This window comes from Artibeus jamaicensis, unplaced genomic scaffold (genome assembly GCF_021234435.1).
Source record: "Artibeus jamaicensis isolate MK-2021 breed Jamaican fruit bat unplaced genomic scaffold, CSHL_Jam_final contig_384, whole genome shotgun sequence".
In the NCBI taxonomy this organism is placed as follows: domain Eukaryota; kingdom Metazoa; phylum Chordata; class Mammalia; order Chiroptera; family Phyllostomidae; genus Artibeus; species Artibeus jamaicensis.
The window spans coordinates 12,533,447-12,676,978 of NW_026521810.1; the positions used below are offsets into that span (position 1 = coordinate 12,533,447).

The 143,532-nt window shown below is 44.6% G+C and overlaps 3 protein-coding genes and 2 pseudogenes across 5 annotated transcripts; 1 reads left to right on the top strand and 4 right to left on the bottom strand.

Annotated features, from left to right (window-relative positions):
• Positions 1–21,847: 21,847 nt before the first annotated feature.
• Positions 21,848–27,063, bottom strand: LOC119046679 (MYG1 exonuclease-like; annotated as a pseudogene).
• Positions 27,064–30,143: 3,080 nt separating this feature from the next.
• CKAP2L (cytoskeleton associated protein 2 like) lies at positions 30,144–60,742 on the bottom strand. 2 transcript variants are annotated; one of them, XM_037168002.2, is made up of 9 exons: positions 60,680–60,742; positions 58,979–59,045; positions 57,143–57,194; positions 43,695–44,932; positions 41,619–41,826; positions 36,928–37,083; positions 33,880–33,943; positions 32,408–32,600; positions 30,144–31,222 (listed from the first exon to the last, which is right to left on the bottom strand). In XM_037168002.2, the coding sequence occupies exons 1-9, from the start codon at positions 60,708–60,710 to the stop codon at positions 30,997–30,999; spliced, it is 2,235 nt and encodes a 744-aa protein (XP_037023897.2). In that variant the 5' UTR covers positions 60,711–60,742; the 3' UTR covers positions 30,144–30,996. The 2 variants fall into 2 exon arrangements, with proteins under 2 accessions (XP_037023897.2, XP_053520487.1); XM_053664512.1 differs by lacking the exon at positions 60,680–60,742 and adding an exon at positions 57,395–57,523 and having other exon boundaries at positions 58,979–59,031.
• A 6,397-nt stretch (positions 60,743–67,139) lies between these two features.
• On the bottom strand, positions 67,140–78,723 carry IL1A (interleukin 1 alpha). 2 transcript variants are annotated; one of them, XM_053664647.1, is made up of 8 exons: positions 78,676–78,702; positions 78,453–78,547; positions 76,011–76,119; positions 74,988–75,036; positions 73,946–74,168; positions 72,030–72,203; positions 70,855–70,976; positions 67,140–68,186 (listed from the first exon to the last, which is right to left on the bottom strand). In XM_053664647.1, exons 3-8 carry the CDS (start codon positions 76,055–76,057, stop codon positions 67,989–67,991), a joined length of 813 nt encoding a protein of 270 aa, XP_053520622.1. In that variant the 5' UTR covers positions 76,058–76,119; positions 78,453–78,547; positions 78,676–78,702; the 3' UTR covers positions 67,140–67,988. The 2 variants fall into 2 exon arrangements, with proteins under 2 accessions (XP_053520622.1, XP_037023896.1); XM_037168001.2 differs by lacking the exon at positions 78,453–78,547 and having other exon boundaries at positions 78,676–78,723.
• Positions 78,724–86,610: 7,887 nt separating this feature from the next.
• Positions 86,611–87,889, top strand: LOC119065841 (sorting nexin-24-like; annotated as a pseudogene).
• Positions 87,890–115,322: 27,433 nt separating this feature from the next.
• On the bottom strand, positions 115,323–122,787 carry IL1B (interleukin 1 beta). The gene is made up of 7 exons (XM_037168003.2): positions 122,726–122,787; positions 122,237–122,298; positions 121,662–121,713; positions 120,148–120,352; positions 118,353–118,511; positions 116,780–116,910; positions 115,323–116,092 (listed from the first exon to the last, which is right to left on the bottom strand). The coding sequence occupies exons 2-7, from the start codon at positions 122,281–122,283 to the stop codon at positions 115,880–115,882; spliced, it is 807 nt and encodes a 268-aa protein (XP_037023898.2). The 5' UTR covers positions 122,284–122,298; positions 122,726–122,787; the 3' UTR covers positions 115,323–115,879.
• Positions 122,788–143,532: the final 20,745 nt, after the last annotated feature.

The window sequence follows — 143,532 nt, forward strand, 5'->3', positions numbered from 1 at the left end:
AAAGCTCCGAGACGTTTAGGTTGGCCAGGGATCTGCCAGCCGCCTGGTGTGCACACTCTCAGGGAGAGGAGGAAGAAGAAGGGACGGAAGGGGCTGAGGTAGCCATCACCACGCAGCTCTGTGCAGCGGCTTCCTTGTTTCCAAACCAGCGCAGCATAAAAGAAATGCAGCCCAGGCCCACAGGTAATTGTACTTTTCCTGGTGGCCACATTTTAAAAAGTAATAAGAAACAGGTGAAATTAACTTTAATAATATATTTGATTTAACCGAAATGTCAAAAATATGGTTTTAACACATAATCAACATAACAGTTATTGAGGGACTTTATACCGTATTTTGGTATTAAGTCTTTGGTAGCTGGTGTGTGTTTTACACTTACTTAGAGTGTGTCCGAACCCAGTTCTCAATGCCGCAGCAGACAGTTCAGTGGGGTCCGGAACAGGGGGGCCCGTGGGGGCTGGAGGTCGAGTTATCTCTCAGGCACAGGATGGCCTGGGTCTTGGGAGGGTAGGTCTCCCAATTAGCTGCCCAGACAACAGGTTCCTGGAGACCTTGAGGACCCACCTGCCAATTTTCCATGACCTATGGTGTTCATCTGTGCACCGCATTTTGGGTTTCCATGAGGTTTGCCAAACCCTCTACCTGCCACCCACACACACACTGAGAGGCTTCAAATGCCCCATGGAAAGAAGATGTCATCCGCAAACAGAGCGATGCTGTATTAACATTATACCCTGGGAGTACATCCGCGCTTCTATACGACGACCTGCATATCACATCATGGGAAGACGCTCTGCCCAGGGTGAAGCGCCTTTGCCCCTGGCAGTGCAGCGTCCCCGGCACTCCCCCTGTTCTCAAGCCCAGGGCTGGCCTTCCCAGGGTCCTGCCCTCACCCCAGGGTCCTGCTGTCCTGCTGGGGTCTGCAGGCTAGTTTTCCCTGGGTGCGTTCACCTAAAAGATTATTCAGTGTGACCCATGAGTTTAGGTGATTTTTCTACCGAAAACGTTATTCACATAAAAGCAACTACCTACCAATCATCAGCTCCTAGCTCTATCGGCAAAAATTTAAGTAGGAGACAGAAAAGGACACGGTCTCCCAGGAGGAGACCGAGCTGCTGAGTGGGTGAGGGCGGTGAGGCGAGGAGACTACATCGGCCTGGCCCTGCCGCCCGCCACGGGGACCTCCCAGGTGTCCCCGTTAACATCACAAAGATCCAAACATGCACGAGGGGATTTGAATGACAAAAAGAGTTCTGTGTGACCATGTCAGATGGTGCTGGTGGACGAATTACTCTTGAAAGTGCTTTTCTGAATTGATGCCGAATTTCACAACGTGACTGGTGGAGTTGCCTGGGTAATATGTCCACTGCTATTTAAGTTGCTGTGAAGGTAAGTTAACAGTTTAAGTGAAAAAGCACCTGTGAACCTGAAGGCTCCAGATACGTGTAGGTTGTTATTGTGGAGATGATGGTGATTATTTTTAATCTTTACCTGAGGATACGTTTGTCGATTTTAGAGAGGAAGCAAGAGAGGGAGGGAGACAGAGAGAGAGAAAAAAATACTGATTGTCTCCCATGCATACCGCAACCAGGGATCGACCAGGAATTGAACCTGCAAACTTTTGGCGCATGACACTTGGAGCCAATTTGCCAGGGCTGATTAATCATGAATAATTTTCTTTTTCTTTTTCAAAAAAGATTTTGTAATTTTTAGAGAGAGGGGAAGGGAGAGAGAAAGAAAGGGAGAGAAACATCAGTGTGTGGTTGCCTCTCCCTAAACCCCAACTGGGGACCTGGCCCACAACCCAGGCATGTGCCCCGACTGAGAATCAAACAAGAGAACCTGTGGTTCGGAGGCCGGTGCTCAATCCACTAAGCCACCGGGACTAATTTTCTTTAAATGTAGTTTCAACTGGTATTAATTTGGGGCTTTCTGAGAATCTTGTTACCAAAAACCCTGTGGCCTTAAACTCCCTGGACAAGAACATGAATTTCCCCCCAGCCCAGGGCCCACCTTCTCATTCAGACACAAACCCACCTCCAGTGGCCAGCAGCTGGCTGGAGCGGGAGCTGTCAGTCTCTCCCTCCTGAACACGCCTTTTTATGATCAGATAAGAGAGGTGTTGCTCATATCTGTTCTGTTTTCTGAAGTCAGGCGTTAATGATAGTCCTGTGATCAAGGATGGGTAGGGAGGGGTGAGGACTCTTTTCCCTCAAGGAAAGAGCCAGCAGACTGAGTGGAGGGCAGGCAGGGCAGGGGCCAAAGGTTTCCATTGCCTCTCTCCACACCCACAGAGCCAGTGGGGAGGCTTGTAAATGCCCAGGGCGGAAGCCTCACAGGCAGATGGAACTCGGAGCTGACTACAGCCTTCAAGGTTATTTCTTTCATGATGTTGCTTGTCTAGTTCCCTCTAAGAATGATTCAAGTCTCCACTGGCAGACTCCTGCCAGCCCCACACCTGTTGCTGTCCTGAAAGAGAAGTCAAAGTCCTGGGCTGGGTAGCCAGCCCTGCTGAGTGATGATGGACTGTCCCCCTCCTTTGCTGCAGGGGGCAGGGAGGGAGGGCCCCTGGCCCGCTCACCTTTGCATGGTATCCCTGGGCGCCTGGGCTGAAGATGTGGGGAGGTAGAGGGAGGCTCTGTTGTCTTTGCCTGGTCATGTCCTGCATACAGACGGGCAACGGGGCCCCCTTCATCACCCAACTGTAAATACCACCAAGTGTACACACAGCGTAAGTGCACCCAACATCTCAGGTTCTCTCCCAAATCCTCTCCTCCACTTTTTTGATCCACTTTATTAGTACCTACTTTGCATGTAATAAAGTGCACCCATTAAAACTATACAGTGTGATGAGTTTTGACAAATGTGTGCAGCAGAGTAGACGTTAGCATAATCAATCACCAACAGTTCCTGTCAGATCCAAAGATTCAACCTCTCCGATTTCTGCTTCTGTCACCGTGGTTCTGTCTTTTGTAGAACTTTGTATAAATTGAATGTGGCAGTGTGTTTTGTTTTGTGTCTGGCTTTCTCAGTCAACATAGTGTCTGTGACGTTCTCATAGGTTGCCATGGGTACCAATAGTGTTTTTGCAGCTGAGTAATAATAGTCCACTGCACAGGTATATCACATTTAAAATTTTTTTCAATTACAGTTCACGTTCAATAGTATTTTGTGTTAGCTTCAGGCGTACAGTGGGATGCTTAGATAATCATGTACTTTACACAGCGTCCTCCCTGGTATTTCCACCTGGCACCATACATAATTATCACAATGTTACTGGCTGCATTACTTACGCTATGCTTTACATCCTAGTGACTGCTTTATAACTATCAATTTGTACTTTTTAATTCCTCACCTTTTTCACCAAGTCCCCCAACACCCTTCCCACCTGACAACTATAAGTTTGCTCTCTGTATCTATGAGTTTTTTCTATTTTGCTCATTATTTTGTTCATTAGATTCCACATATGAATGAAATTATGTGGTATTTGTCTTTCTGTGTCTGAATTCTTTTACTTGGCACAATATCCACCCATGCTATCACAAATGGCAGGATTACATTCTTTTTTTTTTTTGCCTAAGTAATATTTCAGTGGATATATGTGCCATTTTTCTTTATTCATTCATTTATCAGTGGACAATCAGTCCACGATCTTTTACTCTTGACTTTGCAGGACTTGGCCTTTTCAGTCCTCCCTCCCAATGGGTGTGACCCTCTGGGCCGCTGAAGTTCTTCTGTGTGCACTGACTTTTACCTCCCCCTTCTTCCTGCTAAACTAGGCCCTTTCTCCCATCACTGCCCCCTCCTTTGCCTTTGGTCTTCTGCAAAACAGAGCTACTCTTCTGCTGGTGGTTTAAGATTGTATTAAAAATAATCACTTACTGTACAAGTGATATACAGTAGCATCAAGAGACACCAAATAAAAACTTTACAAAAAGAAAAGAAAGAAAGAAATGAAAACCATGTGTGCACTTCTGCCAGCCAAGCTTGCATTCAGGGTTCAGAACGGACCTTAGCAGGCGGCCAGGTCCTCACCACCTGCTCTGCAAAATGCTTGCCTCGTGCCAGATGCATGTTTTACTTCCTGTTTTCTCTTATGTAGACACTGTGATCTATTTGCCAGTGTATCACATTTAAAAAAATAATTATTATAAACTTTAAAAACAATATATAATATGGTTGAAGGAGGTTCAAACAGCACAGAAGATCGTAAAACGGAAGGAGACATCTTCCTCCCCTGTCATTTTCATTCCTCGGGCAGCTGCTGCAAGCAGGCTGGTGAGGGTCACCCCAGCATTTCAACGTCTGACGTGCATTTTGTTTAAACCCGAACAGAGCCGGGCCTCCATGTCCTCACTTTGGCTCAGTGATAAGTTCAAAGGAAACCTATCTGGCCGCACCTTGACAACAGTCTGGATCTTTGCTTGGTCTGCTGTGAAGGTGTCTGAAGGCGATAAGGCACACAGCACACATGTCTCCATCGGGATGCTCTGTTTTCTGTGAGACTATTGGCTGTTTACACGGTCTCTGCTTAGCTCACAGCTGGGGGGCTCTGCAGAGAGACAATCTTCCAAATTAAAACCTGTGGGGTGGGTTTTATTCATCGAGGGCTCCGTGGCACCACTTCAGTGCAAACACTGGGTGAGTCCACCCGCTGGTGGAGCCATGTGGTCGTACCCCATCCGTCAGCTGACCTGGGGAAGCCGGCCTCTGGACCTTGGCTTCTGTTGTGAAAGGGATTCTGCCCTCTAAAGAGGGGGTTCCCTTAACAGAGTCAGAGGTTCAGGTGCTGGACAGCCTGAGGAATGAAATCACCTTCCACAGTACCCCTGCAAAACTCTTTTAAAAGGTCATCTTTTGCCCTGGCTGGTGTGGCTCAGTGGATTGAGTGTGGGCTGTGAACCAAAGGGCCGCTGGTTTGATTTCCAGTCAGGGCACATGCCTGGGTTGCAGGTCAGGTCCCCAGAGAGGGCCACTCGAGAGGCAACCACACACTGCTGATTCTCTCCCTCTCTTCCTCCTTCCCTTCCTCTCTCTTTAAAAATGAATAAATAAAATCTTTTTTAAAGTTCTTCTTTTGTCTGAGCCCCGAATCTCTCTTGCCCCCTGTCTGTCTCCTGGACTCTCCACCTTGCTCACCCTCCTCTCCTACCCCCTGTGCAGCCGCTTCTCCCCAGGGGTGGTGGGAAAGTCAAACACAACAAAATAATTTGTCCCTGCCATACACACATGTGAGAAGGACCAAAATATGTGTGCAAGTTTTACACAAAGTGGGGGCGCCTCTGCACAGTGGTTGGCACTTTGCTTCTCCCAGTGAGGACTGGAGATCATTCTGTTTGACGCAAATAGAGAACAAGAATCGCCTTATGCTTTTGATGGCTGGGTAGTGGATGAAACATGATTTATTTATGTTGTTGTCAGCCTGTACGAGTCCATTGACTGCAGTTTTTTTTAAACAAATGGCTAATGCATTAAAAAAACAGGCCCCTGTCCTCCAGTAATTGGTAATCTAACAACATCATTAATGAGAAAAAATTTCTCATTGATGTCACAATGTGAGATTAAAAAATACTCGGCACATTTTTAGTTGCAAAAGTAATGCAATACACGCAATGCTGAGAAACTGGGACGCTTGTGCACTGCTGGGGGGAGTGTAGAGGGGGCGGCTGCTGTGGAAGACGCTGTGGCGGTTCCTCAGCACATCGTGCGTAGAACTGCCGTGCGATCCAGCCCCTGGGGGTAGCTAGAGAGTTCGAAGGTGGAGGTGTGGGTAGGTGTCACAGCAGCATTATTCACGACAGCTGAAACATGGAAACATCCAGGTGTCCCTCACAGGCAAATGGATAAACGAAATGTGGCACAGCCCTACGACGGAACACCATCTGGCCTTAAAAAGAAGGAAATTCTAACACGTGCTACAACATAGACAAACATTCTACAACATGGAAAATGGTAAAGGTGAAACAAATCAGTCACAAAAGGACAGATATTGCGTGTTTCCACTTACATGAAGTACCTAGAACGGGCAACTTGACAAAGACAGAAAATAGAATAGAGGTTACCAGGAACTGGGGAAGAGAGAGAACAAGGAGCTGGTGTTTGATGAGGACAGAGTTTCGGTTTGGGAGGTGAAATGTTCTGGAGGTGGATGGTTAATATGGTTGCAGAACAATCTAAAGGTACTTAATGTAAGTGTGCTGAACTGTGCACTAAAAAATGGTTAAAGACACAAGTTTTATGTTGTATATATTTTACCATAATAAAAACAGTGTTAGGTTGGCCAAAAATTTGTTTAGTTTTTTTCCATAAAGTAAAAGATATATTTTTCATTTTCATGAATAACTATTGATTTGGATATTTGGATATTTTGGATATTTTGAATAACTATTGATTTTGGATATTTTGGATAGCCATGCTGGCTATCTCCCACATGGTAGAATGCTGATTGTTCACTATGGCTTGATCTGATCGCTACCAACTTCATCTGGTCTACCCAACTGTGAAGCATCATCATCTAAGAAGAAATCTCCAGTATGGCCCTGGCTGGTGTGGCTCTGTGGATTGAGTGCCAGCCTGTGAACCAAAGGGTTACAGGTTCGATTCCCAGTCAGGGTATGTGCCTGGGTTGTGGGGCAGGTCCCCAGTAGGGAGTGCTCAAGAGGAAACCACACACTGATGTTTCTCTCCCTCTCCTTCTCTATCCCTTCTCCTCTGTCTATACATAAATAAATAAATCTCTTTAAAAAAAAACAACCTCTAGCAGGAAACTTCACAAACCACTTTTGACATGTTCGATCAGTCACAGCACCTTCTCCATACACTGCACAAATCTTTTATTGCGTTTTAGTTGTGTCTTTATCTTTCTTGAAATAATAAAGCATAATGCACTAAAAATGTTGCTTATTTCCTTCCATCTCCAATATTAAAATGACTACACAAAAATTCACCAATTTTGGTAAGTTTTTTTAAAAAAAAAATCACAGTTTTGACAGCTGTTACAATACAGCCTAACAAAATTGTTTCAAATGAAGTTAAAGACAACTAAGCACTCCTAGAGCCATCTTATGGAAAACAACAAACGAACTTTTGGGTTTACTCAATAACACATGCACTTCATAAGCATAATGTACCCAGGAAAGTGAACATTTTCCCATTGGTCTTCCCGATCTCCGCCTTTCACCACCGCCCCTGGCCTCACTCCCCAGAGCTACCCATTACTGACAGATGTCAGTGGACCCAACAGACACATTCTCACAGCCATGTGACAGATAATTAGTGTGGCATATAAAGATATTTAATGCATACTTTACAGAGCAAAAATATGAAAGCTACCCAGATGTTCATCACCAGAACATGGTTAAATTACAGTGACCCCCTAGATGTGGGGCTCAGCAGAATGAGGTGGATTTCAGTACGGACTGGAGCAGAAAGATGGCTGTGATGTTAATAAGTGAAAAAACAACTATGCAGTATAATTAACAGCATATTCTATTTGTGTAAAGAGAATATAAGGACACACAAAAACTTTACTTTTTCCATAATACCAAAACAGGAATAAAAATAAAAGGTACATTACAATTTCTCAGGTGGGTCAGCTAGTTCTCTGGCATCCAGCTACTGGGTGAAGACTTGGTTTTACTGTGTCACGTCACCTTATTAGTCTAACATTTTGTGTGTTTATATGACTTAAATTATCTCAAAATGCTTGGGTCTTATGCATGCTTTTTGTCTTGTCAATGCAGAGTTTAAAATACTTTTTTCATTCCAAGGAATGACTCTTGTGTTCAGGGTATAATTTTACTTTTAGTTACAATCACACTTTGTTTCCTGTAGTTTTTAGTTTAATTTTGGAACAAGTAATATGTTTACATGGCTCACAATTCAAAAATATGAGCCACTGAAGTCTCTCCCTTACTTCTCACCTACAGTTCCTACCAAACTTTCTGGTCCTCTGAAGCCCTGTTTTAAATTTTCTTATAGGTTCTTTTAGAGCTTCTTTGTGCAAATATTAATACAAGCAAATATGCCTGTAGATCCTTACTCCCTTTTTACACAGAATGTAGCGTGCCATCGGTTCTGCCGCTCTGGAGATCTCTCCTTGTTAGTAAGCAAATGGAGAACTTACGTGCTCTTTTTCAGAATTGTGCGTATGTAATATATCCCACAAGGGAGGGACCTTCATCATTTCCCCAGCCCTTTTTGGATGAGAATTGATGAATACTATTTACTTTACTATTACAAACAGTGCTGCACTGAGCATCCTTGTGCATGTGGTCATTCCGGGTGTGTACAAGGCCATTTGAAGTGTAAAAGTGGAACTGTCGGGTCAAAGGGTGTATCTGACTTCTGAAAGAGGCTGCCAAATTACCTTCCCAAAGGGGCTGTGCCAGTTTACACCATTACAAAGACTTGTGAAAATTCCTCTTTCTCCACAGCTTTGCGGGCAGTGTGCATTATCAACTGGTTGGATTTTTGACAACCTGATAGGTGAAAATTGGTATCTGTAGTTTTAATTTGCACTTCTCTTGTGAGTAAGGGCAAATGATTTTTTCTACTTACAGTAAGTTTGATGATTTTTTTACATTTAATGGCCATCGCATTATTTTTCATTGATTTATTTTTTTTCCTCTTATTGTGTTATTGACATTCTTCTAGAAGTTCCTCGTATATTGGGGAGAGTCCACTTTTGAGAGAGGAGTTGCAAGCCTCCCCCCTTGCAGTTCATCATGTCCTTTGGCTTTGTGTGTGGTGCATTTTATTGTTGGCTTTTAATTGTCATTGCTTTTCTTTTCTTTTTTTTTTCTTTTCTTAACTGAAAGAATTGACCATTTTATTTTCGCATTTCACAATTGTGAAACTTAAGGGAGAAAAAGGCACCTAGTAAGAATGGCCCCTGGTGGCTAACTGGGCTCAAATTTTAAAAAAAGAGAAAAGAAAAACAAAACAAACCAGAGCCACCATTTCTACACAGGGACCTCTCCCACAAACTGCACTCCAAGGAGAAGTCCCTGCTGAACCGCCTGCCTACACTGTGTTCCTGCCATCTGAGCCAGACCTTATGAGGTTTTCCTAACCCTATTTCAACAAATAGGATTGAGGCTTTCCCTATCCAATTAGAGTTGCACAGCTCTGACCAATCAGAGTGACTATCCTGACTAATCAAGACAGTGTCTTTTGGGCCAATCAGATTCAGAGGATTTGGAGTCCTCATTTGCATGAAGAAGGACAATCAGGAACCAGGAAGACTTTTGTCCAAATAAGACAGTTCCTCTCTGGCTGAGTTACCACATTTTCCCTTTCCATTGAAAATTGAAGACTGCATCTCCTGGGCTCGGCTGAAACGCTGAAGACATCTCACCAGAGTGGAGCAGACCGGACCAGCACAGCAGAGCACAAAGCAGACGGACACAGAGCAGGGCTGTCTAGCTGGAGAAGTGCCTGGCCACAGGGCTGCCTCAGAGCTGTGCTGTATCCCAGTTGAGCTGCTGTGCACTGAATAAAATTTCCCTTTTCACTGCATCCTGAATTGGAGATTCCTGTTGGCATTGAATTGACACCAACAACCATCAATTGACACAATGTGAATGAAAATTGCTTTTTTTTTTTTGTCTCACTACTCCCCTCCAAAACTATTCTCTCTTTGATAAGAAGAGGGTGTGAGTCTTCCTTGTCATGCTGGTAGAGAACGCCCAGAGTCACAGCACCACGATCTCCTGGGGAAGTAAAACAAGTCATGTGAAACTGATAGAAAGAGACTCTACTCTCTTTATCTGTCTGGCGTAATCATTCCTGGCCCAGGAGGCACCATCATGGGATGGGTGGGAGGTCTCACTGGGGCCCAGGCATCACTGGCCTGTGGCCTCCATAGGTGGCCTCGTTGTGGGAGTGCATCCCACTGGCATCATGCCAGGAGGAGGAGGGCCCATCATTGGCACCATGGGAGGACCCTCACATAGGGTGCTGGCAGCATAGCAGGGGGAGGGGGGCCTGGAAGACTGTGGTGAGGGGCAGTGGGATCATTGCCCCTGCAGGAGGCAGAGCAGAGAACGGAGCAGGAGGTATCTTTCCTTGTCCGAATGCTGCGGTTGTTTTGTCGGGCTCTGCGCTGCTTCTCCTTCCATTTCTGACAGTAACTTCTCGCAGTCTCTGCACAGCGAGCCTTTCTTGCAGAGGGACAGTCGTGGGTCAGGAGTTATGCAGTATCCAGAACGACTTGGGCACGTCGCCCTGCAGGCTGTTGACCACTTCATTCAGCCTAATTATCGCTGCTTTCAAATTAAAAAAATTGAAATAATTTCAGACTTTCTCTGTGTCCTTCTCCCAGATTCCCCTACTATTAACACCTTTCATAACACAGTACAATTACTGAAACCAGAAAGCTAATACTGATTGAGTACTCTTGAGAAATCTATAAGTTGTATTCAGGTTTCCCTGTTTCTCAGCTAGTTCTCTTTTTCTGTCCCAGGATCAAACTCAGGACCCCTTTTGCATTTAGTTTGCGTGTCTTCTTTATCTTCTTCCACTAGTTTCTCACTCTTCTCATGTCTTTCGTGACCCTGACAATTTTTAACAGTCACGGTCAGGTATTTTATGGAATGTTATGTCTAATGTTTTCTCGTTAAAGTTGTGCATTTTGGGAAGAACAGCACAGAACGACTTTGCTTTCTGAGTCCATCATTATCAGGCACCTGTTATTAACACTGATCGTTTGGTTGGTGCGGTGTTTGCCAGGTGAAGTTACCATTTCCCTCCTCGTAACTGACAAGTGTGTAGGGAAAATGAGTTAAGGTTATGTGAGCATCCTGTTTTTCCTTAAACTTTCACTCCCTAATTTTAGCATTCATCTGTGGATCTCATTTACAGCCAGGACTAGCTATATAACTTGTGGGGCCAAGAACAAAATAAAAAGGCAGGGCCCCTTTTCCAAAAACTGGGATTTCAAGATGGTGAAGCCGAGTGTTGAACTAAGCACGGGGCTTCGGTTGCCACTGTGGGAGTCTCTATTTCCCTCATGACTTCTACATTTATTCACTGGAATTTTTCTGTAAGAATGAGCTGTCCCTACCCCCCATTTATTTATTTATTAAGTTATTTAGTCAATAGGAATTTGCAGGTATTTACGCTTTGGGTTATAAGCCAATACTACTGTTTATTTTGCTGCTCACACTGCTTCAGCTGTGACTGCCCTCACTACCGCCACTCACTCGGTGGTACCCTACACCCAGCACCTTGGCTTGTGTGACCCAGTGGGCCTCGTGGGCACCAGGCTCATGCAGCCCAGGCTTGGTTTGCGCTCCAGTTCCCATGGCATCTAGACGTTTGAAGAGCTCCCCAGGGTCCCCCCACCATTTCCCTGGTGACAGTGTGCTTGTGTTGTCTTCGACTGTAGCTCCTGTTCCTGTGGGTGCTGTCCCTGCTCCATGCATTCAGATGGTGAACGCTAGCCCTTCGGATGTCTACAAAGAGATCGCTCACGCAAGCTTGTGGGGCACCTGGGGCTTTTCTGAAGATCTGGAGCAAACATGGGGACTCAAGGAAGCAGAGGAGGGGTCTCGGCAGCTGGGGACACAGAGGCAGCCCCAGTGTCCCAGGGCCCTGTTTCAGGGCACCGCCAGCTTCCGTTGCTTGTGTGGCTGCTTTCATGGTGTCTCCTCCTTTCTCCCCCACCCCCCACCTCTGTCTCAGGTGCGGACCCTTGACTCGTGGGAGAGGTTTAGCTCTGCCTTTCCATCCCACCTCACTGAAAGGAGCTCATCTGGGAGGCCATACAGAGCATGGTTGGAGAAAAAAACTTTTATATATTTATTTTGCTCTATAGTTCCTCTGTTTGTTCTTCTGGGTTTTCCAGTGCTTTCTGGAAAGTGTGCTTTCTAAGGCACTCAATGTGGGAATCAGGGCGGGGCCCAGTATGGGAGCAATGGAGGAGGAAGCGGAGACACTGTGACATCAGCGAGAAAGGACTGGGAAAGGGCAGATTTTTAAATTTTTAATTACTTGTGTTTTGGAAACGGCAGTATAAATGCAAGGGGAAAAAGCAAACTGTAAAAAGGACAATAGAGTGAAAAACAAGCCTCCCCCACCATTAGTCACGGAGTTCACTTTCCTAAAATAGCCGCTGCCACCAGCTTCTTACTGATGTTTTGAAAATGATTTATACACATCTGAGGATAACTTGCATGTATCATGTGTATGTATTCTCTGCCTTTAACAAGTAAATGATAGTATGTTCTACAATGCCTTTTCTTTTGTCTTTTTAAAATTTGATAATATTTCTTTACTGTTTTTAATGGCACTACTTATATTCATGTAAACATACACACAAATGCATATTTTTTTCTTGTATTTGCACAATAAGCAAATCTAGGTGACCCCTTCATAAGCCACAGGGAAGGTTTTGAGAGCGTGGGACCTAGTCAGGGTCGGGACCCAGGTGAGGACAGACGTGAGGTGTCCTGAGGGCTCCCGTGATTGTTCTCGTTATCTTGTGCCTGCTCTGTGATGACTCAGCACCCTGGATTTGATCCCTGTGTCCGTCCCTGTGGGAGGCGTGGACTCCTTCCTCTCATGGGCCACATCGCCTCACTCGACACTGGGAGTGACATCAAGTCAAAGCCTGAAAAGCCAGGTGGATTCTGGTATGTCTCTTTGTCCTTGACCATGAAAATGGTGATGGGGGCTGTTTGTTCAGCCTGGGTCCCAAAACAAGAAGACGTTTGGAATAAAGCACAGTCAACCCACATCTTTTGAGTAATATAGGTGAAAGACATATCTTGCAGTTATAAACCCTAAAAATCCCAGGGTTGTTTGTTACAGCAGCTGAATCTAATGGAAGCTGACTAATGCAGGGCTTGTTCAGCCACAAAGTCCCAGATGGCTCTGAGTCAATGAACAGTATCTATGAACAGCGGCTTCTGTGTTTGATCTGGATCTGCCACCAATTGATAAAAACAGTTCTGGTGATTATTTTAGGAACCCAGACATGCCACGGGTGCTACAACAAATGGCTGTCCAAACATTCAATTGCTTTGAATGTTTGGACAGCCATTTGTCAATGTATAACAAGGAAACTAATAATTTTTACTTCCGCAAATCTAGCCCAAGAAAATAATGAGAGAGACACAGGGAGGTTGTCATAGAGTGATTTGAAAATTGAAAACAATGTCAGTGCCCCATTGCAGGGCAATGGGGCATATGCATTATTATTCTATGTGATGGACATTATGCAGCCGAGAAATCAGGTAGCCGAACGTGTAATGGATGACAATCCTCATTTAAGTAACACAATTGGGACTGTGCTGGTGATAATTTGTATCTTTTTCTCACTTGCATTATGTGAATAAGCATTTTCTCCCAGTGTCAAATACGTAAGTATGTGTAAAAAGGGGCTAAGAAGAAATAAGCAAAAGCAGTGGTTATCTCTCTCCAGACAGCGTTTTCTTCTCTGTACTTTCTGTATTTCCAAATGGCCCATGATGAATATGTACCACTTTTATAATCAGAAGTAAATAACTGCTACTTCAAAAAAAGAATTTTTTCCGGTCACTTCTAGGGCTGCGCCTTTGCGTTGCGGCTGCCCAGAGCCCTTAATTGGGCTCTTGTCTAAGAATAAGCCTGTGTGTTTAATTAGGTCACTCGCCTGCCGACCTAGAATCCATCTCTGCACAGGGCCCAGCTTGTGCTGCCCCTACCCCGGTGGGGCGGGGGAGGGGCCATTGCACCCGAATTTAGCTCAGTCTGCCGGCTGAGGAGTCTGTGAACTGTCACCCTGAGGGAACTACCACCCTCTGCCTCCCTAATTCACATGCCTTTAGGCCTAGGAATAACATCTGCACCCCAGGGCTGAGGTGAGAATCCCGTGAGAAAGGGAACTGAGGACACAGCCTGCTCTCAATAAACGCTGGGTGTTTCCCTTGAGAGACGAGCTTCCTGGGGCTTGACATGGGGCACGGGAGGGAGGTGGCCTTGTGTGTGCCCACCAGATCCAGCATCAGCACGATTTGTCAATGTCTTTTTAAAGCTGAGGTTCTGGAACTGGTGTATTGAGAATCATGCAGGGAAGAACAGAAGCCCATTCCTGGGTCCCACCTGGGGACAGTTTCACATAAATCTCAGGAGGGAGGTCACCCACCGGGCTGTCGCTGACACGGGTCATGGCCCTCCATGGCTGGAATGGCCCCCTCCCCTCCCTGCCATTGCCTGGCTGGTTCTCCCGTGTCAGAGGGCTGGATTGCTGTCCTGGCGGTTCAGCTGTGCAAACGGATGCTCCACCCTTGTCCCTCAAACGGTGGGCCCCACACCGTTGATGCATTAGGCATGTTGAGAATGCAGAATCCTGGCCCTCCCCCAGGTCTGGACCTGCTGAATCAGAAGCTACATTTTAACCAGACCCACCCGGGTGATTCATATGCACGGTGAAGTGTCGCAGGAATGTTTGTGGGTCTGGGAGGTACGGATCCCAGGTAGGTGAAAGGAACTGCCCCTCTGGAATTCAGGTTCCAGGGTCCTTCTGGAACCCGAAAGAGGGTTTGGAGGCTGCACAGCGGTGGCCTTTGAGCAGCCTCTTCCTAGGCCTCAAGCCCGAAGTGGCATTAGCCCAGCCATGGTGCTACTGGGAGGGTGCGCAAAGGAAGCCACGCTCCCCTGGGTGAGCAGCACCGGGAAGCCCCTGAGCCCAGGGTCACCGGGGAGGGAAGCTGCCTCCGAGTTGCTGGTTCCCAGTCTGTGCAGCCAGTGCGAGGTGGGGCTGCTGTCCTGTTTGGTGTCACAGTTTCTGTGGTTGACCCAGGTTTTCTCTGCAGTGGGACTGAGAGCAAGCACAGTCCTGTCCCTACAAAAGGCCTGTTTTTGGTGAAACAGAACTCTCCTGTTGTCCTGCTTCTAAATTTTGCTCCTGAAGTCCCAAGTCTGTGATGAGTAGTCTAGTAAAAGCTGGACTGCTATGCAACTCCTTACTCAAGGTCAGGAGAGCAACTTCCTCTCACCCTCCACAGCTTCCCTTCCACCCCCCAGGGCTGGGGCTCCCTAGGTCATGCTTGTGCTTACAGCTGTTATTGTCCTGTCCCAGCATCAGTGACTGAACTCGAGTCCAGTACAGCTTTCTAAGCTGTGTAACACCTTTCCATCCAAACTCACGCCAGCAACGCAGGACTCTGACCTCCAGCCCCGGCCGGCAGCAGGTTTCTCTGACAGGCCCTCCTCTTGCCTCTCACTGCCTGTGTCCCCAGCACAGCTCCGCCTCCCAGCACAGCTCCCCCCAGGAACAGTGATGCCGAGGCCCCCAGTAGACAGCTGCCTCTGTCCCTAATTCTTCCTCCCACCCGCCTTCGTCACTGGTCTGTCTGTAGGCAACGTGCTTTATTTCCTGTATATTTTTCCGGGCTCTCAGCCCCACTGGTGGCTGGTTTAGGTGCCCGGCAACCCTTGCCTGAGTCACTACTACACCTCCCGACTGTCCCCTGTGGGCATTTTTTTTCCACACCTCAGCACTGGCTCATTGCTGCCACATGAAATTCCTTCTCCTCTACACTAATAAAAACCCTATTTCTTTTTTTAAAATTATTTTAAAAATTTATTTATTTTTAGAGAGAGAGGAAGGGAAGAAGAAAGAGAGGGAGAGAAACGTCAATGTGTGGTTGCCGCTCGTGCGTCCCCTACTGGGGACCTGGCCCGCAATCCCAGCATGTGCCCTGACTGGGAATCGAACCTGAGGTCCTTTTGTTTGCAGGCTGGCACTCCATCCACTGAGCCACACCGGCCAGGGTAACCCCGTATTTCTTTAAAGATGTCCTCCAAGACTGTGCTTGTTAAAAAGCCTCGTTGACGCATTGCTACGTGTCAATCCCCTCTACCGGTTGTCCTGGTGTTTGAGGAAGCTCCTCACTGGGGGGGTTTCTGGTGGCCTTGACAGGTTTCTCCAAGCCCGGGGGGGATGAGGGCTCCTCCAGCCCCTGGTCGCAGGTCCTACGTTGCAAGGCACCTGTGGGCACCTGGAATAGCGCCTCCTACTGTCAGTGGAGGGAGACGTGTGAGGGGCGCTGGGAACCAGGCCCTGGTGTGCTGGGCCTGGATGCTCTTTGAACAGACACAGTGCAGGCGTAGGAGTCGAGAGGAAATCTGCTCCTGGGCCACCGCGATCTCCGTGCCCGGAAGTGCTGAGCTGGGGGCTCGGGGAGGTGGGAGGAGGAGAGAGAGCTCCAGGCCCACCGTGTGGGGGCCTGGACACAGACCCTCTATTAAAAAAAAAACCTAAATTTAGAAAATAATTTCAAGTGTATGAGAAGTTGTGAGAATGAAACACAGTACAAGGACATGCATTCTTACACCCTTGACCAAGATTCGTGTGTGTTCATTGCACTTGTGCTTTCTCATTTATCCCAGCCCAGCACCCACGTGCTCACGAAATACCCACGCTTTTGTCTGAAGTGAAGCTGCGCACATCATGACCTTTACCGCAAATACTTACGTATTTTCCAAGAACAGAGCTTTTACTTTAAGTAATATGTATGCATAGTTTATTGATTTTAGAGACAGAGAAGGAAGAAGAGAGCGGGAGGGGATGGGAGGGGGTGCCGACCTGTGCTGCAGCCATCTGGGCACTCCCCAGCTGCCTCCCACCCGAGCCCCGACCGGGGACCGTACCAGCAGCCCTGGCACATCAGGACAACGTCCCAGCCACTGATGTCACCAGAGCACAGTGCCAGCTTTGCAGAACTACGTGGAGACAGCACTTTAACCCGCCATCCACAGTCCAGTCTTAGGAGCTGATAACATCCTCAGTGTCACAGCCAACTCCCTGACTCAATGTCCAAATGCAGAGCTTGGTCTTGTCTCTTCAGCCCCCCTTCATCTGGATGCTTCCCCAACCTTTCTCTGTTTTTTATGACACTGAAAAGTCCAAGGACCTTGAGCACAGTGGCTGCACCCGGTAGATGGGAGTCCAGATGTTGGTGCCCAGCCTGTGGGTTCAGTGCCCGCCCTGCCACTCATTGGCTTTGTAACAGTGGCTGACACGCTTGACTCTTTGGTGCCTCAGCTCTGTCGTCTGTAAATTCAGAATAACAGCCGGCCCACCTCGTGGGGCTGTAACGAGGCACACGGGATAATGCACGGATTCACGTATCAGTACTATGACAAGCCGCCTTTTCCTGAAGGGGTTCTGAAGAGCAGCAAGCCCACAAGTGTGTCGGTGGCTCAGGGTTAAAGGCTCGGAGGGCCTGTGACAGCCCGAGGTCCTCCCTGGCTAGACCTGCCATCAGTGGCTCTGGGTACGGGCCAGCGGACGGGCCAGCAGAGACTGGCCAGCACGCAGCACAGCGAGTGGGTGCTGCCTTCCCCGTGTGCCCGGGCAGGTCACTCCAGGACCCCCCAGAAGCAATCGCCACCCACCAGCTACCACGTGCAAGTCTGAACATAAATCCCACATTGTTCTGTCAGCTTTAGGAAATGGCTAGGAGAGTACCAGGAGAAGTCTCCCGAGGAACCACTGTCGTGACCGAGTGCACCTGAACATCACTAGATGAGTTACCTGCCCTCAGGTGGAAGGGAAGCTTGGGATAGACCCTCAAATTCAGCTGTAAGGAATAATGCCCTGGTGAGGGTGGCTCAGTGGGTTGAGTGTCGGCTTGTGAACCAAAGGCTCCCCGGTTCAACTCCCAGTCAGGGCACATGCCTGGATTGCAGGCCAGGTCCCTAGTAGGGAGCGTGCAAGAGGCAACCACACACTGATGTTAGTCTCCCTCTCTTTTACCCTCCCTTCTCCTCTCTAAAAATAAACAAACAAATAAATAAAAATTTAAAAAAAGAAGTAAGAAAGTTACAGTTTTGCACACTTGCCATGCTAACCCCAGTGGGTGGGGTAAGGAACTTCCCAGTGACTTCTCACAACCAGGTGCCTCCCCTCCTTCTCTGTTTCTGGTACAGAGGAACCATGCAACACGGAAAAGGGCGCTTTTTAAAAAGTGTCCCTGAGATGGGCAGAAAGCACAGAATCATCAGCGGAAGGAACTCTGGAAATCCTCCTGATTGCTGAAGTTTGATTCTCCTCTCACATCCTTAGTAAAGGTTGCTGTTTATATTCCATCTGTCTGTTCATCCAGTTTCCTGTCCATCCATCCGCCCATCCAACCATTCACTGATCATCCATCCATCCTACCAATCATCCATCCATCCACCCACCCCACTATCCGTTGATCATCCATCCATCCGACCAATCATCCATCCATCCATCCCCCCCACTTGATGAGCGATGCAGCTCCTGCGACCTCCGAACCCTGCTTCATTGCCCAGAAGTCACTCATCTGGCCGTGCCAAGGGACTATTTCACCGAGTTACCTTTTTCCCAGATAATTCTTACTCCTTTAAGATTGCCTAACGTCATTCAGTTTAGCCATTTTGGAAAGAAAGTTTTCTAAAACGCACCATTACCTTGTCTTTTTTAAAAGAAAAAGGAGATACCACATCATAGAATTCTCTCTGGATGATTCAGGTCAGACTCTTAATGGAAGTCATAATGCGTTGTTGTAAAGGTAATAATGTGAGCCCTTAGCTCTAGAGCAAACAATTCCAGTTTGCTTACGTCTGTACTTTTTTCCTGATTCTGAGATTCTAGTTATCAGCCACTTCTTATAACTCTGGTATGTTTCTGAATAATTTTTTAAATGGCCTTGGGCTGATAACAACTATGCCAAAATTGTGTATAAAGTAAGTGCCCTGATTTATTTATTTATTTATTTATTTATTTATGACCCTTATTTTTTAAGTACCTGAGTCTTCTGCTTCTATAACCCCCATGTTCGCTCCATTCTGGGTTCTTGGCTGCGTTCTAGGTGGCTAAGGTCCTTGGGTGCGTAAGCCCTAGAATGGAGGTGGCGTACTACAGACGAATTGTTCTTTAATCATAGTTCCTTTCAGAGGTGGGCCTGGCTGACTCCTCCCCCACAGGGGAGCGGGAGGGGGCCCAGGGTGGAACTGGCTGGGCCTGTGGTGTTCCAAGGGTTTGAGGGAGAGGGGAGCTGATGGGTCCCACGGGTAGGGGTCCCATGCAGCGGCTGGGGAGGGGACTCCTGGTGGCGACGGCCAGTGTGGTTGGGGAAGAGCCAAGGGACCCCAGAGGGAAGCCGAGGGGCCTGGTCTCCCAAGGCCTGGAGGGGGACTGGCACCAGCGGTGAGACGCGCACTTGGGGGTATGCGTGAGAGGCAACCACACATTGATGTTTCTCTCCCCCTCTTTCTCCTTCCCTTCTCCTCGCTCTATAAATAAATAAATAAATATCATAACCCAAGGATATGTTTATTGATTTTAGAGAGAGAGAGGAAGGAAGGGTGGGGGTGAAGACAGAGGCATCAATATGAGAGAGAGACATTGATCAATTGCCTCGCATACACACCCTGATGGAGGGTTGAACCAGAAGCCCAGGCCCGTGCCCTGACTGGGATCAAACCCACAACCTGTGTACGCCCCTGTGTACAGGGCAGTGCTCCAAACAACCGAGCCACCGGCCAGACAATTCTGGGCCTTTTAAGGTCTGAGTGGAACGAGCGATTTCCTCATCACTGTGCTCCTGTGGTCTCCAGTGGGGTGAGGGCAGAGGCGGGCGGTGGCCCCTCGCCCGGCCAAGCTGGGTGCCCTGGCCTTCGCCCTGCCCCTCTCAGGCCACTCTGACTTACCTGTTTGGCGCTGGTGAGGTGAGTGCCTCGTGCCTGGCTGGGGTGGGTGTGCCCCGGCCTGGGAGGGCTGGGGTGCTCAGGGCCTCTCGTGCCCAGCTCTCCCCTCAGAAGAACCAAGAGTGTGGGAGGGGTTGTGTCACATGGGTGGGCCTCCCTGAAACCCTCCTCCCAGGCCATGGGGGGAGGAGAAGGGGGGCGGTGGAAATCAGATGTTTGGGAAGGGCTCGATGGGGAAGAGAGGGTGAGACAGTTTGCGGTGGGCCCAGGGCAGGGAGTGTGCGAGCTGGTGTCACGGGCTCTAACTCCATGGCTGTCGGGTGTCCCTGGGAACGGACTTTGCTGTGAGGAGCTCTGGAAGCTACTGCGGAGCCCACTCAGTATCTGACACCAGCCTCGAAGGGGCCTTTCCCTGTGCCAGTGGGGCTGGTGTGTCAGGGGCCAAGTGCCCTGGTCCTCGTCCTGCTGGGAGGCAGGAGAGCATGGGAACAGGCTTGTGACTCCAGGCTGGACGCTTTGCCAGCCCAGGGCTTGGCTGAGGTTGGGTGGGTGCAGGCCAGGCCGGGTGGGCAGGAGCACCCCACTGGACGAGGACGTGTGAGCCGTGGCAGGATCAGGTTTTCCTGAGCGGGTGCATGTCTGTATGCACCCCTCCACCCACTCCGCAGGCTGAGGCCTCAGCCAGGCCCTGGAAGTCCTACTTAGACCTGATTGTAGGGAATGGGGCTGAGACAGGTCAACATAGTAATTGCAGAAGCCATCGCCCCTGTGACCTTGAGACCAGGCTGGGGGCGGCAGCCCACCGTCGGGCATGACTGTGCTTCATCTCTAAGGCAGGAAACAGGGGACTCCATCAGGACCCTCTGCCTCCCCTTCCTCCCTCTTCCTCCCCTGCCTTCCTTCCTGGCCTACTGTCACCCTGCTGCCCCAGCCCCACCCCTGCTAGGACTCAGGTGAGCTCTGTGTGGGCACCTACATGAGGCCCCATCAGCACTGTGCTGCCTACTCTGGAGGTGCCGGATCCCACCCACCCCATCCCTCGACTTGCAGCCCATGTGTCCAGCCTACCACCGGGACAGGGAAGGGTTGTGAGTGAGTCTGTCCTCCACTGTGGGCAAGATCTTTGGACGTGGTGTGTGAGTTTCTCAGAGTGTGAGGGAAGGGCATCCTGTACATTGGGCACCATCTTTGGGGACATCCCCAGGAACTGGGCATCTGGGCCTGAGAGAAGGGTGAGCCCCAGGATTGGGAACAGGTGAGGACTTTGCCTCCAGCACAGAGGCTGTCCCATTGTCACTGTCCCCTCTCCTGTGGGGGGTTAGCAGTGCCCACTGTCACCTCTGGTTTATCAGCAGATCTACTTTTATATGCCAGGAAACAGGGACCCAGAGAAGTTAAGATCCCACCCAAAGTCACACAGTTAGCAAGGGCGGAGCTGAGACTCAACTTCTGTCTCCTGACTCCAGAGCAGGGACAAGTTTCTGTGACCCGGGCTTGCTCCCTCACCCGACCCCCACCTCCCCACCTGCTCTGAGGATGTGGAGTGAGTGGAAGGTGCTCTCCCCGCAGAATGACCTGAAGTGTCCTTGCGGTCAGGAGTTGCTGCGAGCCCGAACAGTTCGGGTTGTGTCACTGTGTGTGAGCTGCCCCCCGACTGGCTCTATACCTGTCCACGGGGCTTATGCTGTCCCTGCTGCTCTGGGCAGAGTGTCACCGATATGAGGTGCCTAGGCCCCCAGTGAACCCTCGCCACCCTCACCACATAGTCCAGCAGGGCCTGGGGCAGAAGAAGGGTGCAGGGCTGTCACTGACCCTACGGTCCCCCGTCCATGTTCAGAGCAGATGGAGGAGCAGAAGAGGCTGGACTTGCACCTGGCAGAGCCGTACTGGTGAGAGGCCTGAGGCCCCTGGGGGAGCAGAGAGGGGGAGGGTGCTGGCCCACGTGCAGGCCTGGCAGCCGGGTCCTGCCGCAGTTGGGTTGTCTCGAGTCAAGACCTGTTTCCTGACGTGCCCTCCTAGTGAACCGGACCTTGGAACTGCTTCCATCGCCTTGGGACCACCCACGCTGTGACCTCTAAGTCCTTCTTCCTCAGCCGCCCAGCACGGGCTCAGGTCACCTACCTGTCACACGTATGCACATACCCACCAGCCCAGCGCCCTCACTGTGTGTGCCGACCCCCACGGGTCAGGGCGGCTGTGTCTGCAGCTGGGAGGTCCAGTCACACACGGGAGCCATCACCGGCTGCACATCATCAGCTCCACCTAGAGGGATATTTGGGTAAGAGCAGGTGACCAGTGAGGAGGGAAACGGGCCCCAGTGTGGGGTAGGGGGTGGGGTTGGGGAAATGGGAGAGGGGGGTGGGATGGGTATGGGCCTCCCAGCTTTCTGTCCCCAGGTGCCCCAGCCCAGTCACCTGGTTGTCCCAGCCTCCATGCACCTCCCTCTGACCTTGTCAGGCAGCGCCCTCTGCTGGCCCATGTTCCCAATCACAGCAATGTGCTCTGCTGTGGGGTGATTTGTGGAACGTGGCCCTTCCTCCGACTGCCACCATTACTGCTCCTTGAGAAGCACCTGCCTGCTGGGTGGGGTCCTTCCGTGGGCAATGGGCAGCTCTGATCAGTGTCCGGAGTGGGCAGGCAATGGGCCTGAGACGATGGGTCCTGGGAAAAGGAGCCAGGAAAACATCCTCTGTGGCGTACTGACCAGCCCCCAAGGGGATTCAGGGCACCTGGCAGCCAGGGACAGCTGGGGCCAACAGTGATGAGTATAAAGTGCTGTGTGCCATGTGATCTTACCACAGCCACAGGGTATGGGTGAGACAGGGCTTGTCACCTTAATTGTCACAGAGGAGGAAACCGAGGCTCAGAGAGGAGAACAACATGCTTTCTGTCACTCTGGGAGTCAGTTATTTAAAAGCAGAGCCTAGTGACAAGGAGGGGCCGTAGGGGGCAGCAGTGAGCTGGGTGTGGGCTTCTGCAAGCCCTCTGTGGGTGTGTCCAGGGTGGTCATTCTCCGGGGCCAGGCAGGTAACAGCAAGGAAAACGGGGAGTGAGGTCCTTGGCAAAGTGCGGAGCCGCCCACCTCCCAGGGCACCACGGCCGCTGGGCTTGGGGAACAGAGCTCCTTCCCTGTGGTGGGTGAAGCCTCAGTGTCTCCGGTGACAGGCCCTGGCCAGGAGATGGGCTTGCCCGTCGGTGACCCAGGCCCAGGTGTGATGGACTCTCTGCCAGACAGTCCCCCGAGGGCTGGACCTGTGCTACTGCGCCATGGGCAGCCTTTTCCTGGCGGTTTCCGCCTGCTGCTCTCCTCCAGACAGCCCACCTGCCCTGCAGACCCCTACAGGGGCATCTGCCTCCGCATCTTGCTCTACCTGCTCATCTTGCTGTACTAGGAGGCCCTGGAGCTGCTGGGTCCCTGTGGAACCTCCCCACGACCCTGACATTCCACCCCGGAAGGACCTGCTGGTCACCAGCCTCTGCTGAGGAAAATTGCCTCCTTCCAGACTCATCACTGCTTTAAGCAGAGACCACATCATCTTGTTATTCTGTAGTGGACGTGATGATGGCGGCTGTACGATGAAGGCTGCAGTCGGTCCCTCTCCCCACAGTCCACATGCGGGGACTGCGGCGGAGGGACACACGAAGCACCAGGTGCGCCAGTGACCGCTGCAGCCAGTCTTCCCCTGGAGACCGCTAGGGAGCAGGGGCATGGTTGGCACAGAGCCGCGCTGAGCAGGTAGGGAGTTCTCCCAGACCAGTGGCATTACTTTCATCTTACAAGATGTGAGGTCAAGGACCTGGACATGTAGGCCGATCTTCGGGACTGCTGCCTGCTCCCTTGCTTCTCTCAGCTGCCCACACGGGTGAGGAAGGTGTGCCTGAGTGTCTCTTAAGTTTCCTGCACTGGGCTCCCTGCTTTCTTCTGCTTAGTGCTCCATAGAACCCTGCACAGTGGTTCCCTTATCCTGGTTTCACCAATGGCAAAAGGGAAGTGCAGAGGACCTAGGTACTGCGGTGTCACGCTGCTGGCAGACGAAAGCCAGGATTTGGACCCAGTGCTATTGACCTCAAGGGATTCGCTCTGTCACCTACAGCACATTGCCACATGCTGGGGACTGAGTTGTCACAGTGCAGCCTCATCTGTCTCTGGGCTTTTGGGTGAGTAGGACTGGAGAATTCCTGAGGGCAAAGCCGAGGGTGTGGAGAGAGTTCTCCGTGCTGCCAGATGCTGCTGTTAAAATAAAGACCAGAGGGTGGTGAAGGAAAAGTGGAGGGCCGAAGTGAAACAGTTAAAGGAACTGGCTTTTCCCAAAATTAAATAAAGCAAAATACTTAGGGAACCAACAGTGACAGGAAGGAAACCAGGACTCAAAGCAATGATCTGGAACAAAAGGAAAGAATACACATCGAACTGGAACAAAATGAAGAAACAAAAATTCAAAAAAGTGAAGAGAGTTTTACAAACCTCTGGGACAATCTGAAATGTTCCAATATCCAAATCATAGGGGTGCCAGAAGGAGAAGAACAACAGCAAGAAATTGAAAACTTATTTGAACAAATAATGAAGGAGAACTTCCCCAATCTGGTGAAGGAAATAGACTTCCGGGAAGTCCAGGAAGCTTAGAGAGTCCTAAAGAAGTTGGACTCAAGGAGGAACACACCAAGGAACTTCATCATTAAGTTACCCAAGATTAAAGACAAAGAGAAAATAGTAAAAGGAACAAGAGGAAAGAACACAATTACCTACAAAGGAGTTCCCATAAGGCTATCAGCTGATTTCTCAAGAGAAACCTTACAGGCAAGAAAGAGCTAGAAAGAAGTATTTGAAGTCATGAAAGGCAAGGACCTTCAACCAAGATGACTCTATCCAGCAGAGTTATCACTTAGAACGGAAGGGCAGATAAAGTGCTTCCCAGATAAGGTCAAGTCAAAGGAGTTCATCATCATCAAGCCCTTATCATATGAAATGTTAAAGGGACTTATCTAAGAAATAGAAGATCAGAAACTATGAACAGTAAAATGACAACAAACTCACAACTATCAACAACTGAATCTAAAGAAAAAAACCAAAACCCAAAGAAAACAAAAACTAAGCAAACAACTAGAACAGGAACAGAATCAGAGAAATGGAGATCACAGGAGGGTTATCAGTGGGGAGGGGGAGGGGAAGAATGGGGGGGGGGGGAGGTACAGGGAATAAGCAGCATGATTGGTAGGCATAAAACAGACGGGAAGAGGCAAAAATTGTATAGGAAACAGAATCAAAAGAGCTTATATGTACAACCCATAGACATGAACTAAGGGGGGGCAGTGAGGGAGGGTTGAGGGGTACAGGGCAGAGGGGGCATAAAAGGGGGAGATTGGGAAATCTGTAATAGCATAATCAATAAACTACACTTAAAAAATACTTTTCAATGGGGCATTGGGTCCAACAGGGCCAGAGCCGCAGTTCTGCTCAGCTGGGCCCAGCTGACTGTGTTGGTGCCTGGCCCCCTTCCACCCACTTTTGGCTGATCTGTCCGACCAGCCCATCCCCGCTGTGGGAGAGGTTGCGGAAGTACCAGAGCCGGACCCCTGCTTTCCAACCCTTTGCCACGTGTTGCCTGAGCTCCTTCGGCCTGAGATTCTGGCTGTCACGAGTGGCAGGCTGGCTCCTGTGGCTACCCTGGAAGTCTTGGGGTTTGTGATTAGAGTATCCCTCTGATAAGTTCCCTTTAGCGGATGTTTACTGAGCTACTTTCCCATCCCAACCAGCAGAATACTGCACACACTCCCATCAGTATCTGGGGCTTCTCTGGGGGTGCATGGCTTGGCTTCTCTGCCCCTCATCTTCATCCCAGCCCAGAGGAGGGCATTTGGCACCTTTTCTACCCCTGGCTGGGAGTCACTGTGTGAGCTCGGGGAGGAGAGGGTCCGTACCAGTTTTCTTTGTTCCTGAGGAGACCCAGAGAGCACCGAGGACCAGGGGAGCTGCGCTGAGGCTGGCTGAGTCCTACACCCGAGCTGGCACCACGGCTTGTCCTCTACTCGAGATATTTTTCGGATAAAAGGAAAAGTATGGAAGAGAGAAAAAGCACCTTGTCGATATCTCCTAAACATGACAGATTTGGAGCCAAGAACTCTTCTTTTAGGGGGAAAAGTACTGCTCAGCCTAGAAGGTGTCACCTGGCCTTTGAGCCACTAGAAATGTATGTAACAAGTTCCTGAATTGCATAATGTTCCACATGCAATTTTATTTATGCACATTTCTTTTTTTCTCTTTCTTTTTTTTTGAAAAGGGTGAGGGGATTTGTGGGAGGCACAAGCTCCAGGCCATGCTCGAGGGACACTCTCTGCGGGGACCCACCAGCGGAGACCCTGGCACAGACAGAGGTGCAGCCAGGCGTGCCATGGACCTGGTCCTGGGCCTCTTCCTGAAGGCCCACCATGGCGCCGGCAGGGGCAGCCTGCCCTGGTGTGCATGGAGAGCTCACCGCACTGGGTACACACCGCACCGGCCACTGACCAGCCTGGTTAGTGTAGCTAACGAGGGCCTGGTTCCTGGGGGGTGACAGCCCAGATTCCAGGTGATAGAGGTGCTCTTACCAGGGGCACCTACCTTTTGCCAGTTCCACGATCTCCCCCTTGGGTCCACCTGGAATTGCTGGGCCAGGGCCTCTTCCAGCAAGGCCTGTGCTGGCAGCCAGCTGTGTTGGTAGAAGTCTAGCCTCCACGGAAATTCCTCTGGACCCCTCCTCGGTGTGTTGGTCGGGCTGGTTGCAGATGGGTTCCCCTGGGCAAGCCCCTCTCTCGGCCCAGGGGTCGGCTCTATCCAGGCTGTCCCACTGGGAGATCACATTCCCCACTGCAACCGCTTCCTCACGAAGGTCTCGTACATCTTGTCCTAGAGGCGCCCACCCTGCTGTCTTCTCTGCTAGTGCCCAGCAACCGGGCCAGCAGCTTGTGCCCACAGGGCAGGTAGATGAGTCCAGCGCTGCTCAGGCTGGTCGATCATGGCTTTCAGAGGACAGGAAGCTCATGGTCTCTGCGAACCTCTGGTGATGCTAATATCCGTGTCTCTGAGAGTCGTACTCACCACCCATGTCTATCAGGATGTCACAAAAAGCCATTTTTGGGGGTCCCAGGTCTGCATGGTCTTTGCATCTCCACACATTGGCAAGAGGCCTAGCAAGGCACATGCCAGGGCCTCATCATGGGGGACCCGGCCTTTGTGTGTCCCAGTTCTTCTTTGGATGGTTTGGAGGATGGGCAAGACTCCAGGCTGAGCGTGCCATTCAGGGCACGGAGGGGTGGTGGCAGCAATAGTGGCGGGGCGGAGACCACACAGGAAGCAGCCGGTACATGTAGTTTCCCCTGCGTACAAGAGGGGGCGCCTTGCACATTTATTTTAAAAAAGAGCATTTCTGTGCCTGCTTGAATCTGTTACTGGTGATAACAATAATATCTGAATGGCTGTAGATGACCTCATTCTAGGTCACTAGGAAGACAGTAAATGCGATAGCCCAGATGTCCTGAACTCGAGGCATTAAAACAAGTCATGCTCGTGATTTAAAACGTCATCGTTACTTTGGTAGGCGCTGCTCTGCGTGGTATTAAGCCCCGGCCTACCCTTGTTCTGATGTCACTGTCACTTGTTAGTGGTGTCATCTGGGATACATGGAGGCTTAGAATGAGTGTATCTGCGTTTGAAATGACGAAACTCTTGAAGGAACAGGTCTGTGACATGCTCACTGGTGGCATTTTGGTGGATGAACAAGGGACACATTTGGCATATCTGAAGATAGGAAAGGGGCCACAGCCAGGCGCTCTAGCGCTCGGTCATGTTCGACATCTGCATTTCGGGTCTGGAGCCACCGAGGCCTTTCCCTCATCCTGGGCTCTCTGGGCCTACCCAGGTGAGGACCGGGTGTCCCTGGCCTGTGTCTTTAAACACTAGACTCCTCTCACTGGTGCAGGGCAGCATTTTTCCAGGAAAGACCAGGGGCCCCGATTTCCTGCAGAGGTGCTGTAATACGTTCAGTAGCTGAATCTGCAAACATCAGCTCTCAGAATTCCCTCTCGGGATAGAGAATGCAGAATGGGCGAGGGGACGAAGAGCCTGGCAAAAGAACCCGAGGGGCTCCGAGGAAAAGTGGGTGCAGCGCGGGCGAGCAGGAGAGGAGGCGGGTGGGCGGAAGGGGGAGGTGGCAGCGGCCATCTCCCAGGCTCCCCTGCCTCTTCCCCTTCAACTTGTTCTGCCTCGGGTCTCCCCACCTCCCCGAGGGCACCAGTTCCTTCTCTTAGTCCCTAAGAGATGGGACTAAGAAAGATTCCTGTCGCAGGAACCTTTCTCAGGATCATCACGCCTTTACATGTGTGATTCTTTAACGTGCATCCTCACTAGACTCTTGGCTCCCGCGGTCAGGTCATTGGCTCATCATTGCATCTCTGGCATCTGCACCCACAGTGTCCTGTGTTCTACTGAGGGAACTGTGACATCTGGTTTATTAGCCCGGGTCAGCTTGTGGAAGTGAGGGGAGAGGGCGTGCCTTCCAGTGCCTTTCCCCTCTCCCCCGGCTGCACTGTGACGGTGGCCGGCGGCCATGCTGGGCCGTGAGCGGGGCAGAACCACGGCAGACGCCAGGAGCTCTGGCTGTCTCCCACGGACTGTGGACAGAGGGGTGCACCTCCGTGAACCCAGTCCTGAGCAGTCAGAAAAAGAGAACAGAGGGGTACCTGGGGTAGTGATCTCATAGTACGCAGGTGATCATGTGCTCATCTGTACAACAAAGGACGGTTTGGTAAATTGGGAACAGTTTAAGAATTTCTCAGTTGGCTCTTTCCTCATCACGACCCTAGTCCTCATTTCTGACTAGAAACAGAAACTCAAAACTCCGTATTTGGAGGCTGGCAGCCCTGTTGCTTTGGCAACTACTCCACTTCCACATCTGTGTCATAAGGCTCCTGAGAGGAGGTAGTGAAACGACCTTCACTGACATGGCCAGAGCTCACCCTGACCGAGTCTCCTGTCCCACCGTGGGCGTGCTGGCTGGGGCTTCCCCTGGTAACTAACAGAACCCTAAATTTAACCACATAGGAAAAGAGAATTCATTGCCTCACATCACTGGAAAGTCCAGGGGGTAGCTCGGGGATGGAATGAAGTCACTGGGTGTAACCATGTTCTCTCTAGCTCATGTCCATTCTTTGTTGGCATTATTCTCTGGTGGGTTTTTTCTTACGTGGTTATAAGACAGCTGACCCCAAACTCGATCTCCATCTTTTCAGAACTCTATCAGCAAGTCTCTTTCCAACGACAGTCTGGGAAAGAATCTCACTGGTTCCAACGTGCCCCCATCCTCCTGCCAGGGCCACTGGCCAGGAGATGCTGGGCTCTGGCCGGCCGGACCTGGGTCCCGTGCTCCCCCTGTGGTGCAGCCCATGCCCATTAAAGAATGGACTGGGAGTGGGAGAGGTGGCCCTAGGAAATGGGTGGTTTTACTAGGACCATGTGCTGGGCAAGCAAGAACAGTTGCTTCACAGCAGCCAGTAGACACTGACAAATGTGCCCCGTCGTTCCCTACAGTGATGCCACTACACAGCCCTCCCTGGTTTACGCTCCTTTAAAACCGCCCCTCAGTGTGCTAAGAAGCCATCCCGACACAACGTTAGAACTAATTTCTGCCAAGGCCCCACCTCCCTTCCCACCCCACAAACTTCCTTCTGTGACCAGAGCCTGTCTTCTTCCTGCCCCCCCCCCCCGCCCCGCTCCATTTCTAGGAACAGCTGTTTATGTGGCGGTGGTCATGAGACTCTACCAGGCTCCGGGCCGGGGGTGGTTTTCTGCAGTGGCCGCACTGTATACATCCCCCCCTTCTGTATCAGGCGCTCACAATCTCCAATCCGTCACTTTGAGCTATTAGTTATAGTGGTTTTGAGAAAAAACGTAAAATCACCAGAGGCCTGTGCGGGGGTGGGTGCTGGGTGGCAAGGGTGGAGCGTTCTGGAAGCCACAGAAAGGGCAAAGGCGCGACGATGCTGGTGCACGCCCATGGCCCATCCCAAGGACCCAGTCGGTGGAAGGAAGTGGGTGCCGATCCCCGAGATGAGGACACTGTGACAGGAGAGGCCTGCATTGGCACCTGTCCCATCTTAAATATCAGTGTTTGGTTTCTGACGCCCACTCCCAGATTCCCTGATCTCTGAGCAACCCTGTGGGCGTTCAGTGGTGTCACAGGCAAAAGGGAGGGAAGGGCTGGCTGTGCGTTCCTGGGTCTGGGTTGCGGCAACCATCTACTTCTTACTGAAACTTAGTCTGTTCGCATTATGGTCTTACAGCTCCTTTCTGTGAACCTCCTATAAATGACCCCGATCAAGGTGAGCTCTGCAGCGTAGTCGGGGTCCCGGGCGGCCTCTGGAGCGGCCTGTTGTTGCTTCCCCAGACAGGCCCCTAATTCTCTGGGCCAAGGCATCATCGCTGTTTTTTTGTAATAAGGTAAATGAAGAGGCAGAAAAAGGAACTTTAATATTCTTTTGGTTAATAACTGAATATTAAGAAAGCTACGTTTAGAATGTCGACTAGGGTTCTTCTACACATTACATTTACACAGTGATTTTGAGTTTCCCTTCCCAAGAGCTGGTGCCCAGGAGGAGAGGCAGCCTGCGGAGTGTGTGGCCTCCCTGGCCGAGCAGAGAACTGAAGTGCGGAGCAGGCAGCCCCTCCCATCCCTCTCCTTGTTTTCGTTTAAAGCGTTTCTGAGTAACAAATGCAAACATTAGGTTTGGACAGAGGAAGCTAGGTGACCACCCCCATGCAGGGTTGCTTCACTAGGACGACTAGGACAGAAAGGACGCGGATGACCCCTCACAACAAAGACACGGTGACAGAAGGCGAAGGTCACACGTAAGTCATTTGTGATCTCTGAGCAAAGGGGTAGCGAGTATACACTCATCTGTAAAACGAGGGGACTTGACCAGGTGGCCCACCATGTCCCATCTCATGGGATCATGGGGTCCGTGGGTTCGTGCTGGGAGGACTTCTCTCTCTGCTCAGCTGGGTGCAGGAAGGAAGAGCAGTCACATTGTGGCCCCCCCCCCAATAAATATCCTTACCATCTTGTGGGGTAAATTCGCACCCCACAGCATGAAATTTCTGCATGCAGTTAAACTGGCAAACTACAACTTTAAACAAAAAAGCCGAAGGCCTTTCTGTGGGAGACGCAATTGGAGAGAGAGCCCCGCGAGCTACTGTCCCAGTCCAGTCTACGTCCGTGGCAGTTTGCTCCCGGGCAGCTGGACGGGGGCGTTTCTTATCTCATAGAGATCTGAAATACCTCTTTAGTGAAAATCATCCAGAAATTATGATTCAAGGATCTGAAACCCTAACGTTATAGGCAAAGCCTCATTTTTACGGAATACAAAACACTCTGTTTCTTCCACTTCCAACAGCTCATTGAGGGAAGACACCACCAGGTCATGGTCCTGCAGCATTTCCGGGTAGCGGGACACGGCTCGCTCGATCCGCGCCGACCGCCGCACGGGGGTGATCAGCTTCACGTCCTGCACTTCTGGCATTCCGCTTATTCTGAGAGACAACAAGAGGGGCACTGAAAACTTTATCACGGCTTTTGAAACTGCACTTATTCCTTATTTTTCTTATTCCATTAATAAAACACGACGGATGTTTAAATGTAGGTTAATATAGAAGGTACATCTAGAGCAGCTCTCATCCTAAGCTGGCCTTTCCCTGACCATCGGAACGAACCGGGCGTGTCCACCTGCTCTCAGATGCGGTGAGGAGACAGAGTCACCGAGTGAAGCGTAAAGTGTGGTTTTATATTGGAGGTGAAGTACTGGCACTTGGTGTTTGTTTATTCCATAAACTTTCAAAAGAACGGACAGGTTCTTGAGGAAAGTGGGCCTAACATCAAATGGGATTGAACTAATGAAAACTAAGATTTTTTTCTAGCTTTGACAGTAAATTATTAAAAAAACATATTTTCAGATGATGACTCAAACCACAAATTGAAGCAAACTGGGCACCTTCCCTGTAAATGTTGCAGTGTTCCCATGAAAAGCAGCCTTGAGGAGAGGCTGTAGCGACAGGCCCAGCAGTGACCCTGCTCTGCGCGCTGCCGGACCACTGCCCGCACGGCCTACGCAGAGCTGGCAGCCCAGCCTGCCCCCTCGTGAGCGGACTGTGGGGGGACCCGCCACATCTGAGCGGAGGTCAGAACTGGAAGAGGCGGGGTGCTCCTGCCTGGAAGTCCCCTTTCAAGATCAGGAACAGAGATTCATGTTACATTACTGTTTAGAAAATGACATGGATACCTGACACAGTTCCTTAAATTACTCTGGAGTCGCCCTTAAACTTACACTTGTTAAAGAGCCAGCTGATACTCTGAGCGGTCTGTAACCAGTACACACACACACAACCGCCCTCTGGGTTCTTATGGGACTGCCCACTGCCCCTCCTCCGCACCGATACACAGGTGGCCTTTACTGGCGTTTGTGCTCCGCCCACCCACCCACCCAATCTGTGCTGGGCTGTCGGGAAAGGAAGGTGGGGTCTGCGACAGCAGGACCAGTGAGGGTGCGGAGGAGCCCACTCCAAACCCTCCTGACTCCAGCAGCACCTCCCTCACTGCGGGCCAGTTCTCCTGCGGACTGTGGGAGGGTGTGGTGAGTGTGCCGGGGAAGGGCAGAGATCTCTATCCACACCAACCCTCCCCTCACCCGGAGCACGAAGCCAGCTGTGGAGTGTGCTTACCTGGGGATGGGAGCGACCTGCAATTTGATACCAGGGTGATCACCCTCTCCTGTTTCCGTTATTTGGGGTGTTGCCGGAAATTGTTCCCTGTGTTTTGGAGAAAGACAAGACTTTCTTCCAGATTCCATGTCCCTGGCCAGCTCTTCTGTGGATATTATATGAGTTTCAGCGACCACAGAGTTAGAGGTAATTCCTGTCAGCAAGGTCAAGAAGGAAAGCAAGATTTAAATGTTTAGTACCGAACCAAAAATCAATGGATTGAATCTATATGATGATTTCCTCATTGACTCCAGATAGTAAAGAAGATAAGTCGATCTGAAGCGGGACTCACAACCCGTTTTGTTGCTGAGCCCTGCAGCTGCGTCAGGCTGCCTCTTGCCCAGGACCCTCCACCCCCACCAGCCTCTTTGAACATGGCCCCAGTCTCTTAGTCACTCTCCAGAGAACTCTCTTAGGGACCGATCACTGACTCTCACCTTTACGCCATACCCTGACTTACTAGGGTTAACTCACTTGACTCGATCCCCTCCTTACCCAAGATGACCATATCGCTATCGAATTGGACAGTGGGTGAAAAAAAGTCTTGTGTTAACCCAATTTGCATGCCAGCCCGACCACAATAACCAAAATAAAAGGAAGGAAATTAAACTGAGCCAGGGAGATACTGTGACTGAGGCCGAGACCCCGAGAGGTCAGTAAGTAGTGAACAAGCAGTAAGACATAGATTCCTGTCTCCTCTTTTCATCCTCTTAAAGAATGTCGCCATATATTATAAACAAAATCTGAATTTTAGCATCATTCCTAGCAAGAGTGCCGCTCAGCATAACTACCGTGTAACCTTACTCTCAAAATGTGTCAGTAGCTGTAATTTCACATGACTTTTCCCCAAAGGTAAATCTCTACTCAGAGAAAAAAGATTTGTCACCTTCTAAATGCATAAAAATAACCCATTTTATCTACTGAAGGTGGCTTGTTTTCTTTCTGCTCACAAAACAAACACATTAAGCCATTACAACGTGCCACTCACTGCCTCTGCCCAGTGTTGCCCACAGAAGAGCCCCCTAGAGGTTCTGACAATGACAGGAATGCTGAGCTCACGGCAGAGGCCTGCCACGGCTACTCTGGAAGAGATAGTGTGAATTTAGATGTAAAAGTGTTGGCGGGTTTGTTATGATGAAACATGACTTAAGCCAGGGCACTTCTCCCTTCTGCCTCAGAAGAGCCACTTGTCTTCTGCAACCTCGGACTCCCAGGAAGCAGGATATTCTTGTCCAGGCCACTCAGTGCTGAGCAGTGTATCTGCCTGTAACGAGGACAGTCAGTCAGCTGACGACACAGGCTGAGAGGCCGAGGCCACAGAAACCAAGAGGGGAGAGGCATTTTGGAGGATTTCCTTGGTTTTCCTAGGTGCTCCTCGATGACTTTTACTTGTATCACTAAGGGGAACGACTTCAAATACAAAATAGCAGTACCGTCTCTGGTTCTGTTTGGGTCTTGCAAAATATTAAGAACAACATCTCGTAACTCTTGGATTGGCTGGAAAGAAGGAAAAGACATCAACAGTATTAAAAACATTCCTGAAAAAAATAACCTAAGAAACTCTGTATAACATCAAATGAACTTCCTTATGTAATAAAAATGTTTGCTTTTTCCTTATGTTTGCTTTTTAAAAATCTCTTGTCTAAATATAAATGACATTTAAAAAGTTCCAGACTTATAGCTTCATGGGAAAAATAAAGGAGCAAATAAAATGTTGGTTAAATGCTGCAATGTTCGACTTTGATGGAAAGATGAACTGATGGGAAGTTGTCTATAATGACATTTCTCTAAAATAAATGTATTTTCTTATTGACTCATGTGACCCCACTGACGATGCGCTCCCATATAAAGATCCTGGCCCAAGGCGATGAAGACAGCTGTCCAGGAAACGTGGCACACATTTTAAGAATCGTCTTAGTTAATTTTGATTTTTATCATAAAAGTCATATACCTCATTACAACAAAAAAAATGAACAATAGGTCAAGCTTCAAAAACACCACCCATAATCTCATCACCCAAATACAAGCTTTAGTTAGCATTTTGGGCAATTTTCTCCCAGCCTTCTTATTCTTTCGCTTTTATTTGGGAATATAACTTTAAAACATTATTAAAAAACAACTTTTCTGTAAAATTAGCTGAGAGACCCTCCCTTTTCCGAGGTAGGAAAGCCACGCCCTAAGGCAGCACATCACAAGTGAGCTGCTGTTCTCACAGGAAGGCTGCACCAGGAGGCTGGTCTTCTGACCGAATTCTGTCTCGCGTAAGTAATAGGTATAAACAGCATAAAAGCAAAGGTACCCACACATTTTTATAAAGTCTACAGTGCTTGAAGCTCAAGGAAATGGAAAGAATTATACAGAATATATTGTAAAGAACCTGAGTTAAAATATTCATCAAGTATCTTTTATGTTTTTACAAGCTTCTAGTTAAAGATGATGGATTAGAAAAAGATTTGTTTCTAATCCCTCTTGAAACTCTGATTTTTAAAAAGGGATTAAAAGGAGGAAATAAGTACAAAAATTAGGAGAGAAGAAACAGCAACAAGATTTTGGAAGCTGGAATGTTGAAGGAAGCGATAACCAACTGGGGCAACTTGAAAGAGCCAACTTCGGAGCTGGCAGTATGTCCAGGAAATAACCTGATCCCACCCCAGGGCCTCTGAAAGGCTCAGGGGTGGATGGTGGGCAGGACCAGGAGGAGCCTTGAACATCTGTTCAGAGAGCAGTCAGGTCTCCCAGTCCACCCTGCACCCTGAGCTCCATACAGCCTGGTGTCTGTGCCCCACCCCCCACAGAACACGGGGTACCTTCTCCAGGTCTCTGGGGAGCATCCTGCATGATGAAAGGTGGGGGCACTTACTGAAAAGAAGGGATTAAAGAAAGTTTCCTGCTGAAGGTCAAGAATCCCACTCTCTCCTCCCCCCATAACACTGGTGGCCTGTTCCTGGCTCTAGGAAGGAAACTGGAAGCGTCTGCTCTAGAAAACATGACTTGTCTAAGGGGAAGGACCGAAAATACTGCTAGTGAGGGCGTCTTCAACCAACTGACCCAGCCAGATCGACTGTGGTCAAGCCCCACCCAGGTGCCCAGATCTTTTAATAAGCTTTTATATGCCAACAACCCAGTTTCACCGGCATCTGAGTAGAGCCTTTAATGGACAATAGAGAACAGAATAAAATAGAACAAACAACCAGAGAGAGAGGGAAAGAGGGAGAGACGAAGCAGACCATGTGGGAAGTAAATCTGATACGGCCTCTAGGAACTGAGAGCGGAGGACCGAAGGGCAACCTGAGGGTGAAGGGGAGAGGTGTCCCCATGACAGCCAGTGAGGACTGGGGCAAAGCTGACCCATCAGGGCTGGACGGGTCACAAGAGTCTGAAAGAAAGGCCTCGGAGAGAAACAAATACAATGTCTGATGTTCTGAGAGAGTAAAGAAATTAGACAACTAGAGAAGAGTTTTGGAATTAATTATACAATAAACACTCAGAAAACCAAACAGTTAATTTCAGGAAAAGTAGAAAGTTGTGCTTGAAAGACAAAGTAATCATAGTATAAAGTACACGGCTCAACATACTCCCACATTTCTTACACATTCATAACACCGTGAGCATGCAATAGTGACCGGAATTCCTGTGACTCCAGGACAACACAGATACGCCAGCGTCGTAGGGGGCGCGAGAGTGTCAGGGGTCTGTGCAGGTGTGTGTGAAAGAGGTTAAATACTAATCCTGCATATTTGGAAGTCCACAAATCACGTCTAAAGTGGAAAACTCAGGAAATAGCAATACAAGCACGTTATCTGAAACTACAGAGTAAATAGGAAAATAATCAGTTTGTTCTGGGAAGTGAGAAATGGATGCGAGGGGAGCAGAGGCTCTGTTTAAAGAACCCTGTTGAACTACTTGACTGTTTAAACGATGTGCGTGTGCAACTCTGATTCTGAACAATCAAAATGGTATGTAGAATACATGGTGACAAAAAGCAACATGCAAGTGAAAAGAGCTATAAAACTCTTTGCTTTTTTTGTTAAAAATTATACAGAGATAGTTTTACTAGGTTTTAGAATTAAAAGGAATTTCATGCAATGGCTCTGAATTACTTATTTATGCATATTGATATGTTGGGTTTAGCATATTTCTAGATTCTTTATGGTGAGGTATGGCTTTATAAGTATTGAGTATTGATGTTGTAACTTGTTATGATATGACTTTCCATAAGTGCATATTTATACAGCAAGTGTTAAATGAGATACATTCACTTGACAAAAAATGTGATTCTATTAGTTTACAGGCAATACCACTTTCTCTGGCATAAGTATTTTAATTACAATGTTCAAAAGGGCATACTGTACGTCACATTCCATATATAACTTTACGCAGTGAATTAATTACAAGTTACATTACATAACCGCTGTATCGCAATCAACAGAGCCCATGAGAGAGAATTTTCAAGAAATCACCCACCCAAGACAGATACTCACTGTTGCCCCACTTCTAATGGCCTCTTCATACAGTCCGATGACATCAAACGTGCCTTTACTTGCCAAGAACTTTGCTTTGCAGATCCAGAATTTAGCAAATTTTTCAGCCTCAGGAATACTAGACAATACGGTAAATACTTCATTAGAAAGTACACCCTGGAAAAAAAAACCCAGAGGAAATTATTACCATCCCACTGTACTCATGTCTCCTACTATTAGCATAGCAGCTTCGCAGAAATCAGTCTGATCAATTATTATTTAGAACTGAACTTTAAAAATAGTATGATTTTACCAAGGTACAGTTTACACATAATAAAATGAACCCATTTAAGTAGCACATTTCATTGAGCTTTGACACTGACCATTAAATTCGAAGAGTTACATGAGACCAAACAGAAAAATGTTTATCATAGCTGAAGGAAGGAATGTGTTCTGCATTTTCATGTGGTACAAAACCAAACTAAACCAAACCCAAACCGCAGAGTAACCGACATTCACAGCAATGTGAACACGGACAGAACAGGCTTTCCACCAGACTCTAACAGAAGCATCAGGGTGGCACAGGTGCGCCAAGGCCACAGGGGTGTGCGTGTGTGTGTGTGATGGGGATCTGTGCGGGAGTATATGAAAGAGGGTTAAATCCCACAAAAAGGAACTTTAAAGTGGCTTCACTGGGTTGGTGCCCTCCGGCTGGTACCCAGAGCAGGACCGGGAAGTGGACCAGGAGGAACGTGGGCCAGGTACCAGTGAATTCGGCCAAGCGGCACCTCCTACTCCTTGGGAGATGGGGAGGGGGGCGGACACAGAGGTGAGTTCACCGTCAGGAAGCACCGGCACTACAGGAGGAGGCACGACACTCTCCAACCCGAGGAACCAGCACTGCAGCCAATAGTTGGGGGAGCAAAGAGGAGTACGTTTTAAGAGTATCGCAGTCGATATCTTCAGGGTGACGAGAGAATATTGCTATTGTGAAACCAGTACCGGCTGCTCTGGAAGAGAACCAACATGAGGGCAAACAGTGGCTTGGGTGCTGCTGAAGAAGAAAGAAACAGTGAGCGGGAAATCCAGAAGTGGGATTCTCCCAGAACCCGGTGCAACAAACAAAAAAATGGAGAGTATACAAGAAAAGGTGCATTCTGGAAAATATATCTACTATGCAGGAATTTCAATATCATGCAAAGAATTTCTAGAAGCAAAAGCAGAACAAAGCTGAACACAAACTCAAACCAGTTGTAGAATAAAACTTCCAAGGACTGACCAAGAAAGCTAGTGTTCAGATTGAAAGGTCCTTACGTATAAAACCAAACCTAGAAAACCAGGACCCAAAGAAAATCCTAACCACTTCTAGAGAGAGAAGAAAGGATTATCTACAGAGTAATAAGAATTAGACTGACAGGAACTTTAATAAACCAATAATTCCAGATGCAAGAAACAATGAAACAGGAACTCCAAACTTTCCAGGGAAAACAATTTGAATTTAAAACTTCCTCCAGCCAAACTAAATATAATTTAAATGTGTGGGCAAAATAACGAGAGTTTCACAAGCATAAGGCCTCAGAAAGTTCACCATTCAAAAATCATGAAGTGACTAGTGAATAAACTTCAGAAATTCAAGCGGAAGACTTAAAAGTAACTAGATGAAAAATATATGTAACTTGTGTACCATGTTTGAACTTACACTGGCCATTTTCTTTTGTGATTTTAATTTATATACTTTTTTAATGAAATAAAGTAAATTGGATCAAACCCAGAAATAAGGGAAAGTCACAAAGAATCCACGCAGCCCTGCAGTGTGGTTCGGTTGGTTGGGGACTGTCCCACAGAGCAAAGCGTCACTGGCTGACTCCTGGTCAGGGCACATGCCTGGGTCGTGGGTTCAGTGCCCGGTTGGGGCGCGTGCACATACGAGAGGCAACAGACTGCTGTTTCTCTCTCACACTGATGTTTCTTGCCCTCTCTTTCTCCCTCCCTTCCCCTCTCTCCAAAAATAAATTTAAAAAATATTAAAAAAAGAATTCATGTCAATTGAATTACAAAATAAAAATGGCAGTTTAAGCACATGAGTAATTACAATAAATGTATATGAGCTAAATTTATTTTTTCAAAAGCAGAGAATTCCAGATTTGGCTAAAACAATTCAACTGTATGTATTCATATGAGACATACTTCTAGAAACATAGACATAGAAAAAGATTTACTTTACAAAAGCTTTAAAAAAAGCAGGTGTGGCAAGATTAACACAGGAGAGAAGAGAAGTCAAGGCCGTGACTCCCTGTGCAGGTAACAGAGGGACGTGGTGACGGAGGAGACTAGACTCCAGGTGGTGCAGAACGGGGTGAGCACTCAGATGTCGTGTTATGCAGTTGTACACCTGAAGTTTATACAATGTTATTAAATGTTACCCTGGGTGATTTAATTAAAAATTAGGAAGCGAAAGTTTGACAGAAACACAAAGAGAAATCACCAATCAGAGTGCAGTGAGAGGCTTTGGCATATTGCTTTTGGAAAGCAACAGATGAGCTAACAAACAAACAGTTGTGCTATTTAAATTTTCTGTTTGCTCTAGTGGATTCCCACGTGGAGTTTTCCATTCCACAGAGGATACGTATTCTTGTCAAACACTTTTGGAACACTCACGAAGACTGATCAGACATTAAGACCAGAAAATGTCAATAAATTCCATGCAGTATATTACAAATTAAAATAGCCAGGAAAAAAAATCAACACATCTGGAAGTTAAAAGATACTTTTGAAGATAACTTTGGGTTAAAGGACTAAAAATGAAATCCTCAAACTTGTTAGAAATGAGCGACAAGGAGAACTATATGTCAGTTGCTAAGCTACGGTCTCTTAGCTCCAAACCCTGGTTTCTTCTCTGCTTTGGGACCCTGGGGCTTGAGTTCTGTAAACCACCTTCTGCTGACAACAGCTCTTTTCTGGGCTCTGCCAGTATGGGGCGCTGGGGAGACTGCAGAGCTGGAGAGGAGAGGGGAGGGGAGGGGAGGGGTCCTCCTCTTCCTCTTTGCAGTATCACTAAGCTATGGTCCTTCACCCCAGCAGCAGCAACTGGTTCTCCCTTCCCCCTTTTCCCTGGCATTCAAAGACCCTGCCCACACCAATGGGGGAGCATTCTTGTCTCAGGGTCTGAGCCCAGCCTGGCAGGGCCCCCTCCAGCTCTGTAGCACCAGCTTCTTCTGGGCAGTATGCGTCTTTAGAGCTGGAGTTCCATACCCAGCCAGGTTTGTCTCTCCTAGATTTTATACTTAAAAACAAAAAGTCCTCACCTGAGGATATAATTATTGATTTGAGAGAGAGAGAGAGAGAACACTGATCAGTTGCCTCCTATAGGCAACCTGACCAGGGATCGAACCCATAACCAAGGTATGTGCCCTGACTAGGAATCGAACCCGCCACCTTTTGGTGTATGGGATGACACTCCAACCAACTGAGCCACCTGGCCAGGGCTCTTCTAGATTTTAGATCTGATACCCCCAACATCTCCTGGTTCTCCTGGACCCAGAGTTGTGGCTGCCAGCACCGTGTGTATGTAGCACCATGTCCCTCTGAAGATCCCCTCACCGTTTTTGTGCGCACACACTCACAAATGCCATTATGTCCAATGGCCGGCCTCTGTACCTCTGCATGTGTCAGATTCACAAGGGCCTGGGACTTTTTGTCCCTCTGAGGCAGCCATTCATCAGTGTAGTGCCCTCGATCAGGATGAGCTCTGGGATGGTGTGACTCCCAGTGTCCCCGGAGCTTCCTTTGGGACTGCGCCACAGTCACCCTCTGTGGACTTGGCCGTCCTGGCCCCACATCCCACTCTCCCCTGTTTTCCTGGGATTCTCTTCCCAGTAAATTACTTTCACACAAATTCTCCTCTTAGGGGCTGCTTCTAGGGAGTGCATACAAGACACTGTGAAACCAATCCTGCCACCACATTCTTTCCAGTATTATGATACTGGTGTGGTTTCTATTTTTCTGACTCGACACTGATTGATGAAGAACACTACCTATCAAACCTGAAGGATATGACCAAAGTCAAATTCAGAGGCAAATTTATAGCATTAAGTGTATTTAAAAAAATAAGACTAATACAAATGATCTAAGAAAAAAAAAACTAGAAAAAGGACAATACACATAAAAATAGATGTAGACATTGATGTAGAAGAAAAAATAATCCACAAAAACCCCAAAGATGGCCTTTTCAAAAGACTAAGAGAGAACCTTTTAACAAGTCTGATTTAAATAAAAGGCGTGGAATTACTAAAATGGCCCGAGAAATACAAACCCCAAGTAGACAAGTGACCATGGACAAAACTGAAAAGATACACATACACAAAACTATCTCCCACAGTGAGTAACTAAGTTTCTGTTTTGACAGACGTTACCTCCCCTTAACTATATTTAAGAAAAATGGCCCCGGCTGGTGTGGCTCAGTGGATTGAGTGCTGCCCTGTGAACCACATGGTCACCAGTTTGATTCCCAGTGAGGACACATGCCTGGGTTGTGGGCCATGTCTCCAGCTGGGGGTGTGCAAGAGGCAACTGATCTCCTGCAAATCGATGTTTCTCTCCCTTTCTTCCTTCCTCCCTTCTCCTCTCTCTAAAAATAAATAAATAAAACATTAAAAAAAAAGAAAGATAAATGACTCTGGGCTAAAGCTTTGGAGATCACCCTCCTCACTCACCCGTTCGATGAGCTGCAGACACTCGGTCAGAGTGCTGTTAATTTTATTGGACAATTCAAGTTGTGCTTTCCTTTCTTCCTCTTCTTTTTCCATGCTCTTCCAGAATGAAATATTCATCTCCTCCATTATTTTTCTTTTTGTTTTAAGTTCCATCGGAGGCCGCTTATACATTTTCCCCTTAGATTTCTGCCATTCTTCCAGCTGTTTCCTGTTATGCAGTTAAAGGGGAGGAATGGTTTTAGGTTTTTGGGCACATGGTCAAGCTTCAAGGTCTATGATGTGCATAGACGGAGTACGATCACTGCACACCTCTAACTACAGCCGAAGCCAAGAGACTGGAATGAAAACAGTTTACAGATGGGTCAAGACAGCAGTGGTTGCCCCCTCTTCAGAAGGCAGGTGCATTACTAGGATTAGAGGCGACTGGCATCTCAGTCTTCACATCCTTTGACTCCAAGATTATTCATTCTTTTTCTCTGAAAACACTCACTTCACCGGCATGCTACTTCTGACCCCTGCCTTCCGCCTCTGAGACCGCTGACTCAGCACTCCACTTCTCTTCCCGCAAGCTCTGCCACCGACCAGACCCACCAAACCTGCCCTTTGCCCTCCACAGGGTGTTGGCCACTCAGAGTGATCCACTTTACCCAGCTCCTTAGCCCACTCGTGACCACATCTACTCTAAACAAGACCAATAATTTCTTTTCGAAACATGCCGACGAGTCCTAATCCTGCTCTTCCCCGGCCCCACACTGTACGGTCTCCACTTCTCTGCAGCAGGCAGGCTGCTTGCTGCTGGGGAGCCATCGAGACTTGCAGACCCGAGTGTGGATGTAAACTCACTAGCTTCTCTAAAGCTCAACTAGTTCATGACTCACAAATGTACATTTTAGCCCAGACCTCCTCCTGGAGCCCCAAACTTTGTAAAACCCACAGCCTGCTGATATTTTTTATTTGATGTCTGGCAGGCATTTCAAATTTAATATTGTCCAAAACAATGCTCTTGATGTTCATGTCTGGATCTGCCCCCGATCAATAATAGTGTTTCCATCCACCCAGTTGCAAGGGCCTAACCCTAGGAGTTGTCTTTCTTTGAGCAGTGCTTTCTTTCCCTGTGCCCCGCACACCACCCTGTGGGCAGTACTCCCACCCCCACCAGCACCGTCCTAGTCCATAGCACTGTCACTTTCTGTCCGAACTGCTGCAGCTGCAAATTCAGCCTGTGCACAAGTATTAGAATGATCTTTATTAGAATGACTTCTGCCAGCCTCTCCAAGATTACGCCACGCTCTCTCCCTTTCCTCACTATGCTCCAGCAGCTCGGGTGTCCTTTCAGCCTCCTGACCCAGATCATCCCTGCGCAGGGTTTGGCATTATCGGCCTCCAGTCCTTCCTGACTAGGAAGTTATCTGTAATTACCCTGTCTTAGTTAACCAATGTGTTCATTTCCTGTCTTCCTTACTAGAATGCAAGCTCTAGGAAGGCAAAAACCCTGGCTGTCCTAGCACAGTACATACAACACACGAGAGTTCAATAACATGCAGTAAAATTCACATATTTTACAGTGCAGTTCTACATTCTGACAAATGCATGCAGTCATGTAACCATAACTATCACTGCTCCTAAGCTGCCTTACTGACTTTCTACAACTTTGCCTGCTCAGACTCATAAAAGTTTCCCATTCTTGCTTCCTCAATAACTTTCCTGGATTTAACCCCTGGTCGGCTTGACAAGGCACTCGCATCTCCCCACCTCCTCCTGGCCATCTCCCTTCGCTGTTCAGCCCGCAAGCACTTCCTGAGTGAGCTGTCTTCACCTGCACCCCTGACTCCTTCACTCTGTCATTCTGCTTCAAGCACAAAGAAAGTTACAGAGGTAATTTATAACACACATAGGTACCACTCAGCTCTACCAAGCCTTCATATTTGATATATTTGGTTCAAATCTCCTTTTCTCAGGATTGAAGCTAAAAATGACCCAGGAGCCATTATTTATGGCCTACTACCTGACCAAGTACTCTGATGGTCAATTTGCCTAATCACCTTAAATTGCGATTTTGGAATTAAAGCAATGTACCTTCGGTCCTCTGCTGTGATCTTCTTAACATCTGGGTTAGTCTGGGTTCTATTCAGGACTCCTCTTCTATTTGTGGCTGTGCTATCAGTCTGAGTTTTGGGAGCTGTCTTGTTTAAAAAATGATTCTGGGGAAGAGTACCTTTCAGCTTGGAGTCCAAGGTCCGTGCTTTCTGTTGATAGCTGCTGTTGTGTTTATTCCCCTTGGCTCTACTTGCTCTTATGCTTGGGGTGTTGGGAATGACTGAAGTAAAGCTGCCAACTGCCACGTTAGGCCTGCGGCTCACAGTTTTGGATTTCTGCTGCACGCATGATGTCTGGGGTCCAGAACAAGGTTGAGGGGGTTTCTGGTCTTGCTTAACGTGTGCATGTCTGTGGCGAGGTCCTCCCTGAAGTAGACTGGGGCAGGTCCTAGGTCTGGTGTGCTCTACTTTTTGTTCAGTAACAGTGTGTAACGGTAACTTAGCTCCACCTAGACTTTCATATTTACCATTATTAACCTTTATATTCTTCATGTCTTTGACCCCTGGTTTCTTTGATACTTGATTCCTATTAAGGGTCTGAATGGAGTGAGAGGGAGCTGTCTTTGAGCATTTTTCTCCTGGTTTCACAAGAGCTGTTCCTTTAGGGAGCTGCTGTGACTTTACTGGTGGAATCCTGGTTTGTGTTTGCCCAACAGACCCTTTATTAGCTCTGTCTTTCAGAACAGCCTGATCCAATGAACTTTTACACAAGGCTTGCTTAGGGGCCAGACTGCTTTTGGTTTGATTAGAAGAGCTAGTTTTTGGTTTAAGTTTGGCCCATAACTGAGCATGTAGCATCTTCTCAGAGTCCAGTAAGGTCTGGGGCAAGTTTTCTTTGTTTACCTCTTTTAGAGAGTTGTGTAAGGACTCACCCTCACCACAGACATTGCCCGCAGAGTCTGTGTGTGCTGCATTTTCTTGATCTGTCACTTGCTGCTTTGTAGCTTTCGGTTCCTGTATATTAAGTGACCCCTCTGTCTTCCTTGACAGCTGTCCAGTGGATGCTGCTGTTTTGTGCTGTTGCTGACGACTGCTGGGACGCTTACAGTTTGGGTTGGAAGAACCATATCCTGAAGTCGGCCTTCTGCCCAGAAGTTTTGGTGGCTCCAACTTTGGCTTCTGGGACCCTGGGATATGGGCAGGTCTGGGCTGAAGTTTAATGTTGATCGGTCGTGTAGCTTTGACAGGCAAAGCAACATCCTTTTTGGGTTTACTAGTCTAAAAATACAAAGACAAATGTCAAAAAAGTAAATTCACAAGAATAGCTCACTGTTTTTAAAATAAAGAAGTTATTTTACTTAGAATTCCACTTATGAAAGTTGAAATCTAAGAAAATATAGGCTCATTAATATAGAATTAAAAAACCCCTTTCCCAAGTATATGTCCGTTGATTGTAGAGAGAGAGAGAGGAAGGGAAGGAGGGAGAGAGAGAGAGAAACATTGATTGGCTGTCTCCTGCATGCATCTGAGACAACCTAGGTATGTACCCTGACTGGGAATCAAGCTGCAACCATTTGGAGTATGGGATGATATTCTAAGCAACTGAGCCACTGGCCAAGGCTAGAGGATTTTAAAAATGAGTTCCTATTAGAAATATCAGAATCTCTTAGTTTGGTAGAATCAAGCAGAGATGCAGTGAACATACACAACTTGCTCTTTAAAAAATAAATTTGCCTCAATAGAACTAGTGCTTGCTAAATGTCATTTATGTCCCAGTGAAGTGTCCCTTGGTGGGATCCTGGAAAGATACACACACAGTAAAGTTATGTTAGGGTACCACCCAAGTTCCTCCTAGTCCTTTGTACTAATTTTTTAAAATATATTTTATTGATTATATGGTTACAGTTGTTCTATTTCCCTCCCTTCATTCCCCTTCATCCTGCACACCCTCTCCCCCACCATCCCCCCTTTAGTTTATGACCACGTGTCTCAAGTTCTTTAGATTCTGTATTTCCCCTACTATTCTTGCCCTCCCCCCTATCTATTTTCTATCTACTGTCTATGCTACTTATTTTCTGTACCTTCTCCCCCCTTCTCCTCCTCCCACCCCCCTGTTGCTAACCCTCCATGAGATCTTCATTTCTATGTTTCCACCCCTGACCTAGCTGTCCTCTTAGTTTGCTTTTGTTTTAGGTGTGGTTCTTAATAACTGTGAGTTTGCTGTCCTCTCACTGTTCATATTTTTTATCTTTTTTTTCTTAGATAAGTCCCTTTAACATTTCATATAATAAGGGCTTGGTGATGATGAACTCCTTGAATTTGATCTTATCTGAGAAGCACTTTATCTGCCCTTCCATTCTAAATGAAAGTTTTGCTGGGTACAGCAATCTTGGTTGCAGGTCTTTGGATTTCATGACTTGGAATACTTCTTTCCAGCCCCTTCTCACCTGTAAGGTCTCTTTTGAGAAATCAGCTGACAGTCTGATGGGAACTCCTTTGTAGGTGACTGTCCCCTTATCTCTTGCTGCTTCTAGGATTCTCTCCTTCATTTTAATCTTGGCTAATGATGATGTGCCTTGGTGTGTTCCTTCTTGGGTCCAACTTCTTTGGGACTCTCTGAGCTTCCTGGATTTCCTGGAAGTCTATTTCCTTTGCCAAATTGGGGAAGTTCTCCTTTATTATTTGTTCAAATAAGTTTTCCACCCATGGCTGTTCCTCTTCCCCTTCTGGTACCCCTATAATTTGGATGTTGGAACATTTAAAGATTTCCTGGAGGTTCCTAAGCCTCTCCTTGTTTTTTTTTTTTTTATTCTTGTTTCTTCATCCTTTTCCGTTTGGTCATTTTTTTCCTCCTTCTAGTTCACTCCCTTGATTTGAGTCCCAGTTTCCTTTTCATCACTATTGGTTTCCTGTGCAATTCCCTTCATTTCAATTAGTTTAGCCTCCATATGTTCCTCTAATTTGTGACTAAAATCAACCAGTTCTGTGAGCATCCTGATCACCAGTGTTTTGAACTATGCATCTGAAAGTTCGGCTATTTCTTCGTCACTTAGAGTTATGGGCTCTGGGGCTTTGAGTTCTTGAGCCATAATGTTTTTCTCTGTTCACACCTGTTAGGAGCCTTAAGTGTTCACCAGGGTGGGGCCACCCAGGTCGCTGATTTGTTACGCTGTATGTGGGGGCAGGGTCAGAGAAGGACAACAGCCGTCCCCTCTGCTGCTTCCCACTGCTGGGGCCTGCATGGTCCGTCTCACTGCTTGCTCCTTCACCAGTTTATCTGCACGCGAATGTGTGACTGTGGTCAGCCTTCAGTGGGTCCGCCCACTGCTACTCCACACCTGGAATCTGCCAACAGCTGCCTGCGCACCTAGGTCGCACGCCTGGGTGGGTCCAGTGGATCTTTCCTGCGCGACCCCGCTCTGCTGCTGGCTCTGCCCCTCTTACTGGTCTGGCTGAAGAGTTCGTTATTATCAGACTTCCGTATAGTTCAATTTTCTGTGGTTTGGCTGTGTTTTTGTTGCTAAAACTTTGTTATTTTTAAACTTGGTTGTGGGAGAAGGCACAGTGTTTCCACCTACGCCTCCATCTTGGCGGAAGTCCTAATTCTTTTTAAAGACGTTACCTTTGTAAAGGTCACTGTGTCACTCCAGAACCTTTGTCTCATCAGTAGCAAGGGCAGGTGGTAAGTGCTGGGACACCTGACAAACTTCAGAACAGCTCTTCATAAGCATCTACCATCACAAGAGTTAGTCATATTTGTAAATTCAGGATGGTTTTAAGGTTAGACTCTCGGGTATTAACAATGTTTGTCATGTGATTTACCTTTGGACAAGAAAGGTAGGGCTAGGTCACAGAGAACTTTGAAAAGCAGGGAGGGGAGTTAGAATTGATATGGCAGATAAAGGAGGAGAGAAAAAGATGGCGGCAAGGTAGGTGGGAGAGGAGCCCACATTGCCCTGGGCCTGTCTGGGACACCTAGCCAATCTTCTGAGGAACAAGAGTGAACAGCCAAAGCAATCCCAGCTTATATGAAATTTGGAGGCCAAAAATTGTAGAGGACATTGAAAAATAGACGGTAAGGTCCCTGGGATCTGTGCAGGGACCACGGCTGCTGCTGCCCCTGGCCCAGCGCCTGCCGCAGGCTCCCTGCAGGGGAGTTAGATCACCAGATCCCTCCCCTACCAAAGCAGGGAGGGCAGTGCAGCACCAGGAGGGACCTGGATGCTCTAAGTCGCTGGTGGGAATGAAGACAAAGTGGGAGACACACACAGAGGTAGATGTCAGGATGGGCGGGGTAGGACAAAATGGCGGCTGAACTACAACCCGGAAAAGATGGCTGACGTCAAACCAGAGAGCCGAAAGGGTGGGCTTTGCCAAAACAAATATCCGTATAGCAACCTGAGCCACCAATGATATATTGCCGCTTTGTTCAATGGGGACCAATCCCCAGCTCTCACGAAGAGAGCCAACCACAATAAAACCCTGCCATATTCCCTGCTTGGGGGCGACTTCTCTAGCCCCACTCTGCAGACCAGGGAACCTTGCCCGGGTGCGTAAACCCCAATAAAGCTCTTTATTGCCTGACTTTGTGGATGATTGGCATTTCTTTCTCAGAGAAGCCTAAGAAAAACCTTTCAGTAGTGTTCAGCTGCTGGGACTTTGTGCTCTGGCTAGGTCATTACCAGAGAAATTGGGGAGCCAAGTGACACCTGGAGAAGGGAGAAGAGTTGGGCATTGTTGACTGGGACCCAGATAGTCTCTGGCCTGGTTAGAAAGTTGGGCTGTGTGAGAGGCTGGGTGCTTATTAAGGACAGCGGGCTTAAACAAGAGGACTCTACTAAAAAAAAAAAAAATTCTCAGCCATTGTTTAAGGAACTCTCTCACAGTGGCTGGCTCATGCTGCTCAAAGGGAAACTGATTCGAGCTGCTCACCCAGAGGCTGACTGGCGTCCCTTGCTAGGCGGCTGATTTCCATTACTCACATGGGCGCCGCATGCCTGGCAGGTGGTGGGCTCCAATGTGGCGGGCTCACAAAGAGCAAGGAGGAGGTGCACTGCACAGATCGCATAACAACTGGTGAATTAAAGGTGCCAGCTTGGTACAGATGGACAGTGGGGGTCGGAAGCTCACAGAGGACCTGGGCTGGAGGCTGGGCAACTGTGAAGATTGCTGTCCAGACCTGGCTCCCATCCTCACAAAGCCATAGGAAGGGAGAAAAGCAAAGCCCAGCACCTCCCCACCCCCGACTGCCTCCCACCCTGCGGCATCCAGGAAGACCAACAGAAATCGATCATTGGGTTTAAAGTCAGCAGGAGGCTTTTCCTCCCTCTCTCTGTTGTTTTCCTTCCCCCAAGTGAGACAATAAGACCTGGAACTGTGAAAGGTCCAGAGACAGATCCAAAGAGGGAACACAAGGCTAACCCCAACAACTGAGAAACTGAGACAGATTTCACTTTGTTCTCCTACAGAACTTGCATTTTATTGTTTACTTGTACTATTATTTTTTTAAAATAATTTTTACTTATTAGTATTTTTCCTTTCTGTTGTTTTCTCTATTTCTTTGTTTAATTGCATTGTTTGACTGGTTTTCCTTATTATCTGTTTAATATTGTGTTTTAGTCCTACTTCTTTCACTTCACGAGTGTTCTAATAACACACCACTCTTGATTGTGTACTTTCTATTCTCGTTATCCAAATCATATATTTCTTGTGATATTATTGTTGTTCCAGTACTAATGTAAATAATTGTCCATACAACTGTAAATACTACACAGCACCCCTCCCTGATCTGACCCCATTTCACTATCTTCCTGAGCTTTCTTCCTATTGTGGCTAACTCTATTCTCTCTCACACTACGCCGACTGTCTATCCTTTACTCTCACTATGTCTCATCATCTAACCTTGCACAAGCACTCTGTTTTCTAAATCGAGCTCACAGTCCTTCTCTCCTCTAACAAGAGTCTTATGTCTTTTTCACCTTTTATAAAAAGTGGCTAGTTGGGTGAAATATCACGGTTAACACTATACTTACCCAAAGTGGGAAACTTATCCAACCAAACACTATACTTATCCAAAGGATATCCTATCTCTTCTCTACTTGTTGGTACTTTAATTCCCACAGAATACTCTCCTGCTGTCTTAATCCATTTTCCCTCCCCCCTGCCACTGATAACATACAAGACTAGGTGGAAGCTGTGTGACAGACCTAGGCAGGCCTATGAGGAATGGAAAATCACCAGGCTAGAAAATGGCACCGTGGGAAGCTGCCTGCAGACCCTACCCAGGAAAAACAAATGAAGGCTAGGGTCTGGGGTCAGCCTATCAGGCATAACAGGATGCAGCTTTAACTAGAGCCTGCACCCAGCAACCAGCTCTAGCCAATCAAACTCTGGTACCCTTCGCAGGTTTTTGTGTTTAAAAACCCTGACCTAAGAACAACCGAGTGAGTCCCAACCTCCCTTGGTCGGCTCTACTTTCCCTCTTATTCCCCACTAATAAACCCTGTTCTCCTTAGCTTGCTGCATCCATCCGATTCCTTGAGCGACTCCTACCTAACACTGTGAACATCAGTATACCCACTGGAGAAGAGACCCCATCAACAAATGAACCACTAACAGGTAAAAACCCAAGTACAACAAGAGAGCCCACACAAACGGAAGAAGGGGCAAACCTAGAGCATTCAGACAAGGAGATCAAAGAGACCACACCACTGAATCCCATAGAATTCCTACCATAGAAGTTCCCTCTATAAAGATAGCTAGCAAAGCAGAATATAAGGAAGCACAGAAACTAAGAGTCACCTAAAATGGAAAGACAAAAAAAGAACCTGCAATCAAAAGGAATGGAAGACTCCCCCACTAAAATAGCTAAATGAAGCAGAGGTAAGCAAACTATCAGATAAAGAATTTAAAATAATGGTTATAAAGGATGCTCAAGGAACTCGCAGACAACTACAAGGAACTGAGCGAGAACTATAACAGTATGAAAAAGGAAATAGAGAGCCCTGGCTGGCGTAGCTCAGTGGATTGAGCGCGGGCCTGCGAACCAGAGTATCGCGGTTCGATTCCCAGTCAGGGCACATGCCTGGGTTGCAGACCAGTTCCCAGCAGGGGATGCATGAGAGGCAACCATACATTGATATTTCTTTCCCACTCTTTCTCCTTCCCTTCCCCTCTATCGAAAAATAAATAAATAAAATATTTAAAAAAAAAAAAGGAAATAGAAACTGTAAACAAAAACCAGGAAGAAATGAAAAATAAAATTTCAGAAATAAAAAAGCACAGTAGAAGGAATTACAAGCAGACTGGAGGAAGCAGAGAACTGAATTAGTGAGCTGAAAGACAAGGTGGAAAGAAACATTCAGGCAGAACTGCACAGAAAAAGACTAAAAAAATATGAAGATAGCTTAAGAGAACTCCAAGATCACATGAAATGCAACATTCAAATCATAGGAATACCAGAAGGTGAAGAAAAGGAACAAGGGATAGAAACCCTGTCTGAAAAGATAATGACAAAAAACTTCTGAACTCAGAGAGGGAAAAAAACTATGGAAGCCCAGAGTCCCAATCAAGATGAACCAACCCAAAGGGACCAACTCCAAGACACATCATAATTAAAACACCAAGTTTTAAAGACAAAGAAAGAATCTTAAAAGCAGCAAAGGAGAAACAAGAAGTAACAAACAAAGGGGCTCTGATAAGGCTAGCAGCTGATTTCTCAACAGAAACACTCTAATCCATGGCAAGAGATATTCCAAGTAATGAAAAACAAAGGCCTGTGACCAAGATTACTCCACCCAGTGAGGCTCTCAATTAAAATGGAAGGCAAAATAAAGAGTTTCCCAGACAAAAAAAGGCTGAAAGAAGATACTTCCACCAAACCAGCATTGCAAGATATGCTAAAGGCACTACCATAAGAAAAGAAAGGAAAAAGAGTGAGAGAGAGGAACACAGGTACAAAGGGGGAAAAATGAATAAATATCTATCAATAATAACCTTAAATGTGAATAGATTAAATGCTCCAATAAAAAGACATAGAGTAGCTGAATGGATAACAAAACATGACCCACACATGTTCTGCCTACAAGAGACCTACCTTAGAACAAAAGATCTACACAGACTAAAAGTGAAAAGTTGAAAAAATATTCCAAGAAAATGGACAAGAAAAAAAGCTGGGGTAGCAATACTAATACCAGACAAAAGAGTCTTCAAAACAAGGGCTATAAAAAGAAACTCAGAAGGATACTTCATAATACTCAAGGGAAGAATCCATCAAGAAGACATATACATTATAAACATATATGCACCCAACATAGGAGCACCCAAATACATAAGGAGAATCTTGGAGGACTTCAAGAAAGATATTGACAGCAACACTATTATAGTAGGGGATTTTAACACCCCGCTGTCAAAAATGGTCAGATCTTCCAAATAAAATATTAACAAAGATACTGTGGCATTGAACAATATCCTAGGTCAAATGGACTTAACTGATATATATATATAGAATTTTTCATCCCAAAGAAGCAAAAATACACATTCTTTTCAAATTTACAAGGAACAGTTTCAAAGATAGACCACATGATAGGACACAAAACAAGCCTCAACAAATTCAAGAATATTGAAATAATATCAAGTATTTTCTCTGACCACAAAAGACTGAAACTAGAAATGAACTTCAAGAAAAAAACTCAAAAACTCTAAACTTCATGGAGATTAAATAGCATGATATTAAACAATGAATGGGTTAAGAATGAGATCAAGGAAGAAATCAAAAAGTTTCTTGAAACAAATAAAAATGAACTCACAATGACCCAAAACTTATGGGTCACAGCAAAGGCAGTCCTGAGAGGGAAGCTCATAGCAATACAGGCCTACCTAAAACATACAAACATTTTAGATGAACAACCTAACCCTACATCTACAGTAATTAGAGGAGCAACAACAGAGACAGCCCAGAGCAAGTAGAATGAAGGAAATAACCAAGATCAGAGCAGAATTAAATGACATAGAGACTAAGAGAAGAATTCTAAGGATCAACAAAATCCAGGAGCTGGTTCTTTGAAAAGATAAACAAAATTGACAATACTTTAAGCAGACTCATCAAGAAAAAAAGAGAAAGGTCCCCAAATAAACTCAATCAGAAATAAGAGGAGAGATTACAACTGATACCACAGAAATACAAAGGATTGTAAGAAATTACTACAAAGAACTATATGCCAAGAAATTTGAAAACATAGGTAAAATGGACAAACTTCTATAAAAATATAATCTTCCAAAACTGAATGAGGCAGGAAGCCTGAACAGACCAATAACAGCTGACGAAATTGAAACTGTAGTAAAAAAAACTCCTGACCCACAAAAGCCCTGGATCAGACGATTTCACAGGAGAATTTTACAAATCATTTAAGGAAGAGGTAATCCCCATCCTTCAGAGACTATTCCAAAAAATCCAAGAAGATGGAAGATTCCCAAATTCTTTTTATGAAGCCAGCATCATCCTAATCCCAAAACCAGCTAAAGACAATGAAGAAAGAAAACTACAGGCTGATATCGATGGTGACAGATGCTCAAATCTCAACAAAATATTGGCAAACTGCATCCAGCAATACATTAAAAAGATCATGCACCATGATCAAGTGGGATTCATCCAGAGATGCAAGGATGGTGCAATATTCACAAATCAATAAACATATTACATCACATAAACAAAAGAAAAGACAAAAAAATCACATGACCCTATCAACAGATGCGGAAAAAGCATTTGATAAGGTACAGCCCCCTTTTATTACAGCACCCTTTTATGATAAAAACACTCAGCAAAGTGGGAACAGAGGAAGCATTCCTCAACATAATAAAGGCCATACATGAGAGACCTACAGCCAACATCATACTTGATGGGCAAAAACTAAAAGCATTCCCTTTAAGACCAGGAACAAGACAAGGATATCTGCTTTTACCACTTTTATTCAACATAGTATTGAAAGTCCTAGCTACAGCAATCAGACAAGAAATAGAAATAAAAGGCATCCAAATTAGAAAGGAGGAAGCAAAACTGTCATTGTTTGCAGATGACATGATAGTGTACATAGAAAACCCTATAGACTCCACCAAAACAATACTCAACCTAATAAATGAATCTGGCTCAGTAGTGTGGTACAAAATCAACATTCAGAAACTGAAGGCATTTTTGTACACCAAAAATGAAATATGAGAAACAGAAACCAAATCCCATTTGATAGAACAAGAAAAGTAAAATACCTAGAAATAAACCTAACCAAGGAGGTAAAAGACCTGTGCTCAGAAAACTACACAACACTGAAGAAATAAATTAAGGAAGATACGAAGAAATGGAAGCATATACCATTTTCATGGATTGGGAGAATTAACACATCAAAGTGTCCATACTGCCCAAAGCAATTTATAGATTCAGTGCAATCCCTATTAACGTACCAATGACAAATTTTGCAGATATAGAACAAACACTTCAAAAATTTATATGGAACCATAAATATCCCTGAATAGCTGCAGCAATTTTGAGAAAGAAGAACAAAGTAGGAGGGATCACAATACCTGATATCAAACTGTGTTACAAGGCTACTGTTATCAATACAGACTGATAGCCTGGTACTGGCATAAGAACAAACACATAGACCAATGAAACAGAATAGAGAGCTCAGAAATAAGTCCAAGTCTCTATGGTCAATTAATATTCAACAAAGGGGGAAGAAGCATAAAATGGAGTAAAAATAACCTCTTCAACAAATGGTGCTGGGAGATCTGGACAGCTACATCCAAAAAAATGAAAGTCAATCACCAACTTATACCATACGTAAAAATAAATTTAAGGTGGATAAAAGACTTAAAATAAGTTGTGTCACCATAAAAGTCCTACAGGAGAACATAGGCAGGAAAATCTCAGATATTCCACACAACAATATTTTCACTGATATGTCTCCTAGAGCAAGGAACATAAAGGAAAGAATAAACAAATATGATCTCATAAAAATGAAAAGCTTCTGCACAGCTAAAGAAAACAGCATTACAATGAGAAAGGAAAACCAACTGTATGGGAAAACATAGTTGCCAATGATACCTCAGACACGAGTGTTATCTTCAAAATATATAAAGAACTCACACTACTCCACTCAAGGAATACAAAAAACCCAATTAAAAAATGGGCAAAGGACTTGAACAGACAATTCTCCAAGGAGGACATAATAAAGGGTCCAGAGACACATGAAAAGATGCTCAGCATCACTAGCCATCAGAGAGATGCAAATTAAAACCACAATGAGATACTACTTCACACTTGTCACAATGACCATCATAAACAAATCAACAAGCAAGTGTTGGAAAGGATGTGGAGAAAAGGGAACCCTAGTGCACTGTTGACTGGTGGTAGGAATTAAGACTGGTGTAGCCACTATGGAAAACAGTATAGAATTTCCTCAGAAAACTAAAAATAGAACTGCTTTTTGACCTGGCGATTCCACTGCTGGGATTATACCCTAAGAACCCTGAAACTCCAGTTCAAAAGATCCTATGCACCCCAATGTTCATAGCAGCACCATTTACAATAGCCAAGTGCTGGAAGCAACCTAAGTGCCCATCAGTAAATAATTGGATCAAACAACTATAGTACATTTACACAGTGGAATTCTATGCAGCAGAAAGAAAGAGCTCCTACCCTTTATGACAGCATGGATGGAACTGGAGAGCATTATGCTAAGTGAAATAAGCCAGGTGGTTGAAAGACAAATACCATATGCCCTTACCTATAAGTGGAACCCAATCGACAAAACAAACAAGCAAGCAAAATATAACCAGAGACATTGAAATTAAGAATAAACTGACAGTAATCAGAGGGGAGGTGGGAGGAAGGGGGAAGGGTTTTTCAAGAACATGTATAAAGGACACATGGACAAAACCAAGGGTGGGTAGGATCAACAGTAGGAAGCGGGGATGGCTGGGGTGGGGGTAAAATGAAGACAATTGTACTTGAACAACAATAAAAAAACACATAAAGAAACTCAAAGAAATACAAAAAATAGAAATAAAGTTACTTTTTCACTTGTAAAAAAAAAAAAAGAACTGCTATGGTAAAGGACAGGAGCATTAGTACTGAAAGCAATTACTCAGAAAGGTGAGTTTGGCAGAGGTTTGTAGAACATATAGCTCCAGGGGAAAATATGAGAGTGCCGGAGCTACCATTCTTTATGTTTCATTCAATATTTCCAAGAATTACTATGTACACTTTGTGAGTATGTAAAGAAAGTCTGTCACCAGAGTCACCTGGCATTAAGGGCAAGGCAATGTCCACTCTAGCATTGTACGGGTATCTGTGGTATTGCTGGGGTGGGCGCAGAGATAGATGGTGCACCCACACAGCTATAGCTGGGTTACCTTTGACTCCCAACATTCATATCCATCTCTGATCTCTCCACTATCACTTACTGCTCAGGCACAAAGATTGATATCAAAATGTGCTGTTCCCTAGTTGTTCTTTATTATACATGAAAAAATGAGATATAATTTGCATCCCATAACAATTTAAAGCAAATAATTTAGTGGGTTTTAGTATATTTACAGGGTTGCAAAACCATCTCCACTAATTTCAGAACATTTTTATCAACCCAGAAAGAAATCCCATACTGTTAAACGTCACTCCCTATTTCCCTCTCTCCATAGATTCTGACAACACTTATCTACTTTGTTTCCATAGAGCTAGCTATTCTTTACATTTCATATGAATGGAATTATACAGTATAAGGCCTTTTCTATCTGGCTTCTTTCACTTAGCATTACATTTTCAAGACTCACCCATGTTATAGCATGTATCAGTACTTCATTACTTTACTTTCTGTTTAATAAATTTTAATGTTTAGTGTAGTTTTAGGTCTACATTGAAATTGAGTGAAAAAAAGATAGAGTTCCCATAAACTCATGCCTGCACATGTACTTCATTATTTTTTATAGCTGAATATATATTCCATTAGACCTCAAATATGTTGGGATCCTTTTCCATTTTATCCACAATCTGGCTGAATGGAACCGATGAGGAAATACGTTCTTGTTACGCAGCATTCCAAAGTGGCTGAGCCTATACAGGCTGTCAGCTCTGTCATTTAATAGCTATCCCGTGACTCAGTTCCTTCATCTGTAAAATGGAGCTACTAACGGTACCTACCTCACAAGGCTGTAAGGACTCAATGAGTTAACACAAATGAGAAAAGTACAGACACACAGTAGGTGTTCAATAAATGTTAGCTATGAAGAGACCAAAGTGCACTTAAGAATTTTTTTTTGAGTTATCAAAGTTGAACTATAATGTTATACTTTTCAAAAAACAATTCTGTCCCTATGAACTGTTCTTATATTTATAAAAAATATTTGTGCAAAACATTTTCTTTAGGTTGCTAACATTTTTATTCTTTTATTACTAATCATACAAAATAGATATTTTTTAAAAGTCTAATTTCTACTTACAGATTTGGAGGGCAGAGGATTTGGGCAATTATTCTTGGCTTTTAGATAGGGCCTACAGAAGACAAAATAAGATTAATTCTTAGTATAGAAGGATCACAAGGACCTGGGATATATAGTGATTAAAAATGAAATTTAAATCATTAAAATTTCTGTGTATGGTAAAATAATTCAAAACAATATTCAATGAAGTCTCCTTATTCTCCCTTCCTTAGTCCCAATATTCTTCTCCTCAGAGACCGTCACTGCTCTTACCTACTTATCTGTGATCCCTTCAGAGAGGTCTTACGTGGACACCGTATTCCAACCATACGTCTTTTCTTTATATTTGCACAGTCTTATTAATTGCAACATCATTCCTGGAACACTGTAGTGTGCTAGGCACTGCAGATACAATGCCAAACAAATTTTTAAAAACTTGTTTTAAGTATCTTCAAACAGTGAATTCTCAGGGGAAAAGGTGATATAATTAACCATCCCCCCAGGCATATATACTATCTAGCTATACAGGAAAAATACAGGAAAAATATACAGGAAACTATACAGGAAAAATTTGGAAGGATTTAACCCCCATGGATCAAAAGCAATTGCCAGGCTAACAGGCACTCTGACCATGACTTGATGTGTGTTTCTCCCAGCTTTGAATGTAAGCCCTGGAAGGGCTGGACCACTCTGTCTTTTTTTTTTTTCATCTCCCTGAGGACATGCTTATTGATTTTAGAGAGAGGGGACAAGAGGGAAAGAAACATCCATGTGAAAGAGAAACACTGATTGGTCGCCTTCTCATATGCACTCTGGGGATGAACCCGCAACCTAGGCTTGTACCCTGGACTGGGAATTGAACCCTTGACCTTTTGGTTTACTTGACAGTGCTCCGACCAACCGAGCCACACTAGCCAAGGCAGGACTGCTCTGTCTTGTTAAGCACCATGCCTTCAGAACCAACAGTGATATATTACTGCTAATAAATAAACAGTAATAAATCTGTTGAATAAATTCACTAAGTTTCTTTAATCGAGGAAATAGAGTTGAATGAAAACCCAAAGTAAAAAGAAACTAAAATAAAGGATGAAAGCTAACTGTGTAAAAATTCATTTTGTAAAAAAAGTTTAGCAACGCAGGTGGGCAGAAAATTTATTTATCAATGCTCAGAAGATAAATAACATCATTAAGATGGCAAGATATTGACAAAAGATAAAAGTGAATCGATCATATCATGTCCACCTTAAGAGTAAGTGATAAGACAGTGATTTTCAACCGGTGTGCTGCCAAGAATTTTTAAAACATGCAGTACCTGACTACTTAGGAGCACTGACCTCTTTTCCCTTAGATTGTCAAATAAAAAATGACAACAACCAACACAACCATAGCTGTCTGGTGTGAATGAATGAATAAAAATTATGCCTATTTTTTGTAAGATTGGCAAAAAATATACTTTTTGGTGTGTTGCAGAGTCTTAGTAATTAGTATATATGTGCCATGAGAGGAAAATGGCTGAAAACTGCTGTGCTCTGAGAATGACCAAAGAACACCACCAGGCGGAAGGATGTTCACGTGCAACTATGTCAGACTGAACGTTGCCTTCACAAGAATTACTTTCCCAGGAATAAAGGCAGGGACAGGAAAAGCTTCTAGCATGGTAGGTAATATTGTAGATAGATTTCTCCCTCCCTCCTTTGGAGACTATCACAACGGCAATGCTTAAGTCTTTGCCAGTGTACTAGCTACTGCCCAGAGGTTTTTGTTATGCTTGAACTGAAATGCCCCCTTGATAGGGCTTTAAATAGCTATTAGCAACCAGGACAACAAGAATCATGTAAGTGTGGGAGACAAACTCACTTGGTGTTTTGGCACTTCAGTTTTCCCTTGGCTGCTAGATACTCCTGGAGCTTTCTCTGCCGCTCTTCTGAAAAACAGACAAGCAAACAACAGAACTTCAGCTTGGGATTTTAACCAGTTTGTTTATATTTTAAAGGATGACACTTTCAAGAAAGATTTCGGCTTTGGACCATGCCTCCAAATTAATATCAACATTAACCATATCATTTATATGCCAGGTCCCATATTACGCCCTTCACACTTATATTACTTACTCTAATCTGCACACCAATCCTGTGAGGTATTTTACTGTCTGAAACGTGAAGAGGGTAAATGATTTATCCAAAGTTACCCAGCTAATTTGTGCCAAAGCCAGGATTTGAAGCCAGGTTTATTCAACCCTAGGGCCCTTGCTCACAGGCACTGTTCACAGCTACAACATATGCTTGTGTGAATCAGGTCTGTTACCGGTTCACCTGAACTGGTGAGTTAGGTCTGGTTTTATTATATTTTTTTCCAACAGGGATGATGATTTTTGTCTACAAACCCTTACTTAGTTACTTGTGGGACTAAGAACAAAATAAGCCAGGTTAGGGAGTTCATAGTAAATATCTATATAGTAATTTTCTAAGCAAGGCATTTGTAAGAGGATGAAAGTCAGTATTTCTGCTTTCAAGTTTCAGTGTAATAGTGGAGATAAACACCACAATAATTACAATACAAGGCAAAACCTAGGTGCCATAAGAGAGGGTTAAAGAAAGAATTATGGGAATTCATAGGCAGGAACTGAGGGGAGTAGGTGGTTGGAAAAGACTAAAATTCAATAGCTAAAAAAAAAAAAAAAAAAGAAAAGAAAAGAAAAAAAAAAGACTACAGGGTGCAAATCTGTTCTCCACCTCACCTAACCAGAGCTGCTCCAGTATCCCCATCTGGTTCTGATGCACACAGGTATTAAATAATAAGTCTGTTGAATAAATGCACTACGTTTATTTAATCAACGAAATACAGTTGAATAAAAACCCAAAGTTAAAAGAAACTAAAATAAAGGACGAAAGCTAACTTTGTAAACATTCCTTTTGTAAAAAAAGTTGAGCAACCCAGGTGGACAGAAAATTTATCAAGTGCTCAGAAGAGGGAATTTATTAATTCTCATGGGAGCCAGACCACGCCAGGCAGTGGAGAACAGGGGCTGCGGGGGTCTGACAGGCCGGCTAAGACCCCAGTTCTGGGACTTCTGGCACATTAACAAAGCGTTGCTGAGCCATAATATGAGGACAGAAGTGCCCAACTTTAAGGGTCGGGTCTTTAAGTGAAGCGCCCAGGACGAGTTAGGTATACAGATGTCATCACCTACACCATCCAAACACAGTAGCACACGGGAGATGGGTTTCTGGGACCCACGCCCTCGAAGCGGAGGCCAGATCCACCCCAGCCGCTGTGCAGGCTCGGGCCGGCGGGGGCCACTCAGGGCCGGGGGTGGCTGGGGGGCGCTTGGCTCCACCTGGACGCACAACCTGGGCCAACCAAGGAGGCGACTATGACGCCCCTTCAGAGCAGCTGTGGGACCTGCTGGGAAAGTGCCAGCGGGATCCTGGGATTCCCCGCGCATACTGGTGTCTCCTTTGGGCCTCAAATACCCCGACAGGGGCCCCGAGACAGGCGAGGCAGCCGGTAGCCTCTGCAGACACAGTCCGCTGCGCCCCGCTGTCTCAGAGCACTCACCCGCAGCGGCAGCCAGCGTAGACTTCGCCATACCAGCTCCTCCACGACAGTTGATTTTCAAAGGCCGCGCCGGAGCTAGGGATGAGCACGTCACCCGTGTCTGCTCGCATTGGCTGCCAAGGGTTTAAAGCCACCAATAGGAAGCGGGAGAGGGCGGGACAAGAGAAAAATATTAGCTCTGCGGTTGGCTCTGCTCAGGGCGTGGTGATGCTAGAGCTTCCGGTAACAGCATCGCTGTGTAACCTGTCAGACTCACAAAAGAATAGAATAAATCCCAAATAGATGCAGAAGAAGCATTTGACAAAATTCAGTATGTATTTCTGATTAAAATTCCCAACAAACTGGGTATAAAAGGAAAGTCCCTCAACATAATAAAGGCCATAAATGACAAGCCCCCAGCTAACATCAACTCAAAAGCTTTTCCCGTAAGATCAGAAACAAGGCAAGAATGTCCTCTCTCATCCTTTTAAGTCAACATAGTACTGCAAGTTCTAGCTAGAGCAATTAGGCATAAGTAAGTGGCAACCAAATAATAAAGGGAAAAGTAAAATAGTCGCTATTTGCAGATGATATATTATATATAGATAACTCTGAAAACTCCACCAAAAGTAAACAAACAAATAAAAAGCCTATTAGTTTCAGTGAATTTGCAAGATAGAAAGCCAATACATGAAAAAGCAGTTTTATTTCTATATACTAACAACAAACTATAAGAGAAATTAAGAGAACAACTCCATTTACAACTGTATCAAAAAAGAATAAAATACTTATGAATGAATTTAACCAAGGAAGTGGAAGATCTGTACAATGAAACCTATAAGTAAATGGAAAGATAATCAGTTCTCATAGATTAGAAGAAATACTTCCAAATTGTTAAAATGTCTATACTACCCTAAGCAATTGACAGATTCAGTGCAATCCCTATAAAAATTTTAATGGCATTTTTCACAGAAATAGAACAGTCTTGAAATTTATATGCAATCACAAAAGACTCCAAATAGCCAAACAACTCTTAAGACAGAAGAACAAAGCTGGAGTCATTGCACTTCCTGTTTCAGACTTTATTACAACACTAGAGTACTCAAAACTCTATGGTATTGGCACAAAGACATATAAATCAATGCAACAGGATAGAAAACACTACAATAAACCCGTGCATATATCATCAGTTAATTTTTTGGTGCAAGAGTCAAGAATATACATTGTAGAAAGGATAATCTTTTCAATCAATGATGTTGGGAATACTGAACAGCCACACTCAAAAGAATGAAACTGTACCCCTACCTTATGCCATACACAAAAATCAACTAAAATGGATTAAATATTTAAATTTTAGAGCCAAAGCTATAAAACTCCTTGAAGAAAACAGGGGGTAACTCCTTCACATTGGTCTTGGCAATTATTATTATTTTTTTTATTTGACACTAAGACAGAGGCGACAAGCAAAAATAAACAAGTGATACCATAGCAAATTAAAAACTTTTCTTACAGCTAAAGAAACCATTAACAAAATGAAAAGGCAACAAATGGAATGAAAGAAAATCTTTTCAAACCATCTACCTGATAAAGAGTTGATATCCAAAATATATAGAGAACTCACACATCTCAATAGTAAAAAAATCCAAATAGCTCAATTAAAAAAAAAGCCAAGGATCTGAATAGACATTTTTTAAAAGGCCATACATATGGCCAACTGATATATGAAAAGATGCTTGACATTACTAATCATCAGAAAAATGCAAATCAAAACCACAGTGAGATAGCACCTCACACATCTTAGAATGGCTGTCATAAAAAAGACAAGAGGAAACGAGGGTTGGTGAGCATGTGGAGAAAAGGAAACACTTATGCATTGTTGGTGGAAATGTAAATTGGTGTGGCCACTATGGAAAACAGCATGGAGATTCCTAAAAAAATTAACAATAGAACTCCTGTATAATCCAGGATTTACATTTCTAGGTATATATCAAAAAGCTCTTGATGTATATTCAATACCATGAGCATGGAGGTATTAAATAGATACCTGCATGCTCACGTTTATTGTAGCATTACTTACAATAGTCAGGCTATGAAAACAACCTGTGTTCAGTGGATGAATGGATAAATAAAAAAATTATTATAAAATATGTATATGCAATGGAATATTATTCAGCTATGGGAAAGAAAGATATCCTGATGTTTGTGAAAACATGGATGGACCTTGAAGACATTATATTAAGTGAAATAAGTCAGACAGAGAAAGATAAATGCTGCATGGCATCACTTATATGTGGAATCTAAATAAAAGTCAAACTCATAAAAACTTTTACTGTAAATTGTTATTCTGTTCGGCAAGTCTATAATCATTTAAAAATTCAGAAAAAAATAACATAACAAAAACCCTTATAAACCACTCAATCTCTCAGAGGGAAGGATTTTTAACATTTTGATGTGTACCTTTCTATAACCATTTAAATTTAAATTGTAAGTATTCTATCAGTTTTTAAAGATTTTATTTATTCATTTTTAGAGAGAGGGGAAGGGAGGGAAAAAGAGAGGGAGAGAAACATTGACATCAGAGAGGAACATCAGTTGGTTGCCTCTCGTAGGCACCCCAGTCTGGCATGTACCTGGACTGGGAACTGAACCAGTGACCTTTTGCCTTGCAGGATGATACCTAATCAACTGAGCCACATGGGTCAGGGTGATTGTAGGTACTTTAAATAAAAACAGTGTCACACTGTAAAATGTTTGTAACCTATTCTTTATACCCAACAATATATGGTGAAGAAAATAAAAAAAACATGACCACCAAATTACAGATGCCACAAAGCTGAGAGGAAAAGTCAATATATAAAAAATCAGAATCTTGAACAATCTAGATCTGAGACCAAATTAAGGTTAAATTTAATACAGATATATTTAAAGCTTGAACATAGTTTGAGAATTAGCCTAGGTTTTAATTGCCTTCAAACACTATATGAATCAATAATGTCACTTGCTTTCAAAAAGCTAATGTCACTTTCTAACAAAAGCATGGTGTCTAATATAGAAAGAACAAGATTCCACTTTGGGTCCTGCTGGTCTGACCATATTTTGAGTACTATATATAATTCTGGACAATAAATTTTATGAAAAATATTGGGAACATTGGTCATGACTCAAGAGGACAATTTTGACAAAAGTATGTGGTTATAACACCACCATACAGATTTGGACTCCCAACCATGATGAAGGCATAGTTAGATACATTTTGCCTCCTTGTACAAACAAACAAAAAAAGACAACAATTAAAAACAAAAAATAACCAGAACTGCTAGAAAATTGAACTCTATGGAAAGTCTGACAGCCAAGGAGTTAAAGAAGAAACATTCATCCAGACCAGTAGGAGGGGTGGAGATGTGCAGCCAGGATGGAGAGGACTGGCAGAAGGTGATGCCTGGAGGACTGGGGTGGGTGAGGTGGTGGCTGGCAGACCTGGCAGTCCCACATTTGCATGTGGATAAGCTGGAAAGAACAACTGGGGAGCGAGACAGACCATGCAATGAAGGGTTCCAGTGTGGGGAAATAAAGCCTCAAAATATCTGACTGGAAAAACCTGTGAGGGTTGAGGTAACAGAAGAAACTCCCAGCCTCACAGGAAAGTTTGTTGGAGAGACCCACAGGGTCCTAGAATGTACACAAACCCCCACTCCCCAGGGAATCAGCACCAGAAGGGCCCAATTTGCTTTTGGGTAGCAGCAGAAGTGAATGAAAAACAACAGAGAGCTGAATAAACAGAATTGTTCCCTCTTGGACTTCCCCACATAAAGCACTGCAACACAGCCATGTAGGTTGTCCTGACCTGACAAATACCTAAGGCTCCACCCCTGACTAGTAACAGGTACACTGAGAGAAAAAAAAAAAAGGCCAGAATGAAAGAACAGATCAAAGCTCCAGAAAAAAATACAGCTAAGTGATGAAGAGATAACCAGCCTACAAGATGCACAGTTCAAAACACTGGTAATCAAGGTGCCCACAGATATGTTTGAGTATGGTTACAAAATACAGGAAAAAGTGAAGGCTATGAAAAGTGAAATAAAGGAAAATGTACAGGTAACCAACTGTGAAGGGAAGGAAGCTGGCACTCAAATCATCAATTTAAAACAAAAGGAAGAAATAAACATTCAACCAGAACAGAATGAAGAAACAAGAATTCAAAAAATTGAGGAGGGACTTAGGAACCTCCAGGAGAACTTTAAATTATGCAACATCCAAATCATAGGAGTGCCAGAAGAGAAAAGGAAGAGCAAGAAATTGAAAACTTATTTGAACAAATAATGAAGAAAAACTTCCCCAATCTGGCCAAGGAAATAGACTTCCAGGAAGTCCAGGAAGTTCAGAGTCCCAAACAAGTTGAACCCAAGGAAGCACACACCAAGGCACATCATAATTACATCATCCAACATTAAAAATAAGGAGAGAATTCTAAAAACAGCAAGAGGAAAGAAGACAGTTACCTACAAAGGAGTTCCCATTAGACTATCAGCTGATTTCTCAAAAGAACTCTTATAGGCAAGAAGGGGCTGGATAGAAGTGTTTGAAGTCATGAAAGGCAAGGACCTATAGCAAAGATTACTCTATCCAGCAAAGCTATCATTTAGAATGGAAGGGCAGATAAAGTGCTTCCCAGATAAGGTAAAGTTAAAGGAGTTCATCATCACCAAGCCCTTATTATATGAAGTATTAAAGGGACTTATCTAAGAAATACAAGATGATCAAAACTATGAACAGTAAAATGACAACAAACTCATAACTATCAACAACTGAATCCAAAAAAACAAAACCAGACTAAGCCAACAACTAGAACAGAAACAGCATCACAGAAATGGAGACTCTCACTTGGGGATTTAACAGCGGGGAATGGGCAGGGGAGGTGGAGAATGGGGGGAAAGGTAGAGGAAATAAGCAGCATAAATGGTAGGTACAAAATAGACAGGGGTAAGTTAAGAGTAGTATAGGAATGGAGAAGACAAAGAACTTATGTGTATGAGCCATGGACATGTACTAAATGGGGAAGGAGGAAGGCAGGTGGGAGAGGTATGCAGGGCGAAGGGGCATAAAAGGGGAAAAATGGGACAACTGTAATAGCATAATCAATAAAATATATTTTAAAACGTGGAGATTTGGCTTTCCCCTCATCATTTTGGAAAGATGTATAAAGACCATCATAAAAGAAATAGACTCCAGAAAGTTCAGTGCCTGCACTGCTCAACCCCATCACGGTGAGCTTCTTACCATTCAGGCAGGGGAGATGACAATTGCATGGAGAAACAGCGTTCACCATATGCTTCTCTTCTCCTCTTTCTCTGATGTCACTTTCAGGATTTTACCTACTATATACCTGCTGTCTTCCAAATCTATATCTATTTCTAAATTCTCTTGAGTTGGGCAGATACATTATCATCTGCTCATTCTACATGTGTACTTGGGCATCCTGCAAGGAAATAGACTTCAAATACATGTCTAAAATGGTACTCCTCATACAGCATCCTGGTAGTGAGAAGAACTTCCTATTTCTGCCAAAAGTACTGATTGACAGAATCACTCACCCATTCTCCAGTACCAGGAAACTGAGTGTCATCTAAGATTACTTCTTTTCCATTATTTTCCACATCTAATTTCATTACCTTGATTTTAACTTTTTTCAGCTCAACATGTCTTGTATCCATGCCTTCTAAATGCATTGATTCCTTACTAACGTGGCTGTGTATGTGTGAATTTAGGTGGATAGTACACATTTACGCATGTGTTGTAAGAGCATAACATGAGCTACTGAGGATATTATCATTCTTTTTTTTTCTCATTTTTTTATTTAGTTATTTTTTAAGTACAGTTTTTTGTCTATTTCTCCCATCCAAGCTCCACCCCCCGGTACCGCGCTCCCCACCTCCCCCCCACCCCCCAGCCCTCGTCTGCATCCCTCACATTTGTTCCCCCAAATCCCTCCACCCTTCCCCCTGGGATATTATCATTCTTATTGCCATTTATCCACTGGCTAGCTTATAAAAGGGAGAGAAAATTCATAAAACCTTGGTTTGGTTTTGTAAAATAATACTACAGTTATTTTTTATGTGAACTTTTATCATTGCTCCTAGTTACCATGCAGTAAAATAATGATTAAGACAATAAGTAATTATGTGTCAGATTTACTTTTTTGTGATGTTTATTCAGTTGTGATGGATAATGTATCAGTCAGTCTTCGTTGTTGACAGTGATGTAACACTATGGTTCGATCTCAACTTTTAGAACCCAGAAGGAACATTGCTTATGTTCCAGGAAAGAAAGTTTAGATAACATTGGTTCCACAGTTGCCAAAGCGAAGTTCATTCCATTTTAGCTAGCAGGATTTGATAAGGTGGACTCTAATGGCACATGAGTGACAAGACAAGTTTAAAGACAGAGGAGGGAAAGATTTGGGCCAATAATCAGTTCAAACAAACAAAGCAAATAATGTAAATTTATTATTATAATTACAGGGATCCCAGACATTAGAACACAGAGCCACATGGTAATGGAAAAAGCACAGCTCGGACCAAAGTGCCTTAATGTAACTACATGGAATTCACTCATCCTGGAAAACACTGTGTGCTGCTGAGGATACCTGGTCACATGCAAAGGTGGCAAAGGATTGCCATAAATATACTCATATGTTATAATTACCTTAAATTATACTTATAAACAAAAACAATAACTTAAAATAGCATTCCATGCTTTGCCTTGTTCTTGAGGCTCAGCTTCATGAAGTGTTCTACTGAAATGAGTGTCACAAAATACTGCTGAGGCAGAAAGGACTTAGGTGTCATTCCCTCCATTTTGAAGATGACCAAATTGAATTCCCAGAAACTGACAGTATTCGATTAAGGGTTAATCAGCAACTTAAAGGCACAAGGCAAAACAGTTGGAATGAAATCCTGGGTCTATTGCTTCTCATTCCAATTGCCATTGTGAGGATTTCTTGGTTTTCTTATGCCTTAGTTAGCCCACATGTAATACAGGTAGAGTTTTTTTTAATAGTCAGGAGCCCTGGTGCTCCCAAAATTGTTATTAAGAGTAATTAAAATGATTGGTAGTTTGCATAGTGTAGGGTGTTCCTTAAATAACAAGTGACATTATATTTAGTGTTGGTTCACTAGACCTACTCCCTCTCTTACAAAGAGAGCAAACATTCATTTAGAATTACAAAGACTCAGCACATGCTCAATGAGTGACTAAGAGTAAAGGATTTGACTTCTTCATGTACATGGTACATACGGACTGTCAACATTTCACAAGTAAGCAGACTCCAGAGTCAAAGCTGGTTTTCCAGTATCTGAAAGTCAATGATAGAGGGTTGCCCACTTGCCATGTGCACCGGGCCATCTTGCTTTGTGGCAATAAACAACTTTGGATAGGCAACTGACTCAAAGTAGTTCTTAGTGCCATGATGTTCCCAGAAGAAGAGGAGGCTGGTCTCATCTCTGATGGTTTTGGGCGTCTCAGGCATCTCCTAGGATAAGGAGAACAGAGGTGTTAGAGAATAAGATACTAGAACAAGAACTGAAGTTCAGTCCCTTGTCATGCAGCCTTTGTGAGAAACATAGCACTTCAGGATTATGACTCTGATGCGATGTAAGTTTTCATTCATTTGTTCATTCAGAAAGCATTTATTACATGCTTATTAGATGTATGGCCCCATTTTTTAATAGTTGATTTCCTTAGTTAACTGGAGAGAAATCCAAATTAGTTATGAAGACTGCCAATGACTCCAGTGCCTCCCTGTATCCTGGCCAATGGGGTCAAACTTCATTCTTGTCCTGCCTCCAACACAGGCATAGGGTATTTTGCATAAAACTCTAGTATTAGTTATTCTAAGATCTCTAAATATTTTGACCTGTAAGTGTACAAATCATACCTCTGGAGAGTAATTTGTAATTTAGAGATGTTTATGTCCATATTAAGTCAATGACTGAAAGTTAAAAAAAAAAACCAACACACACACACGCACACACACACACACACCTCACTTCCCAGGTATATTGGCAGCTGAATCCTTTCAAAACAATTGTTGACAATTATGATCTCTCTCTCCTTTTTTTTTTTTACCAGATTTTTTTTTTTTTTAGAAAGAGGGGAAGGGAGGGAGAAAGAGAAGGAGAGAAACTTCAATGTGTGGTTGCCTCTTCTGTTCCCTCAACTGGGTACCCTGACTTGCAACCCAGGCATGTGACCTGACTGAGAATTGAACCTGTGACCCTTTGATTCACAGGCTGACACTCAATCCATTGAGCCACATAAGCCAGGGTGACAATTGTGACCTCTTTAGACTCTACTCTCCCTGTGGTTATATATAGAATCTAACAATACGTCCATGGAAAAGTAAAATTCAAAATCCAACTCAAAAGGCTTCTTTTTTACTCTTTTTAGTCTAAAGCAACTAAATATCCTTTTGAGATTTATTTGGGATTTTCAATCTCAGTAAGAATTTTATTTCCTAAATCTATTCCTCTCCTAATTTTTCTTATCTCATCAGGAGTTTTCTTATCTCCTCATGAGGAGTTTTTCCTCATGCTCTTTTTGGCTCTATCTTCAAAACTATCTGCCCTGGCTGGTGTGGCTCAGTGGATTGAGCATGGGCCTGAGAATCAAAGGGTCACTGGTTTGATTCCTGGGTGGGGCACATGCCTGGGTTACGGGCCAGGTGCCTGGTTGGGGACACTCGAGAGGCAGCGGCACTTTGATGTTTCTCTCCCTCTATTTGTCCTTCTCTTCCCCTCTCTCTAGAAATAAAATAAAATCTAAAACAAAGCGCACTGAGATTCTGCCTACTGCATTCTACCTGTCTCAGCACTTTCCACACTGTGACTGCTGTCATCCCCTCCCTCCTGGGCTTCTGCTTCCTCTACTGCCTTCCTCCTGATTCACTCTCCATTTTAGAAAATATAAGTGAACCACTTTTAATGGCTTTTAAAAAATTGTACCTCAGATGAAATCCAAATGCAGGGCTCTACCAACACTAGCCTCAGCCTATCCTCCCTTCTCCCCATAGCACCCAGCTTCTAGAGTGTCCTGATCTTTGAAGCTGGTTTATAAGCTCTTAAGAATCTACAGCCTGGGAGCAGCCAAACTCCTCTGTTTAGAATACCCTATCCCCACCCAACCCCTTGTGTGATGGCAGGCTCCCTCCCTCCCATCAATAACTCTCATCTCCTCTATCTAAACAACACCTCCCAGCTTTTCTCTATCTCAGCATCCTATTCACTTGCTCTGCAGCATCCTGCAAATTGGGCTGGCTGTTAGGCTTGTCTATTGTCCATGTCCCCCAGAAGACTAAGTTCTATAAGGCTAGGGACTTTGGCGCACCACTATCTACACAGCTATTGCACTGTGCTTGCCAGACAGAAGGCTCTCAGTAAATAACACTTACTGAATGAATCCATGAATGAAGCGACTGCCCTACTCTGCAGACAGCACTTTCCTTTCACTTGATCCAGGTAGAGACACATGCACCACATAAACCCTAGTGGGGGCGGGGGTTGGATTATACAATCTACTGAATAAGAGTCACCTACTTATCAGTGGAGAAAACATTTAAGACACAGTGGATGTGTGTGTGTCCGCATATTTGTGGGGGATGGTGGTAGTGAAGATGGAGCTGGATGAGGGATAATGCTGGTGCAAATGGAGAAAGAGGCTCTAGGGTCAGAAGGCCAGGGTTTGAGTCTTGGCTCCAGCTTTTTGCTTTGTGCTTTTTGGCACATGATTAATTCTCTCTGATCTAAAGTGTTTGTTTGAGTTTCTCAGAGACAAGTCCATTGTCCTAATTCTTACTATCACGTAGGTCAATGGGTAGGTGTCATTAAGGATCAAAGATGGATGGAATAGATGGATGCCCTGGGATGGAAGGGGAACAGGAGCAGGCAGGGAAAGGTAAAAGAAGCAAGAAGGCAATTTACCTTTTTCATATACTCTTGCACCTCCATTTTACTCTCTCACAGATCCTGCCTAGAATTGCCTCTGGGGTTGAATGAGAAGCAGAATGGGGGCAGGTGAGCAGGTGGGGACTGTGGTAGGAAGAGAAGAGGACTATGCACACTGCTAGGGGTGTCTGTCTAGTGGGGTCACTGACAAATGTATGGGATGCAATAAAGATAAGTTAGAGTCTGAGGACAACTGACCTTTAGTAATACAGGAACATCTTCACTTTGGGCGCTCACAAACAGCTGTGTTTCTGAGATTCTTAGGGTCACAGGAAATTTTGTTTCTTCATTTGACTTATAAGCACCCATGTCAAATTTCACTGGGGAAGAGAAAAGCCAAAAGGAAAGTAAATCCATTGTGTTTGTATAAAATGAAGTGTTTATGTAGACATCCTGTGTGTGTGAGTCAGGTCTCTGGCTATAGTAGAAGCACTGGAGATGGAATTTGGCACATCTTTGTGTCCTTTGCAATGTCTGACACATTCATTAGGCAGGCAGATACTTGATTAATGTCTTTAGAATTTTCTATGTTGAATGAATGCTTATGGGGTTGAGTGTTAAATCTCTTGAATTATGTTAGTGGGATGAGACCATGAAATATGTGAAGTCATGAGTTCATAATGACCTAAAATGGAGGAGTTTAGGAAAGCTGACACCTATGTTGGTAGTGACAGCAACAAGTAAGTTTAGTTTTCCTTAGAGAACTATGCTTAATCAGAGCTGTCAAATGATATATGCTTAGTAACCCAGGAGTCTCACTTTTGAAATATGTTCTAAAGAAATAACCTAATAGGAATACAAAGATATTTGCAACAAAATTACCTAGAGAAAACTTGACTCTCTCTCTCTATATATATATATACACATACATATGCACACACATATGTAAAATATATTAAAGTATACATTATATATTACATATATACACATATAAATATATAATTACATATATATAATTGTTATATAATTGTGATAATGATTCTTTTTAGTTTGGTGTTATTTTTAAGTGTGATTGGCAAGCTTTCTAGAGAAGCGTTATGGCTCCTCATTGATTCTGGGTAAATTGGGGTGAGCCATTTAACATTTTTGAGTCTCAGCTTCTTCGTATTTAAAATAGAGGATAAAACTGAGAGAACCAAAGGAGAAACTATATCGGAAAGCTTCACGCTGATCTTAGTTGCTCATTGACAGGACATTTCTCTTGGGTTGTCAGGTTTAGCTGAGGCTCCTGTCCTTGCCTGGGATTTTTAGCAAGGTGATATGTATCCTTCTGTTTTAGAAGAATTGTGCAAAGCCAGGAATGTAGAGAGGTATATATTTTGAAAGCAGAACACTTGAAAATAATACAGAAATAAGAGGAGTTGTCCATTTACCTTCTTGGTCCAGATTATTTAATGCAGTGGCCATGAGATATTTGCCCGATGTGTCTAGAGTGATACTTTGATGGAGGGTGTCATTCAGGGTACATCGGTGTTTGATGACCCTACTGAAGGTGTACTTCATGTTGCTCTGGGAGCTGTTAGTTGCTGACTTGGGCCGGATGATTTCTACAACCATTAGCACAAGCTGAAGTTAATTATCTGGATGCCAACACATGACATGTCTGATCTAATACAAGCACAGAAACTGGCTATGGAAGGGATTAAGAATACTCCAATTCAGGTGAGGAAACAGAAGTGGAATCACCAAACAGTAGCAGAGTGGGCTCTTGGGTCATTACTGTGGTAACTTATTTTTTTTAAACTTTGAGGCCTCAGTATTTTTATAGAAAAGAGATTAGTCGTATAAATTTCTCATTTTTGGTTGTTTCTAAGTAACCAGAAAGATTCCTACTATTCCCTACTTACACTTTCAAATGAATGCAATCTGAGAAAAGAAATAAATACATTAAGAATTATGTACTTTACTGAGGGAGCAGGTCTAAATGTCTGTCATGCCTCTGAACAGTGATGTAAATCAATAGCTTCCTGAATTTCCATGGCTCTGCCTAACTCTACTTCTAGGAGTGTATTCTAGGAAGTCAATGGTGATCAAAATGAAGGTTTATGGATATGGATGTTCATTTTTGCATTACTTATAATGGTGAAAAATTGGCATTCCAGAATGCCCTAGATATATTGCTAAATGAAAAAAATCCAGATATAAAGTTGTATATAGTAGAATCCTAATATGTTCATATGTGTGTAAGTAACATAGAAACAACTTTAAGGTACATATCATAGTGCTGGCAGTGGTAAACTCTTAGTGGCAATATGAGTATTTTTCTTTTCCTTTTAAAATTTTTAAAAAAGATTTTATTTATTTATCTTTAGAGGGGAAGGGAAGGAGAGAGGGAGAGAAATATCAATGTGTGGTTGCCTGTTGTGCATCCCCTGCTGGGAACTGGCCTGCAACCCAGGCATGTGCCCTGACTGGGAATTGAACCGCTGTTGTTTGGTTTGTGGGCCCGTGCTCAATCCACTGAACTACACCAGCCAGGCTTTTTATTTTCTTTCTTACGTTCTCTTGTATCTTTTAATTTTCTAGGTGAACATGCATTAGTGTTTAGCTGTGACCTTAAAAATACTGAGTTTATGTTTCACAGAGCGGGTTGTAGAGTAGAGGCATGGGAGAAAAATAATTTTTATAGTGAGGCTTTCCTATTTAAACATTGTGTGACATTGGGCAGGTGACTATTTCACTGAGCTCAGTTTCCTAATATGTAAAGTGGAAATGCAAGGTGGTTGCGAAGTTTACAGATAATGCAGCCATTAATAACATAGTATTGTCGGCAGTATTAACAAAGGTAGTAGCATCAGTAGTAATAGTAATCAGAACAACAACAGCAAGAGCTGATATTTATTGGGCATTTGCTGCATGCCAGGCATCATTCTAGTCCAGAAGCTTGCAAGTATTAGCACATTTAATCTTCGCAACAAGTAGGGGCTCTGATCATCTCCATTTTACAGTAGAGGAAACTGGAGCATGGAAAGGTTAAGTAACTTGGCCAAGGAGGCATAGTTAGCATGTGGCAAAACATAGCTTGTAAATTGTTACCCACTATCAGTATATACTGCTTTCTGTCAAAAGGCTGAAAGTCTCAGGACCTTCACAGCATGGCCAGGAAATGAACATGTGAGCACATATTTTAGACTCAGGCCTCTGCTGGTTTCCTTACTTATGGATACCAGTCTAATGCCTGGTTGTGCCCTTGTTACCCTGACCCTAGGTTTTATTTGCCCTTATACTCTATTGTCCCTATTTGCTTAAAAAAGGAACACAAGGATATCATTGTACTTGATCCCCCTACCTTCTTCTGGATCATTGGCGATGGCTTCCAGGTCATCATTGGTGATGAACTGGTTAAAACTTAGCCGTCTCTTCTTCAGAACCTTCCCGCTGGCTGCCACCACCACCACACTCTCCTTGAAGGTGAGCTGGGATGTTTTAGAGGTCTCAGAGGTGCTCAGAGACATGAATTTATCCATGTAGTCCTTGGGAAGTGGGTCATAGCTTACATCATAGAAGGATTTCTGGGAAGAAAAGAAGTAGAAATTGAGAGGCGGACCACAGCCATAGAATGTGAATCCTTTCAGTAGAAGTTTTTCAACAGACTAGTGAATAGGATGTCCATTATGGTCTTGGCTAATCTGTGTCTCATCAGTTTGTTCTAACTCTCCCTCACTTCCTCAGAAGTTCCCTAGAAGATGCGATCTCTTGGCCAATCTTTGTCATCCATGGACTGACTCAAAAATGAGATGGAATGGAACAGGTTTACAAGTGAGATCTTAGTGAGTGGTAGCTTTCTAGTTAGTTCTCCCTTAGGAAGTTAGTCTTTTAATAGACAGGGCACCAGTAATTTAGAAATAGTCCTCTGGGAATAGCTTTTAGAGCCACTACCAAAGACTCACAAGGCAGGACTTGCGTGGTCCCCTAGCAAATCACACAGCTGGTGAATGGCTTGCTTCCTCTCCCTCAACTTCATTGGCTGTTACATTGCAGGGCTATCTCTAACCTCCAGAGCTGAAGTCAGAGAGGATGAATCCAACATATCTCTTTAGGAGACAGACCTCTGGTGATGTGGCTCAAAGGGGCTCTCTCAGGGTGGCATAACTAACATTCTGATGGAGCCTGGCCAAGAGACTCCAGTTCTTGGGACTCATGAAGAAGGCCATCAACTCTTAGTGCAGTGAGCCAGTCTGCCTCACTTATAATGAAGAAATACATGTCTCTGGACATCTCATGAGTGTACAACAGAGCATCTAGAACTCAAGCCATTGCTGTTCTCTTCTGGTGGAGAAAATATTACTGTATCAGAATAGCAGTCCTGTAAGAATCAGTCATTTACTTACCTGATTCAGATAGAGTTGGACATTTTCAGAACTATATTCTTCATTCTCACTGTAAAACAAGATGAAAAGAATGTAACTGTTATATCACTAAACTCACTGGGCAACATATTTTAATGACCACATTAGCTATGGGTAAAACACACACATAGCCATTACTGTCATCATCTTGGAAAAGGACTTCTATATTCACATGTATACATAGTGATTTGTCCCTCACTAACTTGGAATTAGCAATCATCAGGGCAGTCTTTGAACTTTACTTGTGTTTTATCAACAAAAACAATTTGTTAGCCAGGGCTTGGCTACCAAATTGAAGAGTTGTAATTAAATTTCAGAAAAAAGTGTTAAGCTCCTCGAGAGAAAAGAAGTACTTTTGAAGAGCCTCATTTTAATTTTAAGCAAATAGATCATGTTACACATTGTTTTCATGTATTCACGGCAATACATTTAGTCATTTATACTTGGCAACACACCCAGACAACACTTGGATGGCCTAGTGTGTGTTAGCATATTCGCAGGACATGGGAGCACCATGTGTGTTTAAAGGGTCTACAAATTTACCCTTTTTATTCATTTATGTTTCTCCGATGTCTGGATGAGGTTTGACTGTGAATGAGCACTCATGTGCTCAGAATGCTGTGGAGTCCTTTCTTATTCCAGACTGAGATCAGAAATTTTCTGAGAATGGTTTCTCTCTCTGATGGTGCTTTAAAACCCATTACTGTATCAGAACATGTAACCCAAACTGAGACTGTGTCTGAGCAGATGTTAAAATTCACTAGGACTAAGAAAGCCTTAAAAATAATTTTTCTATAACAGCTGTCTCCCTGTCAATGCCATCTCAGTTTAACATGCTGGATGCTTAGATTCCTTGGGTCTTTGCTAAATTTGCCCTGATTTTGAAAGTAGGACTCAGCTCTTCATTTCTTGCCAGTCTGGCCCCATGCTTGTCATTGTAACTCCTACCTGGATTCTAATGTGCCTTGATCCCCTCATCGAATCACAAGAGAATCTATTTCTTACCTGTAACAGTTCTTTAGGTCTTCAAAGAGGTCAGGGACCTTGGCCATCTTGACTTCTTCAGCAGAGAACACCAGGGGTTGTCAGCACAGCCAGTCTCTGAACCAGATGCCTGCAAGGAGAACCATCTCTGCTTTCCATTTCTTGAGAAACTTACAGCATGACCTAGCCCATTTTCCCCATTCTTCTTTTCACTCCCTCGAATTATTTGCATTGCATGTTTCCTCTACTAGATTGTAAACTTCTTTTAGACTCTTAGTTTCTGTTATGTGTCTAACTCAATGTTCATGCACAGGGTAGGCACTCAGTGAACTTTGGATAAGTTTAAAAAAACACCCACAAGAATGAAGTATTTAACTTGTGGCCAAGATGGAGGGGTAGGCAGATGCACTTCACCTCCTCACACAACCAAAAGAAAGACAACAAATTTAAAAGCAAGAAATAACCAGGACTGCCAGAAAGTCAAACTGTATGGAAGTCTGACAACCAAGGAGTTAAAGAAGAAACATTCATCCAGACCGATGGGAGGGACGGAGAGGTGTCATGGCAAGGCAGCAACTGGCAGACTCCGGTGGGGAGTGGGGGGATTGAAGTGGTGGCTGGAAGAGGGGGCAGTCTCACATTTGTGTGTGGATAAACCAGGAGGAACAACTGGGGAGTGAGAGAGACCACACAACCCAGTATAGGGAAATAAAGCCTCAAAATCTCTGACTGGAAAAACCTGTGGAGGTTGAAGCTGTGAGAGAAACTCCCAGCCTCACAGGAGAGTATGTTGGAGAGACCCACATGGTCATAGAACATATACAAGCCCACCCACCTAAGAATCAGCACCTGAAGGGCCCAATTTGCTGTGGGTAGTGAGGGAAGTGACCAGCAAGTGGCATTGTTCCCTCTCTGACCTCTCACCCACATACAGGGTCACGACACAGAGATGTGGGTTGCCCCACCCTAGTGAATACCTGAGGCTATACTCTAGGGCCTCTTACAATGTAATAGACCTTCTGAGACAAGGAAATATGGCCCAAATGAAAGAACAGATCAAAGCTCCAAAAATAGAACTAAGCGATGAAGAAATAGCCAAACTATCAGATGCAAAGTTCAAAACACTGGTAATTAGGATACCCACAGAAATGGTTCAGTATGGTCACAAAATAAAGAAGTGAAGGTTATGCAAAGTGAAATAAAGAAAAGTAGACAGGAAACCAATAGTGAAGGGAAGAAGACCAGGACTCAGATCAATGGTTTGGACCAGAAGGAAGAAACAAACATTCAACCAGAACAGAATGAAGAGACAAGAATTCAAAAAAATGAGGAGAGGCTTAGGAACTTCCTGGACATCTTTAAACATTCCAACAACGGAATCATAGGGGTTCCTGAAGGAGAAGAGAAAGAGCAAGAAATAAAAAACTTACTTGAAAAAATAATGAACTTCCCCAATCTGGCAAAGGAAATAGACTTCTAGGAAGTCCAGGAAGCTCAGAGAGACCCAAAGAAGTTGGACCCAAGGAAGCACACACCAAGGCATATCATAATTACATCACCCAACATTAAAGATAGGGAGAGAATTTTGAAAGAAGCAAGAGAAAAGGAGAAAGTTACGTACAAAAGAGTTCCCATAAGACTATTGGCTGATTTCTCAGAAACCTTGCAGGCAAGAAGGGGTTGGAAAGAAGTGTTCGAAGTCATGAAGAGCAAGGACCTACAACCAAGATTACTCTATCCAGCATAACTATCATTTAGAATGGAAGGGCAGATAAAGTGCTTCCCATATAAGGTCAAATTAAAGGAGTTCATCATCACCAAGTCCTTATTATATGAAATGTTAAAGGGACTTATCTAAGAAGAAGATGATCAAAACTATGAACAGTAAAATGACAACAAACTCACAACTATCAACAACTGAACCTAAAAAACAAAAACCAACTAAGCAAACAACTAGAATAAGAACAGAATCACAGAAATAGAGATCACATGGAGGGTTATCAGTGGGAAGGGGGAGGGGGGAGAGTGGTGGAAAAGGTACAGGGAATAAGAAGCATAAATGGTAGGCACAAAACAGACAGGGGTAGGTTAAGAATAGTATAGAAAATGGGGAAGCCAAAGAACTTATATGCACGACCCATGGACATGAACTAAGAATATGGGAATGCTGGTGGGAGGGGACGTTGCAAGACAGAGGGCAATAAAGGGGAAAAGAATGGGTAAACTGTAATAGCACAATCAATAATCAATAAAATATATTTAAAAAACAAGTGAAACAATCCAGACCACCTCTGAAAAAATAAGGTAAATAATACTTAAAATTAACCTTTGCATAAATTTTTAAAAAGAATGAAGTATTTGCCTTACACAGATGTAAGAGAGACAGAGTTGGAAACTTCCAGTTTTCTCTAGGTAGTTTTTGGCAGTAGAGTTCCCTTTGAGAGAAGGCTTGTCTGCACCTACCGTTTCCTTCTTTGAGACGGGTTCCTCTGTCCCTCAGTTCCCTCCCAGGAGAAAGAATCATTTTCTGAAATCTGTCTGTGATTCTAACTCATACACTGAACCAGGAAAGGACAAGAAAGGAAGGAAAACACTTTAGCTTCAGAGAAGACAGTTTGAGAGTTAACAGTCAAGGAAGAAAACCAAAAAAGTATTTTAAAAGCCAGAGATGTAGTAAGGACAATACCTTTGCTACTCAGGTGCCAGTAATGTGACTCCCTCTCAGCCGGGAGACTTAATGAAGTCACTTAATGCCTGTCGGCCTCCTTCGCCTTTTGTCTTCTGTGGTGTGGGCGTGGCTATTGTGACGTCATGGCGAATTTACAAGAAAAAGGTCCTGCTTCGTGTATTTTCATGTTTGTTTTATAGACCTCATACTTTATTTTCAGAGGTTTCTGGAGTTTTGGATTTGGTTTACATGTCTATTTCTTTGCTCTTAACAATTATAAACACTTAGTCTTAGAAAAAGGACAAAGAAACCAGGAAACTTGCCAAGTTTCTAAAAATATATGGTGGAAGTGGAAGGAGAACTCCTAAAATCAGAATTATAGGTGTCTAGAGATGGAGACAAGCTTTGAAGTTGTGGTTAGTATTTTGGCTTACTTTATTTATTGTCCCCCATGGCTGAGTATTAATTGATGGGATATTTGGCAGCCCCTGGCGTCTGAGAGGTGGCCTTTCTGAAGAGGGAGGTTTGTTTGAAAAGGTATAAATCACTGAGTATGGGGTGACAACCTGCTGGTTAGGACAGGATAGAGGAGACAAAAGTGATATTCAATTGCAAAACTCTTCATTCTCTTACTCCTCTGAATACCACCAACCCACTTTCCTACAGCCGTGACAGAGCGGCAGGAGAGAACTCTCAGCCCTGGCTCTGTGCCAGCCTCCACCAGAAAGCAGTCCAGTCCTTTTTCAGAATAAAGCCCAGGTGTGTGAAGATAACTGCAGACTCAGGGAGGCATGGGCAATTCCTGGCCAGAGGCCAGTGGCTAGATTTAAGAATAGAGGTTGGGGAAGGGGAAGGGGCTCATGTAGGACACTGATCAGACTTTGTTAGTATTGTGAGGCTAGCCCAGTTCAGGTGCTGCAACACCAGGCTCTTAATAAATAAATATTTCAGGTTTCCTGTTGTGGTTGAAGCCACATCAGTTTTAAATAAAGGAAAGAGATGGAAGAAAAGAGTAGAGGAGGAAAAACAAGGTGGAGAGAGAAAGGTGAGGTGTGGTAACGTGGTAAAAACACAAAAATCGGAACTGGGAGCAAGTGGCTTGTATGAGTTGGGCAAAGTGTTCTCTCTGGTCCTGTTCAAATGTGACTAATGGAGTTGGTTAGATGTTCATTCTGGTCTATCCTAGGAGTAAATGTCTGATTCTGGTTTCATTGTTCATTTCAGTTCCTTCTGATCATGTGCCTGGTGTTTCAATAGCCATAAACAAGAGCTACAGAAATAGCTGGCACCCTGGACGTAGGCACTTGTAAGTATAAGGCTAGACTGGGGCAGAGCTTGGGTGTCTCAGCACCATCAGTATAAATGGTGATGGTAGCAGTTCTCTACACCTGTGGTTCCCTTTCAGGAAACACAGAAATGTTAACCCTGGTCATCCTTCTGCCTCCTGGAGATCTTGTGAGGGTTATTACTAAGAAGCAGTTGCAGAGCACATTATGAATGTGGGCTGCTGTGGAGATGCAACTGAACAAAAATAATAACAATGCTAATGATGGCTCTGACATGTGAGAACCTGTATAGTCATCATTATAACACCTTGGTTTACTGAAGGAAAAATAGTTCTTATGAAAATACTGATTTGAACACTTCAATGGGAAGAACATTTTGAGATGAAGACCTCTGTTGAAACAGTAAAGAAGATGTTTAGTTTCCGGGAGGAATATGTAAAACCTCTTTGGTAATCCAGGAGAATACCGTTGGTTCCGTCATCAGTGGCAGCACCCATCCTGGCCAGTGGCTCTCCCCTGTCGCAGAGAAATCCCCAAAGTGGTTGTTGAATTCTCAAGGATAATTTGAAAATTTTTTTCTAGACAGGCAACTCAAGTTGGGGGTCTCATCTTTTTCCTTCATGTGATCTTCTTAGAAACCAGTTTTTAAAGGAAGAACCATGCGGGTGAGGTTCAGAGAGGGAGAGGTCCCTGCTTGGTTCTGGGGAGCCTACTGTTCTGTGAGTGGGAACAAAGGCTGACTTGTAAGGAAGCCTCAGCACCAGGCCATCTCTTCCAGGGAACAGAGAGAGGAACGTGCTAGGTAGAGCTCTACTGGGACCAAGAGGGTGTTTGGGGCTGTCTTGTGACAGGGACTTTGGGTAGCTTCATGCATTCACCTCTTGACTCTGAGGAGGCCTCAAAAACTCTTTTTTAGTCATTTTAACCCAAGTCATTCAAAAAAAACTTTTGAGCACTTATTCTGTGCCAGGGGTTTTGCTAGACATCGCTATCTTTTTCTTGACTCACAAAATTAGGTATTTAAGCTAAGACGATATATTTTGGTAGGTGGGTGGATTAGGCTTGACGGCTGTGGGTCCAAAGAGTCATGGTGATATTTTTCCTTTGATAACTTCTTTACAGTTCATGAAGGGCTCTCATCTGCACTGTCTCGCTGCCTCCTCACTACACCTATGTGAGGTAGAGATTACTATCCCTTTCACAGCTGGGGACCCTTGAAGATGTTAAGTGACTAATCTATGGTCACAAAGTTAGCAGAGCTAGCAATCAAGTCCAAATTTCTTACTCTAAGTCCAATCTTCTCTTTCCACCGAACATAGATGCTCAAGTCTCTTCTCAGCACCAATGCCAAGTGACCAGGCTGAAATAGATCATCCTTAAAGGTATTTCCTGCCTCAAACACCCTATTATTCATTGATTCTAAGTTTCTTTGTTTTAAAAAGTGATAAAAAAGAAATGGTTTGAAATATCTCTCCTCCCTCTGCCACGTCCTCTGAAGCTTCATGTTTTTCTCATGACGTTCATCTTAGACTGGGTGGTCACTGGGGAAGGAAGAGGGAACATTCCAGGTTGAGCAAAGGCCATGGAGTCAAGTGAATAAACATAGGGTATTTATTAGACTGGAGCCCAGAGAGGTGGGGGCTAAAGGGTCAATGACATGGGGCTAGAGAGGAAGACAAAACTCAGATGGGCAGGACCCAGTTTAGACCCAGTAGGTTTTTATCCATTTACATTGGGTGAACTTTGGGTAAGTGCTTGGGAACTCATTGAGCAGAGGAATGCTGTGGCTTAGAGTAGATGGAGAATTCAAGTTGGCAGAAGGGGCAGTTTTATGTTGAGCCAGCAAATCTTTGCTCACCTGAGATCTCCTCGCTTTGCCTTAGCTCATCTGTTCCCTAATTTTTTGTGTTAAAAAAAATTTCCAAACTCCTTTTCTCTCTTCTCTTGAGCAGTAGTTATCTTGTTCCCTGGTCTCTGTGCCCTCCTTTTCATTTTCCACAGATGCTTTGTAAAAATCGGAGTTCACTAGAGAGCATCCTGTGTGGCAGCAGGTGTGTCTGTGCCTGTCTCTCACTTTTACATTTGCTGTCTAATCGTGGTCCTCTAATTAGAAGTGTGTTTTAAAGAAATCCCCTCTGCTTTGAGTCATTTTCCTCAATGGAGTCATAGTTATGTCTGGTCCAAACTTGGTTTTCAACTTAAATAATAACTTGAATTACTTTTTTGGATTCTAAAACATGTTTATTAAATATTGCTAGGGAAATAACCCCAAGCTGGAATAATGAGTTATTCACTATCACTATTTTAGTGTATTCCCTTTCAGACTTTCTTTTTTTAAAGGCATCTATATATTTGTTTTTTTAAATCCTCACAGGAGGACATGTTTATTGATTTTAGAGAGAGAGAAAGGGAGAGAGAGAGAGAAAAACATCATTGTGAGAAAGAAATATTATGTGGTTGCCTTCTATACACGCCCTGACTGGGGATGGAACCTGCAACCTTTTGGTATACAAAATGGATGCTCCAACCAAATGAGCCACTCTGCCAGGGCTAGACTTGTTTTATGCAAATGGCATACTCAGAGTAATATGTGCTTTCCTGAAATCTGGGGAACATATACGTGGTAGACCATGCTCATCAAATATCCATTTACTCACTTGAGGGGTTACTTAATGAATGTCCATTTTCATTTCCTCATCTCCATGGCCGTTAATCAGGGACATGTGGTTTGTTCTGGCCAGTGCACTGTGAGCAGGAAGTGATACATGACTTATACTTCCAGGCTGATGCAATCCAGGCTCAGCGTGTGCCCTTGTCATCTCCGACTTCCTCTGATGCAGCAACTTTGGAAGTTACATATTTTAGATGGTGTGGCTGCAAGTGAATGAGGTGTTGGCTGCAAATGAGTGGGACTAGAACAACCTGCTTGAGACTTTGCATCAGTGAGAAACAAATTTTTAACTGTGCTAAGTTGTTGAGATTTTAGGGTTCATTTGTTTCTGCAGGCTAACTTGACCTATTCTGACTACTACTACAAATGACTTCCCTTCTCTATTACAGACAAGCACTTTACCTCAAATACCTTCTTCACATAATTGATTTGATGAATTTTCCAATAAAGTTAATTAAGAACGTAATCAGATGGTTTCATTTTGGCCAATTCCAATTTTAAATAAATAGATATATTAGCTGTGAAGATAAACTAATAATTAAGTTGGTACTGCTGAGATAACATCTCATGATAATTGCATTAAAATCTAACATTTATGTGGTGCTTTACAGTTTTTAAAATCATTTTTAATAGCCACCAATATAAGCATTCAATATGATATGAGGCTGATTAATATGCATGCAAATAGTCAGCAGCAAAGGTCCTATATCTAGTGCACAGTTCTCTACTTTTTCCAAACTCCTGGCTGTTGGAAAGGATGGGCCCCTGATTAGAGCCATTATGCCACAGAGTGGGGAGTGACATACACTGTGGCTAGAGAAGCAAAAGGCTTGGATCTGACTCTGACCCTAACCAGTTCAGTGACCTACAACAATTCTTACACATCTTCAGGATTTCCTCATCTATAAAGGGAGGAGTTTACACTGAATGGCTATTGGGATTCCTTCAACCCTGGATGTCCATTTAATATTTCATGACTACTTTGAACATGGCCATGGTCTGCCTCATGGCACCTCTGTTCTTTAAATGTTATGTTTGGTTACACAGGGCCCACCCTGGACTCATTCCGTACTTTTATTTTGTAGAATCTCTGTCACATGTATAGTTGAGTTTCAAATAGATATGTATATTTTCATTACTTCAATGGCAAATTTGATTTGTCCTGCTGAGTATAAACAGATATAAGTTCCTTTTTTAGTGCAAAACTATAGAACAATTGCTGATAAATTGTAAGGAAATGGCAGTTTACCCCTTTGTTAAGTGGTAATGACTCAGGCTTGTTTTCTAGAAAGCTTGGTCTAAACAAAAACCAACCAGGCCCTTGATTACCCTCAGAAAAGTTTAAGTTTTTCACTCTGAAATGCTGGACAAGTTTTGGAGCATTTGGATTAAAAAAAAATCCAAGGAAAAATATGATCTTTTTTTTTTTTCTGAACGCTAGCCTTGGGGGTCTTAGCACTGTTCCCAGTAGGCCAGTACATCCCCTGCGAGGATTTTCAAAGACACCGTGGCTCCCCTGGGAGAGAAGGAGCAGACTGAGAAAGCCTGGACTTGAGGAGCAGGACCCCAGGGACAGAAGAGAGCAGGGATTCCTATAGAGAGCAATCCCATGAGACCCGCTTCACACCAAGACATGGCATCAGAAGTCATGGGGAAAGAGGTGGGAAAGAACCCCACTGCCCTTAATGAGCTTCTAACTTGTGGGCAGACCTGTGCAGATGACCACAGTACATGCAGAATGAGAGAAGTGCTATAACAGGGACAGAAGTGCAGATGGGAAGTGAGTGACTGAAGCTGATACCAAGAATTAAGGAGCCTTCATGGAGGCTGTGTTTTAGATTGGGACAGTGGATATGAATATTCCAGGTGAGGAAAGAAGGTAAATGAAGACATAACATGTCTCTGTCTCGTACTTGTGGGGCTATGAGCAAACTGATTAAACTTTAGAGCTCTGGTTGCCTCATCTGTAAAGCTGGGCTAGTAATTCTTATTTTATAATGTTTTGGTAGGATTAAATGAGACTGTTTTTTGTGAGTGTGTTTAGTTTAGAGTCAGTCTCTCTTCCCCACTCTCCAGATGTCCAACATCCTCCTATCTCCACTTTTTTCTCTGGCAGTTTCTCCTTTGGGACTTATTTACCCTCCTTTGTCCACAGAACTTAGAACTTTCTTTACTAGCTCAGGCCCTTCCTTGATGAAGAATGGAAAGCACAGACTTGCTGCAGGGAATATTAGCCATGTCTGGCCCAAAATCAGGTTGTAGTAGAAGGAATTCTAAGTAGAACATGAGATTGTCTACAGTGGGTATAATAGGCTGGAATATTATTAACCATTTTCAGTTCATTCATTCATTCAGAAGATGGGCATCTTTGGTCTAGAAACATTTTTGGAGCTGACAACTAAGTGGCAATGAAGATGAACATAGTTTCCAATCTTACAGAGCATTTCTGCTCACAGGGAAGCCATGTCTTGCACATAGGATCGTGATTGTAGTATTTATTAAGAAAGAGCTGGTGTGAGATGTTATGGAGACATACAAAAGGCAGATTAAGGGGAACCTAATCTAGTCTGAGGAGCAGCATAATGGACGGGAAGGACAGGGTTTAGCCAGATGAAGGTGCAGTTAGAGGTAAGGAAAGAGATTCATGCCTCAGGCCATGGGAACAGCATGTGCCTAAGCAGAGAAACTGAGAAAGGTCAGGTGTGGCAGAAGCCAAGAAAGTGGCATAAGATGAGGCTGAGGAGGTAGGTGGGGCCAAGTCTCAGGCAACCTTGTAAATGTGCTAAGGACACTAGATTTATCGAGAAGACAGTTTTGAGATATTTTAAGCAGGAGAGTGGCCAAATCAAATTTTTGATTTTCAATGCTCTGTATGGATTAATAAAGGGGAGAGAGCAAATGAGAGGAGAAGGCTGTTGAAACTTCCTGAGCTGAGGATGGTAGGGCTTGGTGGTGGCCGTGGAGATGAAGAGAGGGAGTGTATTTGAATGATCAGAAGCTAGGATCAGCAGATGTGACTTGGTTAGATGTGAGGCGTGAGGGCCATAGATGGCTCAAAGGAAAGTACCCACCTAGATGGTTGATATGTGGAGTTACACTTGTTCTGGAAGGAACAGCGAGGAATACCAAAGCTCCATACTCTGCAGACATAGAGAAAATGAAGTCAGTGTGAGGACCCTGTGAGGCAATATGGTGGGAGTTGCATGCCCAGGTTTACAGCTCAGAGAGACAGTAGCCAGAGCTAGAGATGTGGAATCCTAAGCAACAGAAGTCTGGGGAGAGTGTGAGCTGTGAGGCACCCCCAGCCAGAGGGGAGCACACAAGAGGAGCAGGTTGGGACAATGGGGAAGCAGAAGCTGGAAGGAGGAGAACACGGAGCGTGGTTTCCTGGGCATGAGCTCCTCAGGGAGCTGAGGCCCTGGCCCACTCATATGGAGATAAGACCAATGGGCCACACACTTGCTGCTCCTTTTGCTTCCTCTCACCTTGTTCTGTACTTTCTTTTTGGTCACCAATGTCCTATTCTGCTATCAGCTCTTTCCTGATTTAGAGGAAAGTGGTCTGATAAAGTTTTAGGCCCCAATAGGGTACAACTTGCAGACATTTATGTCTTTTAAAACAAGAGCTAGGAAAAAGCGAGGCTTGACCTTGGGGCTGGGAACTTTGCTTTTGTAAGGGCTACTGACCCACTGAGAAAAGTCAGTACATGGGCGTGAACATACAATATAATGTAAAAATTTTTAAATTAAGATCGGACATCATACTTTACTGAATACTTGAATAAATATTCCTAAACCAGGTTCAGACTAGAGGTAAAGAGGAGAGAAATGACCCAATATTTTAGATGCAGGCAATAAGCTGTGTCAGAGTAAGGGAAGAAGATTGAAGCGGCAGTGGAGAGGACTGAACGACAGTGGGCCCTGCACATCCATTTGCGAGCAATGAGGAAGCCCTTGCATTCTGTGCAGAGCTGTGATGTGGATGGTTCTGACCGGGATGGGCTCAGCAGGTTAGCACAGGGGGTGAGTGGAGCTGGGAGGGCATCATTCCCCCCAGTGAACCTTTATGAGGAGAGCCCAGGCTGAAGGAGGCAGTGATGTTCAATACAACCACGTGGTGGGAGAGTGCACGTGAGAGGTGCGCAGGGCAGGAGAAACCAACACTATGAGTCCTGGCTGTGCAGGATGGCAGAGAGAGGACTGTAGGATGACATCAAGATCTTGAGTCTGGACAACAGAAATAGAGAAGTTTGCAGGAGGAAATGGTTTGGGGAGGAAAATGATGATTTAGGTTCCAGACAGTTGAAGTCATCATGTAAGGTAGGCTTAACTGAGTAGGTAATCATTTCCCAGATTTCCCCATATGAGTTAGTTCTGCTTTGTTTGCAGGTGCTGGGAATTTCTGGAGAACTGAACCAGTGACCTTGCAGAGTTCAGATAGAGGGAGTTCATAGAAACAAAGTGAAAAGAAGGGAAGTGACAGACTCTGTGTCATAGCTTTCAGGGAGGAAACAGCGTCTTCTGACTTTCAATCCAAGATTTCCTCAAATGTAGGCACCTAGGTCGTGGTTTATACTTCAGACAAACTTCCGATGTTTACCAGAGGGGGTAAGTGTGGATTAATTCATGAGTGGTGTTTGGGAACTAATAAACCATTTGGAAAAATAAAAATGAAAAGGTTACATTCTCTTCTTACCAAATTAGATTCCAAATAAATCAAAGATTTGAACATATTAAAAATGAAATTATAAAATTACCAGAAGACAGTAAAGGCCAGTTGGCAGGCTGGCGTGGCCACGGAGGCTGCCTCCCATCCTTTCTCCACACGGAGAGTGACCTGAAGTGGGGAAACACGGTGTTTAAGATAGAAGTGCTAATGAATGGAAAATATATTCTGTTGAGAAAAGGAATAGCAAGTTTCATGTCTTGCACAAGTAGCTTATGAAATGTCTTGAAACTCCAGAAATTCTGTCTAAGCACATTAGGGAGCTGGACCCAAAAGTCTTGAACAACAATGAAAAGGTTTGGAAACATTTATAGGCTGTTATTTTAGAAAGTGAAGAACTGCCCAAACCATTTCTTGATTTCCTAAATGTGCAAGTCTTGCTCTCTCTACCAAAGGCAGATAGTTGTGGACCTTTGGATGAGACAGAATCTGAAGAGTCAAGCAAATTTTTCCACCAGATGGTGCCGCTGCCTCTCATCCGGGTTTTCCAAATGTGGTTATTGAAGGTCTTCTCCATGGGATTTTCTATCCTCATCTACAGCCCAGTTAAAAATCCTACCCAGCCAGAAGAAGCTGAAGTTTATTTCCAAGGTGGAGTCAAGGAAATCATATCTATCAAAATAACCTAAACTCTACGACATGACAACCCTAGCTAGTGGTAATATTCACAGTCCCATCTTCATTCAGGGCAGAGGAGTTCCCATTAGAAAGGTGCTTTTAAAAGTAGACCCTGAACTGGGGTGGTGCTGAGGTTAAGGTCCAGTGTTTAAGGGGTATTGTCAGTAGAATGTAGCTGCCAGTGTGAAGGAGGCTGCAGAAGATCCTCATGAGCACCCAGTGTGACAAAGCAAAGTGACTCTCAGCTCCAGTCGCAGTATTTTCTAATTGAAAATCTTATTCCAAATCACACTGAGACTGATCAACTCTGGTAGCTTTTTTGTCCAGATTTTGTGACATGCTAATCTAGTCATTATGGGATTTTCTTGGCCAGTGATATATTCTTGTCACAGGAACACACTGCTTAATGCTAGGAATGAACTCAGCTGGAGGTTAGATATTGTGCTGGCAATATTAGGGCACTGTAAAAATCACGGTATTTTAACTTACATTATAGCGGGATGGAGTTGTGTCGTACCCAGAGGTTAGCTTCAAATGTCAGTGCACAAAATAAGATGGGACATTAATGCTTATTCTTGACAGACCATCCACCACAGCCAGTTTGTCCCCCAGTGTTGGAAGAAATGACAGTTTCTTTGGTAGAAGACCAATGGAAGTTGTTGGTGTTGCTTAGGGGCTACTTTGTATACAAAACACAAACCTTTAAACACTAGAATCACACATACCTTGGCAAGATGCTTTCTCTCTAAGAGTCAGAATGTGAACTGACAGTGACTGAGGGCACATCACAGTGACAGCACTCATCTGGGTGTCCCCAAGGGCGTCCTTCCATTGGACAGGCCCATTGCCATGGGGTTAACTGTTACCTTCCTTATCGCTTCCTCTTCACCTCATATATTGGATCCTAAGTTAAATGTGTCTGTGATACTACTCCACTGTACATCTTACAAACATTAATATTTTGTACTCAAAATGATATAACCTATATGCAACCTGTATGTATGTGCTGTAGTTGTGCATTTCATTGAAAACCAATTAACAGCTAGCCTATTTATAGTTATTAACTTTAATAATCTTCAGGTGGGAGCACATTTAAATTCAAAATTAATAACTGAATCATTTGATTCAGATATAACTATACAAATTTAAAGCTTGTTGTTGGAGATAAGCAAGAATGAAATAATCAAGTATCATCAATCAAAAATAACTGGGAGTAAAGTGTTGGAGATTTTTTTTAAAGTATATTTTATTGATTATGCTATTCCAGTTGCCCCATTCTTCTTTCCTTTTATATGCCTCTGCCCAGTACTCCCATTCCCTCCAGCATTCCCCACACCTTAGCTCATGTCCATGGGTCAAGCATATAAGTTCTTTGGCTTCTCCATTTCCTACACTATTTTTAACCCCCAACCCCTGTCTATTTTGTACCTACCAATTATGCTTCTTATTCCTGTATCTTTTCCCCTATTTTCTTCCTTCTCCTGCCCTGCTTATCTCCCTCCTTCTAATCTCCATTTCTGTGATTATGTTCTTGTTCTAGTTGTTTGCTTAGTTTTTTTTTTAGGTTCAGTTGTTGATAGTTGTGAGTTTGTTGTCATTTTACTGTTCGTAGTTTTGATCTTCTAATTTTTCTTACATAAGTCCTTTTATGTTTCATATAATAATGGCTTGGTAATGATGAACTTTAACTTTACCTTATCTGGGAAGCAATTTATCTGCCTTTCCACTCTAAATGATAGCTATGCTGAATAGAGTAATCTTGGTTGTAGGTCCTTGCTTTTCATGACTTTGAATACTTCATTCCAGCCCCTTCTTGCCTGCAAAGTTTCTTTTGATAAATCAGCTGATAGTCCAATGGGAACTTTTTTTATAGACAACTGTCTCCTTTCCTCTTGCTTCTTTTAAGAGTCTCTCCTTATCTTTAATCTTGACTAATGTAATTATGATGTGCTTTGGTGTGTGCTTCCTTGGGTCCAACTTCTTTGGGTCTCTCTGAGCTTCCTGGACTTCCTAGAAGTCTATTTCCTTTGCCAGATTGGGGAAGTTCATTATTTTTTCAAGTAAGTTTTCCATTTCTTGCTCTTTCTCTTCTCCTTCTGGCACCCCTATGATTTGGATGTTGGAATGTTTAAAGTTATCCCAGAGGTTCCTGAGCCTCTCCTCAGTTTTTAAAAAAAAATTCTTGTCTCTTCATTCTGTTCTGATTGAATGTTTATTTCTTCCTTCTGCTCCAAATCGTTGATTTGAGTCCTGGTTTCCTTTCCTTCACTGTTGGTTCTCTGTATACATATTTTTTTATTTCACTTTGTATAGCCTTCATTTTTTTCTCTATTTTGCAACCATACTCAACCATTTCTATGGGCACCCTGATTACTAGTGTTTTGAATTCTGCATCTGATATCTCCTCATCACTTAGTTCTTTTTCTGGAGTTTTGATCTATTATTTCCTTTGGGCAATATTTCTTTGTCTCAGTGCACCTGTTATATTGTGAGGGGCAGAACCTTAGATACCCTCCAGGGTGGGGCAACTTACTTTGCTGTGTTGTGGTGTAGTCTGGATGAATGTTTCTTCTTTAAATCTTTGGTTGTTGGACTTCCATATGGTTTAATTTTCTGGCATTGCTGGATTGTTTTTTGTCTTTAAATTGGTTGTTTTCCTTCTTTCGGTTGAGTGAGGAGGTGAAGCGTATCTACCTATGCCTCCATCTTGCCTGGGACTCTGAGAGCCAGGTGGACAGAGTCTGGAATGTCCAGTCACACCCAGTCACTGGAAGATGGGAGTTGGATCCCCTGGTTTTCAAGCCTTTGAACTACATCAGTTTTCCCGTGTTTCCAGCTTCCAAATGCCAGACCATGGGGCTTCTTGATAATTACACGAGCCAATACTGTCTGTTGGGAAATGCAGGCAGCTGCAGTTTGATCATCCAGGCATCCTTGAGGAAGAAGAGGAAGAAAAGCCTGAGAGCCAGAGAAAGCCATCCCAGGAGCCAGAGAGCCCCTGTTGGAGATATTTTTAATGTTTTTGTTACTAGTTATTTTGAGTTAAATCAAAACAAAGAACAAGAAAAGAAAATACAATGAAGACAAATATTTATATAACCCTTGGAATAAAGTTCCTTAGGGATGACTTTCTAAAAATAAAATTCATGGCACTTTATTGCCAAATTGTACTCCAGGAATGTTGTGTCCCTGACACTGCCACCAGCATCTCCCACTCTTTCAGCAGTGCTGGCTAGTTTTGCCTTTCAAATGTTAAAATTAATTTTCTGTTAATAATTTTTACCCTTTTTTTAATTGAAGGTGTTCAACTTTTTTTGTTAGCTTCTGAGAGTTCTTCATAAAATAATAATGTAAACTCATTGACACAGATGAACTAATACATGTGTTTTTCAATTTTGGTTTGCATTTCAGTACCTGAGCAGTGTATATATTATGATTCTATTTTACAAAAATAAACAAGAATGGCTGGATATATGCCATCCTTTGTCAACAACAGAAATAGTTTGATAGTGGGATCACAGATGTTTTTAATGTTCTTGATTAAAAAATTTCTATAACAAACATACTACTTTTGTTACAATAAGAAAAACATTTAAAACCTATTTCAAAACATTTCTGTTGCCCTGACTGGTGTGGCTCAGTTGGTTGGGTGTAGTCCCACAGAGCAACAATGGTCGTAGGTTTGATTCCTTGTCAGGGCACATGCCTGGGTTGCAGGTTTCATCCCCATTTGGGGTGTGTACAAGAGGCAACCTATTGATGTTTCTCTCTCACATTTATGTTTCTTTCTCTCTCCCTTCCCATCTTTCTAAAAATAAATAAATAAAAATTAAAAAAGCACTAATAGTTCTATTCTTAGGAATATTCTATTCTGGGCTCCTGAAAGGGGTACTCTTCTTTGAGCAACTAGCAGTACACCCCTGAGTAGAAGCCCTTCCTCTCTGTCCCTCTGCAGCTGGGCTTGTCCATGCCCAGCATTATGTAACATTCTGGGAAATTTCCCTTCCTGCCTCACCACTGTAATTAAGCCAGGCCCTAGAACCCTTGGCTTTATTACCATCCACTTGCGGTGTCATAAGACAATCTCTGTTCAAGTCTCATTTGGCATTTCCTACCTTAGGCTTCAGTTTCATTAAGCAAAAACTTGAGAAAATTTCTAGTATGTGCTTATATCTTTTATATTCTAGAATTTTGGAGCTGTCTTCCTAGTCCAACCTCTTCCTCGGGGTAGGAAGTACCACCTATTGCATTCCAGCAAAGATGGGACAAGTAACCCTGTGAAGCAGCCCCCAACACAGCTGGTCAGTTCTGTCATTAAAAGGTTCTCCCTTCTACTGAACCAACATCCATGGACTCATCTGTGTGTTCCACCTGTGTCCATGATGTGCCTTCAAAGGTGACAGAAATGCTGATACCACAAGAGAGCCCTCTGGAATACGATGACATCTCTCACGTGCCCCCTGAAATCTTCTCTAACTGCTGGTCCCGGGGCTCTTTTCTTAGAGCTCCCCGGAGCTGGTCACTATCTCCGTGCAGGCTCAGCACACCAGGGCCTCCTGAAATAAGGCTGGGTCTGAAATACTCTGCTGTGAGGACAGGTGGGCTGTCTTTTCTGCTCTTCACAGATCTGGCCTTAGTCGCTCTCCAGTGGAACAGAGGTGAACCAAATTTGTTTTCTTTTAAATCTGTCAGTGTAAGAAATGTTCAAATCTGTAGAGAATTTCTGAGTTTATTTGAGCTAAACTGATGATAATTGCCAAGAAACAGTATCTCAGTGGATTGGTAAAATGCTCCAGAAAATGGCAGTTTTGCACCTTATTTTATACATTACAATCTAAAGTGAGGATGTAAGTGGGTTACGTGAAATCCGTTGGTGGTAGATTAGAGAGGCAGGAGAAAGCAAAGCAAGGAAACCTTTGGGATTGGATGAAAAGTAACACACTTCCTTTACATAGGTGGGTACAGGGTAGTTAACAGTCAACAATTAACAAGATAATAACAGTGAGGGGATTTGTGGTCTCCCTCCTGTGTGCGGTGTGGTATCTGTGCTTTGAGGGGTCCAGAAAAAGGAAACTGCTTTGACATTCCAAAGGTATGTTATTGTAGATGCAAAAGACAATAGACAAGCTTACTTAAGGTAAAGACTGATTTTTGTCAGGGAAGATTTGAGCCTAGGACATGACTACCTGTCATAAACTGCTTTTAGTTAATAAATGTTAATTTAGACCATCCCATGTGGTTACTCTAGGTCTCTGTTTGCTAGTCTGCCACGCAGGCCTCCCCTGAGCTTGTCAGTTAGTATGTGGCCCCTTTTCATCCACGAATCCTCAGCAACTTTGTCTGCAGAGGCAAGGCCTGGCCCAACTGTTTGGTTAAGGATTGGATGAGGATGATTGAGGAGTTTATCATGAAGCTGCAGCTCTGCTCACTCTGCTAGACAGAGTTCCCACACACGGGGCCCCAGTGGCCTGGAGGGCACTAGTTTCATTTCTCATCATAGTAAGAAAAACCTGGGCTTTGAAGTCAGAAGGAGAGGATTTTTCTACCGTCTTAAACAGAGGAACCTCTACTTTCTTTAAAAGGTAGTTATAAAAATGAAACAAATGTGAATTTCTTGGTAAAACATAAGTGTCAAAATGTCCTCTTCCTTTGTGTCTGATGTAGTCATTAAATTATTTGGCATTTGCACTTCTATAGAGATGAAATTTCTAAAAGGTACTATAGCAATCTAGGTGCCCATCAGTAAATGAATGGATCAAAAAATTGTGGTACATATACACAATGGAATTCTATGCAGCAGAGAGAAAGAAGGAGCTACTACCCTTTGCAACAACATGGATGAAACTGGAAAGCATTATGCTGAGTGAAATAAGCCAGGCATTGAAAGACAAATACCATATGATCTCACCTTTAACAGGAAGCTAAACAACAAAACAAACAAGCAAGCAGAATAAAAACAAAGACACTGAAATAGGGAACAAGTGGGCAGTGACCAGAGGGAAGAGGGAAGGGAATTTAAGGGGAAAAAGGGGGAGGGATTTTGAGGAACAAGTATGAAAGACACAGGGATGAGGACTACGGGGGGGGGTGGAAATGGGAGGGAGGTGGGGAGCACAGGGTGGGGGGGGCTTGGATGGGAGAAATAGACAAAAAATGTACTTGAAAAATAACTAAATAAAATTAAAAAAAAATAAAAGGTACTATAGCAAGATGTTTACTGATGTATATAATTTCGATCATCCATAAACTTTGCCAAATCAGTTACTCCTGTGTTCCCATTTTACAGATAAGATCATTGATACCCTGGGAAGTTAAGTGATACAGTGCCCATGGCTACTGAATCAACATTTTCCTTGGTGATAGGCCAGAAGGACAACCATGTTACCTTCTCACCCATACCTGTCCTGCCAGGTGTGCCCTGTCTCTGTGTTTGTATATGTCCCTTCACTGGGCACACTTTCACCCAATGGAAGTACCAGTTAATAAGTAATTCTACTAAGTAAAAGACTGAGCAATCAACCAACAAATATTTTCTTGATGCCTGTCACCATTCTGGGTGCCAAAGAAAATGCCAGTGTGATACACCTCAGCACACACCTATGAGAATGTCCCAAGTGAACTGGCCATGGAAGAACTAGAACTCTCATATACTGCTGGTGGGAGTGCAGAACAGTACGGTCACTTTGGGAAACAGTTTGATAGTTTCTTAAAAAGTTAAACATGTATCTACCACATGACCAGCCCTTCTGTTCCCAAGTCTTTATTTACTGGAGAGAAATGAAAACATGTGTTTATACAGCAATACTCTCAGCAAATTTATTTGCCATTCCTAAAAGCAGAAACAAGTCAATGTCATAAACAGGTGACCGAATGAACAAACCCTTGTCCATTCATTCTGTGGAGTGCTACACAGCAGTAACGTGGAATGGACTACGGACACACACAACAGCGTGGTCAATCGGAAAGTAATTGTGCTGAAAGAAGCAGACGCGGAGACTGCACACTCATGTACGATCTTGTGTATATAAAACTAGAAAACACAAACTAACCTGTGGGTCCAGAAAACGTCGGTAGTTGCCTGGTGTTGAGGGCTGGTGCTGGGGAGAGTCACACAGGTGTGAGGACACTTTTGGGGTAATGGATACCTTCATTATCTTAGTTGTGGTAATAGTTTCACTGGTGTATGCTGGTCAAAATGATCAAATTATGCACTTTCAATCTGTGCATTTTTTAAAGATGTAAGTTACACCTTCGTACACAAGACCCTCTGAGCCTCACAAGTGTGTGTGTGCAGAGGGACTGCAGTAGCAATGGAATTCCAGTTTCCCTGCCTCCGTGCCCTGCTGACCAGGAGTTCAAGTCTCTCTGGCTTATCACCAAGTCCTCTGAGGCTTTCTCACATACAAAATCAGCTTGGCAGGGAGATTCGAGGGGGCACAGCACTGGCCATGCGGCCAGGAGCAACAGAGAAGCCTGATGTCCATGCCAGGGACCCCCCTCTGTGGAGAGGCTGTCCTCTGAGGACCTGCATGTGTGCGGGCACCAGGCTTGTGCATGAAGGCAGAAGAGGGGGGGACACGTCCTCACCCCCTCCCTGTGTACCAGGCACATTTACATCACATCTGACAGTCTCTGGTGCAGAGCTCTTCCGAGTCCCTTTCTCTGGGACTTGCTGTGCCTGAACAGAGACAGGCACTCAGGAGGGATGCCCTGCTGTTGCCTCCTGGCCATTTCTCTGATGGTACCCAACTCGTTCACCACACCTGGTTGGACCTATGTCCAAGCTCTGGCCTCAGCCAGGCACCCCAACCCCCTTGCCCCAGGGAGGCTCGGTTTGGCTGGCAAGCCCCAGAAGAGACTTTCTCTAGTTCCCACTGCCTCTTCCTAGGCTCCAAATCAGGGGAGGCAGGAGGGGCAGAAGAAGGAGGGGAAGGGGAAAGAGTGAAAGTGTAGACATTCTCTCTTGCCTAGGGTCAAAGGTCAGGCTGAGCAGGGGCAGGAGAGAGACTCTCAAATGTGGGTTGGTATTCTTCCCTCCTCTCCACTCCTCCAGTTCTCATCGTGAACACCACCAACATTCGGACAAGTCTGAATAACAGTGCGTGGAACATCTGCACACTCATCTTCCTAACCAGCAGTCCTCAATGCTTTGTCACACTTGCTTTACACACACAGACACAGAAACACACACGCACAAACAAGCAGGCTAATGTTTCTTTCCTCTCTCATTGCTACTTTTCAGAGTAAAGATGGTGTGATGGTCACATGTGAGACTGAGTTTTGATTTTGAATGAAAGTCTGAAGTTTTGATTGTGACTGGGTGGACTTGCCAGAAGTGAGTTTTAATTACTGAAATAAGACTGTCAAAACTGGATTTCTTTTCCATTAAAAATTTAGTTTTGAAAAAATTGTACAGTTATATTACTTTTTTTTAAAGTCAAAGTTTCTGCATGAGAAGAGTTGAATGGGTCCAAGCTGTGTTAGAAGCATCGGACGCCCGTCTTCTTGAGCTGTCTCGCCCGTGTGGTGGTCGGCCCCGCTCTGCACCGACACCCTTACACTGGGGCTTCTGTAACTTTAAGCTTTAGTTATTAATGACGATCTTCCCACTGTGGAAGATTAGGATTTAAGTTTTTTGTCCTGCCCCAACCTTCACCACACATGTCTACCTCTCCCACTCCCAGCCCTCCTAATCCAGCTATAGCTTAATTTTCTTAGATCAATAATTAGTGGTATATTAGTATGAAGGTAAAAATGCCACTCAGAGCTTGGTGAAGCAGCTATTTTTCCTTTCCAGTTCAACATTTTATTTTCCCCTGAGTTAATAATTATTTTTTTCATTTGCTTAGTTTTTATGTACTTATCATTAGGGCTGAATATAATTTTTATTGGTGAAAACAAATATAAATTACAAATATAAAATTAAGCACAGGGACTTGAAAGGGGGTCTTACAGAGGAAGCATCCCAAGATTTAACTTTGATTACCTTCACAGTAAATCTACCTCCGATCCTCACTGATTTGACTCTAAATTTCCACAAATTGTTTTTAAATTTCTTCTTAAGCCATCCAGACGTATAAGGCAGCCTCTCTTATCTCAGAAAAAGAATGCTCCTTAGCGCTGTCTGAGCTGCTTCACCTCTGACCGCTGTACACGCTTCACCGGCCCCTCCCCTCCAGAATACCCCTCCTCTCCCTCTCGCCTTTCACCCCCTTCTTGTTTCTGTATGTTCATCTACTTTGGTTTACGGCTTTTCTTGGGAAAAGATGCTTAGGAAGTATGAATTTTTTCAGGGATTTGCATGTCTAAGAATGTCTTTATTCTGCACTGATATTTGGTTGATAGTTTGGCTGGATATAGAATTCTAGGTGGGAATTAATTTTACCTCACGGTTTTGGGGGCATCACTACATTTTCTTCTAACTGCCAGTATTGCCGCTGGGAAGTCCGATGCCATTCAAATGTCCAGTTGTTTCCTCGTGACCTGTTTCCTGTCTGGAATATTGTAGGATTATCTCTTTATTCCCAGTGTTTCATGATGTGGGTGTTCTTTGATCATGGTAGACACCCGATGGGCTATTTCAACCTGGAAATTCATGTCCTTCAGTTCCAGAAACATTATTAATTGATATTGGATTAAGTGCCTTTTTCCCCCCTCTCCATGTTTTCCCCTGGTCTTTTTTTTCTGGACCCTCTGCTTTTAGCATCTGAGTCTCCCAGACCTGTCTTTTAATATATAATAATTAGTTTTAAATCAGTTTTAAAATGAAATTTACTAGGGTGACATAGGTGGCAAATCCACACAGGTTTCAGGCGTGCAACTCGGTAAAACTGCGTGCGCACGCTGCGTCGTGTGCCCACCGCCCCAGCAAAGTCTCTTTCTGTTCTTGCTTCTATCCTGTTTTTTAAGTTCTTGTTCTGTTTGCTTTGCTTTCTGGGAGATTTGCTTACCTTTATCTCCCAGTTCTTTTATCAAGGTTTCATTTCTCTTATCACATTTTTTGTTCTTTGAATATTCTTCCTACCCCTGTAGTATTTCGTTCTTATTTCATAGTCCTACTATCTCATTACTCTGAGGGCATTCCTAATAGTGTTTCTATTTTTTAAGTTTCCTTATCTTTGAAAAGTCTCTTTCTTCCCTCTAATTTTTCGTTTTGATTTTCCTCTGACTAGAAGCTTTCTGCAAATGCTTAGCGATGCCATTGCCGCTGTTTCTATGTGAGAGGGTAACACAAGAACTGACCGGAAGGTCTGACAATGTGGGGGAGGCCTGGTGGCTGTGAGGGCTGGCACTTGGTGACTGGCAGGGCCATTGGGTTGGAGAACCCCACTCCCAGTGTTGGCCCCAGGCCGGGGGTGGGCTCTGTTAGTGCCACATGAGGGCCAAATCCCGATCCCACCCTCTGAGTGGTGGTGGCGGGGCCTCTCACCACTGAGTGCCTTCTGTGAATCATTCCCTTGGACATGTTCCTCATCTTCACACAAGCCTGGTGTCCTCCAGCCCAGAGACCCTTATTCCGCTTTTACAGAATAAACCTGCTGTCTTCTGCTGGTGTAGGAAGTGTGGTCTGTGGCTATAACTACTTGTTTTTCCCCTGTTAGTGTCATTTTGTTATTACCTGGATGTTCAGTTGTTATCATGTTGATCTTGAGTCAGCAGCAAAGGAGAATTCCCTCACAGCCCTGCCAACGCTTTTAAGAAGGTGTTTCCTGAGGCAAAACTGTCATATAAAAACTGCACATGTTTGCATTGTGCAGTTTATATGCTTTGACCGTGAAACCATCACCACAATAGGGACAGCGAACTGCTCATCCCCTGGTAAGTTTCCTCTGGCCTCTTGGCGACCTGTCCTCCCTCTTTCATTCCCAGGCAACACTGACCTGTTTTTCTGCCACTACAGTTTAGCCTACATTTTCTGGAGTTTTGTATCAACAGAATCACTCATTATGTGCTTTTCTTTGGTCTCTAACTATTTTTCTCTCAGCTCCCAAACCTCTTCCTTATTTTACCCTCCACGCCCACTCGCAAAGGTCCTGGGTATTGGCTGGTTCTCAGCTTGTTCACTGCTCACTGAGGACAAGCGGCCACTTGTCCAACTGCTTTCTAGTGCCGTGAACGTGAACTAAGTCCTCCTAGGGAATTTCCTGACTGACTGAAAATCTCGTCTTCCCCCTTGTTGCCATTTCCTCTCCTCCCATCCTTGTGGGGTTGTGAACTTAAAAATTCCTTTTCTGTTCTTTGAATGGGGTTTGAGGAGAGGAACGGAATCAGGTGGAAGGGTTTGTATCTGCCATCTTCTTCAGGGACGCTGGACAGTGGCCTTGAAAAGCCGCTGCTGGAGGAAAATAAAGCTATTTTTTTTCTGTAATTCACCAAGTCCAGGCTGCCCAATATACTAGTTGCATTTGGTTTCATTAAAAAGTTGATTTTTCTCCTTTTCCCCATCCCCCCTTCCTCTGTTTCTTCTTATACTTCAGCAGCTGCTTTGGGGAAACTTCCCAGGAGGAATATGTACCAGCCCACAGGTCAGGGTGACATCTTGTAGAGATAAAGGACACTGCAGATCAGTCCAGGACATGGGGAGGTCAAGGCAGATATCTCAGGAGTTGGTTAGAAATTAGTCTTCTGGTCTGGGAAGAGGGAAGGGAGAGAGGGACGGGAGTGAAGGATGAGCCTCTGAGTAAGGGCTTGCAGCCAGGAAGAGACCCGCAGGAGGCCTCTGCTGAGGATGAGCAGCCTGAAGTTCAAGGAGAACTTTTTTGTGACCAAATAGAATGTTTCTTCCTCATACAAGGAGGCCCAGCACCTGAAGAGCGAGAGGTCATGGAGAGATGTTCTGAGACAGGTTTGGGAAAGGACCTCAGGAAGGGACCACACGGTTCTTGCTGATGAGCCCTTTTCATTCTCAACTGAGTGAATGGGCCTAGAACCTCCTGTGAGCGGAGGGTTGGTGAAAGGAGGAAGGGTGAGTAGGAACCACCTCCAGTGGCCTCTTAGGGACACTGTTGAGGTCATGCCAAAGATGAGAGATTCTTAGCTGACAGACGGAACCTTATTATAGCACTTACCCATTCTCTTTTGGTAAAAATTTAAAGGTCACTGGTTTTTTTTTTTTGGCAAAGGAAATTTTACAAATATTCCATTTTCAGCCTTAGAAATAGCAAACCCCCTGTCCCGGGGACTTCCCAAGGAAGCGGAGGCAAAGTTTTGGTGGAGGCAGTGAATTCAGAGCGATTACTCAATGGCAGTAGCAGCTGCAGCAGCAGGGACCAGAATTTCCCCACATGTGTCTCAGGCTCTCATTAGCCAGCTCAGCCTCTAAGTATTTCTACTGGTAGAAAAAAAATAGCTGTGGGTGAAAGAATTAATTTCTCAGAAAGGAGCCTCCTCCTGTTTGCTTGGAGGCTTGCCTTTTTTCACTCCAGGGTGGCAGATGCAAATGTCTCTGATGTCATTACCGGGAAAGGGAAATGCATGGGTATTTATGCTTGAGTTCCATCCACTTATGATAATAAACAGGGATGAGTGTCAAGTATGTAGATAGACATTCCACAGACTATTCGAATCCTGACACGCCACTTGCGAGGAGTTGGCGAGGAATGTAAGTGGCTCTGGGGCATCCGTCCCTCCCCTCTTCCGGGCAGGTAATCCAGAGCTCACTTTCTATGGATGCAGGGCGGTGGTCAAGTGTGCCGAATGCTGCTGTTCTGGACCAGCCTAGAGTTGTGTGCCCAAGTCTGACATTATTTGTCCATGTGAATAGCTGTGGTGTCAGGTCTGGAAGAACAAAATTTCCTCACCAGTCCAAGATGCTTCTGTTATAGACAGGCATTTTGGAGGAACTCATATGTTATTTCCAGATACTTTGTTTAAAAAAATGTAAACATCTTACTTTGGAGAGAGAGCACTGTGAGTCAGGGCAGGATCAGAGGAACCAGTACAAAAAGAGGGGAAAAGTTCAGGGCACTGAGTACAGTTGCATTCAGTGGGGGAGACAGGAGGAGGCTGAACAGGAGGGACCAGTGATTTCATCTTCGCCCAGCCCCACGGCTGGCCCCACGCCCAGCCCCACACCCAGCTGTTTCTACTGAAACAACAGAGGCAATTGGGCAGGAACTCCCTCTTCCCACCACGACATGGGATCCACACGCTTCACCTTCTGCTGTGGTGGATCAGGCGATCCTGAGGATGACCCTCATCTAGAGCTCTGGCTTTATTCCTCTCTTCCTGCTCCAGACACTTCTCTCGCCTGTATCACCGACTCCTTTCCTGGCTTATTGCCATCAACTCTGAACACGCTCAGGTGTCTGCCTCATGAAGGAACCCTCCCCTGCCCCCATGTCCCTCTCTAGCCACCACCCCACTTCTTTGTGTTCCTTCCCAGAGACTTGTACTTTTATCTGCTGTGTCCACACCTGCATCATCCAATTCTTTCTACATTCTGTAGCTGCCTTTCCCCTCAGCCCCTCAGGTCAAGGCCACAGTTGACCTCCATCTAGAGGCCACTTCTATGTCCTCCTCTGTCCCTATCAGCAGCGCAGGATGCAGTGATGCTCCCTCTTTCCGATGTGCTTCGTTGCTTTGGTTTCTGCGATGCCCACTCCCCCGGTTTTCCTCCTGCTCTCCCTCTGCCCCGGCTGCCCTTTTCAATCACTTTGCTGGTTCCTCCTGTCAGACCTTTCACTGCTGGCATGCCCCAGGCTCAGTTCAAGGTCTGCCTTCTTTTCAGGTTGTCTGATCTCGTCCCGTTGCCTCCTGAACTTTCTGTGTGCTGTGCATTCCTCAGTACATCTTCAGCCTGGGTGTTTTCTCTGAACTTGAGGCTTGCATACTTTTTTGACTGTTTGACATCTTCACTTGAATATCTACTTGGTGTCTCAAATGAAACATAGCCTAAAAAGAATCCTTGACTCACCACCTGCTTTAAACCTGATCCTCTCCTGGTCTTCCTCAGTAAATGACACCAAGATTTACCCAGTTACCATCATGAAAAAATCTAAGAAGTTACCTTCGATTCATTTATTTTCCTCATCTACACATCCAATCGACCAGAAAGGCCTCTAAATCAGTATCCTGAACCTCTTTACGCTTTCTTTGTCCTCCACTAGGGAAGTTTGGATGCATGGTAATCCAAGCTTGGATGGTAATCCCCTTGGATGGTACAGTAGCTTCCTAGTTGGAAGTATCTCAGCTTCCACTCCTGCACTTGTACAGTCCATTCTCCACACAGTGGTTAGTGTATGCTTTGCAAACATAAATCTGGCAAGGTTACTTTTTGTTTAAAATCTTCTCAGAGTTTCGCAATGATCTTGTAACCAGATCCAACCTCCTTGGGGTTGCCTACAAAACCTGCATCTGTCTCTCCAGTTCCTCTCGTGCACTCTCACTGGTGTGCTGAAGCTGCCCGTACTTGCTCATGAGGGCTGGCTGCATGCGCCTCTTTCTGACTTTGCATTTAGTGACTTTACGTTGGTAGGTTGGGAGGTGGAAGTATTTTTACACCTTGCAAACTGGTAAATGCTACAAACTGTGACTTTTTTTTTTGTCAGGCTTGTTGTTAAACCCTTCCTAGCACAACACTGATTCTCCCATTTCTCTTTATGATCCAGCCACACTGGCCTTTTAGCTCTTGCTTTAACTCATCCTGCTGGTTGCTGTCCCAGGGCCTTTATGCTTACAGTTTTCTGTCTGGATTGTCGCTCCTCTCATGGCTGGCTCCTCGTCATTTAGTATCATTTAGTTCAGAGGCAAGTGCTAGAGAGGCCATCCTTGATGAGCTCATTCAAGAATCCCTCTCAGCTTTATCACATCACCTTTTTTTTTTTTATTGCCATCACAGCATTTACCTCTAACTGAAGTAATTTATTTCTTGCTTGCTTATTGTCTGCCTCTCACATCAAAATGTTCCCTCCAGTGTCTCTAGCACCTGGGACAGGGTCTGCCACAGGGTTGGTGCTCACTAAACATTATTGAATGAATGAATGCAATTTGTTATGCTGTTTGTCTTTCCTGGGACAGGAAATGTCCCATCTAATTTTACTCATCTAAAAAATAAGATCATTGAGGTGACATCACTAAGATGGTAAAGTAAGAGACCCCATCCTCTATTCTTCCCACCCACCCAGATCAACAACTAGCTACTATTCATGAGCAAAAAAAGCCCTGGGAGAGCTCTGGCGTCTACTTGAGAAACTTCAGCAACACAGTGACCCCAAAACAAAACAAAACAAAACAAAATAAAACAAAACAAAAACCCCTCTGAGAATAACCACACAAAACGGAGGAAGAATAGCTTCATTTTGCTTACATCATCCAAAACCCCCAAGCCAGAATTGCTCAGCACCAAGAGGGAACTCACTAACTAGGAGTTCCCCTTGCTGGGATGGGGAAAGTGGGGTCAGCAAGCAGCTTCCCCAGCCCTTCTGGGTACTGTAGGAAGGACCCACTTGGTTTCAAGCCACCAGACTGGCAAAGCTGGATGTGTAGAGATGACTAGGTTTAGGAGGAAGAGCAGGTCTAGGTGATCACAACTCCTATTGACCTGCTCTGCAGAGGACTCCAGAAACTTTCACCACTAAAGAAACCTATGTCTGGTACAGCTGCCATAGATGCTGCAGATTTAATATATATATATATATTTGCTCCACAGGTATGTGTATTTGCAGCCGCCAGTTGCCTGAGTCTCTCCCCATTTCCCACTCCTGCCCACTCCAGACCCCAGGACCAGAAGGCAGCTTAGTCCTTGGTGGCTGTGTGAGTGCAAGACACCAGCTTGACCACAGCAGCTGACCCCCCACCTGTTTGTGCATGTTGGGGCTAGTGTCTCCAGCTGTGTACTTGCATGCAGTTGCCCCGATTCTCACTACTGGCCTTTACTGATGTTTTTGCACCTGTGGTGAGACTCTGCAGCCCTGAAGTACATGCTTATAGACAGGACCCTAGCAGCTTCTTGTTAGCCTGCATAATGCCTTACTAACAAAACATCACACCACCAAAAGAATACAGCAAAATTTCAGTAACTGACTCTAAGAAATGAAGAGGCAAGAACTGACCAACAAAAAAATTTTAAGTAAATGATCTAAAGGTGCTCAGAGAGCTACAAGAGAACACAGCTCAACAATTTAACAAAACCAAGAAAAGAATGCAAGAACAAAATGAGAAGTACGAGGTAGAGACAGAAATGTTAAAAAGAACCAGGCAAAAAAATTTGAGCTGAAGAATACTATGATCAAACTGAAGAATTCAACAGAGAGCTTCAAGAGCTTTTGGTTGAAGACTGGACCAAAGAGGTTGTGTCAGTGAGTTTGAAGATGGATCATTTGGAATTAGAGCAGCAAATAGAAAAAAGAATTAGATAAATAAAGACATCTTGTGGACTTATAGGACAACATTAAGAGAAATAATCTACATTTCACTGGGGTCCAGAAAGAGAAGAGAAAGAGAAAGAAAGGGCAGAAAGCTTATTTAAAGAAATAATGACATAACTTCAAATCTGGGGCGATTCTTAATTTCCAGTTTCACAAAGCTACTATGTCACCCAATAATTTCAATCCAAAATGATCTTCAAGACACATTATAATAACTGTCTAAAATCAAAGACAAAGAGAAAAATTCTAAAGCAGCAAAAGAAAAAAATTCTCTCATACAAGGGCACCTCCCTATAAGGGTATCTGCAGATTTGAAAGCAGGAACTCTGCAGGCCAGGAAAGAGGGATGATCTATTCAAAGTGCTGAAAGAAAAGAACTGCCAACCAAGAATACTTTATCCAGCCCAATTGTCCATCAGAAGTGAAAGCAAGATAAAGACTTCTTCTAACAAATAACAGGTGAGGGAGCTTATCACCACTATACCTGCCTTGTAAGAAATGTTGAAAGAACTTGTTCAAACTGAAATGAAAGCAGATCAGTTAGTAACATAAGAATACATGAAAATAAATATACAGCACACTGGTAAAAGCAAGTTGTAGAGTAGTCCCCCTTATCCATGGGGAATATGTTGCAACACCTGCCAGGGAATGCCTGTAACTGAGGACAATGCCAAACCCTACACATACTACATTTTCCCCCTATGCATACAATACGCTATATGGCTTCTGTTGGGTCCATCTTAGTTGCCAGCATCATTATTTGTTCATTTTGGGGCTATCATTAAGTCAAAAAAGAGTTACTTGAACACCAGCACTGTAATACCATGACAAAGTGATCTTGTAACAGAGACAACTACTAAGTGACTCATGGGGAAGTAGCATATAAAGGGTGAATATGTTGGATAAAATGATGATTCACTTCCTGGGCAGAACAAGGCAATATGTCATGAGGTTTCACCATGCTACTTAGAATGGTATGTAATTTAAAACTTACATATTATTATTTATATAATTAACTGTATTACAATTATAAACTTAAAATTAAAATGTTCTGAACATTTTAAGTTTTATCTAAACATCTTGCTATTCTATTTATAAGGTCCTTGTTATTTTTTATTTCCTTAGTTTTTTAAAAAAGATTTTATTGATTTTATTTTTAGAGAGAGGGGAAGTGAGAGAGGGAGAGAAACATCAATCTGTGGTTGCCTCTCCGGTGCCCCCTACTGGGGACTTGGCCAGCAACCCAGGCATGTTCCTTGACCAGGAATCAAACCAGTGACCCTTTGGTTCTCAGGCCAGCACTCAACCCACTGAGCAACACCAGCCAGGGTGAGGTCTTTCTTTCTTTCCTTTTTTGTTTTAGTATTTATTTATTTATTTTTAGAGAAAGAGAGGGAGAGAAACATCAATGTGTGGTTGCCTCTCACGCTCCCCTAACTAGGGACATGGCCCGCAACCCAGACATGTGGCCTGAATGGCAACTGAACCAGTGACCCTCTGGTTTGCAGGCTGGCGCTCAATTTACTGAGACATACCAGCCAGGGCTATAATTTTTTGATATAACAATGAAAAAAACCACTTTGATCTTTTTCTTATTTTTTTGAAAAATTTAAAAAATTAAAGACATTCTCTTATATTACTGCAGTGCAAATGTGTCAAAATCAGAAAATTAACATTGATAAAACACTATTATCCAGCCCACAGACTTTATTCAGATTCCCCCCATTGTTCTACTTGTCCTGAGTAGTGAAAATTTTTCAGGTCCAAGATTAAATCCAAGATCACCCATTGAATTTCAGTAGTTATGTCTCTTGAGTCTTTCTTCATCTGGATTAGGCTTAGTCTTTCCTTGTCCTCTCAACTTTGATGTTTTGAAGAGATGGGGTTAGTTATTTTGTAGAATGTTCCTTGATTTGGGCTGATTTGATACTTCATTAGATTCAGGCTATGTGTAGGTGGCAGGAATACCCTAGAAGTGATGCTGTAATTCTCCTCACTGATCCTATCAGGTGTCAGCCGATTGTGACTTATTCCCATATTGGTGATATCAACTTCAATCATTAAGTCCTGGACAAGTCCTCCAAGTTTTTCTACTGTACAGTTATTATTTTTCCCTTTCAAATGAATAACTAACCTGTGGAGAGATTATCTGAAATTATGTGAATATCTTGTTCCTTATAATACACTGATGGTTTTACCTGAATTAAATTACTGTAATCGTTGTCAGATAGTGATTTTTGAACTCTATCTTTCCTTCTTCATGTATTAGTTAATATTTTGCTGTAAGGGTCTTTTCTTCTTCCTTATTTAATTTTGTCAATGTGGATTTTGAATTTATTCATTGGGTTATAATGCATTACTATTACTATTAATTCTGATGCTCAGACTGTCCCGGATTTGTCACTGGCAGCTGCTTCAAGGTCGCTTTGGTGCCTCTCATTCTTTGAGCACATCCTCACTTCTGGCACAAGATGGTCCAGGCTTGCTCTTCCAACCCTGGACTCAGGCACATTGCTGAGAACCCTTGTTTTTTTTTTTTTTTCAGTGGGGATTGGCATTAGAACCTGAGATCTGGAAGCCAGGTGTGCCAATTGCCACTGAAGTGTGATCATTCATGTCCTTTCAGTGGACAGACTGTGGAAAACAGACAACTATCATTCTTGCCTTTCACCTTTTATATTTGTAGCTCCTTTCTGTCATTGTGAGAAGCCTGGCTTCCCACGAAATCAATATATTCACTCCTTTGCTCAATTTTACAATACACATAAACTTGTTTCAGAATTACTACACCCGCACCACTATTAACAAGAAAGCTACTAACATATTAAATCAAATTTAAGTTTCTTTTGCAGTTCTTTTGGTCCTTTTATCTTCAGATGGAGAAGAGTGAAAGTACTATAGCTAAAAGTTACTTGGAATCTTTCTTTCCTGTTTTCCTTTAATATGGTTGTTGCCTATTTTGTATACAGTTAAACTTATTTGTTTTCAATTTTAAAGTTAAAAAAATTCTAGTTGATTCAGCCTTTGGTATTTTAATTTTGGTATGCTTGGTGTGGGCCTCTTTGGGTTCACCTTACTTGGGACCCTCTGTGCTTCCTGAACCTTATGAAGGATGTCTGTTTCCTTTACTAGATTGGATAATTTTCCAGCCGTTCTTTCTTTTTTTGTTAGTGAATTTATTAGGATGACCTTAGTTAATAAAATTATATCGGTTTCAGGTGTATAATTCTATAATACCAGCCATTATTTCTTTACCTAAGTTTCTGTCCCTTTCTCTCTCTTTTCTCCTTTTGGGACCCCTGTGATTCAAATATTGGTATGCTTGATGTTGTCTCAGAGGTCTCTTTAATCATCCTCATTTTTTTAAGTTCTTTTTTCTTTTTGCATTTCCAATTAAGTGTTTTCTGCTACCTTGTCTTCCAAATCACTGATATGATCCTCTGCTTCATCTACCTGTTTTTGATTCCATCTAATATATTCTTCATTTTAGTTATTGTAGTTCTATTTCTGACTGGTTATTTTTTTATGTTTCCCATCTCCCCTTTAATGTTTTCTATCTCATTGTTGAAGTTCTCACTAAGTTCATCTATGCTTCTCTCAAGTTCATTAAACATCCTTATAACCAGTGTTTTGAACACTTTACCTGGTAGATTGCTTGTCTCTGTATCACTTAGTTCTTTTTCTAGAATTTTGTTCTGGCCTTGCATTTGGGAAATATATCTCTGTCTCTTCATTTTGTCTGTTTCTCTGTGTTGCTATGACTGAGGTAAAACAGCAATCTCTTCTGGTTAGCTCTTCTAGGAGCTACCTTTTTGCAGCCTGTATTTGTCGAGTGTCTTTGGCAGGCCAGCTGGAGCTGGAGCATGCATGGGCCACAGGCAGTCCCCAGGGGTGGCAAATACAGGCTTACCCCTGTAAGTTGTAGTCGGAGCTGTAGTTGAAGTGGAGATGGGCCAGGGAAGTCTTAGGGGCAAGCTGCACTAGGACTTCATTGGCAGACTTGTTGGAGTTGTAGGTGGAGTATGTTCAGGCCTTGGGTAGTCCTGGGTGGCAAGCAACACCAGGACTAGAGCTGAAGCTGGAATGGGTCTGAGTTGTAAGGATTCCTGGAGGTAAGCCACCAGGGCTGTAGCTGAAGTGGGTGTGGTCTGCAGGAAATCCTGGGGACAAGTCACACCTAGGTGAGAACTGTAGCTAAGGCAAGCCGAGGAAAGTCCTGGGGGGAAAGTCATAAGTCTGGAAGTTGGAGCTGGAACAGGCTGTAGGGATACTGTTTCTGTGTGGTCTCTCTCTCATTTTTTGGTACAGAAACTGTTCAGTCAGCCCTCAGTTCTTTTTCAGACAGAGTTGCCCTGTCTTGAGCTGTAAATTTGATGTGTTCCTGAGAAGATGTGAGTTCAGGGTTCAAGGTCTTCCCATGCTGTTATCTTGCATGGGAAGCCAATTTTCACTTTTAAAAATTGATGCTGAGTTATTTCATTGCCTACTATATTAAACCCCACTAAACATTTAACTCTCTTTGCTATCATAGTTAAATGAATTCCTTTAAGTATTTTATTTTATTTTTTAAAATATGTTTTATTGATTATGCCATTACAGTTGTTCTATTTCCCCCTTTTATTCCCCTCCACCCTGCATACCCCTCCCCCACCATTCCCCCCTTTAGTTTATGACCATGTGTCTCAAGTTCTTTAGATTCTATATTTCCCATACTATTCCTGCCCTCCCCCCATCTATTTTCTACCTACCATCTATTCTACTTATTCCCTGTACCTTCTCCCCCCTTCTCCTTCTCCTACTCCCCTATTCCTAACCCTCCATGTGATCTTCATTTCTATAGTTCGCTCCTGATCTAGCTGTCCTCTTAGTTTGCTTTTGTTTTAGGTGTGGTTCTTAATAACTATAAGTTTGCTGTTCTTTCACTGTTCATCTTTTTTATCTTCTTTTTCTTAGATAAGTCCCTTTAACATTTCATATAATAAGGGCTTGGTGATGATGAACTTCTTGAATTTGATCTTATCTGAGAAGCACTTTATCTGTCCTTCTATTCTAAATGAAAGCTTTGCTGGATAGAGCAATGTTGGATGTAGGTCTTTGGATTTCATGACTTGGAATACTTCTTTGCAGCTCCTTCTTGCCTGTAAGGTCTCTTTTGAGTAATCCACTGACAGTCTGATGGAAACTCCTTTGTAGGTGACAGTCCCCTTATCTCTTGCTGCTTCTAGGATTCTCTCCTTCATTTTAATCTTGGCTAATGTAATGATGATGTGCCTTGGTGTGTTCCTTCTTGGGTCCAACCTCTTTGGGACTCTCTGAGCCTCTTGGGATTTCCCAGAAGTCTATTTCCTTTGCCAGATTGGGGAAGCTCTCCTTTATTATTTGTTCAAATAAGTTTTCTACCCGTGGCTATTCCTCTTCCCCTTCTGGTACCCCTATAATTTGGATGTTGGAACATTTAAAGTTGTCCTGAAGGTTCCTAAGCCTCTCCTCATTTTTTTTTTTGAATTCTTGTTTCTTCACCCTTTTTTGTTTGGTCATTTTTTTTCTTCCTTCTGGTCCACTCCCTTGATTTGAGTCCCAGTTTCCTTTCCATTACTATTGGTTTCCTGTGCATTTCCATTCATTTCAATTAGTTTAGCCTCCATATGTTCCTCTAATTTGTGACTAAAATCAACCAGTTCTGTGATTATGCTGATCACCAGTGTTTTGAACTGTGCATCTGATAGGTTGGCAATTTCTTGTTCACTTAGATTTATGGGCTCTGGGGCTCTGAGTTGTTCCTGAGCCATGTTTTGATCTGTTTGTGCCTGTTATGTATGAAGAGTGGAGCCTTAAGTGTTCACCAGGGCTGGGCCACCCAGGTCGCTGGCCCATGATGTTACGTGGGGGCGGGGCCAAAGAGGGACAATAGGGGTCCCCTCCACAGCCTTCCATGGTCTGTCCCACCGCCCGCGCCTTCACTGGTTCATCTGTGTGCAAATGTGTAACTGTGGTCAGCCTTCAGTGGGTCTACCGCTTTGCGGCCTCAGTGGGTCCGCCCGACACTCTACACCTGGGATCCCCCCACAGCTGCCGGTGTGCCTGGGTTGCGTGCCCAGGTCAGTCTGGTGGACCCCCCCCTGCCCAACCCCGCTCAACCACTGGCTCCGCCCACCCCACCAGCCTGGCTGAAGGGTTCGCCATTGTCAGACTTCTGTGTAGTTCAACCCTCCGTGAACTATGATGGCTGTGCCTTCGCCAGCAAAACTCTGCTATTCTCAAACTTGGCTGTGTGAGAAGGCAGTGCCTCCACCTACACCTCCATCTTGGCGGAAGTCTTCCCTCCTTTAAATATTTTAAAGTACAAATTTAATGTAATTGCAAATTCAATATATTTGATGCTTGTAAACTCTTCAAATATTTTCCAGGGCCGACTTAAAAATCTAATGAGCAAAATTTTTGTAAGCACCTAGGTAATTTCTATAACTCCAAAAAAGCAAGTGAAAAAATGTACTGAATCAAACTTTGAAAATTCAAACACTTTTCCCAAATGTAACCAAATTGTCTTCTACCCTTCAAATTAAATTCAGAACTCTAATATTAATTACACATTTCAAATTGAAATTATAAAGTTGATATTTCAGATTTAAAAATATTTTGGTTTCTTTAATTGTTTTAGACACATTAAATAACAAAGACATTGTCAGGAGAATCTTAAAACTTATTTCTAAACTTAATACAAAAGTGTTAAAGCTATGGGTTTCATTTATGTCATCAACTCTGTTTTTATTTTTCTCTTTAAATACTTTGCTGGTGTTGTAAACCCACTTAACACAGGGCACAGATCATATTAACCATCTCAGACAGCTCCTTGGTCAAAGATTCTGACCCTGAGGTTCTTCAGGGACTTGATCTGGGCTACTGGCTTGAGAATCTGAGGCAGTTACTGGTCTCTTCTCACATAACATGACACAAACCATAGAATAACACTCAATTCTAAGAGTTGGGGACAGGCTATTAAATCAGTGGAAGACCTTAAGACCAGGCTTTTTAGCTGTTGAGTTGGTTTTACAACTAAGCCCCACGGAAATCTTTCAGATGGCATCCTTACCCAATTTTTATCTTAACCATTTTCCATATACCTATCAAACACTACAGATTTACTGAACTCAACTAATTTTTTTAGTACCTGATTTTTCCAATGTTTGCTGATGGTTACAATTCTATACTCATTATAATGATTAATGGATGATTTAAAATGTCAGCATTCTTATGCATTTACTATTTATAATGGCCACTGCTCACATTTACCGGGTAATAATAACAAGTAATGGGAGTTGCTGCTGAGACTCTTCTAGAAGCCAGGAGGACCTTAAAAGGGTTGAAGATACACTGCAACAACATTTGGAGTTTGGCAGAAGATTACTCTGAGAGAACTTGCCAGTGGCTGGGGCAGCTTAGCCTGTCTGGTCTGAGAGTGAGAATGACCCAGCTTAGGGACCCTGGAGAGGAGAACTACTCTGCGGGAGTAGCGACCTAATGTTAGTGTACCCTAGGTGCTATTTCATTCAGGCAGGAGCAGTCAAGAAAAAGCTGCCTTGTATATCTACTTCAAGAACTACTAACCGTCTTGCATCTGCACTAAACTACATCACCTCCCCCATAGGTTACTCAAGGCTTGGCTCCCATAATCCTCCCTTTTCTCTTCTGCATTCTTTCTCCCACCTACCAAATAGTTCATATGAACCTACCGATGTACTATAAAAACATCATTTAAGCATAAAAATCCTCTTTTGATCCCACAGCCCCCTCCAGGTATCATGGCATTTCTCTGTTCCGTTGCCCGCTTTTTGTACCCACTTTTATTTCACAGTGAAACTAATCAAAGGAGTTTTGTCTGTACTCAATGGCTTCACTTCCTCTTCTTTCATTTTCCCCTCAACATATTCCAGGAAGGCTTTTGTCCTCAAGCTCTGTCCTCCCTTTTGTTATGGCTACCTACAGCCTCTTTCTCACAGGATCCAGTGGCCAGGTACATGGGTACTCAACCTCTTGGCACCATTGGGCTTGGTGAACCATGTCTCCTTCACCCACTTTCTCCAGCTGTTTTCTCGTTTTTTTTTTTTTTTTTTAAATCTCATCATTACTGCTCTTTAATGTCCTTTGAGGGCTCTGTTCCTTCCTTGCAGCTTCTCTATGTTGCTATGCCCAGGGATTAGTCTTGGGCCATTCTCTCTTTTCTAGCTACACATTCTTGTTAGGTGGTCTCAGGTGACCCATGGCATGTGACCCTATCCTGAGTCTGATCTCAAGGGACATTCAAATTTTATATGTTTGTGAGTGTTGAGTAAGTATCTCAAATATAACTTGGCCAGAACACAACTCTCTCCCCACCCACCCCCCACACAATGCCTGCTTCTCTTTGAGGTTCCCCACTTCCATAAAATGCCCCCAAGTACCCACTTACCTGTGAGTCCCTCAATTGCTCTCTCTCATCTCCTGCATTTACTCCAGCAGCCACTTCTGTTGTGTCTGTGCCCAGAATACATCCTTCACCACCTTCTCTTTTAGTACCTTCATCCAAGACACCTACATCTCGGGGAAGTCCATGGCCACTACCTCCTAACTGGTCTCTCTGCTTCCACTCTTGATACCTTCTCCTCCTGCCCCCAGGGTCCATTCTTCACACTACAGCAAGAATAACATATGACATCATCCTCCCATGTGTAAGACTTTCCAATGGCTTTGCATGACACACTCAGTTCAAACTCCTTACACAGAAACCTGGCTCTTTCCCACTTCTCTGTCTTCCTCTCTAGTACATTCTTCTTTGCCCACTCTGCTTCAGCCATGTTGGTCTCCTTGCTATGTCTCATTCATTCTAAGCCCATTTCTGATCTGGAGCCTTTATGTATTGCAATCCTATTCTCTTGGCATCCTGTTTCCCAAATCTTTGCAAAATTGGCATTTTCTCTAACTACATTCAGGGCTCTGCTCAAGCCACATTCTCAAGTTCCTCCCTTCCCTGACCACCTCACTTAAAATAGTACCTCTCATTGCACCCACCCAGCTATTCTCTATCCTATTACCCTATTAGTTACTTTCTTATCACTGATGACGAACGGAACCACAGGTGCTAGACCTAATCACCTGACCCCACCCCCATCTAACATTATTACAGAGGAGGAAAAGAGGTCAGAGGTAAGAGTGAAGCCATGCCTCCCACTCCAACCTTCTCCCCATATTCGTGCAGCAGAGCTCAATTTGTCGTTGTCACTGCTGTCACCTGACACACTGACATCAGCTGAGTCACTTCTGGCATTCATCTGGTACAATGAACACAGCACCAGGGCAGGTGGCCACATGCAAACTACATGGCCCCAGGTGGCCCCTCTCTGGCCAGGCTCTTCTCCAGGTTGAGTGTGGCAGCACATTGGGATGCTCAGGCAGCAGTTGTGGAGTCCTCAGCCCTCACTTCCTGCTGCTCTTGGGGGAATGAAGGACTTCATAACTTTTTTTTTAAAGATGCTTTAGGGTTTTTTTAAAAGATTTTATTTATTTATCTTTAGAGGGGAAGGGAAGGAGAGAGGGAGAGAAATATCAATGTATGGTTGCCTCTCGTGAGTCCCCTGCTGGGAACTGGCCTGCAACCCAGGTATGTGCCCTGACTGGGAATCAAACTGTGATCATGGGGTTTGCAGGCCTGCACTCAATCCACTGAGCTACACCAGCTAGGGCTAGGACTTCATAACTTTTTTGACTCTGCAGGCTGATGGGATTTGGGTGCAGGGGATGGAGGTGAAAGCTTGCAGAGAAGAAGAAGCACTGACCCTTTCAAGCAGCCTGTGGGACCTGGCTCAGGACCTGGAAGGGAGTGGCCAGACATCAGTCACAGCCCATACTTTTAGCCAGTGTCATTCAGCAAGTGTTGATAGACAATTGGAATATTTTCAATTTTTTGCTATTGCAAGTAATGTGCAATGAATAATTCTAATCATGTGTCATTTCACAAGGGTGTAGGTCCATCTATAGGATAAATTCCCAGCAGTGAAATTGCTGGGCCAAAGCAGATATGCACTTATAATTTTCATAGTTATTATAAAATTTTCCTCAGTAGGAATGATACCAATTTATGCTCCCACCTGTAATGTTTAAGAGTGGAAATCTTCCCGCAATTTTGCCAACAGGGTGTGTTGTTAAACTTCTGATAGTTGTAATCTGGTAGATCATTGGTACTCTAGCTGTTACTTTATCTTATTATAAGTAATGCTGAATGTCTTTTACTCTGTCCAAGATCTAATAGTATTTTCTTTTTTGTTGACAGTCTATTAAAATATATTTATTGGTTTTTGTTTATTTCATTAAACTTTTGTTCTTGTTCTTTTTTCCTAATGTTTTGAGGGAACTCTTTGTAAATACTAAGCAAATTCTCCCTTTGTCTGAAATCCAAGTTACAACAGCTTTCCCCCGGGGTTGTTTGACTTTGCTTCCAGTGACTTCTGCAGTCCTGAGGTTTGCTCCAGCATCATTCATTCTCACACCCCATGCCTCTGTTCACAGTGGTACCTCCACCTGAAGTGACATTTTTTCCCTTTTCTACTTGTCATGTTGCCTTTATTTTGCTTGTTTATCCCTGCCTCTTCTGTCTAAGTAGCAACGCCTTACTGTTCTTGTTTCTGTGCTCCCAACCCCTGGGATGTAGCCTTTGCTTAATAAATGTTTTTGAATAAAGGAATAGAGAAATTGTGGGCAGGCAGCCATTTCCACAACCCTCAGTTGCTGTAACACTTCAGCTGATCTTGCCCTGAATGTCATTTTGATGAAAAACAAGAATGAAAGGGATGGGTGGGAGGAGGCTCTGTTGGGCCAGCATGTTTCCAGGGACTTGGCAACACTTGGTGAGGAGTGGGCTGCCATATCGCTAGCCAGGCTCTCCTGGCTCCATTCATCTTCCCTCCTCTAGGTCAGAGCCAAGAGTAGTCAATCACCACATGGAAACAAATTTCTTTTTCAGTGAAATTTATTGAAGAATTATTGAAGCAGTGTGATCTTACTTCCTCATTCACAAGTATTTCTATTAAAATAATCTGAGCTTATTCAGCCAGGTGAAAGAACTTGATATAAAGACAGCACAGTTACCCAGATCAAACTGGCTCCTTAGTTATTGAAGACTGAACTCTCACAGAAACTGCTGCTTCTTGGCCCCCTTGAACTAAATTAAATAGACAAACCCATCAATAAATAAATAAATAAATAGATAATTTAAGTGGATGCTCATCAGAAGCCGGGTACAAAGGACAGAGGGTGTCCATGTGCAGGGGTTTCTGTCAGGTTGGCTTTTGTGAGCAGAGGATGGGAGAGGCCTGGCTCAGCCCAAGGGTCTGAGGATTGGCCCCAGGAGGAGGGGGCTGCTCCTCCTGGCTGGTGGTTTCCTTAGTATTAGCGCAGGGAAGGCAGCTGGGCATTGACTAGACAACAGCGACATGCAGCCCGCTGCCATGTTCAAACTATTTTTTCCCATTTCTGTAGCCCTTGGGGTTACGCAGCACATGTGGGTACTCTGGGTGCAGTTCTCTTCAGGAAGACAGGATTTCCAAGGTGAAGTCAGTTATATCTCGGCCCCCTCTAACATTTCCTAGGAAGACGGGCATCTGTTCCGCTTGCGAGGTGCTGATGTACCAGCTGGGATACAGGGCAGACTCAAATTCTACTTTGCCCATCACTTCTGTCTTGTTGAAGACAAATCGCTTTTCCATCTTCTTCTTTGACTGAGCTTTGGGGTCTAATGTCTGCAGCAAAACAGAAGTTAAGAATTTTGTGAGGAAAAGGACAAAGACACTCTGAGAAAATCATCCTATGGCTCAGTTAGAGAGGGAACCAAAGAACCAAAACCAAGAGCCAGAGTCCTGAGTTATCTTTGTGACCCCAACTTCCCATGTGGTGACTGAAGGAGCTTGTACCCTTTTCTGAAACTGAGTGTTAAATGGTAGGGAGCATAATGAGAGGTGGGCATTTTTTAAAAAGTGACTTTTGCTGTATTTTTTTTATTTTTAGGTGCTTAGCTAGAATGACTTCAACTTGGAAATGAAGCTTTTGCTGGAAAAGCTGGAGGGTGGAAGGGATTGTGATTTGGGGAGTGGAATGGAGACAACAACAGGCGACAGGTCTCTTGAACTGATTAACTTTCCCAAGCGTCATCCATCAGATGGAGCAACCCTAGCACTTCATAGTCTGCTGGGTGGTGAGAGTGACAGGGCATAATCACAACAGCAAAATGAGGTCATTTTCTGCAGTGGCAGTGAATGGCATGCATTTAACAATTACATTAAATGTATTTATATTTCTGCAAGATTATCAAGTAGACCTACTCTCAGCTTTTCTGGGGGTGCAGAATGTGGTTGTCTTAGAAGTCAGTGACGGGGTAGGGGTGCTTCAGAAGAGCTGAGAAGGCACTTTGGCCACTGGTACTCACTCACCTCCAGTTGCAGGGTGGGCTTCCCATCCCTCATCATGCAAGAGAGGTATAGGTCTTTTGCCTTGATGCCCAAGGCCACAGGAATCTTGTCATTATTTTCTTCTCCTGGCACAAATCTCATGCAGAACACCACTGGAGAAAGAAGAGAGGTCTTGCGGTCAGGGAAGCACAGCAGTGGAGGGTTGGCCCACCCCTAGGCCCTGGACTCGTACAGCTGAGCCTCCTCTGTGGGAACTACCCCACAGATTCTCACAGACCATATCAGGGTCAGTTGGTTGATTCCAGCCTTTCCCAGAGAAAGTCTGAGGGCTTCACAGAGCCTCATCACAGCGGCTGTGAAGAATTAGGGGCTAATTTTTAAAAACTGAAGGAAGGAGGGAAGCCATCTTGTCACTGGCCGGTGAGGCATCCTCATGAAAAGAATGGTTTGATAGATGTGAAAGACCAGGAAAGAGGTCAAGCTGGGCCCCCTAAGTCTGCTCAGCACAGATCTATTTCAAGAATGTAAAACGGCAAGTAGGAAGAACTTAGGTGAGGAGAGGCTCAGCTATGAAAAGTGGCTGCAAAGACAGACACTCATTTTAATCTTCCTTAGTCACAGCTATCTCAGTTGGAGGCCCCAAGGTCATGCGTCCAACCCAGTTCTAAAGATACAGGATAGTCCTGGCCTGGCTGAGAGCGGGAAGCTTCCCTCAAGAATGTCTATCTCTAAGGTCGGTAGTCCTGGAGGAGAACAGACTGTTCGTTTCAGCTGCTCCCTTGGCTGCACCCATGCATACAGGATTCAGCCACAGTGGCAAGGTGCCAGGCAGCTCCCACAACTAATGGGCTCCCCAGACTTGGAAGACTTGCCAGTTACAGCAGAGAGATAAAAGTTCCTGCTTGTCGGTGAAATTTCCCTATAAGGACTCATCTGGTGTTGGGTGGGAAAGATGCTCAGGGCGCAGGGGCAGGGCCAGGAATGGGGAAGGACATATTATCTCCTCACCATTCTACTTTCAAACTCAACAACGAGAAAAAAAAAAAAACCCACAGGAATTTAGGTCACATCCATCAAATGACCCCTTTCTAACAGAAGCACTGACATTGTGCTGTCATTAAATGACTTGTCTGGACTTGGTCCTGGGTATGTTCAAGCAGTCTAATTTCTCAGAGTTACATTTCTTGCCAGAAAGTGAATGTGCTAAAGGAATCAATCTGGTGTCATTGCTGGGACTCAAACAAAAAGCTACCTATTTTTTAAAACATATTTTATTTATTTATTATTAGAGGGGAAGGGAAGGAGAGAGGGAGAGAAATATCAATGTGTGGTTGCCTCTCATGCATCCCATGCTGGGAACTGGCCTGCAACCCGGGCATGTGCCCTGCCTGGGAATCAAACCACAATCCTTTGGTTTGCAGGCCTATGCTCAATCCACTGAGCTATACCAGCCAGGGCAAAAAGCTACCTATTTTTTAGAACATATCCCCCCGCCCCATGTTGATAATTTGCCTTAATGTTCTACATTGCTGCAAATGTGGAGGGTAATCAAGCTGCCAGGATGCCAAGAGAAGAATCAAGATTTCCCACTCACCTCCTTGGTTCACATTCTGTCTAGTGAGGTGAAGAGCCTGCAGCTCATGCGGTCCAGACAGCACCAGGGATTTTTGGTTTATGTCACGGAGTCTGCAGTTCAGCGATTGTAGGAGTGCATCACACTCATAAGTGTCATCCCACATGCTATCGATGGGTTCTGAAATGTGGAACATGCATTGTTTAGGTAGAAAACGAAAAGGGCAGGACTGATGATGGGGATTTGGCTTGTTGGAGGACATGCACACCTCAAGACACTGTAACATGGTGGAGAGGAAGCTGGGGTGGGTAAGAACAGTGGACATGGCACCATCGGACATGGGTTCAAGCTTCAGCGCTATTGCTTGCTATGGACAAGCAGTAGAGTGACTTATATAAAGCAGCAGTTCAGTGACACCGGCCCATGAAGAGAAAACAGAAAAGGAGGCGCTCTGAAAATGAGAGAGTGGTTTGCAAATCTGAGTAGTAATCAAGGTATTTTGAGAATAGTTTCAACTAAAGGGACGTTCAATTTGGTTTCTAAGCCTTCTCTGCTTTCCTGTCACCACTGATGGACCTCACATTTTAAAGGGTATTAATGAAAGAATGTTTAAGTCTATAGAAAGCTTTCCAAGAGTTTATCTGAAACAAGAATTTGAGAACATGCCCAGAAGCGAGGTCTTAACAGACTGAGAAAATATTTCAGAGAATGACCGTTTTGTAGTTCATTTTATGCATTGGAATCAAAGGGCCTTCATAGTTTTCCCTTTTATAGTAATTTCAACTTTATCCTAAAGTCTTGGTAAGAAGGGGAAATGCCCCCTCGGAATCCTCAGGGCAACCCTATGCTTACCTCTTCTTTTCCTAAATCCCATTTCGGTTTTCTGCAGTCCTTCCTATGATGACCTGGCTTTTTACCATAAGAAGGCTTTTAGTGAGGTCTGACCCGATTGCTTAATTGCTGGAGCTGCAAATTCATAACTTCAGTAGCTTTATCTTTTTCTTTTGGGGGGATAGTTTTAGATAATCAGCCAAATTGTTGGTTTTACACATTCTATTAATTAAATCAAATTTCTTTGGAAATCCATCAGAGTCTTGGAGAAGATCAAGGAAATCTTTAGTTAGATTCCTTAATTCTGTTTTAGTCCAGAAAATGTATACAATTGCTGGTTCCCCTCACCTGCGCTGGCTTTTCCCTAAAGGGAGCTGCCAGTATTTCTGGTTTATCCTGGTTTGGCTTCTATTCTCAGTCTCCTCCAGGCCATTAGGGAGGGGTGGTGAAGGAGGTGTAGGGAGAGAGAGGAAGGGAGGGCAAGTCTGTACCAGAGGCACATAGTTCTTTTACATTGGTGGGTACAGGGTAATGAACACTTAACATTTACATAGAGATGGTGTGTGGGAGTTAGATGACAATGAGGGGTTCAGTGGTCTCCTGCTTTGGTGCCTGCAGTTGTGCCTCTGAGGGGCAGGGAAAGAACATGACCCTGACATTTCAAAAGTGTGTTCTCCTAGAAGCATAAGAACCTTGGACAGGGATCCTTGGACAGTGACCTGCTAAGGAAACTGCAGTCCTGGGACTTGACGACCACCAGGAGCTGCCCAGGCAGCATTTTGTGGTCAGACTGAACTTGGTGGTTACTATGGGCTACAAAGCTTCCAAGACCTGCCACCTGGCCCCCTGAGCTCTCTGAGTCCACATCATCCCTTTTCTTCACAAAGGTTTCAGGTTCAGAGGAATTTAATTGACTGTTGCGTTATGGATGCTGAGAAGGGAATGAGCAGAGCTCTGCTGTCTGCCCTTAGCTCTCATTAAGTACCTTCTTTAAAGATGAAGAAAAAGAGGCCTCTCAGGTCATCGTCCTGGAAGTCCTGTGAGCAGACAATGGGCACTTTCCTCAGCTTCTCCACTGCAACCATGACTGACGCGATCCGCTTGAAACTTGAGTCGCAAAGCTGGTGGGAGACTTTCAGCTGGATGCTCTCGTCTCCCAGAGGGCTGAGGTCCAGGTTTTGAAAGGAGCACTGCGGAAAGACCAAGGAAGTGAGCGTGTTAAGAAGGTTGGGCCAGAAAATTTCCTTTTTGTCATCAGAGAGGCAGAAGGGGCCTTAGAGGTAACAGAACCTCTAAGGGCAAACTCTCATCTCTCTGAAGACCAGAGAGATTAAGTGGCTTACCCCAGGGCACCTGGCAGGTTAGAGGCCAGAATGTGGGCTTTCCAATGCCTGACAGGGTATTCTTTTAGAATAAATCCCACTTGTACCTTATGTATCTTTTTACACCTGCTCCACTCACCACAGACTTCTTACCTCCTCACACTTTATACCTGTTTGTATCCCTAATACTCTAAACTATGCATTTAATTTTTTGTGTCAGTGATGATCATAATGTTTTGTATACATCTGTGCTCATTCAACAAGTTTCTACTATTCTAAACAAGTTCTTTTTTCCCCCAGAACACTGTTTCATAAGCTTGCTGCAAGTAAGTTAAAAGCGGTTACTATTTGTGAACTATGTTCCCACTTTGCTGTTATTCAGAGAAACTGTGTGACTGTATTAAGGCTTATCTGAAGTTGTCCTAAGGCATGATGCTGGTTTAAAAGCCTGAGGGACAGTTAAAGAGACCTCTGGCAGCACAGAGGAAGGCTGACTGAGAGGTAGGCTCCTGCCCAGAGCAGAGGCTCTGGGGCAGAGGGCCCAGAGAGCGGAGCTGCTGGCAGAGGCAAAGGGCCAGACAGAGAAGCCAGCCCACCCAGGTAGGACTAAACCAATTAATGCTGGTTTTAAAACATTTCCCTTGAGGTCCAAATGGGTAGAATGACTTGTCCAAGGTTAAATAGCAAGTGAATGATATTCTTTCAACTGCCAATTCATCTTTTTATTTACATTATCTACATTTTGTTGTCATAAACTCTACCCCAAGGAGCAAAAAGTGATTTCATAAATGTGGGCAGACACATTAAGGTCATCTGCTCTGGGTCTCAGGACTTGGCCCAGGGAGTAATGTAGGCTGAGACCCTTTTCTAAAGGGAGAATCGAATCTGCATTGAAACCTTGCCTGCCTTTCTGGCCTTACACAGCAAACCTCCTCACCACTCTCACCCCCTCACCCTCTGCAAGCAGGGCGTATCCCCAAGCCTTAGTGAGTGACTGTGTGGCGTGGGAGCTGCACAATAGCCAGGTCAGCATGCAGCCTAGCCTGTCTTACTGGAAAGCATGAAAGTCGTTCCATCACAAAGTACCACAGGATCAAGTTGGCCGAGAACCCTGTTCCTCAAGCCTTTCCCAGTTCAAAGCCCCTCTATGGGTTGGATACTAAGCTCATGGTCTCACCTTAGTCTGTTGGGGGCCATCAGCCTCAAAGAACAGGTCATTCTCATTGTCACTGTAATAAAAACAGAGACAGTAATCAACTATGTCTCCCAGACAATTTTACTTTTTCTTCCTGAAAGCAATCTTCATTGTTAATATGAAACAACAAGCAGCAGGTCCCTTAAAGCTTCTAGAAGCTGGCAAGTTCTGTGGGGATATGCATGGGACCCACAGGAGGCCGGGCAGGCAGGGTGCTCCCTGTGGGGTCCTGGGACCTAATATACAGCCCAGTTAAAATCTGAGCTTTGCCTCTCGCTGAAGTCAAACTTCGCCAAGGGACCCCCTGAACTCTCCACCTGGCATCCTCACTTCCTGCTTGCCATCTGCAGGGAGTTCCTGCAGCAGCATCGGCATGCCTGGGGTTCCCAAGGCCTGACTTCCTGTGGGAAATCAGCATTTAAACCAGGTAAACTTGAACCCCACTTTCCACAGAATGGTACAGTTTAGGGGACAAATCTGGCCTCCATGCACAGGCAGCACTTGGCTGATGGAAGGGGTGCCCTGTTCCCGTCACTGGTCTCAGTCTCCCCACTGACCTGTAGCAAGCCATCATTTCACTGTCGAGTTCAGGTACTGCTGCCATGGCTGCTTCAGAAACCTGCGCAAAGAGGAAAAAGTGAGTGACCACTTGCCATGCAAGGCTGCCTTCATAGGTGAGTTTCCCTCAGCACCTAGTACATGGCCAGCACATGAAGAAATGATTTTTGAATGAATAAACGAATACATGAAAGAGCCACACTTTTTGTCCAGAGAGAAACATTTGCTAAACCAAAGCCAAATCAGGTGTGCATCTGTTAGAAGATCTGGAGCGGGGCCTTTGACACTGATCTCTCAGGTGTCAGCTGCTGCAAGCAGTATTCATTTCCAGAGTGTTTCACAAGTCATAGCATAGTGGTACACCTAGCATTTGTACAAAAAGCCCAGCTACCAGGCAGCAAGAGAAAGAAGGAGAGAAGATGACCGAGAGAGGTGGAGAGACAGAGAGACTCTCTTAGAATCTGGACATAAAAAAGAGCTAGTCATACCTGAGCGATGAAGGCCAGCTGCAGAGGACGGAGCTCCGGAATAGCTTGTTGTGCCTCGGAGAGGAACGAATACTGTCTGCCAGTCTCTTCCTCACATTTTTATGGTCTTCAAAAGCAGAAGTAGGAAGATGAGAAATTTCCTCTTTGGTTAACTGGTGTCACAACCAAGTTTAAAAAAAGAGGATGGATGGTGACTTCTGGGAGAAGGTAAACTACACTAATTTCCCAGTCCATGGAAGCACAAGTGGCAGTGGACCAAGACCCGATGTGCACTTGTGTCATCATGCAAATGAGCGTGACCACTATGCAGATTATGTAGCCGCTAATGTGTGGTTTTCCTAGGTTAGAGAATGTGTTGTTTGGAATTTTTGGAAATTGCCTATTGCAATGAATCTGTAGATTGCTTTGGGTAGAACAAACATTTTAACAATATTAATTCTTCCAATCCATGAACATGGAATATTTTCCCATTTCTTTGTGTCTTTCCTAGTTCTTTCATCAATGTCTTAGAGTTTTCAAGGTACAGGTCTTTCACACTCATGGTTAAGTTTATTCCTAAGTAGTTTATTGGTTTTGATGCTATTGTAAATGGGGTTGTTTTCTTCATTTCTCCTTCAGCTATTTTGTTGTTCATGTACAGAAATGCACCAGACTTTGTTTAACTCAGCTACTGTGGAGTGCCTGCCTCAGGACAGCCCTCACATTTCAGAATATGAATGAGCAGCTGGTTCATAACCGGTGCATGGAGTCTAGAAAAGGGGCCTTCCCTACCCTCATTGGCACATCTGTATTTTCACACTTACTATAGCACTGAACTGAAACCTTACTCACCTATCTGGTTCCTGTAAGAGGCTGCGAACTCTTTTAAAGCTGGGTCTGCCTCGATGCCTGACATACATACTCAGGCAGTAAGTGTTTGCTGCCTGAGTGGGTGAGCAGGGATTTGACAGTGTTTTCACTCAAATAAGCGTGTGCCTACTATGTGTCAGCTGCTGTGCTGGCTCTGCACTGTCCATTGGAGGGAGCCTCTGACTTTTACAGGGAGGGGAGAAATAGATTCTACTGTGGGGCAAGCACAGCCCAGTAGGCCTGCTCACCAAGACCTTTTTGATTCTCAGTGTGGCTGCTAGTGCCTTGATATCAGGAAGGCAGAGGAGTTCCCGCCAAGATGGAGGTGTAGGTAGAAACCCTTCGCTTCCTCACACAACCAAAAGGAGGATAACGACCAATCTAAAATCAATAAACAACCAGAAGTGCCAGAAAAATCAAACCGCATGGAACTCCGACAACCAAGGAATTAAAGAAAAAAATCAATCAGAACAACCAGACTGGTAAGGCAGTGGACCTTGCAGCTGGCCAACTGAGAAAAACCGCAGCAAGGCCGTAGACCTTGTGGGCAGGGCTAGCTGTGGCTCAGCAGTGGGCTGTTGGGTGGGGCTGAATTAAGGGGAAACTGAGACTCAGAGTTGACGGTGGACTATGATGGTTGGCACTGTGGGAGAAACTCCCAGTCTTACATGAGAGTCCGTTGAAAAGTGGGCTAGAGCCAAGCAGGTGAGTTGTACTGTTCCCCCTCTGGGCCCTCCCCCACAGGCAGTAGCACAGGGAAGAGAGTTGCTCTGTTGGGTGGACCCCTAAGGCCCTACCTCCTTAAAACTTGTCAGCTGCACCAAGACAAAGAAGGAGGGCCCAAATGAAAGAACAGAGCAAAACTTCAGAAGGAGAACCAAGTGATGAGAAGACAGCTAACCTATCTGATGGAGAATTTAAAGCCCTGATAATCAAAATGCAGATCTGATTGAGCTTGGTCAAAAAATGAAAAAAAAAAACAATAAAAGATACCCAGAATGAAATAAAGCAAAATATTCAGGGAACCAACAGTAATGGGAAGGAAACCAGGACTCACAGCAATGATTTGGAACAAAAGGAAAAAATAAACAGCCAACCAAAACAAAATGAAGGAATGGGAATTCAAAAAAGTGAAGAGAGTCTTACAAACCTTGGGACAACCTGAAATGTTCCAATATCCAAATCATAGGGGTTCCAGAAGGAGAAGAACAAGGAGAAGAAGTTGAAAACTTATTCAAATGAAGGAAAACTTCCCCAATCTGGCAGAGGAAATAGACTTCTAGGAAGCCCAGTGAGTCCCAAAGAAGTTGGACCCAAAGAGGAACACACCAAGGCACATCATCATTAAGTTACCCAAGATTAAAGATAAAGAGAAAATCCTAAAAGCAAAAAGAGAAAAGGAGACAGTTACCTACAAAGGAGTTCCCATGGGCTGATTTCTCTAAAGAAACCTTGCAGGCAAGAAGGGGCAGGAAAGAAGTATTCCCAATCATGAAAGGCAAGGACCTCCATCCAAGATTACTCCATCCAGCAAAGCTTTTATTTAGAATGGAAGGGCAGATAAAGAGCTTCCAAGATAAGGTGAAGTTAAAGGAGTTCATAATCAGCAAGCCCTTATTATATGAAAAGTTAAAGGGACTTATCTAAGAAATAGAAGATCAAAAATATGAACAGTAAAATGACAACAAACTCACAACAATGAACTGAAAATAAGAGAAAAACAATGAAAACAAAAATTAAGCAAACAACTAGAATAGAAATAGAATCAAAGAAATGGAGACCACATGGAGGGATTTCAGTGGAGAGAGGGAAGGGAGGAATGAGGGGGAAGATACAGGGAAGAAGAAGCATAATTAGTAGGCATAAAATAGATGGGGAGAGATAAAAATGGTATAGGAAACAGAGGACTCAAAGAACTTATATGTACAACCCATGGACATGAACTCCGGGGAGAATGCTGGAGTGTTGGGAGGGCAGGGAATGGGGGGAAAGGGGGAAAAATTGGGAAAACTGTAATAGCATAATCAATAAAATATTTTTAAAAATGGAAGGCAGACACAAGAGTTCTATCTTTTGTAAGTTCCAAGGGAATCTGAAAGCTGCATCCTATTTAATGTATCAATTTCTTGTGAGTTTGGTAAGCAGTGGCCTGTTCCCAGCTCTAAGCCCTCATAAAATTGGGTGCCTGGGTTCTGCAGACATCCCAGAGGCCTTGCCCAGGGAGCTGGTGACTCCTCTGTTTTGCCTCCACAGCATCCACTCTGCAAAATAACCACCAGTCCCCAAGCCTCCGTCATGGAACTACCTGCTTCCTCAGAGTTTTTATGTCAGGATCAGCAGGACCTGCTAGTCTCTTAGCTCTGTGGCTCTTCTGACAGAGAACATGAGATGCTCTCAATCTGTAGGTGTGATTAGAAGCCCATGGAGGGATGAAAGTCAGTGACAGGGAAGGAGGTGTGCCGGGGACTGGAGCCCTGTGCAAAGCCATTCTGTGCCTAGGGCACGAGATGGAAGTAGGAATTTCGAATATACTTCTCCATCTCTTGGTATCCAAGGTGTATGAGTCTCACTCTTTCTGCTCAAGGGAAATTTTGGCACCGTGGGGCAATGCCCTTGACGTAGTTGCCTACAGTAGTCTCTACATGTCTCATCCCAGCTGTGCGCTCAAAACCTGGCAGCATCCTGTCTCTCTAAGGAAGTGAAACATCTTGTGTCATGCAAGCAGATTGCACAATACATGCATTAAACTATGTCTCTCCAAGGAGTCCACTCAGACCACAGAGGGCAGAGATTGTGGCCCTGGGGCGGGCAGCTGGGAGAGTGATGGTAATGCGGATAGCAACTCAGGCCCCAGGAAATGAAAACAGCAGAGGTGAGAAGCGGGCCACGCCAGGATGTCGTGCGAAGCTTCAGTTTTGGGGAAATTCTTCAGTTCTTATATCATCCAAACTCTTCTCAGCTGCAAGTTGCCCTGTACCCTGGCAGGTCATTCTTCCAAGAAAGGAGACTGGCATTTATGCAGAGCAGCAAGTGCCATAGTACTATCTCATGTCTGATCGTGGGCTTTTGCCCTCTCTTACTGAGATTAGCATCACCCAAATGGTCTTCAATCACTTTAAACAAGAAGACAAGCAAATAATCACAGCTAGTTTCTTATATGATCAGGGGTGAATGTAGTAATGTCGGCTGTGAGCCATTCCTTAGTGTTTCTTTTCTTGTTCAGAACAGAACTAAGCCATGGCCGTCCCCATCACTTCCCCCAGATCCCAGCTGATCCTTGGCATTGACTTCCTAGCACGCTTCTGCCTTCCCTTCCATAGTTCCTGTGGGTCTCCCTGGTATCTGAAAGTATAAATGTCCTATGTAACCACATATGTCTCCATGGATACATTTCTCCTTTGCTCTCTGCTTTGAGGTTTATTTGGGATTGGACAATTGGATTTTTAGTTTTGAGGCCTCTGCTCTTCCTTTAGAGTATCATCTCCTTGGGCCCGCCACTCCCTCTTGGACCCAGGTCCTCAAGAAGGGCTTAGCTACATGAGCAGGTGGCTGGGTCTGGTGAGGTGTATGGTCTCCAGTGGCTTCTCCACCTCTGAGAGGCCCGTGAAACCTTGTCCTTTAGATCCAGCAAAGAAAGCCCCAGGGGTGGGAGTGCGAGGAATGCCAGGCCCTCATACTCCGCATCTCTTCTCATGTGATGTCACGAGAGTCGACCACAGACACAGGGCTCTGGTGCCACTTACACCAAGGGCGTGGACGTGTTGTCCATGAGGGGCCATACAAAAAAGGCTGCTACACAGGACCAATTTTTCAAAATAGGTTTTCACAGTGAGTGATATTTGATAAGATAGTTCTGGAACTAAACTAAGTTAACCAACATGTGCACAAGCAGAAAATTGTATATTAGAACTAGTAGTAATTTTAAAAACAGAAAAGGGCCAGTAGTAAATATTTTCAGCTCTGCAGGTCATACAGTCTCTGTTGCAACCGCTGAGCTCAGCCCTTGTCATGAGAAAGAAGCCACCGGTGATACACAGATGGGCGGCCCCAGCAGAATTTGCCCTGAGGGTCCTGGGATGCAAGCCCCTGTACTACAATGTTGTAACGTATCTTTTTTTCTGGGATATAAATTTAGAAAAAATACTTAAAAAAAAAAGTTGTCCTTTACTGAGCACCTACTGAGAGCCAGGCACTTTTGTCTCATGAACTTATTTAGCCTTCACAATAAACTCTACGGTAGATAATATCAGCCCATTTCACCTACGGGGAAGCTGAGGCCAAGAGGAGTGACTTGTCTAAGACCACACAGCCAGTAAATACTGGAACCAAGTCTCAAACACACAGTAGTTGAACCCAAACCAGATCCTTTCAAAAATCATTTTTAATTGTTTAAACATTTATTGTCCCAATCTTGTGAGGTCCATGGTGCCCTTTCTCAATGATCTGATTATACATTTTAAATGGCATCTAGTTGGCAGGTGTGCGGCCACCACAGGTCTCCATGTGACACTTTCCGCCCGCTCCCTTGTCCTCCCACCTGGCTAGATGTATGTGTGAACTTTCTTCTTCTCTCAGGGCAGCCCTGGGGCTTTCTAAGCTGAGTTTTTAGTTCTTTCTCTTCCCTTTTCTGAGTCTCTTCCTTATTCCTGTTTACTTTCTCACCTGCTACTGGCAGCTATGTTGTTTGATTTCCTTTGTCCTTTCCTTTTTCCTGAAAGGACAAAAGACTTCATTGTTATAGTGCTGTCTAAAAATCCATTTTGGGTTCCACCATGGAACTGTGTTTATATTTATGGTGCTACCAAAATATACTTTTCTCCTAAACCACCACCCTTTGTGTCTGATTCTAACCACTGGTTGTTACATCATTAAGGAGGATTGGCCATGGCTTTCCAGGATGTGGTTAATTTCACTTCTTCAGTCACTTCCTCCTTGCTGTCCAGAATTGGGTTTTCCATCTTCCGGGAAGGGAAGTTCTCACAAAGCCACTCAGGATCTGCTGGGTGTGTTGGTTAAGCCTGGGACCTAAACTCTCAGTAGTTATCTCTGCAAATTACCGAGCTTTGTGGAATGAGGAAGCAAAAGTGTCATAACAATTCTGCCCAAATTTCAATACAATGGAAGATATTCTAGAATTCACCAACGTCTGACATTAGAGGTTTGGGAAATCTTCCATCATGTAATATTGAATCTATGAGGAGGACACACAGGACCCATTTTTCAAAACAGGTTTTCACCAGCAGTGGCGTAGTTCCAGAGCCTACCTGCCATGGTTAACTGATGACGTGTACAAGCGGAGAGTTACATGTGAGAGCTGGTAGTGGTTTAAAAATAGCCTTCTTAGGCTTTTGGTTAAGGTACCTGCTCATTTTCAATGTTTCAAATAACACAACATTATTTAAAGTACACAGGGGAAGCCCTCCACGCCTGCTGCCCCACTGCCTGTCACTGGATAAGCCATTTGACCAGAAAGTGTCCTAGTCTCTGGCACCCAAGGACTCATCCCCCCACCCACGCATCCTCCACCACCAGTTCCCTGAACTGGCCTCTTCTGAGCACTTCCCGAATGCCTGGGATGCACGGGTTTCTCTTCACTCCCTCACTTCAGCGTGCTCTAAGCCCCTGTTCCCTCTCACCTTAAGTCACCTACTCAGTGGTTCATTTGCTGCCATGGAAACTCCATCCATCTACTGCCCGCATGTCAGCCACAGAGGTCTCCGTACAGAACAAATCTGGTGGCATCTAGTCCTTGCTCAAAGCCCATCATCGCCTCCCACCCGGAGCTTCAGGGCATGGCAATTGAGGCCACTGCGAAATCCTCAGTCCTCCTCTCCTGCCCAGCCCCCAGCCCCTCCAAACTATCTACAGTCCCTTGAATGTGATTTTCTTTTTTGCCTCTGTACTTTGCAAAGCCTATTCTTCCTTCTGGAACCACCTTTCCCTCTTTGTGGTTAGGCAAATTCCTAGCCCTTCAAGGCTCAGCTTTCCCTTCACCTCCTCCACCACAAGCCCCTTTGCCAGCAGGGTGGTGGATGCACTTGCCCTGTGTGGTGCCTCAGCACCCTCTGTCCACCCCTTCATGGGCTTTACTTGCTTGTCTCCCCACCAGCAATGCTAGTTGCAGAGCTGGTGTTAGAGCTCTCCTCTCCTGTCCGGCGCAGGATGGTGCTCCATCACTGTTGGCTGAAGCTCGGACCCCTCGTGCTGCCATTCCCACTGTTTCCACCTTGGGCTAGGAACGTGTTTTCTTAGGAAATGACATCTTTGTGTCAAAAGCAGAGACTCAGAAGACGCACACTGTCCAGCTCAGAACAGGCTTATCAGCAGACAGCCTTGCTGATAAGGAGGCAGCAGGGAACCCAGGACACCTGGAGGCAGGTGGCTCTGGCCTGATGGAAATTGTTCTCTAGGAGAAGTGCCGTTCCGGCCACAGAGGCCCAGTGGACGCCTTGCTGCCCTGGCTTGAATCAGAGCGGTGTCTACCTGCTTCTCTGGGGGGGCTTGGAGCCCTTTGGGAAGTTGTCTGGGACAGGGAGGTGATAGGAATGACACTCCAGTCAATGGGAGGTGTTGTTCTCCTGCCCAAATTTCTCCAGAAATACCTGGGAGGTAAATTTCTGGATAGACACTCGTGTTTCTACCACGGCAGTTTTTTGTTGTTATTGTTTTTTATTTGTTTTTAAATGTTCACCCAAGGACATTTTAAAATTGATTTTATAGGGAGAGGAAGGGAGAGAGAATCATCAGTGTGAGCGAGAAGCATGCATTGGTGGCCTCCTGTATGTGCCTGGACTGGGGATCGAACTTGCAACCTAGGTATGTACACTGACCAGGAATCAGACCCAAAACCCTTTGCTCCAACTAAGTGAGCCACACTGACCAGGGCCCAGATGGCAGCTTTGAAGTGTTTCTTGAGGGCTTTCCACATTCCTCTGAGAAGGCAGGACTTTCAGAGAGATGAAGTCAGACCTGACGGCGTGATGGGATAAGTTGCTTTTGCAATGACCTCCATCATCCATTCTCCTGCCCACCCACCCAGCCCCCCACCCATCCACCACACCAGGCACTGTTGGGGGCATGTGTGTGAGCCCAGAGGAGGGGAGCGGCACCACACAGGCGTGCTAGCTGTCCTCATCCTTCCCCTCCCTCATCCTCAAGGAGTTTCGAAGGCGCACACAATTCAGGACAAAATGTGGCCAGTGGTGTATGAACTGCCATGGAGGGGTCATTTGCCCTTTCTGCCACACACTCGGGGACAAGCCAGAGAGAGGAGGGAGAGAAAGCAGGCTCCAGGCTACACACCGGCTGCTTCCTGGGAAGTTGCGGGCTCTTGTTGGAGGGTTTGTTTGCTGCAGAGCAGAGCTGAGGATGCGAGGCCTCAGGAAAGGTGGGACTGAGTGTTTACTCACTGGGCAAGCAATTGTGAGAAAGAGTTGGGCAGTCTCCATGTAGCCATTATCACTGTCTGGCTTGGGACTCTGAAAAGAGTGGATTTCTACTGTCAGACATCCATCCATGGAGAGAGAGTGCTGAGGCGGAAGAAGTCCTAGAGGGTGTGGGGAAACCTTGTTCTGTTGGGCCTCCAGGAGGCCAGAGCCGGAACTCTGAGCCTGGGACCTGCCTGGAGCTCACTCTGGACTGGGGGGCTGGGAGCAGCCACACTGCCCATCATGGCAGCTTCACTTCCCTTCCCTCATCCTTCTAGCTTTCAGAAAAACCTCAATGAAGGCAGGAAGGTAATTTCAGGGGAGTGCAATGACCCCTTTCCAGGGCTGACATGGCAGGAGCAGTTAGGGACCATTCTGTGCCCAGCAGAGCAACCCCCTCATGAAGAGTCCCCGAGGTGAAGGCTGAGCCCCTGGGCTCACACAATACACCAGACGTAAGAGCAGAACTGGCAGATAGCTGGTGCTCAGCCCAGTGTGATTGATTTGAGTAAGTGAGTGAATGAACGAAGATCACCCACAGCGGATGTAGCTGTGGCAGCCAGAGGTGGAGGCCAGAGGGTGGGTGCTGATGCAGTGTCACTGGGGACACATCGAGGGGGGTTCATAATTAGGCATAAGGCATGTTTGATCTCTGCCGAAACCTGGGCATAGTGTACGTGGTTAATGAGTTGAAGGGGAGTACAGCAGGCTGCCCCAAATGTGTCATTTTGGCATGAGGATTATTTTGAGCTGAAGGCAACTGAGACCCACAGACTCAGGAAAAACTTCTTACCTCCCCCTTAACTGCCTAAAACAATGTAAATTGGGGTCTGTACCTGAAGGAGAACTATCACCAGAGATACCTTTTCATCTGAAGACTCACCTGCACAACAGGGAAAACACCTGCCTCTTTTTTCTCCTGTGAATTGCCTTCCTCACCTTGGAAGCCACAGGCCTCTGTCCCATTCCTTAGCCTCAACTGCTCGACTGACTTTGAGTCTCACACTCATTTATGTGCAAAGTTAACTTTGTTTTTCTCCTGTTAATCCGTCTTATGTTGGTTTAATTGTCAGACCAGCCAAAGAACCTAGGAGAGAAGCAGGGAACATTTTTCTGCCCCTACAGAATCCTCAGCACCGTCCTCTCGCCTGTCCAGGAGCACAACTTTAACTCTTCAGTCCCCTAAAGCCTGCCCTGGCTGGGCACCTGGGAAGTATTGTACTGAGCAGAGGGAAGTGTAAAGAAATGGGTGTGGGGGGCCCTGTTAGGTCTGGGTGGCTGATGTCATTTGCCTCCAGCAGGGGGCCCGTTCTTGTTTGTGGCTGCAGAATGCTTATAGACTAGGGAACTCATGGTTTACAGCTGTGCTTGTGATGGAGCCTTGGCACCTCTCTTCAAAGGAAAGGCTCCCCGACTTTTGTGGGTTTTGGTAGAAGCCATGCCCTCAGCATGCTCTACTACAGTGTCATGTGTCTGTTTAGATGGGTTTCCTTCTCTGAGACCCCATGCCAGCAGGCACTCCTACCTCTTGGCCTCTCTCCTTGGTCCATGTCCAGCACACAGGCCTCCTGTCTGACATTTGAACTTAATCAATCTTGCCCTCAATGGAGGAACAGTGGGTTTATCATTGTTGAGTGGACACTGATCAAATAAGCTCTCCCTCGACATTCCTGCTTCTTGACTGTCACTGGCTCCCATCTGAGGTTTCACTGCCTGCTCCCCAAACAATGTAGGCCCTGGGAAGTCAGTCACTCAGTTCTGTGCTTTTGGGTAGGAGGTTCACGACCCTGGGTCCTGCCTGGTTGGCTGTGCTGCTCTGGCTAACTGGCAAGTTTCTCTGCTCTCTTTCACTTCTGTATGGGGGTTCCTGACATTGCTTGTTCAGTCTAGGGAACAACCTTACCCCACAGGGCTTAAGGCAACTGAGACCTCTTGCTCCTATCTCTTCTACTGAGCCTTGAGGTCTGGCTCAAATGCCACCCCCTGATGACTGGGTCAGACATAAAGATGTAATGATTAGGAGAGAAGCACAATTCAGGTGGAAGAAATGTCATGGTCAAACAGGCTGGGGAGAGAGCAGTCCTGTCAGCACTGTTGAGAGGGCAAGAGGGAGGCTAGGGGCAGGGTCAGGTGGCCAACCAGGTGCAAAGGGCATAGCTTCTCAGGGTTCTCATGGATACTGTTGTTCTCCCAAATGTCATAAGTGAGTAAAGGTTCTTGTCTCTCTCTCTTTAACTTGTTCCAGGAACCACCAGTGTCTGGTGTTTAGGAAGAGAGTCCAGGAAGGGGAAGTGAGGGTCAGGGGAGCAGAATGCAAGAAAGGGTCCTTGCAGGTTGGCAGAGGATGAGGGTTTTGGTCTCCAGAGGAGGGGCTTGGGAGTGGTGGGGAGTTTACCTTAGGCCAGGTGGGATGTATTTTTGTGGAAAATGGTATGGAGGGGTAGGGCTGCTTTAGTCAGCTTCCTGAAGTGCCAAGCCTTTTTGATAGTCTTCAAAAGCCTCATAGAGGGATTTTAAATCTGGCTTTCAAATTCACAGGTTATTAATATAGCAACAATTGGAAACTATGTGGGAAAACTCATGTAAGTGGCCTGGATGTTCTCTTGGTATTGGAAGTGGCTTAGGATGAGGTCCAGGCATATATCTTTGACTGCTCACCTGGAAGGGTCACCTGGCTGTCCCATAGGTATTTTAAGCTTCATATATCCTGAATAGAACAGTGGTTTTCCTGCCCAACCTGTCTCTCCCTCAGGCCTCACTTCTCACCAAATGGTCCCATAATTGATTATCGAGTTGCTGAAGTAAAAGTCTTAGTCCTGGTGCTGGATTCCTCCCTGTCTCTATCTTGTCACGGTTCCACCCCATTTATCTGAAATAGCTCCACCCATGTTTTACTGGCTCATTCCACCCCGTCATGGTGATTTACCTCCTCCTGACAAGCGTTCCCGAGTTAACTTCATGAGATCCTAGATGTAACCCGTACAAATGCGTGGAGTTTTGCATGCACATTAATCTCCCTTAATCATTTTGTATTTATGTCTGAAAACACACCATCTTTTTTCACTTGCCAACTAACGAACTTTATTAGTTGACAAAAATCAGCTGATAGCATCAGTACTAAGTCGACTGTTTTTGAACACTCATCTTTAATCATGCTCACTAGTGTATATGGGAGTTATCCTTGGCAAAAGGTAATTGAGTTTTCTAAAACAAAAAGAAATTTTGGGTGTGGCCACAGAACCTGATTCATAGAATACTTTTAGAAGGATCTCAGCATTGCTTTTAAAGAGCTTTGACAGGCCCTGGCCAGGTAGCTCAATTGGTTAGAGAATTGTCCTTATATGCCAAGGTTGTGGGTTCGATCCCTGGTCAGGGCATAGACAAATATAAACCAATGAATGCATAAATAAGTGGAACCACAAATCAATGTTTCTCCCTCTTTCACACACGCATGAGAATTTTGACAACTGCCTTGGGAAATATCTGCTCTCTGGGGGTCACCAAGGTGCAGATGCTTGGCCTCAGCATCCTTGTGTCTATTGCATTGCCTGAGATCCACTTTCCAGGGACCATTAACAATAATCAGATTCACAAGGGGTTGACTGATAATCTAGAATGCTAGTGTACAAGGCTATATTTATGGTGTAGGCTGTGTTTACAGCAACTGTGTATAATCAAGGTCAGGATTAGAGTTTCAACAAATATATAACATATGTGAGAACTACCAGACTGAATATTTCTAGGAAAATCCAAATTTGTGATGGCCATTGACATACCTTTCTGGGGACAGGCGTTAACAAGATCTATACATTTTTAAAGGAACTTCAGCATGTTTTGGATGAACTGTTGGTTGAATAAACTGATAGGGCTACCATTTGAGGAATTGTAGGCTGTTGTCTTTAGTAGTTTGATTGATTTCAATGCTATAACTATTTTTGTTGTGAAATACTCTGGATTCTTTTAAAAAGTTGGGTTCTATTTTGCTGAGAAGTGCTGAGCCATTTACCTGAAGTGGGTAGGGCTGAGAGGTAATCTGAGCCAGTCTAGATATGGACACATGGCTGCCTCTAACTGGCAGCTCCAATACAGAGAGGAGGGAAAGAGAGAAGAGAAGATTCAAAAGGAGGTGCCGTGCTGAGCTCTGTTTGAACTGGTTGGTCTATGTTATTGGGGAGGTTGGGCTAGTGAACCTCAGGGAGGCAGGTGTGAATTTATTGATGCTGCTCCCTGAAGAGCCCAGGAAAAATTAAGTGAAATAAGAATGGGTCTCTCATCTCAAGAGGCTCATTTTCCAGGGAAAATGAACAGAAATATTGAATAATTATGATCGGTGTCTCAGATGCTCTGATGGAAGTTTGTGCACGAGACCAAAGGAGGTCCAGAAAATTGAGTCTGGGAGTTGGGAGGACACACTCGTGAGCAGCTGCTACTTGCACTGGGTCTTAGAGGAGGAGCAGAGCACAAGAGGGATGGGAGTGTCAGCAGAGAGACTTCAGACAGGGCCTCTGCAGGGAAGTAGTGAGAGATGAGACGGGGCCAGTAGGCAGGGACGTTGTGTGCTGAAGTGACACAATTAGATCTGCATTTCAGAAAGTTCATTTTTGGACAGTAGCAGGGAAAGGGCTGGAGTTGGGCAAGGCTCAAAGGAGGGAGACTGGGTGTCTAGGGGAAAGTGATGAGGCCATGAAATAAGGCAGTTGTGGGAGCAGGAAGGGGAAGGGACTGTGCTGTGAAATTTCTAAAATAGAAGCAAAATGCACTTGGTGACCAACTGGAGGTGAATGCAGGCGAGGAAAACTTTGAGGCCTCTAGGTTGACCCATGGAAGTGGCATAATTTAATACCCCCAGGAAACCGGGGGAAGATCAGCGTTTTTGTTTGTTTGCTTTTCAGGGGATGATATAGGAGGAGTTACAGGTTGAAGTTGGGCATATGAATTTGGTATTCCTTTGTGATTTACAGCTAAATCTCTCTGGACAGCAGCTGAATATATCTGTCTGGGATAAGGAAAGAAAAGAACAATTTGGCTGGTGATGCACAGTTACCGGTGGTTACTATTTTCCAGAACTTAGAGTAGCTGAATGGAAAGGGCCCCCTTGCAGGAGCTGGGTGAGAAACTGGGGGGAAAAAACTCTCACCTCTTGCCCCTTCTGCCTCTGATTTCCTTGTGGTTCCATCTGTCAGCTGCACCTAATGAAAAGCCAGGCAGCAAGGGGCCCAGAGGATGCAGTCCATATGGGCCAGCATCTGAGAGACCAGAGCTTGTTGGACAAGGGGAGAGAGGGGAACGGGGGGTTCACAAGGAATGTATGCAGGAAAACTGCCATCTGGGGGCAGGTAGCGCAAGAATTGACAGTAAAGCAGACTGAGGAGCCAGAGACCAGAAGAATAACTAGATGACTTTGAGGGTGAAGGGAAAAGGAAGTGGAAGTGACCAGTGGTGCCCTTTGCTACAGAAGTCAGGCAAGACATGGGCTGAGCCACTGGATTTGGCAACTGGGAGACCTTCACAAAAATAGTTGCAGTGGAGTGTTGGGAACAGGGGTCGGCTGATGAAGTAGATTAAAAAATAAAAAGCATTTTAATTTCTAGCAAGACAGGTGTCTAGTTGCACAGAGCAATTTCTCCCAGTAAAAGACATCTGGAAAAACCTGGATAAATTAGTTTTAAGTAAAATATTTTTAAAAGCTTGGCTGAGCTGCTAAGAGAAACAATTTGAGGCAGAGGCAATGAAAACCTTATTCCACAGCGGAGGTGAGGAGAAGCTAGACAAGGTCTTAGCAGATCAAAGGATCGTCTAGGTCGAGGTGAGCGTGCAAAGGTGAAAAAAGTGAGCAAGTGTAGTTTTTTCTGAGACAAGCTGGGAATAGACTTTTGGAAAAAAAATTCCAGAGGCTTGAGACCCCCCAGTACCAGGCCTACCAGGGTAATCATGCCCATGACAGTCTAAGAGTTTCTATGTCACCCATCTCCCACCCCAACCCTGTGGGATGCTAAGGAACTCGGATTGGTAAACCTCCAGGTATTTGGTGGTAAAGGTGGGTGTGGTGTGTGTGCTGCGAGGGTGGGGTGGGGTGGGGCTGTGAGGTTGTTCTCAACCTAAGAATTTATCATTTCAAAGTGTTCTGCTGTGATTCAACTCAGGTACAAAAGACAGGTGCTATTGATGGACAGGGCCACTCACATTTGTTTTTGTCATCCAGACTCCCAGACAGCAGCCCTCAATGACTGAAAGGCAGGAAGACTCGAGGCTACTCGTGAGTCAGGCCGCCACAGATGATGGGTCTCAGGCAGTGTCCCGCCCAGGGCTTGAGTCTAAATTTCTCACCTGCTGCAGGAACGCAAGCATGGAAGCACGCACAGGTAGGCACCCCATCACTTCCTTTTCACACCAGGCCCTTGTCCAGGCTAACAGGGCTCTGTCACATGTGGAAGCTGTCTGTACTTGGTACACAACGATACAGAGCTTGAGGAGCTCATCCATCCTGTGACCCAGGCCCAGTCCTCAGATGTCCGCAGATGCCTGCTCTTCCAAGGGAGGGCCTCAAGACAAGCTTGGAGGCTTACTCACCTGAGACACCCTACAGCTAATGAAGGTCCCCCATCCTCTTCACCCTTCCTCTGCCTCCAGCTAGGCAAGGAGTAGTGACTGTGTGTACCAATGGAGAGAGTTACCCATGTGGCGTTTCCCTCAGGACAGGCAAGGAATCTTTATGTTACCTGCACTCCACCCCTATTTTCTGGCCTTGTTCCCAAAGCTGCAAATGACTTGGAGGAGGGGAGGCTGAGTGGAGATTCTGGGAAGAGACGTGCTGGGGGCCCCAGACACTGGCCCTACCAGAGAAATACTGGTTTGACTAACTGTCTGTGTTAGATACTCCTTGTGCTGAATTAGCTCTGCTTAACCTCATAAAAATTCCTGTCTAATGACACTAGGAGCCTGGGGCTCCTCATTTTCAGTGAATGCAAATTGGACAAGAAGGGTGAGGAATGTGTGCTGACAGCCCAGTGGGAGGGATCAAGGAGCACCCTACAGCTGGGAGTCAATGCGGAGGGCTTCCCAGGGGCCAGCAGGCTCATCCCTTAGCATCCTTAACTGCAGCCCACCTTCCAGCAGCTGCCAAAAGGCAGGGGAGGAGCAGGGAGGCAGACTGCCCAAACCACCCACCTGGGGAGTGTGGTTCCGACTGAGGGACAGAGAAGACACGCCGATGCCCACACCCAGCTGCATGCCCAGGATTGCCAAAGACGGGCTGTGCAAGGAACACCAGTGACATTTCCAAGTCAGAAATACGAGAATAATGGGAAGTGGGGACCCAAGTAGGGACCTGGTAGGGAGGGATGTGGATGTTGGAAAGCCACTGCTCTTTATATCCAAACAAAGCCACCACTGAACCCCTTGTTTAGTTACTGGAGAGTAGCTCAGGGCTGGCCTCCCCTGCTGCCTGAGCCTGAGTTCTGGGGTTAAAGCCTCTGCCCAGGTGGCTTCTTGGGGTCAGAAACACTTGGGTCTTTTTCCTCTGAGCTGCCATGGAAACATGCTGAGCACTCAGGGACCACAGGTAGGATGTGGGGCCCTGGAACAGCTGTAACCTGCCGGCCTGAGATTGTCCCCACTGTGAGTTATATGCCTGGCAGGCCTATTTGTTCATCCACAGGAAACTGAGGCTGTGTTTGATGTTTTCTATGGGGCTAAGATTGGAGTTTTAACAGTTGATTTAAAAGTTTTAACAGTTTAACAAGAAACATTTCATTAATTTGGTTGATTTAGATATTTCTGGAGCTAGGTTTGTAGCTAGTGTTGAATGTTAGGAAACAAGATAATTATTTGATTATTTGGAGAGGACTTTCAGTCACAAAATGGGGATTCCACTACTTGTCTCACAGAGACATCAACCTCGAAAACATGAGGATCACTGAGTTTACTTTTTTCTTTTTCAACTTTGCCGCTGGTGTCCTGGAGCAGGGATTTCCGTGCCCTCTGCACATGTTCCAGCCACAGGAGCAGGCTGGGTCCCACTGCTAAGAACTTGGATTCGAGCTATTTCCCAGGCAGTGAACACTTTTCATGGGCCACATCCTCAGGGGAGCATAATGGAACTTTCCTTATTTTTCTGTAACACCCCTGAATCTCGATTGGAGCCCTCATTTTTAGTTTCTTTTGGATAAATTCAGGCAATTCAATAATTTCAGTCATTTTAGGTTTAAGTCCAGCTGCTCTGAGTTCTACCTGTCCCCCTCTTGCTTCCATGGAGGCACACAGATGTCAAGGGGTCTCCACAGCATAGAGCTGTTGGTGGGAAGGAGGTAGAAGCTTTATGGAAGTCCTTTGAAACTGCTGAGCTGAGCCTGGCCCAGCCAACCCCAGCCCCCAGAGTGCTCACTGCAGGGCGCTCTGTGTCCTTCTTGCCTCAGCCACAGGTTATTAGCCCCACAGGCCGGTCCTGTCATTGAGATGGAGCGATGTCAGCTTGCAGATGCTTGGAGCCTTGCTGGGGCCACAGGAAACTGCACTCATCCTCATGCTCACAGCATGTATCCAGACCTTCCTTGCTATGTCTGTGTCATTCCTAGTTTCTTTTTGGCTTGTAACTTCCTTGGCCTCCCTTGGATATCTAAACTGATCTGGGTTTTGTCGCCCACCACCACAGGGCTCATCCTGGAGACAGGGGTTGAAGGACTGGATGTGCCTGGGTCTCTGCTCTCACCTGGCCCGGAGGCTGGTCTGGCTCTTCACATGAAGTTGCAGCTCTGAGGGGTGCAGGTTGGCGTTAGACAAACTTCACGTGGCATCAAAGTTTCTGTTGGAAATCCCCTGATGGCTGTCATACTGACACTGTCACCTGGCCTCTGTAAGTCTCCAAACCAGTTTTTCCTGGGGCAGTTTGGGAGGCTGGACGAGGAGGAGGAGTAGAGAGAACTGCTGAGAAAGCACAAAGGAAAATAAGTGGGTGTGTGTAGGACACGATCTTTAGTTAAATTCTCAAATTTTACCTACCAGCAAGGCTTCTCTGATCCCCATTCTCAGATCTGGGCTCATGGCCATTATATCAGCCATTTCTCCCCGGCAGAGAAGCAGCGAGATGGCAATACCTTCTTGCTAACACAGCTCTTAGAAGGTGAGCTGGGTGCTGTCTTGGCTGCAGTCCGACTTTAGAACAGGCAGTTTGCTAATGAAGGCAGTGACTCGCCAGCTGAAAGATGACTGCTCTGTGGGAAGGCATCTACGTTTAGACTCTAAGTCGGAAATACCTTTAAAATGAGTTTGCCAAGAAGGTTTTCTTCTGAAGTACAGTCTTTTCTTTATGAGATCGGCATGTTCTGGAGGCTTGAACAAATGGATTCCATGTTAACTGAGAACTGGGGCTCAGAAAGGTCCAGAAGATGCCTCACCTGCAGCCAGACCCTCTCCTGCAACCCAGTGGCCACATGACCACATGTTAGGGGAGCACTTGCATGTAACCAGTGCAGTGTTTGTCACAGACTTCAGAAAAATAAAGCAAAGCGCAACTAGCTAAAAAAAGGGGGGGGGGTGGAAATCCCAAAAGTGTTATAAGAGAAATTTGGTGTTTGTTTGGATTTTTTAGCACCAAGTTGATTCATCACTCCCATAAATGATGCTCCTCTGTGCTGGGCACTACTGTAAAGTGAAAATACATGTTAGATGTGCCCAGCTGGTGAACACTGGAAGATGACTAATATGAACTTTGCTCTAGTTCATAGTTTTGGGGCAGGACGCTGCAGGCCTAGAATGCCCAGAGCACCGTTCCTGACGGGCCGAGTGGTCGCAGCTCAGGGGGCCTTAGTCCATGACGCCGAGTCTGTGAGCGCTGTCTGTGCCATGGTGCCTGCTGGGTATGAGGAAGCAGAAAGACAGTTCTTCTATGTCCGAAAAGAAGTTCATGGTAAAAATGACACAAATGCTTACTTAATACCTGAAATTAAAATTTGGCAATGTTTTCCACAATTGAGAGTTTTCTAAGCAGCCTTCGAACATGGTTCTGCGCCTGTCAGAGCGGCAGCACAGGGTGGAGAGCAGCTTTGCCACCACATGCACACAGGTTAGGAAGCTCGAACCGGGGTTCCATCTGCCTCAGGTGCTCCCTGAACCGGTCACTGAAGTTCCATGTTCTTCTTCTAAGTTTTTTCCTTTTTAAATTCAAACACCACAGAATTTGTAGAAGAAAATATCTGTGTTCCCTTTCACACCTGCTCACCCCCAAACACACTCCTTGATCCCACAATGGCCACGACACCAGTGGGTTATCATCCTGCTCGGTTCAGCCTTTCCTTTGGGTGTGCACGGAAACACACACACACTATTCTTTTTCCTAAATCAGGTCATACTTAGCCATATTATTTTATTTTAAAACTCAACTTTATTAAAATATAATTTATATACAACATAACACCCTTTGGGGGTGACATTGGTTAATAAAATTACATGAGTTTCAAGCGTACTACATTGTGATACATCATCTGTACGTTGTATTATGTGTTCACCACCCAGTCTAGTCTCTCTCCGTATACTTGACCCCATTGACCCTCTTCAGCCTCCCTCTACCCCTCTTCTTCTCTGGTAACCACAAATTGTTGTCCATGTCTGTGAGGTTTTTCTTTTTGTCATTTCTTTGTTTTCTTCATTTGTTCGTCTGTTGCTTTTTATTAATAAGACATCCATTTTTTAAATATACAGCTTAACGAGTTTAAAAAAATAAAAAAACCCCATGAAACTAATATCTCAATTAAGTCACAGAATATTTCCATACCCCCTCTGTAGTTCCCTTCTGCTCCATGGTAGCCAACTCCCCTCCCCCCGCAGGCAACCAGGATCTGCTCCCCGCCACTGCAGCTTCCACTGGCCCTTCCGTACTTCTGTATAAACGGAACCGTACTTTTTGTAGTCTTTCGTGTTGGGCTCCCTTTGCTCAGTGTAATGTTCCTGAGAGCTGTCCATGCTTCTGTATTTGTTCGTAGTTAATTTCTTTCTACGGCTAAGTAGTTTTCTGTGGTATAGACATACCATCATCTGTGTTTCAGTTTGACCACTGAGGGACACATGCCTTGTTTCCAGGTTCTGACAGTGATGAATAGGGTGATGAACAGCCATATATAAGTCTTTGTGTGGACTTGAGTTTTCATGTCGCTTGGTTGAGGAGCTGGGACCAGAAGTGGTGGGTCATAGGGTGAGCTTATGTTGAACGTTGTAAGAAATGCCCGAGTTCTTGGTGGTGGTGACGCCATTCTGCATTCCCTCCAGCAACATCTGAGAGGTCCAGCTGCTCTGTGTCTCGGCCCCTCCTTTTTGTTTTATTCAGTGTCAGACAGCTAAGTGAGAATGTCAGTCATCTCATGGTAGTTCTAAATTTCTTCTCCTGAGGACTCGCACTGTTGAGCATTTTCATGTGCTTCTTGACCATTCACATATATTCTTTTATGAAGTTTCTGTTCAAACCTTTTGTCCATTTAAATAAGTTGGTGGTTTGTCTTATAATTGTGTTAGAAGTTGTGAGATGATAGAAAGTATGTATATTGGTCTCTGCCCCCAGTTCCTGACACAGAGCTCCTGAAACCCTTGTAATTTCCTGGTGATAGGAGCAGGAAATCACATCTTTGTCTTAATGAAGTGACTGAATAAACCTTGCATGTGGGCTGGTCACAGGGAAGATCCAGCCATAATTAGAAGCTTGGAGTTTTTAGTTTCTCCTGCCCCATTCTCTTGAGAAGAGGGGATGAAAATGAAGTTAATAATTGATCATATGTATGTGATGAAGACTCCATAACATCCCCAAAGTAGGATATTCAAAGAGCTCCCAGGCTGGCAAATGCACCTACTGGGGGGTGACATACTCCACCTCCCCGGGGACAGGAACTGCTGCACTTGGGATCCCCCTGAACCTTGCCCTGTGTATCTCTTCATGTGGCTTTTCATCTGTGCCCTTTATCCTATCATTTAATAAACCAGTATTTCCCTGAGTTTTGTAAGCCACTGTAGCAAATTAGTCAAACCTCAGGATGGGGTTGTTGAAACCTCTGATCTGTAGCTGGTCAGTCAGAGGCACAGGTGGGAACCTGAGCTTGCACCTGGTGTCTGTGGTGGGAATTGGGGATGCAATTTTGTGGCACTGAGCCTTTACCTGTGAGATCTGACACTGTCTCCAGGTAGACAGTGCCAGAACTGAGTTCAATTGTAAGACACCCAGCAGATGTCTCAGAGAATTGCTTGGCGGGTATATGGGAACCCCCCTCCCAATTATAATCAGGTCTTAGAGCCACTGCGGAAGAGTTCCATATTTACTTTTTATTCTTTATCCATTTTGCAAATTAGTCCTTGTCAGATATAATTTCTCTTGCATCCTCATAGGACTGGTCAGATAAGATAATGAGCAGAAGAATGCTTTGCAAATGGAAGTGCATGATTTAAGTGCTATTCATTCAGGTCATAAGGTCCTCCCTGATGTGGTCACAGAGGCTGTCCCTTCCTCCTGCCTTTCACAGCCCGGGCTCCTCTATGCTGGCTGTCATTAGTTAA

Coding starts and splice junctions, on each gene's coding strand:
- IL1B (XM_037168003.2), bottom strand. CDS start 122,283: ATGGCAGCAGTACCTGAACTCGACAGTGAAATGATGGCTTGCTACAG. Junction 121,714..122,236: donor GAAATGATGGCTTGCTACAG/GTCAGTGGGGAG, acceptor TTTTTATTACAG/TGACAATGAGAATGACCTGT. Junction 118,512..120,147: donor TTTCTTCATCTTTAAAGAAG/GTACTTAATGAG, acceptor TCCACATTTCAG/AACCCATCGATAGCATGTGG.
- IL1A (XM_037168001.2), bottom strand. CDS start 76,057: ATGGCCAAGGTCCCTGACCTCTTTGAAGACCTAAAGAACTGTTACAG. Junction 72,204..73,945: donor CGCCAATGATCCAGAAGAAG/GTAGGGGGATCA, acceptor TAATGGTTGTAG/AAATCATCCGGCCCAAGTCA. Junction 68,187..70,854: donor ATGTTCCTGTATTACTAAAG/GTCAGTTGTCCT, acceptor TCCTTATCCTAG/GAGATGCCTGAGACGCCCAA.
- CKAP2L (XM_037168002.2), bottom strand. CDS start 60,710: ATGGCGAAGTCTACGCTGGCTGCCGCTGCGG. Junction 32,601..33,879: donor CCCAAACAGAACCAGAGACG/GTACTGCTATTT, acceptor CCTTGCTGACAG/GAATTACCTCTAACTCTGTG. Junction 31,223..32,407: donor CAGGTCGCTCCCATCCCCAG/GTAAGCACACTC, acceptor GTTGTCTCTCAG/AATAAGCGGAATGCCAGAAG.